Genomic DNA, 144,179 nt, shown 5'->3' on the forward strand with positions numbered 1-144,179 from the left:
CTACTGCATCAGGTACCTTAATAATATTGCAATATTGGTACCTCATATCTACAAACCAAATATATGTATAATCAAATATACCTAATGTCACCATTTCTACTGTTATTTCTTAGATATTCAAATTATTACAAAGATGTAAAATAATTCCCCCCCCCCCCCTGTTTGGTTTTAAACAGGTATGAAATTGATAAATGTCTAATTTGTGCAGTACAGTAACAGATTCAGGGGAGATACAGACGAAAAATCTATCATGTGAAAATCATGATACAGAAGGAAATTCCCATATGCACGATCAGAACAGAAGAATTTTACAGAATAAATATTTCTTACAAAATACGAAAAAAAAACCCACCCCCAATTCCCCTTACTCCTTATAAAGACCCTCATATATCATTGTGACGGATAGTTTTGCAGTTTGTTCTATTTAACTGTATTTATTTTTGAAAAAGAATGTTTGAACACTTGGTGTTTTTAATAAATGAAATGGGCAATATATATGTCATGCCTTCTCACACGACGTCGTACGTTCAATTTCTCTTCCTGTGCAATATGATATTCACCTCATTATGCTGCTTGCTGAGCAATTTTTATGACTACTTGATTAGTAATTAAATCGCTTTAAATTCTGTATCAAATTTATATTAAAAGTTACATACATGTAGTAGTATGTACCTTGAATATTGATTACAATTATTTACTTGCTTTCATATTATAAAAATATCCGGTTTGTTGGTTTTTTGTTGTGGTTTTTTTTGGTTTTTTTTGTTTATAGATCTGAGAAAAAAAAAGTTATAAACAATTAACTAAAAAATGTCACATAGTGTCTTCTAATGTGTCGTCTGAATTCATAATGTATGTTATTGATCCGTCTTAATGTTTATTTGGCATGCCATACTCGATAGAAGTGCGGACGTGAAAGAAAGCACCCTTCACAATAAACGTCAACGCATATTACATTCCAAGGAGATAAAATTTCGAAGATTTCGCCATTATTAATGAAACATCATCATTAAAACGTGCATCTTAGACAGAAGTTGTATGAAAATAAATGTTGGCACCGATATAAATCTGTTGGATGTAAAAATTATCTTCAAACTAGGTGTTTATTTAATTTTAGAATAGACCATTCCACGCATATTACATGCTTAACAAATCTATGCAGTTTTCAACTTTGTCTAGTTTTCCAGACTGAAATAATTTGGAATAAATTATGGTATAATCAGAGACATATATAATTAAGGAATACCATTATTATGTCTTAATGTGTAATGTTTTAACAGAGACATAATCTTTAAAAAAAATTAAAAAAAAATGAAACTCATTAAAAAGTTATATATATTTATAACAAGATACGGGTAAATAACTTAAATATTTTGAGATCTTTGTCTTTTATTTCAAACAATTGTCCACAAATTATTTATGACTTTATATCCTGTGACTTTCTGCCCAATTACAGATGCCTACAAAGCGTGAGGTGTCCATTTACCAATGCGTACAAAATGCTACTTATCATTTCATCCATCATTGATTTTTTTTTTATGTTTTACATTGTTAATAAAGAGATAAAACCTGCGTTTTTGCGAAGTTTGGTACACTTTTTAGTTTTCAAACATCTATTTTACCCCTTACATCACTGAGAAAAAAATTCTCAACTGAGAAAAAAAAATACTCAGCTGAGAATATTCTCAACGTTGAGAATATTTTTTTATGGCGGATAAAAAAGTTCTCATTCTTAGCTGAGTAAAATAATTCATTCTGAGAATATTTTTTTACTCAGCAAAAAAAAGTTTTATGGCGCCGGGGCCGGGACTCCCAGAGTAGTCTCGACAGTCTTAGACCTGTCCTCATGCAGCTGTAAACTGTAAGCATGGTAGAAATCCGAATATTTGTTTGTTGTTACCGTCATTTGACTTTGACCATTATTGATTTGTGTCGTCATAACCAAATGTCACATGATCATGTCCATTTTCTTTGTTGATGATTTTTCAATTACGTTCTTCATATAGGTGTGAAAAACGGACAGTTACCCAGGTAAATGATTAATAGACCGTTTGATTATTATCACCTTTAATTGATTTGACATGCACCCTGATTGAAATATACAGTAAGACACGCCCTTAGGCATTTGTTTACATCTAACACGTGTTTTTTTGCTTTGACAGATAGACATGTTGAAACAAGATTGATGAGGACTTTAAATAGACGTGTGTAAACTGGTGTATAACACATCAGGACGGAATGGAGGGAAGAGAAGTGAAAACTCTAGTCTTCTTTGACTTAGAAGCTACTGGTTTTACAAAACCACGAATAACTGAGTTGAGCATGATGTCCGTTCAAAGAGAAGATCTACTAAAAACAGTCGGTACACCAAGAGTTGTCAACAAAGTCACTTTATGTGTTAATCCACAGAAGTGTATGGAACCAGAGGCATGCAAAATTACAGGTGAGCAACATAATTGATAGATATATTTATTTTTCATTTTGTAAATAATTGCATGTGTGTATTGTTTTAAATGATAAAACCATCCCATTGCCTGTTCATTTGCTGTTTACACATGTTACACATGAATATTTTGTTATCTGTCAAAATTAAAGATTGTATCATGGAGATCAAACATAACAAACAACAAAGAGAAAATATGTGAAATGTAAATGATAAAAGTAAAAAATAAATTAATTTAATTGGTGAAATATTTTGCCCAGATTAAGAGGTAAACTCATGTTGTTCATTAATATATCACATGTATTGCATTGTAACTTCAACAACTTAAACAAGTACATATTTACCATATACAAAATAAAGATTATAAATAATCAGAGGCAGATTTGAGCCTCTGTATAAAGAGCTTCATACATGTATTTGATAACTGCATACATTGTATATACATGTATACCATATTATTGATTTTTGAAAAAAGTATCATACTATCAGTGTATATATTCACTCAAAAATTTGGTTTTTCAAATCCTGGACCCCACCTGATTATAAATTTACCAATTATTGTTTGTAAAAAGAATAAGATTTCACTAGGCTTCATATGCTAGATGTATATTATAAGAATGCGCTTCTGCAAATGAAAACAACAATAATTGTGTATTTCACTAATGTTTATATAATCATTGTATTATGATGATTTTGTATCTTGCCCGACAAGGGCCCATATATGCATGATTGGTATAATAAATAATGTCTATAAGAAATGAAGAAGATGTGGTATGATTGCCAAAAAGACAACTCTCCACAAGAGACATAATCAGCAGGCAAATGACACAGAAATTAACAAATATATGTCACCCTATAGCCTTCAACAATGACCAAAACCCATACTGCGTTAACTTCATTTTTTTATTAAAAAAAATTACATTGTCAGAGAAACACAGTGTTTGAATAAAAAAAACATGATTAAATTTTTGTCTTCTTTTATTTATACTTCATTTTCTTTTTGCAGGTCTATATAATGACAGTTTAGAAGACCAGACTCCATTCGATTCTAGTGTTACTGACACAATACACAACTTTTTAAATAGACTACCATCGCCTGTGTGCTTATTAGCACACAATGGTAACAAATATGACTATCCACTTCTCTTGAAAGAATTGCAACGTTGTGGTAAAATTTTATCACCAGAACTTCTTTGTGCTGATTCCCTCATTGCATTTAAAGATTTGGACGGATATGTTCATCCAGGTGAGAAACCAAAGTCATTTGATGGCTCTTCATCCCAGCCGTCATCAAGGGTGACAACTCCACTAGACCCACTCTTGCAGACGACAGATTTGTCTCAGTCTTTAAATTTAAACAGAAAGACACCTCTAGGTCAGCCTATTCCTGAGACAGCTTGTTCAAATATGAAGGACAAGGTAAGACAGTTAAAACGAAAGAGTGATGCTAGTTTCGACCGTGGACCAAGTGTTGCTAAGGCTGTTAGAAAACGTTTGTTCCAGTCAGACCCAATCGAAATAGCAAGTTTAAATAAAGAGCTCAAGTCAGAGAGTGGTAATAGAAACTTTGCTGGAAGCAAACCATCAACACTTGAAAAACTAGTCAGTGCAAAACGGTTTAAACCAGAAGTTGAAACTGTCAAAAAACGATTAAATTTTGACTCAGATGAGGATGATGATAGTACAGATTCTAGTCTTAATTGTAGCACCGATTATGAAATGTTGGAACGCAACAGTGCAATACCGGTAAATGGCCATGCAATTGATGAAAAATCAAATTTCACATGTGATGTTAATGAAAACGTGAAGCAAGGACCAACTTCATATTTTTCCAACCTGGATTCTCAGGGCAGTTTAAAAGATGAAGATCTAGTTGATGCCATAGAAGTAGAAAATAAAGTGCCAACATTTGGAATGGATGGACTTGAAAGTGAAAGCCCAACCCACTGTCCAAATTTTGTTGATGTTCCAACAACTAAGGATGCCATCTGTGTAACTCCTAAAAAAGCAGAGATTATACAGGTAGATATTCAGACAACAAATGAGACAACACCAGTTAAAAATACTCTACCACTCAAGTCAGAATTGAAGTACACACCAGTAACTCAATTAGCTAGATTTACCGAAAAAGTTCAACTTAACACACCAAAATCTTCAAGGATGAATGAACAGTTAAAACAATTAAGTGCTGGATCATCTGTAAATGTAGGGAATCACTTATCGTCATCATTTAGTGCTTTTGTAACGGCTAGTTACAGCAACACAACAACAGTGAATTCAAGCGCGTTTGGATTCCCAAAGTGGGTGTCTTATAGTTTGACAAACATTTATAAACGTACCTTTGGTTGTGAACCAGCGATATCTCACACGGCAGAAGATGATTGTAAAGCGTTATTACAGTGTGTGAAACGTAAATCTCCAGACTTTATACAATGGGTTGATAGGAACTCTATATTGTTATCCAATTTGCAACCGATGAGTTGATGAAATATTTTGTTAGATTTTTAGGAAAATTTTTGTATTGTTTTAAATGGTTGAGCCATAAAAGTTGTTGATATTTATTGTTTTTTAGCTTCAAATTTTACATTGTTTGTATTTTTATATGCATTTTCTATGATAATGTATATTTTTTTTTTTATAAACAAAATGTACATGTTGAATGTCTCATCATGGGTTTTTTCTAGACATATGGAAGGAAGACAGCTGGTACTTACATAGATTTGTCCTGCGATTGAGCATTTTAGTGATTTTGAAGAAAAAAAATAGAGATATTCATTTAATATAATGTACCAATATTATCTTTATGTCCTAAATGTACATGTATCCTTCTTCTTTATCATTAGAATCCATGATATCTGTCTCAGAATGATAAAGTTATGGTGCATTACGGGTTACTGGGGTCCAACTCCCGTCTATAAAAATTTGGCAAAGGAAGGGGATACATGTTACAAAATGTATATGAAACAACAAATTCGCAATGGACATAAGAATATATACATTTGCAAGACAAAAAAAAATAAACATACACTGTACATGTACTTCATTTATTTTGGGAAAGATGAAAATTATTTTTACTTTTTTTCAAAATAGACGAAAAACTAGATGAGCCATACTAAATTTTTCTTATATATATATACAGTTAAATTCACACAAATTATTATTAAATGTTTGTTTTTCAATGTACGTAAACATCATGTACATGTGTAACAGGAATTTAGATTTAAAATTCAGTTCAAATTCACTGAAGACCTTTGATTACTTTTTAAAATGATCACTGAATCTGAATGTTAACATACAAATGTACCATGTACATGTATGTTATTTATAAGAAGGAATAAGTATTATCTATGTTGCATGGCTACTTTCAATTTGAAACAGAGGTTTTTAGTGTTTCAGCACATTTTTTTTACATTGAGTGACAAGCTTGACCAAATTTTATTTGTTTTTGTCTAAGATCTCTTGTTTGGTTTTCTATTGTATATTTTTTTCACAACACATCATTTTAAAAAAACACATACAATTATTACATTGTCAAGACATATTTGAAGAGCACCTTTTCATGCATTTAGAGAGTGGAGAGTTTTCCCAATACAATGTGCAGTAGTATTTTATATACCAGTTAATAGTAGTATGCATCACATGCATTTATTCCTAAATTTATTCAATTTATATCAAAACAGTTTTTTTAATGACCTAAAATGGTTTAGCTGTGTTTAAAAAAAATTATATTGAGAGGAAATTAATAACAGTTACATGTACATACACAAGAGAAACATCGGACTTGCACTATTCATGAGATTGAACCCCTACATTGTATAGAGTTAATTTTTATGAATCACTTGGGCAATAAAATATTTTCAGATTACAAAATCCTAGATTTCAAATTTAAACAATTTAGCTTTTTGTTCTTTTTTTTGTGACAAACTATTGGGCAAGATTGAACTATGTTTTCTTATTTTGTTTAAAAATTGTTAAGATCAGCATATTTTGTTAGTTAAAGTTGAAAGAGGAGATAACTACATAATTTGTTAAAGTTGAAAAGGGAGATAACTACATAACTTGTTAAAGTTGAAAGGGGAGATAAACATTACTACATGAAGTCTCATTACAGCAAGATCAGTTGTTGATTTTTACTTTTATAAATATATAGTTTATATTGATATTTGTTACATCTGTAAATATTCATACTTATTTATTATTTATATATATTGGTTAGTTTATATATATTGTTAGAGATGCTTGTTTGTTATTATAGAACTGCATGAATTTAGATGTAATTTACATCTTTTAATGATATTTTTAAACTGAATTTTTTACTCTTTTTATACTAATGTTTACACTCAAATTTCTCTTAACTTTTAATTAGATAAAAATAATTTAATTTGGGGGAATTTTAATTTAAGTTATTATTTTTTTTCTTGATCATGTTGATTGATATTCTTTTTCCTTGAAATTATAGTAAAGTTAAAACATTTATTTAGTTTGCAAAAGAAAATGATAAGTTACAGACCAAGTTTTAAGATTTTTAAAAAATTCCAATGTGTTCTGTAATCTAATATATATACTATACTGATTTGTAAAAATCAGGACAGTGTTCATATTAAAAGAGTGTGATTTTGCATTTTCAGTGGCATTTAATTTTCTGCAGTTTATATGAGGTTGAGAATGTTCTTTCATTTAAAGGTATAAGTTGCATATGTAGCATGCATGACAGAAAATTTTAAAGTTTTAAAGTTAAGTTTTATTTTGAAACTAAAATAAACATTTCAAATTTTTTTATAAATACAATTTTGGATGCTGAGAAATAAATTAAGATCAATTGGAGCGACACCACAGTTAGGCAGAACTTAGAGAGAGAAAAAACTTTTTTTTATAATAATCGATATTATAACTGTGTGAAGTTGTTTGACATTTGAACTTGAACATTTTTCTGTGTAGTACATTTATTTGTACTATTTTGAACAATTCAAGTGCTAATTGGCCTTGAGTGACATTATCACAATAAAAGATTGTAGTAAACTAGTATGAAATACTCTCATCAATATGATTGTGAGAACAATAGTCCAAGAATTGTAAAACTGTGATAACTTACCAAATAAAAGTATTTTCTAATTATTTGTCTTTGTTTGTTGATGTGTTTTATGCAGACAGGTCATTCATGACAGTTCTCATGTCATAAGAACTTATTGATATCAAATTTGAATGAAGGAAAAGTGGGGTATATGCCAATTAGACAGCAACCCAATGACACAACAAAATCAAAGGACACCAGGAGATTTAAATGTATGGTCTTCATCAATAAACAGCTACCATACAATATGTTAAGCTCTATATATATATATTGTTTACAGACTAGAATAGATGTGCAATCAATGAACTGAGGGATAATCTATTGTATAAGATTAAGATTTTAGTTCCCTACTGAAGAAATAGCAGGGGACTTTAGACTACATCTATCTGTCTGTTATTCACACTTTTTTCTCCAGGCTTGGTGATATTGATTTGTTATTTGTTATATTGTTTAATAATGACAATTTAAAGACAAAGTTCAAATTTTGTTCTGGTTGTGCAGAGTTATGGTCACTGGACTTCAAAATTCACTCAAGCAATCGGATTTCCACACTTTTTTCGTCTTGTTGAAGATTGGTTACAAAGTTTAATCATGATAAGTTACAGACCAAATTTGAATTTTGTTTCAGTCTGATTTTGTGCAGAGTTAAGGTCCTTGAACTAAGAAAATTCACTTACTATAAATAATCAGTTTTCTACAATTTTTATACAACCCATATATTGGTATAACACAGCCGATGTCGTCTATGACAGCGTCATCTGAAGACACATTTGGTTTCCAGGCAATAACTTTAGTGTAAGTGAATGAATCTCTTTGAAAGTTTACCAGAATGATCAATACCACAAAAGGAAGATTGGAATTGATTTTTGGGGTCCTGCTTGGTACCAGGACTGGGTTGCATTAACGTCTATTAAAGTTAATAGTCTATTAACTTAATAGACGTTTACTGGGTTGCACACGCATCTATTAAATCTGATTCTGATTCAAACAAAAAATTCTTTGAAACCGATATTATCAAGATGCTTGATTTCTTGATTGACAACATATTTGTTACGTTTGGAGGACGTGTTTTTCAACAGACTGTCGGCATCCCAATGGGAACAAACTGTGCCCCTCTACTTGCTGACTTGTTTCTTTATTATTATGAGGCTGACTTCATGCAGGAACGTCTTAGGAAGAAAGATAAGAAGTTAGCAATATCCTTTAACTCTACTTTCCGCTATATAGATGACGTTCTTTCACTAAACAATTCAAAATTTGGTTACTATGTGGAACGCATCTATCCCATCGAATTGGAGATAAAGGATACTACAGATACAGTTAAGTCAGCTTCATATCTTGACTTACATCCAGAAATTGACAATGAGGGTCGGTTAAAGACAAAACTTTACGACAAAAGAGATGATTTCAGCTTTCCAATTGTGAACTTTCCATTTCTAAGTAGCAACATTCCAGCAGCACCTGCATACGGGGTATATATCCCTCAATTGATACGATATTCCCGTGCTTGCATTTCCTATCATGATTTTCCTTGATAGAGGGTTACTGCTCACAAGGAAGCTATTAAATCAAGAGTTCCAAATGGTGAAGTTGAAATCATCCCTTCGTAAATTTTACGGACGCCATCACGAGTTGGTTGACCGTTATGGAATAACCGTTTCACAAATGATATCGGATATGTTCCTTACATCGTAACTACAATCCCCTTCCCTTTCATGAATTTGACCCACCGAATTAGACTATTTACCGGATTTGTAATCACATAAGCAACACGACGGGTGCCGCATGTGGAGCAGGATCTGCTTACCCTTCCGGAGCACCTGAGATCACCCCTAGTTTTTGGTGGGGTTCGTGTTGTTTATTCTTTAGTTTTCTATGTTATGTCATGTGTACTATTGTTTTTCTGTTTGTCTTTTTCATTTTTAGCCATGGCGTTGTCAGTTTGTTTTAGATTTATGAGTTAGACTGCCCCTTTTGTATCTTTCGTCCCTCTTTTAAAGGTATTAGTCTATTAACTTAATAGACGTTTGTGCAACCCAGTCCAGCAGTTTATGAAAAATTGGCCAAAAACAAGTATTTTTGAAGTTTACAGACAATAACTTGTATGAAAGTGGATGAATCTCTCTATAATTGTAGTACAAGGTTCCATATCACAAAGGAAAGGCTTGGACTGAGTTTGAGTGTAATTGCCATTCGTCAATTGTTGTTTTATGTGTTAATGTTATTTATTTCATTAAAGTATTTGGGAAAATCCCCATTTAAAAAGGCCTCATATCGTGCAGGCGGAGAAATATACAACACAATGAAATGTACATTACCTGTTGAAACCCACAATTGACGGTGAACGAATTCGTTTAAGTATTGACTAAACCATCAACAATAATCATAAAGCATAATGACCTATAGGTTGCAAACAAAAATATTAACAAGTTTTTCCAAGAATTGCAAAAGAAGCAAGTTTGAGTCGTTCCACTCATCGTTGTATACATTAGATAAAAGAACAGGTTGCAGAGGTCGTATGAATAATTAAATATAATGTCGGCAATTTCTATTTAAATAGTCACGAGAAAAAGTGATATCGGGTAGTGGCTGTCTATGACATAGAAATATACAGTCAACGCTGGTCAAACAGAACAAGTGCAGTATAAAATGAAATATGATAATGATTACACTGTGTTGGCACGTTTACTGTCATATAATGGAGCAAAACGGGGATTGCAAGTTTGGGATTCGAATCATAGCACGATTCTTCTTTAGAGACTTTGAATTGTTTACATCTTTGAAAGAAGAGATTCGTCTGCATCTAAGAGTTAGGTACCCATTTTTGACTCAAATTTGTTAATTCCAATAATTTGACTGAATCCAGGCTAACAGAAAACGACTGACTTTTGGCTAATTGTTTGTCTAACGTCCAATATAGATATGACATGCATATAATAAAAAAAAATCACATTAAAAAGGTCTTTAAAAACAATTTTTAAATACAAGTTATCAACATGTATATACGGAATCATTTATTTCTTACTAAAATGAAGATATTTTGAGATAATGGCAAAAGTTTGCCTTTCATGCCATGTGTTAATGTTATTTATTTGATACAAATATTGTGAAAAATCCCCATTTAAAAATGCCTCTTATGATGCAGGCGGAGAAATATACAACACAATGAAATGTACATTACCTGTTAAAACCCACAATCGACGGTGAATGAATTCGTTTGAGTACTGCCTAAACATTAACAATAATCTCAAAACATAATGATAAATAGGTTGCAAACAAAAAAATTAACAAGTGAAATATGTTTTTACAAGAATTGTAAAAGAAGCAAGTTTGAGTCGTTCCACTCATCGTTGTATACATTGGAAAAAGAACAGTTTGCAGAGGTCGTATGAATATTTAAATATAATTTCGGCCATTTTTTATTTAAATATTCATGAGGAAAAGTGATATCGGGTCAGTGACTGTATTTGACATAGAAATATACAGTCAACGCTTTTTGACTGCTCAAACAGAACAAGTGCATTATAAAATGAAAAATGATTACATTGTGTTGGTACGTTCAATGCAAAATAAGGGAGCTAAACGGGGATTGCAAGTTTGGGATTCGAATCATAGCACGATTCTTCTTTAGAGAATTTGAATTGTAACATCTTTGAAAGAAGAGATTCGTCAGCATCTAAGAGTTAGGTACCCATTTTTGACTCAGATTTGTCAATTCCAATAATCTGACTGAATCCAGGCTAACAGAAAATGACTGATTGTTTGATAATTGTTTGTCAAACGTCCAATGAAGATATGGCATGCATATAATAATAATTTAATTTAGGATGTAACGCATCTTCTGATTGGCTGACCTTATTTTGTTATGAGCCCATAGACATAATTTAGTCATGTGATCGTGACGTCATCAACGTTTTTTGATGGTTTTCTACGGTTTAAAATAGAATTTAGGATTAAATTATGAGAAATGACTTTAATATTTTTTCTGTCTATTCGAAATAACATAAAAAATGTGGTGCACACTGTTAAATAACCCGCTACGCGCGTTATTCAGTGTGCACCAAATTGTTTATGTAATTTCTTCATAGACAGAAAAAATATTACCTAAAGTCATTCCTTAAATAATAAAAAAAAAAATACGTTAAAAAGGTCTTTAAAAACAAATTGTAAATACTAGAAATCAACATGTATATACGGAATAATTTATTTCTTCATAAAATGAAGATATTTTGATATAGTGGCAAATGTTTGCTTTTCATGCCATGATGAAAAAAAAAAGGTTCATGTTCAGAGGGTATGTCACTCTCCCCACACAAGATATCGTATTTAGCCATGGCTTTTTACGTTTATTTTCAATTTATGAGTTTGACTTTTCTGGTATATTTCGCCCCTTTTATGATAGTACACAAGAAACAACATAGAAAACTAAAGACTGAGCAACACGAACCCTACTAAAAACTGGGGGTGATATCCGGCTCTCTGGAAAGGTAAGCAGATCCTGCTCCACATGTGGCACCTGTCGTGGTGCTCATGTTATTACAAACCATGCAGAATTAAAACTGTATCTGTTGTATCCTTTATCTCTAGTTCGATCGAGCATGAATTTGACCCTAACTTTAATAAAAATTAATACCCCTTCCATTCAACAGAATGTATTGATATTTTAGCCGTTTTTAGAGTATAGCAAACAACTGTTAATGTGTTTTTATATTTTATATTAAGCTACAACCTAGATTTCATAATTCACTGGTTGACCATTATTAAATTTTTTAGCATGTCAAGAATCTCAAATTGAATAGAACTATATAATTAAGCATGAAAAATGTGCTAAAAATGCGACGTTTTATGTATGCAGATACCTGATTGTTTTTGCCCATTTCCCAAATTGTCCAGTTCAAATTCTGCTCGTGTATCCCATGCCTTGGCGTAGTCCTCAATGGAAACAATAATTATTTTGAAGTAAATGGTTTCAATTGATGTGTTGGGGTTCTCTAAACTTAAGTTCATGTTAAATTATGTTGAGATCCCCAGTACTAATAACATGGCCAGAGAGTAATCTTCCTTCACAAAAAATGAAATATTATGTATAAATATTTCCACTGGAACAAATACTAATTTAAAAATGTATGTTTCTTATCTATAGAATAAAGGGTTTAGAATTTTGTTCATAACAGGGACATATACTTTGTCATTGTTTACAACAAACTTCCAGGGTAACTTCTGTTAGACTGAACACATTAGTGTGCTTTACCAACAACATTTTCAATTGGTTCTAGTGTAATATAGAGTTGTCTCTCCTTAATCTAAGCAATTATATCTTACTCTTTATCGCGTATTGCACATTTTCTAAATTATCCAATGTTTCTCGCAAAAAGTAGATGTATGATAAATGTTTTATTATTTACTAGCTATGTTTTAAATTTTGTTGAAAGGATTTGAAGGTAGTTGAGTGGTCTATATTTGGTGAAAAGCAGCTTTAGCCCTGACCTAAATATGAAAATAAGTGTATGCACATGTATTGGAACTATATAAAATTGAGAATGGAATATGTCTTAACTAGCTAGCGAGAATGGGATATCGCTTGATGGACCTTTATATCAACTCAGTTTCAATATTCAATTTCAATATAATTGCAACCGAATCTTCGACGAGTTTATTATTTATTCAAATTACATGATGGGAGTTGATAATATGCCATATCCAATTTATCTTATTCTATATAGTCAATGTGTTAAATTGAAAATTCCGAAAAATGTCGACCTTGTCTTTTGCACATTTCAGTTCGACGTCATATGTCAAACTTTAACATCAGACATTGTAAGACTATTTCTACACATCAAACTGTGGTAATATTTGACAAAAAGAAGATTGTCAGGTGATATGTGAGGGGTTTGTATATTTTTGAAGAAATCCCATATTTAGTAGTCAGCACTTCTGTGCTGACATGAATTATCATTGGTTTAGTCATAATTATGAATTAACTGTTTACACAACTTTTAATCTCTCTAATACTAAGGGTTTTCTACCTCAGGAAATAATGCGAATGTATTTATACATTAGCTGTATTTTGCAAATTTTTATAGGAATTTTTGGTCATCAATAATCCTCAACTTCTTACTCTAGTTGGCCTTTTAAACACTTTAAATCGGGCGTCACCGACGAGTCTTAAGTAGACGAAACGAGTGTCTTGCATAAATATAAAATTTCATGATGCTGGATAGGACAATTAAATAAACGCAGAATTTTGTATCACTATTTCGTATCACACTCGGTGCAGTTTAATACGAGAAATATCTATTGATACAAGAAATAGATAACAGGCCACAACTGTAAGAGAAAAAAGTTTTATAAAATGAATGATATTTCATGATATTCCAAATTTTTATTAAAGATTAGATTACAGTTTTAATTTCTTAGTTGTAATGAAAATAACTTTTTATAAATATAATTTTGCTTTTCCTTTTTAACCTTTGAAAGTGGAATGCATTTATTATATTATTAAGTTATTAATTGTAACCCTTGGCTAGCGAAGATGGGGGATATCATGCGCCTATCAATTAGAGTCTTAACCGTCATTAATTTTTATTTGTTTTGACGTTTAAAACATCTCTCAAAGATTATTTCTTGACAAATATCCTATATCATTCAAGGCTGAGGAGGATTTCAGGATTCGGCAACGCCTCGTGTTTTGTTTATATTTACTCCCTTTAATAAGGAAAATGCAACAATCTCTTTAAATTTCACTTAAGTATGCTAATTATCCCAATATTGATTTAACACTTGCTTAAGGCAAACCTTATTGAAAGGTGATTTCAAAATCTAATGATCAGCAAGATTCGGTATTTTTTTTAATGTTCAACTGCATAAATTAAAGGCAACAACTAGTAGTATACTGCTGTTCGGAAGTCCTTAATCGATTGAGAGAAAACAATTCTGGGTTACAAACGAACTATAAGATAAAAATTGCAATTTTTCTGACTTGGTACAGGACATTTTAAGAAAAATGGTGGGTTGAACCTGGTTTTGTGGCTAAATCCACGAAATAATAACAATAATAAAACGATTTAAAAAAAAAATGAGAGGGGCAATGGAGATACAAATACCACGACACTTGCTATAGGGATGTATTTAGATAGAAAGGTAATCATTGAGAAAAAGTAGGTCAATTTGACAATATTTCTTGTGTCCAATAACTTGCGTAAAAGTTATGTTTGTATCTTAATGAATTTCACAGAAGCATACACGATAAACAGGTGCAGTTATGTTTCCCTTTTTTATTTTACATTATTAATTATATTCTAGATCAAAAGTCAAAGTCATTTTGTACATGAAATTTGTTTAATGTAGATGTTTGTAAAAGTATCTGCCATGTGGGGATATGTATAATGCCTTGGGGTAGAGTAACTTGCATGATTCATATAATTTTGTAAATCAGTTATTGAATCTGCTTTTTGTGATGGACAAGGTTTTTTTTTATGAGAACATGAGAAAATGTGATTGTTCTGAAAATAAAATAGATCTAGGTCTTTGCGCATGTATATATACATACTACTGTTGACTTTATCTAACATAGACAAAGTAGTTAACGTCTTCAAAACTAAATAAAAATAAAAACAAATGCATTACATCGTTCGTATATTGACCCAATACCTTATTATTGTGTTTTTTTAACTAGTAAAGTACTCTGAAAATAGTATCAGCACTAGCAATACCAAACCATTGACTTTCTACAACAACTCGTCATCATTACTATCAATTGCGCTTATTCAACAACTGACGACTCTTATTTTTTTGTATGCTTATACTTTGTGGTTCGAAATTATACGTAGACTCGTGCAAATATCTTTTCCATTTTGATCTTGTTGAAAATACTACTTTGGTCCTGAATTGTGATCAAATTAAATGGAGGGTTAATAGTTTTCGTCGTCCGTTTATAATGTTTTCATAAAAATAGGGGAGGATTTACCAAATCAAAAACCGTAATTCGATAAAAAGGCAACATTGGGAAAAAGACTAACAGTCATTAAAAATACTTCAAACACAATACATGATATCATTTTAAGAAACTTTTTGTTTGAATGTTAATAGTTTTGTATGAAATATGTATGTCCCGTCCTATCATGAGATACTTGTTTCCAAAAGCGACACTTAACAAACTGAATTATTCGAAATAAAGATGAATAGACAACTTTCGAGTTCATCCGTCACCGGAAAAAACTCGTCAATTATACGCGCCTTTATCGCAGTCATCTGTGCGTTTAGGGGCGTCGTCACTTCCTTACAAGGTTGAGCGAGTGGTTGGAAAATTATAATTCTATATTGTACGAATTATTCGGCAAATTGAATTCTAAAAGTAGACAATCAACACTGCTGTCATTAGGGAATTGTCAGTAAGTACCTACAGAGCAACCATTATTTCTAGTTTATCCTGCACAAAAACGATCACTAAGACGCTTGATGAACGTAAATAGTGCAGGGATACAGGCGAGCCCCTCTATCTGGTAAATGACGTCATAAAGGCGTGCATAATTGACGAGTTTTTGCCGGTGACGGATGAACTCGAAAGTGGTCTATTCGATTACACAAATAAAGTTATTACTTGACTAACAATGCAATTTGAATACACTATTGATATTATATTTTCAAATGCTATAAAAAAAAAACAACACAATATTTGGCTAGACAAACTAGCTTCATCCTATTTGAATCCATCATTGCCCATTTTGATCAGTTAGTGTAATTGTGCAGATAGACATTTGTATGACGTACATTATATTTCGTTTTGTACGTCATACAAATGTTTATCTGCACAATTACACTCACTGACCAAAATGGGCAATGATGGATTCAAATAGGATCCATGGTTTAAAGATATATCAATATCGTACATTAAAATAAGTGCGTCATATGTCATTATTTGTATTCTAGTCCTGTCATGTAATGTTGTCATTTAAGTGTTATATTTAGCATTGCTATAAATGCAGGAGGTTTGGCTTTCCACAAAATCAGGTTCAACCCACCATTTGTTTTCTTAAAATGTCCTGTACCAAGTCAGGAAAATGGCCATTGCTTTGTTATAGTTCGTTTCTGTGTGTGTTTCATTTTAGTGTTGTGTTTCTGTTGTATCATAGTTCTCTTATACTTGATGTGTTTCCCTCAGTTTTGGTTTGTAACCCGGATTTTTTTTTTGCTTAATCGATTTATGAATTTCGAACAGCAGTATACTATTGAAGCCTTTATTCTATACCTTAATTTTGACTAAAATCCTGAACCTTTGCTTATATTTTGCCGATTTGAAAAAATTGAGTCTGGTGGTAATATATTATTATAATGATTTTTTTTTAGAAAACTGTGTTTTATACAATAGTTCACAGAACATTTGTCAAAAACGTTAGACTAACTTCACAAATTAATTTTATTATTAATGTACATAAAGCTACAATGATTGTCGTCGAATCGATATTTCATTTAAATTGATGTTGACCAAGAAACAGTAATGGATCCATATTCATCGTACCGAATGGATCTTGAGTAGTGCCCCAATTGTTACTATTACCCCACTGGTTATTGTTATTACTCAGAACTCCATGTTTGAGATCCCGCTGAATCTGGAACGGTTTCATTTGTTGTCTGCTCCACCTATTTCCATCTGTTTGTTGGTTGTTATTTGGCCATCTTGTTTTACTGATCTGTTCATTATTCACCACTGGCTGTTTGTTGTTATTTTTAACATTGTTGTTAAGGGTATTCCATACGTTAGTTGACTTATGTTTAAACTGGTTATTTGGTATTTGTTGATTCTTATTATTATTACTATTATTACTAATTAGTGGCTGTTGACTCTGGTTATTTGGTAGTTCTTGATTGTTATTGTTATTGTTCATTTGTGGCTTTTTACCCTGGATAGTTGGTAGTTTTTGATTATTATTATTATTGTCAATTTGTGGCTTTTTAGCCTGGATAGGTGGAAGTGTTTTATTATCATTATTAATTTGCCGCCTGCTTTTAAACTTGGTTTGATCGTTCGTTTTTCTTTGTTCATTTGTTGCAATCTCAGCTTTTTCAGCGGTTGAATGAGAAGTGGTTTTCACAATCCCGCCAACAGTATTTACTTTATCCGGTTTTGAATTTGAAGGATTCAAAACTCCTGATACAACTTGTCCATTTTGTACATTTGAGTTTCGCTGGACAAACTTTCCTGCTGCTTGATTTTCCGGGCTGTTCTTGTTTATAGTCTCAACGATATATCCAGTTCCAGATGAATATCCCATTCCACCAGACAAACCACCACTTAGTATTGGATTAAGTGAAGATCCATCCATGACAAAACCTATATCTGCAGCAACTTTGTCTGCATCCTGACTTGATGAAATAAATCTTTGTTGTATGTTCTGATTTACTGCTGTATTTTGATTACTGTTGGCACGAGACAAAACTTTGTCAGTTGTTGATTTTACTTGATCAATAACAGTTTTCTGGCCGTCTTGGGTATTTGATATTTTTTCTATTGTAGGTTTGTTCACAAGTACCTCGCTTGTGGGTATATCCTTATGTTTCATTAAACTACTTGTTACATCTTTGACTGCATCCTTGGTTACGGAGCTTGAGCTTGAACTAGCAGTATGTGACCATTTGATTTCTGGTTTTACTACTTCTTTAGGTTTAATAGTTTCATAGATCGGTCTATGTACTCCTAAACCAAGAGAATGTTTGATTTTAGAAACTGCTATATCATTATATTGTGTGATAGGTTTATCATCAGGCAATTTGACAGGAGCAATCTGTGGTTTTGTTTCCTCTTTATCCATTGTAATAATCTCTTCCAATTGCTCATTGTTAGTGCTGGTCTTTTTATCAATGATATTAAGATTACCACTTGTATAAATGTTTTTGTTAGGATTTCCAACAGGCGTACACGTACATTGGCACTGTAATGTTCCATCATGTGATGTATGTAAAAGTCCACTGACCACTGTCAAAAAGGTGAAGATAAGAATGGGGACCATCATATTTTGTATCTAAAAAATGTAAATGAAAAAAAAATTCAGTAATATTTGAAACATAAAAAGACATAAAAGCACTTACCACGTTTAATAGCTATTTCTAGCCCGGACATTATATCATATAGACCATTTTAAAAGGACTGCAACAGATTAATGATATGATCAGCTTAATATCCCAAGGGTATGACACGCAGGGTGAACGTAAGGTAGAAAGTGTGTCCACATACTTAAATGATCCAAATGCAGATCACATTAAGACAAGCATCTATATAAAAGAGGGACGAAAGATACCAAAGGGACAGTCAAACTCGTAAAACTAAAACAAACTGACAACGCCATGGCTAAAAATGAAAAAGACAAACAGAAAAACAATAGTACACATGACACAACATAGAAAACTAAAGAATAAACAACACGAACCCAACCAAAAACTAGGGGTGATCTCAGGTGCTCCGGAAGGGTAAGCAGATCCTGCTCCACATGCGGCACCCGTCGTGTTGCTTATGTGATTACAAATCCGGTAAATAGTCTAATTCGGTAGGTCAAATTCATGAAAGGGAAGGGGATTGTAGTTACGACGTAAGGAACATATCCGATATCATTTGTGAAACGGTTATTCCATAACGGTCAACCAACTCGTGATGGCGTCCGTAAAATTTACGAAGGGATGATTTCAACTTCACCATTTGGAACTCTTGGTTTAATAGCTTCCTTGTGAGCAGTAACCCTCTATCAAGAAAATCGTGATAGGAAATGCAAGCACGGGAATATCGTATCAATTGGGAGATATATACCCCGTATGCAGGTGCTGCTGGAATGTTGCTACTTAGAAATGGAAAGTTCACAATTGGATATGTGCAGGTCTTTATCTTTATGTGTCAAATAAAGGAAACAGTAGTATACCGCTGCTCAAAGGTCATAAATCGATTGAGGGAAAACAAATCCGGTTTACAAGCTAAATTTCGAGAGATCACATCGACTAAAAGAGTAAAACAAATTATCAGCAGAAACACTAAAGTGCAACAAAAACAAACGCCACCATATATAGAAACTAAATATTTGATAATTACGATCATATTTCTGAACTGAGTACAGGAAATTGTACGACAAAATGGCGAATTGAACTGGTTTTATTGCTAGCCAAACCTCCCGCTTAAAAAAAGCAATGTAATAAAATATCGCTTAAATGACAACACTGTGTGACAGAAATACAGCACAAACAAACGCAAGAATACTAAACACAGAGAAATGCACAAACAAATAATATAATAGTCGTGACCACATCAAAACATGTTGTTTTAAATCTAAACATTTATCCGATTTTACGGAAAGAATAAAAGACCGTACTGACATCTGGTTGTCGTTTATTTGATTTTTTACTTCGCGTATCTTCTTTATTTATGAAAACTGATACCAAAAAACATGAAAAGATAACATTCACGGATATTCTTGATTTGGTACAAGGAACGATTAACGCGTTTAAGGTATGATTAGAAATATACTAGACTTCCTCATATTAATTTGGGAATATGATTGATAACGCAGTTGTTTGTAATTTCTCGAAATGATTAACTATAATTTTCGTTCACAATTTTCGGGTAACATTGCATTTCCTTGCAATATTACTTTACCAGACATGCCAATAAGGAGTGATTGAAGAAAGTTCGCACAAAAGATAGCCGATATTGTCAGAACAAATAAGAACAATACACAAAAACATAAGCCAATACAGAACAAATTAATCACATGTTTTTCTGATCGAAATTAAATTTTTATACTAAATGTCATTAAAAATAAAAGCTGTATTAATTTTGTCCTTTTAGTCGTATAACTCGTTTTAATGTAGCTATATTACATCCTACAACAAGAATTTATATAATTTTGGCGGTACAGTGCTCACGTTTTTCATACATTTTTTTTCTTTCCATCATAATCATATTCGATCTCAGTATTTTTAATATTCTATTTGGGTTTTGTATACTGTTGTTTGTCATTATGTCTCTTTTTTGTTATGCAATGGTGTATTCATTTTTTTTTCGACTAGTGAATTTGAAAGTCCAAAAATATCGCCTCTCTATTTCGGTTTCTGCTACGAATAAAGTTGTATTTTTAATATCGAACAATTATAGCAGTAATTTCATTAAAAAGAAAATTGGTAAAATGCAATGTTGAATCAGAAGCATAAACAAATGAAAAATAACAGCTTACCATTCTATATAGTCCTTTACCTTCGAGACATCCACTCCTTACAGTTTACATACAAACACGCGCGAGTCAAAAGAGGGTCTAAATCAAGCAGGACAATGCCAGTATTTTTTACTAAATATTTCGTCAGTATTTTTTCAAATAAATTACAACCTAATAAAAAAAATTAAATTGTAAATGTATACATAAATTGTTTTCAGTATTACGTAATTAAAAGAGATAGCTTCGGCACAAGTAATAAATAAGAAATACATCCGAAAGACCCCTTTTCTTAATTATGGATTAATAAATCTGCATATGACACTGTAACTAATTATTTAATTTAAATAATAACTTGGTCGTGTCAGAACATGACATGCGGAGATGTGGTTTTAGTTTTAATCATATTCTTTCAAAATATGTTATACTGGTGTTTTTGTTGTTTCTATCTATGCAAGTGTAACGTTGTCTTTAATTACATGTAACTACATGACATATTTTGGCTAAAGACATGTTTTGTTTATTAAACTTTAAGTTGAATTTTATTTGTTACTATGAGCATTTACATGTTATGATCTTAGAGTGTAAAGAATTAAAATTGAAATATTAATGGAGCACCAGAGATCACCCATGATATTAGTTGTCTCAGTTTGAAGTCAGTTTCGTTACATCTTTTTTTTTTAACATTTTGTTATGTCGATTTTCGATTTAAGTTTTTCTTCGACTTTTTATTTTTAAATGTACCATTGGTATCTTCTGCCTCTTCTTGTTAAATAAGGAATTGCAACGAATACTCACGTTATTGTTGGGATACAATTTATTGGAATTGATTAATTAAATAACTATTTACATATTCATGTATAGTGTTACCAATGCTTTGACCTCCGACTAATTACATAGACATGCAGTTTCCATTACACATCTCATTAAGCATTTTCTCACTTGATGTAAAGGTTGCTTGTTAAATTTTAACAAATACTAACTGTCAAGCAGCTGAATATGAAAGTAGATCAAAATAAACTACGTTCCTTAAACGCTCTTATATATGGTTTGTGTTCTCTTCGAAGACGTTAATTATTGTTATTTTCCCAAATAAACAATGTTCTGGTAGTTGTATAATAAAAATGAATGAGTAAACGAATGAATAAAATATTAAAAAGTTTACAAGTAATGCCATCATTTTTTCTTTACATAACCGACGAGAATTTACTATAGTACTTTGTATAAACCTATTTGTTTCATATGCTATGTATGATACATATAAATAAGGAATAACACAATGTAAGGCAGGCCGTGTTCTTACGCTCGCCCGAGATTGAGTCGCGGAATTTGGACTGCCACTTAAAATGAGAGTATTGTTTACAGACATTTAGCTCTGAAACATGCCAAATATGAACCCCTCAAACAGGTCTTGCAAAGTTTCTTTAAGTGAAAAAAAGTGGCACTCTCTTTACACGAGGCATCGGTTTCAACATTCCCATTTTGATCGGACGTGGCTGTGGACTTATACACTCCACACAGCAGAACCGAAGGGGTAAATTGCCGGTCTGAAGACACCAAAGTGAACAGATTTCTATTCTAAAGTCTCCCTTTGATAAACGAAGGTTTTCAGGAAATTATGTCATGCTGAAGACTATCATGAAAATGTATGTTTGAATAGATTTTTAGAACATTCATTTATAACAGACGTCTCCGAATGCTAGCCACTCTATGTTTTTTTCACAATTCATATGTTAATGCATGTATCTCAATAGATAATGACAGAAGGATTGAACTATAGAAGGACTGTGTTTTTGTCCGCATTTTAAAGTTCAAATCTTATCAAATCAATTCAAAGTTTTATTTATTGGTGATACACTTTAAACCAAGTATCACAAGCTCTAGCGAGCTTTTAAAATCGACAAGTATCTTAACAACTATGCTGATTTTTAAATACTAGTAATTAAATTAAAAAAAAAAAACCGTACTGTTTCTGATAAGAACAAACAATTGACCTATTTACTTGAATCTCGAAAGGATTTACATTTGTTCCAGTCTCAACTCACCAGTTTATCTACTCACACTGATTTAACACTACCGATTGTGATTTTTCGTTCCGGAGCTTCTAGGTTGCTCACAACATTGGAATTGTTTTGTGAACTATTGCTGGTCTTTCCTTGGTTTTTCTTTTGACCATGGCACTGTGAGTCTTTTATCGACATATGAAAATCAGTATAGTCTTACTCATTTGCATATGCACGATAAAAACAGTATCTAAAGAGGGTATATGCCATTTTGTTTTTTGATTTTTGACAATTTTTTTTTGTTCTAATGATTGAGATTATAACACTATTTTGACTGCCATACCCCAATTTATGAAATTTGTATCTAGTATGTCTGTTTGTTTTTGCTTACAAACTATTGTTGATGTGACTGTCAGACAAGTAGGAGGTAGCAATAAAATACGGGGTTTTTTTTCACACAAGGAAATGTCTGTACCAAGTCGGGAATACAATAGTTGTTTTCCATTCGTTTCAACTTTGATGTGTTTGAGGTTAAGATTTAATCTAATAAATGACACTTTTGAGTTCGGTATTTTTGCTATTTTAACATACTTCTTGTTATTCATTGTGAAGACAGTTATGATTCATATTTTATGTGGATTTAAAGTACATACATTGTAAATGCCAAGTTTGTAAAATATGTTCCTCAATATTTAAAACGTTCCAAAGATGTCTAAATAATGTATGCAAAAACAATACGACGTTGATGCCATACGTTATAATGTTTCTTATAAGCTGGTACTCTAGATACTGTATATCAAAATTGGTTGAAGATAAAAAAATAAATAAAAAAAAGTAGGTTGCTCATCAAGACTGGGGTATGAATTTTCACAATTCTGAATACCATGTAAACTCAGATGGACCATCAGTGCGTTTTCTTATGTCATATTGTAACGTTTATTCATAATGTAGATCATTTGGTGTTGGTGGCAATGAGATTTACCCCCTCAACATATATTCATTTGTCTGTCCAGGTCGGGTGTCTATTCAGTGGCTGTCTTGTTTGTTGTCTTGGATTTTTGTTACTGATATTCGTAGAATTTGGTGTTGATGATAGATTTATGGTGGTTTTTGTTTAATTCCTTCACTTATTGTAAAGAACATTTTGTTAAGCCATATATTTATTGCTGAAGTCAAAGAAATAATTAAATAAGTCTGCAATATATGATTTCATTTCCATAACAATGACAATCATTTAATTTATTCATTATATTTCAATAATTGCCATGCCATTGCAAGGTCGGTTTGTTTTCGAGTTGTGTATCTTTCGTATTTTTTTTATAACGATAAAAGAGCGTAAATATACAACATCGTTTTCATGTGTAACTGATTGCTATATACAAACGAGATTCAAAAGTACTTTATATATGAGTTTTGAAAAGGAAATGAAGTATGTTACCTGCTAATTTATTGATTGTTAACTATAAACTACACATAAAGGAATAAAAAGATGCCCGTAGTGACAACAAAATATTCATACATTATTCATATGACAAAAAACTCAATAAACCAACCATATACAACGATAGTAAAACACATGATTTATTAATCAGATGAACTTGGTATTTAGTACCTAAAATATTAGTTACCGAAAGTATGTGCCTATAGTTCATTCTTATATTATACAAAAGTACTAATCTGATAAATTAATTCATAGCTTATGCATTCTTTTTGTGACACACAATTATTTCATGTAATGAAAGATTGGACAGCTCTCAACCAGGTTATCCGCTCTTATATATAATTGGAAGTCCGTTTAAATGTTAACGTTATCACTATCACTAGATAGATACTCTGTTTGATGGACTGTTAGTTTCCGAGGGTATCACCAGTCAATTATCTAGCACTTCTGTACTAACATGAAAATTCGAATATTGTTTTCTTGAAATTTACCTATGATGTCTGCTTGTTTTATTCACATATAAAAAATGTTGTCAATATAAAGAAATTTATGCGACGGCAATACATGTCAGAGAAATCCTTTTGATTTTGTCATTTGATAATAGACTTTTTGTTTTGAATTTTCCTTTGAATTTTGTATTTTTATTTTCAACTTTACTGCAATAAAATTTTGAATTCATTTAGAATTAAGGGATGCCTTTGACGTTTGAGGTTTGAATGTTCTCTTGGTGTCATCAAATTTAGTACAATGGTATGAAAAAAACAACAACACTAAAACGTCTAATAAAATTGCAGGACTAAAACAGTAAACTTACATTGGCAAACAAAATACTCTTTACTCGAAAAAGGAGGAAAATGATTCGAATTATACATTTCCGAGTATGCACAATATTGTTTCGTTGTTGTTTTTATTATTTGTTCGTATGTTTTGTTCAAATTTAAATCGAGATTTAAAATGTTTTTTTTTATGGTTAATTCGTTTTTTCGTCCGCAACTTTTAGCTAGTCGAATGATTGAGATTGCAGGTGAAAAGTCGAGTAGTCATCGTACTAGTTATCAAAAGTACCAGGATTATAATTTTATACGCCAGACGCGCGTTTCGTCTACATAAGACTCATCAGTGACGCTCAACTCAAAATAGTTAAAAAGCCAAACAAATACAAAGTTGAAGAGCATTGAGGACCCAAAATTCCAAAAAGTTGTGCCAAACACGGCTAAGATAATCTACTCCTGGGGTAAGAAAATCCTTAGTTTTTCGAAAAATTCAAAGTTTTGTAAACAGAAAATTTATAAAATGACCATATAATTGATATTCATGTCAACACCGAAGTGCTGACTACTGGGCTGGTGATACCCTCGGAGACAAATTACTCCGTCTTATAATGTCCTCCGCCAAGGCAGGAAAATGGCAGGTGTTATCAAACAGTTCGTTTCTATTTATTCTGTTCACAAATCGTTGTCAATATAATGGATTTTTTGGCGATTGTCATACATGTGTTCCTGTTGTTCTTTTGTTTTCCTTTTATAGTTTATGTGTTTCCGTCGGGTTAAGTTTTTTAACCAGATTTTGAAAATCGGCATACATCTGTTGTCTTTATGTATACTGTAACTAGTATTCAAAACACAAAGCCATGAACCTAGTTTATCTATGCTTTTGTTAACTCTAAGAGATACATTTGGTTTCATATTGTTTGTATTTGCCTATTTAAAGTGTGATTTAATTTGTTGTTTCGTATAATACGTTTTTTCTTTATTATAGCCGGTAGAGCGAATGAAAATCTTTTTCATGATTCATATAAGATGCGTTATTACTGTAGTTTTATTTCCAATTATGTTTTGCCGAGAAAATACCATGTGGACAAAAATTTAACCTACCATTAAATCGAATTAATCAACATCTGCCTATTCGTTTGCGTTCGTGGGGATTGCATTATTGCTACTTTTCACTTCAGCTAGTTTAATCTACTGCTACACCTGTGTTCATAACACAATCACTCAGTGTTGTCATTATAGCGATATCGTTTGACAGTGTCATAATGCGGGAGGTTTAGCTAACCATTTAACCAGGTTCAACCATCCATTTTTTTCTTAAAATGTCCTGTGCCCAGTCAGGAATGTGGCAGTTGTTATCATTTAGTTTATTTCTATTTATGATGGCGTTTGTTTTTGTTGCACTACAGGGTTCCTGTTGTTCCTTTCTCTTCCTCTGATAGGTGACGTCTATCACTCGGTTGGAGTTTGTTACCCAGATTTGCTTACTCTCAATCGATTTATGACTTTTGAACAGCGGTATACTACTTTTGTCTTAATTTCAAAGTACCGAAGTAAAAAATGAAAAAAACCATAAGCACGTTTCATCTTATTGAGCTCACCAATAGCGTTTGAATGAAAACATATTTAACTAATTAATAAAAAGTTGAAATCCCTTCCATGCTGGGGAGAAACCGTTTTTATATTTTTATAATGAATAATTTAACATTTTATAAACGATTAATGTACAGGAGTACATCAATGCAAAATAAATACGACCTAACCCGGAAAAAACATATAACTCGTGAAACAGTTTGAGTGCCGTGTGGAGACAGTAGAGTGCCTCCCCGTGCTTAAGGTTTATGCTCTTATATTATACTAGATTATGGAGTATGTGAACATGTTTAACCCCGCCGCAATTTTGCGCCTGTCCCAAGTCAGGAGCCTCTGGCCTTTGTTAGTCTTGTATGATTTTAAATTTTAGTTTCTTGTGTATAATTTGGAGTTTAGTATGATGTCCATTATCACTGTACTATTATGCATATTTTAGGGTCCAGCTGAAGGACACCTACGGGTGCGGGAATTCTCGCTACATTGAAGACCCATTGGTTGCCTTCGGCTGTTGTTTGCTCTATGGTCGGGTGGTTGTCGCTTTGACATATTCACCATTTCCTTTCTCAATTTTATGATAATGGATGACACTGTACACAATTCCATCTGCTGTGTTCTTCATTCTTGTGTGGTAAAAGTAATGTGTAAGTTTTCAAGTGCAAACTGCATAGAATACCGATATTTCAGATTCGCATTAAGGAAACTAAGATCAGGTTACTAAAAACTGTTTTAATCATATGATTACTTGTCACTACAATTAATTTAATTAACTCAACATGTTATAACGACTGTCATTGTTTACCTCGATTGTTCTTTTTTAAGGACAGTTTTTATTTAATATGTTTACGAAAAAAACATATTTGTATTTGATATCTTGTAAGCAATGTAACTATTCTATTTGTTTTAAAACGAAGATGGAAAAATAAAGAAATTTGTTATTTTAAAAATATCTTGTTAGAAAACGACATCTCATAAGTCGTCTATTTCCGGTTTTCCTGAATGAATAACAACCGTGACAGTTGAAATAAAATTGTTTGTTACTGTAACCGTTAAAAGGGCATTAGGTACCAATTTATTTCAACCGAATTGATTAAAACTCCCAAATTTGTATTATGATAAAGTATATACCTAAAGTCATATGATGCTTGAGTTTAAATAAAAATATAAAATGTTTTATATACTTTAATGCCTAAGTTTATCATTAAAAAACATCGACTTTCCTTTAAAGATAATCCTATATTCTATTGAAATCTTCAGAAATGTACTGCTTCTGAATATTGTCTTCTGGTATTCTAATTCCCCAACAGCTTTTCCGTATGCAGTGACCTTAACAATGAAAACTTTCGTTAGAGCTTCGGCAATCGCACAGAGCAAGTGCGAGGATTAAAATCTGTAACGAAAAAACAAAGATGAAAAAACCTCGTAAGAAGATAGTTTTAACCGATTCTGAAAAAAAATGACGAACCAAATCGGTTGACAGTTATGACAAAATTTGATAAACAACTGAGGATTCATGGATAGCACACAAATCAATATATTGTTTTATTGTCTCACTTTTTTTCCACGTGTTTCCTGATTCTGTGTTGATTTTTTATCAGCATTTTGTCGATTTTCTTGTAGTTCTGTTTGATAAAAACATATAAATTAAATGCGTTTCATATACACATGTAAAGCAAGTTTTAACCTTTTCATCTGACATTATTCTTTTTATTGTTAAACATATTCTGCACATTAATGGTCAAATTAAATTTTGCATAAGTGTGGACATAAATTGAGTCGAACTACTGGCTTGTTAGACAACAATATTATTTCAGCGATATTTTGGGACTCATTTTTACCAAACTGGATGCGAATCGCAAATTGTAATTTCAAAACTCAAAATATTTTGTTTTTGTTTTGTCGTAATTGGACCAATGCTATTTTATATGTACAATTATTTTCAGTTACCTCGCATAACTTTCATAAACTTTGGAGTATAATTAAAGAACCCATATATGCATTAGAGGCACTAACAAAACGTACATTATGTATGTGTAACAGAAACTTTATAAGTGACACATACAATAATAAAAAGATGTCCATTGCGACAATTAAAGATACATAAATCATTCATTTAACACAAAATCGTAATGAAAAGATCAAATACAAGTCAAGATCACTAAAATATGGGTTGTTGAGTGACCAAAGATTATAAATGGTTATGTGAAAGAGAATTTAAAAACTTTCCAAGATGTTTTGTTTTCAATGTCTTTTAGAAAAATCTGTAAGAGAGAGGCACAAAATAATCATTATTGCAGCAATTTTTTAGTTTGAAATTATTGTAACTGAAAAAGTGGAAAACCATTTAATTCTCCTCCCGCTGTACATTAACATTATTTTGAGAATTTTCATTTTACAAGGAACGTATTGACACTAATACAGTTTCTGTAAAAGAAACCCGATAATGTAATAACTCATCTTTTGAAATATGAAAATATGTCAGCTAAGTCCAGTCATAAATATTAATGATTCAACATGATTGCAACCAATAACAACAACAAATTCCTCATTTTCAATTCATGTCATCAGAAATGAGCAATATATTTTTCAAATATAGTATAAACTAAAACTAAAAATATATTAAACAAACTATACCATAGAAAGATTTGAATTAATCGATTAACATATACTACCGAAGTAAGTAAAATAAATAATTTAAGATAATAAAAAAAACATAAAACAGAATGTCCACCCCATATCGACATTCGTGTGTTTATTCAAACAATCTTTTAAAAAATCTAATTGACGAGGTCAATTGAAATTCACATTGAAATAATTTCTGAACTTGTTTGAGTAAAATGAAAAAGAGATCAATTTAAAAGATGATATACGAGTTGGCTGACGTTAGAGCACTTATCAACGCAAAACGATTGTACATATGGCCAGTTATTTTGAACACATATTTATATTACAAACTTGCTAATCTGAATATATAAGTGACATGTAAAAGGTGTGTACAATGACAAGAGAAGATATATAAATTATTTCTTGACAGAAATTATAATCAAAACATCAAATACACAGAGAATAGATATGAGATGTATCCATCAACTGAACCTTGACCTTGAATAACCTTTGAAAAAAATCACATAAACGTTATCTTTCTATTTAGCAGAATATAAAAACGTTAGATATCAATCGCATTGAGTGACGTCTGTTTTATGTTAAATGTTTAGTATTTTGGATTGTTTCTGTGTCACATTACTATCATAGGTTAATAAAGGGTGAAAGGCTAATAAAAGTGTACAACTCCTCCACAAAACGTTGAGCTACATATCAGTACTGCTTTCATTCTTTTTTGTACTATAAAGGTATTTCAAGAAAAGTGTTCATTTTGTAAAACAGAATCATTTTTTAGAATAAACAATTTCCTAACAAAAACATAAACAGGAGGAATTTCTAAAATTATACAATTTATTACTGTATCATTTAGCCATGGCGTTACAAGTTTATTTTAGATTTATAGCGACTTATTTTTGTAGATTTCTTTCTCCCTTGTTGGTAGGAATAAGCAGTGAACAAGTCCAGTTGGCATTGCAATAAACAAATAATCTAGCGTATTTTTTTTGGATTTATAGCCCATCTTACCGTATCCTGTTTTTGAAATTTACTTTCCATCACTTGTCATGATGAATGCAGTTCTAACTTTCATTGACTTCACACTTTTTAAACCTCCTTATCAATACCAAACTTAACATTTTCTGTGTAGTAAAATTTGGTGCTCAGGTGCATGACATAATTTACTTTTTTTTCTCCATCGAATGGAGACAATACTTTTAGTCAATAAATCGGTTCGGGAATAGTTTGGGGGACTCCTTCTTACAAAGTAGTATTATCATCTTAAGATTAAATACATTTGCTTTTATCATATCAGGTTATATCAAAATAAAATAAAAAAATGAAATAAAATATTCTACTGGTAAGACATCAATAAAACCATGTGACGGGTATGGTTTAAAAACAGGCAGTAGGCAACAGTAGTATACTGCTGTTCGAAACTCATAAATCGATTGAGAAAAAAACATATCCGGGTTACAAACTAAAAATGAGGGAAATGCATCAAATATAAGGTAGATTACGCAAATCCGTGAAGCGTTCCATATTTTTTAATCAGTTGTTAGTCGTTACCTGAGACAGCTGGATGAATGTTCAAGAACATTGCTTATGTCTTTCAATCCTGAAAAAAAAACCCAGATATAATGATGTTCTCAAATAATGAGATACAAGACCTTAATTTTTCTATGACCCATAAAAAAATACCAATTGTGCGATCTCATAAGCATCTAGAGGTAACATTCAGAGGTGACACAACATTCAGAGAGAAAGGATACATCAGATTCAGCTAAGTCGGCCTCATATCTTGAATTACATCTAGAAATTGACAATGAGGATCGATTGAAAACAAAACTTTACGACAAAAGAGGTGATTTCAGCCTTCCAACTATGAACTTTCCATTTCTAAGTAGCAACATTCCAACAGCACCTGCATACGATGTATATATCTCCCAGTTGAAACGATATTCCCATGCTTGCATTTCCGATCATGATTTTTTAATAGAGGGTTGTTACTCACAAGGAAGCTACTAAATCAAGAGTTCCAAATGGTGAAGTTGAAATCATCTCTTCGTAAATTTTACGGACGCCATCACGAGTTGGTTGACCGTTATGGAATAACCGTTTCACAAATGATATCGGATATGTTCCTCAAGTCGTAACTACAATCCCCTTCCCTTTCATAAATTTGACCCACCGAATTAGACTATATACCGGTTTTAATATCTCATAAGCAACACGACGGGTGCCACATGTGGAGCAGGATCTGCTTACCCGTGCGGAACACCTGAGATCACCCCTAATTTTTTGGTGAGGTTCGTGTTGTTTATTCTGTAGTTTTCTATGGTTTGTCGTGCGTACTATTGTTTGTCTGTTTGTCCTTTTTTCATTTTTAGCAATGGCGTTGTCAGTTTATTTTCGATTTTCGATTTTTTTATATATGAGTTTGACTGTCCCTCTGGTATCTTTCGTCCTTCTTTTATAAACGCTATCTTCCTACATTTTATCTTAAAATTCTATGATGTTGTTTTCATTTTATAACAAAATTTGGTTTTCAAGGCATAACCAATACAACATCTGACAATTGTGCAGTGCCTGTAGCGTGTAAAAAAGTCCGGTGACACATTCTTTTCAATACATTTTTAAATAAGCATGATAAAAACTTCATTTTGACAAATTATTGAAAAATGCTATGGATTTCAATTACGACGCCTCAGCCACCTTAAAAGAGGTTGATTGTGAAACTTTAGAGGAACGAATAATGAAGAAAACTGCAATCGTTTATAAAATACAGAATAATAATGCCCCTGAATATTTGTGTTGCATTATGCCCCATAAAATTCCAAGTACAACACAATATCCCTGGCCAAATGGATAAGATATTATGTTACCATTTTACAGGCTGGAAATTACTTCCCAATCAGTTAATCCATCATCAACTAAACTTTGGAATAATCTGAAAATGTCAGTTTGAAATGTAGACTCGTTATTAAAATTCAAAAACCACGAAATTCGAAATGAGAATCAATTTTATTTATAAGGTAAAGGTATAGATGTTCGAAATCCTTCTTGAATTGTGACTTGTTTAGAGCTAACATTATATATGATCCAACATGTAAATGTGGTATCGATATTGAGGACATGCACCATTTTAATTGGTCCTTTTTTTTTTTATCTTAATGAAAGGCTCATTTTGTTTAATAGTCTCAGCTGGCTTCACAACAGCTGATAGTTGGACTTTAAACTATTGTTTTGTGGAGAATTTATTTCTTCCTCGTGCTCAAAATGTGCAAATTGTTAAACAAGTTTTCAATTTTATGAAGAGATCAAAACGATTCCCCGTAGTATAGTAACACCTTAGGTACAAGACAAATCATCATCATTATCATCATCATCCTAATTTATATCGTTCTTTCTTCATTTCCTCTCCTTTTTTCAGTATAGTTAATAAAGTAATATTTTTAATGTGCATATTGCATAATGCATGCTCACGTTCAATTTGTATTGCAATATATATATATTGTATTGTGGAGAAGACTTTATAAGTAAGTTTTACTTGTGTCTGGTCATTTTTGAGTTGAGCAAATAACATATGTTTCATCTAAATAGATTAACACACTCGGCAATACATTTCACATGGTTTTAGAACTTAAAATTTACATACAAAATGTATCATTTGAAACTTACCCGCGGCTGTTACCTTGTTACTATACTCTGCCAATTTCTACACAAGCCAATCTTTTATACCAAAACTTGTAGCTAGTTTCAAGAAATTCAGAAAAAACCATCAGATAAGCTCAAACAGTTACAAATATAAAGTCAAATGAAAATTTGACAGCATAACAGCTTCAGGGCTTAGACAAAACATAAAAAATCTTATATTAACTGCAATAATGAAACCGTTCGTTTGATTAATATCAGTTTCTCCACAAATAGTATATTTTGATGTATTTTGGACATGGAGTAACAAAGGACATGTAATAAATTTGTCATCAATAACATAAACAAAATGGATGGTCATTTATATCATGTGCTCGTTGGAAAAAGGTAAGCAAGATTCAGTAGCGCATTTATCAATTAATTTCAACAAAGATCTGATTACAAAAAAAAGATAGATTATTAATCGAGAAAGGCAATTACCTAATTGAATTCATAACTTTTATGCTTGCTTTTAGTTGATGCAAATTAAAAAATTTACAAAGGTAGTTTCAATGGATTGTCAGAAAGCTGTAAAAAATAATTTAAAAAGTAAGGTACGATGAAGTTTTCAAGGTTAAACATTTTCTTTATTAGACATTTATTTTCATGAAATTAAGAAAGGAAATGTGGAATGTGTATGTTCACGATGTTGTTATAATCAAAATTACAATGTTATTAATAACTATATTTTAATTGCATACATCTATAACAACAATAAAAATGACAATGCTTATGCTAATGAAAATCAAATAATATTGATATTGGTAATACTTCTAGTATTTTTATAAATAAATAGCAGTTGTCAACAATATGCTATTTAATTTGTATTTTCAAATTTTGTTATTGAATTGAAATTTTTTTTTTAACACTTGTAGATATTCCTATGGACACCAAATTGCGACTGGTTAATATCATTCTTGTTTCCGTATTGTTAAAAATCATAGTTAATGGAAAAAATCTTGAAATATTGTTGTCATCAGTTATAAGGGGGGGGGGGGGGGCAATTTTATATTTATTTCTTTAAATTTGACAAATGTTTATCCCCGGGTCAAACTAGTTGGACTATGGATTGGGTGTTATCTACACCAATCGTATTTGACTATTCTTACTATATATATAAGAAATAATATGATCTAATTTGTTGTAATTGAACCAGTGATTGAGAGTACTCTTATAATGGTGTTTGTTGTCAAATGCTTTTATTTTGGTTGTTTTGTGGTGCTTCAAACCATCTATATTAGTTAAGCCAATTGCAACTTATTCTTATCACAGTTTGTTATTTTGTTGTGCTGTTACAGCACTGTCCCCGGTTTAAGGGGGAAAGTTGGATCTCATACACATTTTTACGATCATCGCATGCGTTATATATATAAAAAAGAAGATGTGGAATGATTGCCAATAAGACTATTCTCCACACGAGACCAAATAACCCAGAAATTAACAACTGTTGGTCACCGTACGGCCTTCAACAATGAACAAAGACCATATCGCATTGTCAGCTATAAAAGGCATCGAAATAACAAATGTGAAACAATTCAAACTAAGAAAACTAACGGCCTAGTTCATGTACAAAAATTGAACAAAAAACAAATATGTAAAACATCAACACATGACAACCACCGAATGATATGCCTGTCCAAATTCAGTGTCTTGGTTTGTCACTCATGCTTGTATTTGAAAATTGTGTTGTTTTTAATCAGACTGTTACTTTCCTCGTTTACATTTTTTTGATTTTTGTGGTAGTTGCATTTTACAATAATATATACAGGATGATTTTGTAACATTTTTGAAGGCAATACATTGACCTATAAATATTTCATCGTAATTTGAATATTCCTCCCCTTACTTTCATATGATAATTTACATGGAAGTCAAAAAAGATATTAATGTAATATGTATTATCACGAGTTGAACTAATCCTTATGAATAAATAAATGTTTCTTTGCTAATGCTTATTGAGACATCCTCACACAACACAGCATTTTCATTAGAATAAAATGCTTATCAAAATGTTATTAATAAGAATAAAACACAAATTAAATGTCAATTAGTGAGTGATATTATTTTAGCGCCGTCTGGTGTCATTACAGCAACACAAGCATTTGGTCTTTAACAATTCCTTGTAAGCTAAAAATTAATAAACTTACCGGGAATTTTCCGTTTGTATTTTTTACCAAAAAGATATTTAAGAAAAAAAACCTGCACTATATTGAAAACATAGATGATATAAGAGGATAACGTAAAGCCATAAGTCGAATAAATACAGACACCACACAACATGAAATAATATTAAACTGATGATTGAGCAACACGTACCACCCCTCCTTCTTTCCTTCATAAAAACAAATGTGAAAGGACATTAATTAGATGAGTAAGCGATTTCTGTGCCGATTGAGATAGTTAAAGAACATATATGAATGATAAGACATAGGCATAACATCAAATAAAAATATAATAAAACCAATCAAATATACCCATGTTCATACTTCAAAAAGTTAACAAGAATATACTGGTGTATGAGTTTACTTAAATTCGTGTTACACACACTGATATCATTGTCTTTATGGTAATCGTTTTGTATAATTCTGTTAAAGTTCGTTAAAAAATTAAAACAAATGATAAAATTAATAACAGTAGGATGGTTAATATATCAAACACCAGTCTATCAGAACAACATATTCATGCGCATGCATATGCACAGTCTGACACCTCGTATGAGTTATTTCACATATTACTATCATTATGTTATTGTTTTTTTTGTGTAAATAGCATTTCGTTGATAGTTTCTTTTCTAATTTATTCACAATTTTTAAAGACTCTTGGCAAAACTTTTAGGAATTTTCGGTTCTCAATTCTTTTCAACTTCGAACTTTTTTTCAACTTTAACATTTATTTTATTCGAGCGCCACTGATGAATCTCATGTAGACGAAACGCGCGTCTGGCAATTTCACTCCTGGTATCTATGATGAGTTTATTGGTCATTTAGAGTTAAACGATTGCATACCACCCTCTAGATGAAGTTTGTTTATTTTTGTCGCTGGGTCGCTGTCTTATTGGCGTTTAACTCTCCTTAAGGAAGCACAATACAAAGATTTTTTACTTCCAATCACTAACCTTTAAAATGCTGTAACTTTCTTATGAATGCATAGACAATAATAAAAGAGGTATATATAGATAGATAAAAGATAAATCTTTTAAATGAATGCAATATTTTTATCATGCAATCATCATGTTATCAATTATTATGCAATTAGTGGCAAAATCTGGGTAAGTTCACTTGTATGTATTTAGCCCTATCATCTCTTTAACTATGCAGAAAATTTTAACGAAATCTTAATCAACACATCATAGGCTCCAAAAGTGTGTCTCAGATTGTCTCTATAGGATTCCATTAAATCTGTAATTAGTGTAAACATCCTAACCACATAAAAAAAGATAATGTTTAATTAGGTGTAAAATTTGTTCTATACATTCTGTCTGAAATCTGAGACACCCTTTTGTATATAATGGCCATAGGAACAATATATAATAAAATCAACCCTCTAGGGATACCTATGCAGAAGTAATTTTCATTTGAAAGTGGAAATTTGGTGAAAAATATTTTAGACACAGTTAACATTATAATTGTGTACATAATTGTTGCATGATACTTACATTGCATTAATTTGAAAGAGTCATCTGTTAGCTATCCAAAACTACCACTTTTATAAATTTTCAAGCATTATTAAGAAATTTACAGCATTTTAAAACTTGGGAGTTGGAGTTATAAAATCTTTGTATTGTGGTACCTTAAATTCATAAACATTTATAAAACATATTTGTTTTTATCTTTACTAGTATGGTATTCTAATAATACTGATACTAGTTTATTGTTTAATTGACAAAGATATGTATACCTTATTGTATTCTGAAATTGCCCTTTCCGTGTAAATGTGTTTTTCGCTGGCATCTTATTTGGGTTATTTTAGGAATATGCTCTTTTACTTCTGCTGCCTTCAAACTTCCATTTTATTGTTTTAAGAGCCTCTGACGCGACATGGATTTCGAAATGCGCTTATACTTCATTTTTTCCAATTTCAGTACCATTTTTGTATATATTTTTTGTTATAACCCGCATTTTGTTTTTCAGGTGTAAAGATGCTTCTTATTTTAATTCTTCTTTTAAGTTATCCCATTTCTACAAGAGCTGTCATCATAAATGGCATGCAATGTCAGTGTACGTGTACTGATCCTAAAATTCCAAACCAAAAAGTCGATACCAATGGAAATCTTAAGGTGAAACCTAACAGTCAAAAGTCAACCAACGTCAAAACTGCTGACATCACAAATAGTTCACAAAATCTGACTAAAGATAAACAACAGATGTCAACAGAAAATAAGAAAGATAAAACAATTTTGGTCAGTAAGGATCAAATATCTCGTATAAAGGGAGACAAAACAAGTGGTGTTGTGAATTATAATAAAAACATTAACGACAAAAGTAACAATTCAGTACATAAAAATAAAAAAGGACAAAAGAATAGTAATTATGTACAAATTGGTCCTACGTATGGTGCGGGGAAAAAGTATCCTATGGCAAGTCATGGGTATATTGTACCGTTAAATGACAAAACAATAGTGCCAGCGAATCCAAACAAACAAGAAATTGGCAATAAAATTGCAAAAAACGAAAAAGATATATTTCAAATGTTTAAAAGCGAATTGGATATAATTGGAAAGAAACAGAAATCAAATACAGATAACAACGTAAGGACTGGAGATTCGACTGCACCTACAAACACTAATAACAACAACAATGGTAACTTTCCCGGAAACAATCGACCATTTAACATTAACCGGAATAACGGGAATAATAATAATAACAACAATCAGTGGCAGACACAGAACAGAAATTATGGCAATAATAACAACCCTAACAATGGTAATAATAACAATAATAACCAACTGAGGAAAGGAAACAACAATAATAATCAACAATGGAATCAAAACAACAACAACAACAATAATAACCAGCAATGGAATCAAAACAACAACAATAATAACAATAACCAACAACAATGGAATCCTAACAACAACAACAACAATAACAATAATAATAATAACCAACAATGGAACCAAAACAATAATAATAACCAACAATGGAACCAAGACGAAAACAACAATAATAAAAATAACCAACAATTGAATCAAAACAATAAGGTTAATCAGCCACAGAATCAAAACATCAATAAGGACCATCAAAGGAATCAAAACAATAAACAAAACCAGCCACTGAAACCTCAATATAATAAAAATGACGTTGATAAGCTATGGAAAACAATGGGATCCTTAATAGTCAGTAAACTACAAAGTATTTCTCAACCATCACCACAGCGAACACAAAAAAATGGTCGATCATTCCCAAATGAATCATCTCGAAATCAGAGGAGAAGAAGAAGAAAGAAAAAGGTTGGAACGACAATGAGTCCACACGATATGGCAGAAGAAATGTTTGGGACATCTGAAGTAGATCCTGCAATATTAGAAATGCTGGCTAAGTCTAACAAGAATAAATTTCAATTATAACGTTGAGTTAAATGTTTTTGTTGTTGTTATTTTCTTATTTACAAAAATGTAAAATCAACATTCATTATACCAATCTGATTAATCTAGAACAGCTAAAAGTTTTCAAATTATCTACATATAATGTCCTTAAAAACTTAAACTGCATTAGAAAGATTTTTATCTTATATTATTTATGGTGTTTGTTTTTGTTGCACTTGGATGTTCATATTGTTTCTTTGCTTTCCTCTTAGAGTTAATGAGTTTCCCTCGATTTTGGTTTTCGTTTGTAACCCGGATTTGTTTTTTCTCAATCGATTTATTACTGTTAACACGGGTATACTACTGTTGTTTTTATTGATACCCCTGTTTTCTGAAATACATTAATTGTTTTATCTGGTTAAGTGAAATTGGTGGCGTTTATATTTGTTCTCAAAGATCGTTTACTCAGTATTTTATTTGATCATTGAAACTTTTTTCATACGATTGTCACTGACGAGTCTTTTGTAGTCTAAACATCCGTGTAGTACACAATTTGAATTCTGGTATATATGAAGATTTTATTTGGTGTTTTTTTCTGAGAGGATCTGATGAGTGGTTCAAAGTAATTTTATGTAATGTGTGTAATGCAGCAATTTTTGAATTACATGTAGTGATTTTAAAGAATACTCGAGTACACGAGTATCGCTCGGTAGTACCGAGTATTGATTACCAAAATGATACTCAACTTATCGGTTTCCTATTAGGATATTGTTACTTTCCCAAGATTGAAAAAAGGAAATATTTATCAAAATCAATAAAAAAGTAAAATACGATTCGAATGTTTGCGTAAAGCTGTCATTAAAAATTCCTGCGAACAGAGGTACGTGTAGGATATATGGACAGGAGCATATTTCCAACGATTACACTTTTCAGCTAAATTAATCTTAGTCACTCCCTAACTTATGTACTGTTAGAGCATGTAAATTCATCAGTAGGACTGTTAGTTACCCAATAAATTTGAGAAATCGCTACGCCCAAGAAAAGTTGACAAGACAATATTCTTAAATAAGTACAAATAGTTCCCAAATACTGTTGTTTGAATCTTTCTTTAGGTATTTATTTATTACTTGATTAGATAATTACATAATTAGTGCGTGCATTTATAAAGCTATTGATTATGGTATAAATTCTTTTGACTATTATTTAGTCGTAGGTAACAATGTTAAGGGTTTTACGATCAGAGACAGTCAACGACTCACAATAAATAACATGGGTATAGTTTTGTTTTTCCATTTTGTAAATGTTTTTTCGAGCGAGTATTCGAGTATCGCTCGGTAAATCCAAAGAGTAATCGGTTAGTAAATCCTCACCGAGTTCACACCCCTAATTACATGCAATTTTAATTTAAGGCAAACGATACAGTTTTGATCCCATTTCGATGAAAATTTGCATATATGATTAAATCAAATATGTAATAAAAAATATACCTTTCAGGTGCTACTCTTTTATGTAAAATAAGGTCAAAATTTCAGATGTTTGTTCTAAATTTGAATGTGTTGACGTATTTCGCCTTTCGAAATAATTACATAACGTTTTTGTTTTAAAAGATAAACACCAGACGTTTTTGTTAAATTATTTGTAATGTGTATTCTATATAAGTATCCTATAAATTGTGTTTGGGTTTTTTTTGGGGAAAAAAAACGTAATTTTTTGCTGTATATTTATCAAATAAAAAAAATGCGTATTTACTTTTTCATAAAAATTGGTACAAATAAAGGCAACAGTAGTATATCGCTTTTCAAAACTCATGAATCCACGGACAAAAAACAAAATCGGGATAACAAACTAAAACCGAGGGAAACGCATTAAATATAAGAGGAGAACAACGACACAACATTAAAACATAACACACACAGAAACGGACCAAGCAGACAAAATCCCACGAGAATAACAAATATAACATCAAAACCAAATACATAAATTTAGGATAGACAATTACCGTGACATGTCTTATCGCAATGTGAATTTACACTAAAAAATAAGAGAAAACGAACGACGCAACGTTAAAATGTAGCACACACAGAAACGAACAATAATATAACAATGGTCATATTCCTGACTTGGTACAGGACATTTTTATAGGAAACAATGGTGGTTTGAAGCTGGTTTTGTGGCATGCCAAACCTCCCTCTTTTATGGCCATGTGAAATATAACATCAAAATGACAACACAACACCAAAAGACTACAATATAAATAAATTGGAGAACACAATTGACAAAGAAACACACGAACAACAGCCAACAAAAGGCAACAAGTTTAAAATTTTAATACGCCAGAAGTGCATTTTTTCCACACAAGATCTACAAGTGACGCGACGCCTTACATTGCCATACATTGCATTACATTGCATTATATTGCATTTCCTTTTTCACATACTATATATCTTTCACAGATTGTTAAAGATTAAGCTAAAGCAGAATTTTAAAAAGAAGGTTATTTTTGTAAAAGCGATTTTGTTGTCAAAACATCAATGAACACCTTGTCTTGATTAAATAATAGAAATTGACCAGTGTCATAACACAGTCATTAGTTTGTTTTACAGTCAATCTTTTCACCATTTTAACACTTGGTCATAAATTAAGCACTTTGTTTACTATTTAATTAGCATGATTAGGAAAGAATTTCCCAGAGAATAATTCATATAAAATTTATAAAACAAATGCATATGTTATCATTAGTTAAAATGAATACTAAATTTCATATTAGTGAAAAACGGACATGTATACCTTGAAACCCTTGTGAAGTTAAAATGTAATAGTTGTATTGAATAGACTTTTACTTGATACTTAAATTTTATATGAATACGGAAGAGTTATTGCATATATGTTAGAATCTTTTGTGACTTAATGTTATTTTTCAAATTGATTTTTTTTGCTTAATAAGAACATTTGCAAATGTAATGTGTAATTCATGTATTACTTTGCAAAAGTAATTGTAATTTTTAAAATGCGTTACTTTGATAAATGCATGTTATTGTAATTGTTATTTAACTCATTGTTTTGTCAAAATAATTGTAATAAAATGCGTATTCTTTCATTTCAATGTTATTCGCCCCATGCCTGATTGGCACTTACAGCTCGGTTTTTACAAAGTTAACACCTGGAAAATAAAAAAAAAAATCGTTTATTTTAGTTCTCAAATTATTATTATGTGATTTTCTAAACGAAGTATACTTAAAATGTAAAAAAGGTGAAATATTGGAGTGTACTTTTATTTGTAATTTTATGGTTTTTATTGTAATATAGAAATGTGATAATGTAAAAAAAAACGGATTTCTAAGTGTGTTTCTCTGTGCTGCTTAGATATATAGTATAACGATAACAATAACAGAGGAAATTTGAATACAACGATTTATCAATTTGAAAAAGGCAGACCATACATTAGCCTCTGATATAAGATAAATTTTCGAAATTGTTTATATAGCTAATATCAATATCTCCAAAAATAGTACATTCGATGGTTTTTCGGACATATACATAAGTACATATACAACGGACATGCAATCAATTTGTCATCAATAACCAAGAATTAATTGTTATGGGCATTCATATCATGACTTGTTGTGACAAGGTAAGGAAGTTTCTGTAGATCGTTTTTCATCTATTGAATTAAACTTCTTTGAGATAAATATGAATCAAATTCCAATATAAATTATTTTAAAAAAAAGGAGAAAAGGAAAAAAACAAAAAATTGGTTTATCTTCCAAATAAGATTTAACATTATAGATAGACAAACACTTATGCATATCTTAATTTCTGATCTTTCTTTTCATTCGTCGATCGTACAGATACAATTATTTGTAATTTTGTTATATATATAAAATTAATTTACTAGAAATTTTTAATAGATATGTTATAAAATGGTAATACATTATTTTAAAATTAAGTTATAATGACAGTAACATTGTTAATCAATTTTGTTCGACATTATCTTTCACGTGTTGATGATATGAATTTTACACTTCAAAAATTGCAGTTAAAAGACATTTGTCAAAACAATGTCTGTTATTAGTTTTTAGTTTAGTTAATGCACTGTAGTTTTATTGTGTGCAAAATCCATATTGAACTCAGATAATTCGGAATGGTAGGCAGTTCCTTGTCCTATTGTGCAACACCCGTACATTATTATATCATATTGGAGAATATTTGTATTTTTAGATTTAAGATATCGCTATAAAATAAAAATCAGTTTAAAATGTACTCATTCAATCGAAAGTCACCAATGATATACTGTTTATCCTTACATGTGTTATACATTTTGTACTTATTTCATTATAGTTGTTTTGGTAGTGAAACAGTGGTTTATTGTCTTATAGTTTTCTTCGCCTGGTACCATTGTTTGTCCTATTGGCTTTCATCTCCTTAACACTTAAAATGTTTCAGATTTTACATTTTTCACTTTACAGTGCCACTGATGAAAAGTACATATGTTGCTTTGAATATATTCTGTTATCTTTTAATTTTGATTCATTTGTTTTGTTATAATGCGGTGTTTTCTTGGTTTCAGATCTCAACATGTTTCTAAGTATTTTTCTTCTCTTAAGTTTTTCAATTTCAACACGAGGGATAATAATAAATGGAATGCAATGTCAGTGCACGTGTACTGATCCGGATTATCCAAACCAAAAAATAAGCATCAACGGAAATCTAAACGAGAAAACTAATAATCTAGATTCAATTAAAATCTCGGTGAAAACCACTGATGCATCAACAAGAACACCATTGATAACAAGAGAAGCACAACAGTTGTCAACAAAAACACAAAATAGGAAAGAACAACTAAATGCTGTTATTACAGAACCAAAATCTAATACGAAATCTAAAACTATTGACGTTGTGACGGCAACCGATAAAAAAAATTCCACAAACGAAATTAAAGCTCCAAAGCTTAACAATGTATGGGATGTATTTGGAAAGAAACCGAAAAAGAAAGAGAAAGCAAATACAGTTGTTGATAAGAACGTATGGAGTATGTTTTCAGCGCCACCAAAAAATAACAACAATAATGGAAACGTTCCCGGTAATAATCAGCAGTTTAACAATAGGCAAAGTACCAATTACTTCGACCAGAACAATAATATGGGAATGCAACGAAATAATATGAACGGAAACAACAATCAGTGGCAGACACAGAACAGAAATAACGGCAATAACTATAACCATAACAATGGTAATATGAACAATAACAACCAGTGGAGAAATGGAAACACCAATAATAATCAGCAATGGAATCCAAACAACAATAATAATAATAATCAACAACAACAATGGAATCCAAACAACAGCAATAATAACCAACAACAATGGAATCCAAACAACAACAATAATCAACCATGGAACCAAAACAACAATAATAACAATCAACCATGGAAAAGAAAGAACAATAATCAGCAATGGAGCGGAAATAATAATATTGATAATCGACCGTGGAATGGAAACAACAATAATAATAATCAACCATGGAACCGAAACAATCACAATCGTCGTTCCAGAAACGATGCAATAACCACAATGAATCCACTAGACACTGCAGAAGCACTCTTTGGTACATCTGAAGTGGATCCTAAGATACTAGAGATACTGGCTAACCCAAAGAAATACAATCTATAAAGTGATTGTTCAACATACGTTGTAGTATATTGTTTTCCACAAACATTTAACAGTGACTGTTTATTTATAATAATTTGACTAATTTATTTGAAATAGATTTATTGATAATTGATTCATGAAAATAATGTCTGGTTTTTTTTTTCACACTATGCTGCCAAAATGATATATTTTTATACGACTGTCATACAAACGAGAGGTTAAGCTAGCTATGAAACCAGGTTTAATCCAACATTTTATACATACGAAAATGCATGTACCTGGTCACGAAAATGACAGTTGTTATCAATTTGTAATGTGTATCAGCTTTTGATTTTGTCATTTTGTTATGGACTTTCCGTTTTAATTTTCCTCGAAGTTCGTATTTGCTGTTAATATACTTTCTTATTATATTTTAGACACTAATGTCAATCAAATTTATAGCAGTGAGTTCTTGGGTGTAATTAAAATACTATTTATGAATAGATAAATGTTATTAAAAAAAGGCGACATACAAGGTTATGAAGGAAATGAATTATTTTTGTGCCATTAAGATAAGACATGGGACGGTACTTGTTTATCCCAAATTCATGTTTTTTGTTCAGATGTTATATGTGTTATTCTCGTGGGATTTTGTTTGATGCTTGGTCCGTTTCTGTGTGTGTTGCGTTTCGGTGTTGTGTCGTTGTTCTCCTCTTATATTTAATGCGTTTCCCTCAGTTTTAGTTGATTACCTATATTTTTTTTTTCTGTCCATGGATTTATGAGATTGAACAGCGGTATACTACTGTTGACTTTATTTGTTATAACAGATCACACTGATAAGGGGTGGGTGAAATTTTTCAAGAAAGACTCATAGTTGTTATGACCTTAAATGGGACCACCTTACCCAAGGCTATATTACATATCAATAGAAATCTGTATGGTGTATTGTTGTTTGTTCGGTCGTTTAAATTTGTTTGGTGCAATTTCCGTTTAAATCAAGATCAAAGATCACGAACAAAATTATAGATTTCTTAATTCTTAAATATTGCTCCGATAAAAAAATCAATTTCTTTTATGGTAAAAAAATTATCAAAATGTCATAGGAACCTTTAGGAACAGAATATCATAATACAAAATAAAAAGTAAATTAAGGGCTTAAATGCGCAATATTTACACTTATCGCAATTATCTTGAAAAAAAACCAAAAAAAAACACAAAACAATGGCACATCGGTTAATTAACTAATAATCAACGGACCATCGTACAATAAGGCCCTATGAAACTCAAACTACTTCAAGCAAGTGTACCGTGTTTGGAAAATTAAACACAAAAATACTGATATCGTGGATGAATATAACTGTACTTTAATTATATTTGCAGAACTGGATCAGAACTCAAATTCTCGTAATTCGTATTTAAATTAAGTATGAAAAACAAATAATCGAATTTCTACGGAGCCCCGCTAGGGACATACAAAGAAAAAAATATATATTGTGCGCACAAAATAATATATTGTGCGCACAACTTAAATATATTGTGCGCACAAAATAATATATTGAGCGCACAAAATAATATATTGTGCGCACACCATAAATATGTTGTGCGCACAACTTTAATATAGTGTACGCACAACCTAAATATATTGTGCGCACAATATAATGTACTGTGCGCACTAAAATAATATGGTGTACTCCCAAAATTCGGAAAACAGTTTTCACTTGACCATGACCTCATTTTACGTGTAAAGTGTTCGTGGTTTAGACAAAATCTTAGATACCAAAATTCAATAGTTCTTCTATATTTGGTTCACCGTTGTATTGAGCGATATTAATGGTTAAATGTTCACTTCACAGGTGTCATCTGACTTTGACATACTCCATTTTTAGGGTTAAGTGGTCCGGCAAAGTAAAATGTTTGTGTTTTGGTGTATTTCTCGGATACTATAAGCATTAGTTAGATATATATTTGGGGTATGGAATATTAGTATGGTGAAATTGTCTATCTTGCAATTATATTAATCTGACCTTGATTTTATATTCATGGTTCATTGGTCCATGTTATTTGATTCTTGTTTGGTATTTTTTTCAGATACTATAAGGGAGCTTCCATTTGATTTTTATGTTAAATATCTCAGAATTGGTCTGTTTTTCAGATATGATGATAAAGGTATAGTTAAACTTTATTTATTGTTCAAAATAATTGTAAGGCGCACAAATCATATAAGGTGTATTTCTCAGATACATTTGGTTCTTCAATACAGCAAGAAAAAATCCCGCACCCAAATGCGTGCTTCAGCTGGCCTATAATAAACAAAAATATGGACTAGTTCAGTGATAATGGACGTCATTCTAAACTTAACAGTCGTTTCTCGTTTCTCGTTTTTTATATAGATTAGACCGTTGGTTTTCCCGTTTGAAAGGTTTTACACTAGTAATTTTGGGGACCCTTTATAGCTTTCTGTTCGTTGTGAGCCTAAGCTATGTGTTGAAGACCGTACCTTGACCTATAATGGTTTACTTTTATAAATTGTGACTTATAGATAGAGAGTTGTCTCATTTGTACTCATACCACCTCTTCCTTTATCTATCCAAAGTATAGACTAAAATTAAAAATCCTACAAGACCTACAAAGACCAGAGGCTCTTGACCTTGGACAGGCACAACAATGCGGCGGAGTTAAACATGTTTTGTGAGATCTCAACCCTCCATTTATACCTCTAGCCAATGCAGATTAAAAAACACACACACAGCAATACTGACAGTAAAGAAGCCCGTGTCCGTTGTCAGAATAGGTAACAAATGAAACTTAACAAAATGACAATGATACCTTAAAAGACAAGGACTACTAGCAGTTACTGATATGCCAGCTCCACACCTCAATTAAACTGATTGAAAGATTATGTTTTAATCATATGAATAACAAGCACAATCCTCCCCGTTAGGGGTTTAGTATCATACCATCATAAAAATATATGAGAAGAATCTAACCCGTATTTTTATGAGCTATGGTGTATATGTATATTCTGTAGTTGTCTATTTCGATCGATCGGGATCAATCGGGCCACAAGGTTTTGAATAAATGATACCCCAAAACGGACCATTGTCCGTACGGTGACCTATAATTGTTAATGTTTGTGTCATTTGTGTCATTTTGGTCTTTTGTGGATAGTTGTCTCATTGGCAATTATACCACATCTTCTTTTTTACATATTTGAAAAACATGAATCATAATTGTTTCGATTGTTTTCAAAATATTTCACTGAGGAATTTCATTGACTATTCCTAAATTGTTTCGTAACATTTCAATTTCATAATGAGTACGAACAACATACTGTAAAATGTTATAATGAAATCGATCAAAAATAGATACTATAAGTGACCTCTTGTCCTCTTCTATTAATCAGAATGAAACTGTAACTTGACCTGAAACATTTGTATACAACGCTTAAAAGTTTAAATCATAATAAGCATACTGTTCTATGTCGGGAGCCTGTTATTCAGTGATTGTCGTTTATTGGTGTGGTTCATATCTGTTTATCGTTTTGTTATAGTCATTTTGGGCCGTATAGTTTGCTGTTTGGTGTAAGCCAACGCTCCGTGATAAGGACCGTAATATAACCAATGATTGTTAACTTAAAGTCTTTTAATAAATTATGACTTGGGTGGAGAGCTGTCTCATTGGCACTCATATTGATTCTTCTGCTTTATATGTACCCAGTTTTATCTTTATTTGATCACAACTTCATGGTGAATTTCTTAGACTGAACACACCGTCATATTTCAATAACGAACAGTACATCTTGGGTGAGAACCGTACGTAATCATGATCAAACATAGTCAACTTTAATAAAAAAAAAAAAAAAAACCAACAAAAAAACGTGTACGTGTATTCAGTTTTCAGTGGATTTGACTTACTCTACGCTTTTACAATGATACCTTTTAAGAAACCACATACTTCATTAAAGTTGGTGACACTAAAACTTCATCATAAACTATAACCAAAACATTTACATTAAACAGAGACGGACGGATGAACGGACGTAAAGACTTTTAAATATAACGAGCATCTCTATCGCCAAACAGGGTAACAAAATCAAAGTCGTGAATTGAGTTACATGTCAGTCTTGAGACTCAGAGTCAATCAACATAAACAAAATCTTGAGATTATTAGACATAAAGTATAATGCATCAGTGCAAAAAGTACTTTTATTATATTTGTTACAAGAAAACAGGTAAAACCATAGTATCAAAGTCTACATAAGTTCGATAATTTCCTCGCTCTTTTGCCAAGTCTGTTTCAAACACAGTGTGGGAACGGAACTGTACGGTGTTTTAATATTTTGGTCATTCGGGAGACTGTCAAGCGGTGCTCCGACATTCGAAAAATAACAAGTCGATGAATGTAAGTTTTGATTAACGCAAACATTATAATATTAAGTTTCTGCTTAAAGAATTGGTAACGAAAATATTCTACACAATATAAAAGACCAATCAAATGCTGTAAGCGACATATACAGCCAGACGTTTTCTAACAAACGGTTGAGCTCCGAGTAAATCGCTCAAAATTCGTCATCAACATCGAATAAAAGTTAAAAGATAATTCAAAAGGATATTCATAACTACACCAATTTTTACAATTAATCCTTTGGTGATATACAGTCTAACCATTCTGAAAGTTCTATAACGATTGTTTCAGTAGAAAATTAAATAAATCAATTTTCTTGATGTTGGTTGATATTATTGACTGTACAATCACTCGCTCGCCGGTTGTATTCTCGCTCGGAGCCTTTCTGTACAATCACTCGGGCAAAATAATAAAATAGATTGCATATTTAGTTCATTGTTTTCTATTTCTTCACTCAATATTGATGTATTAAATATATAAATAAGAGTGACCATAATTTTTCTCCTCGTTTTCCAATTAAGTTTCAATCGAGTACACCATTCTAACGCACACGTAGTTTTTCTATACCAGAGACACATAAATCGAAAATCAGTATACAAGACAAAAACCAAAACGTAAAGCACCCATCATAATAAATATCGATTAAGAATAATAAGCTCGTCACACAAAATTCAGTCAATAAAGTAATTTTTTCAAGTATTCCAATATTTTCCATATAAAAAAATGATGAATTTACTTTCAAGCTTTGGGAATTGATTTCAACTTTGGTCGCAATATAAAAAAAAGCGAGGATTTCCTCTGTTTTCTGTGACAGCTTATATACTAATATTATTAATATTACGGCTAGTCCGAGATTAGGTCCCAGCTTGTCTGTCAAAACAGCCGTTGGACGTCAGAGTAATCTCGGACTATATTACGGCCGGATTATGCACGAACTAATTGTCACTGGACAATAATTAAGTATAGAATTAATCTTACGACAAAAAAGTTAAGTTGAATTGTTAAGGAATATACATGTAAGATGCATGTAATACTTAAGATTTTTAGTGAAAAGAGTTCGTACAGATTCAAAGATTTAAAGTCGAGCGCTGAAGATCAAAAGTCCACATCTTAAAATTTCAGCTCAAGCGATCGGGATGTAACAAACCCAGTGGTCGACTTTATATCTACACAGCGCACGACTTTGTATCTCAATTGCTTTTAAATCTTTAGCAGTGGATGGATTTGAAATCTGCAGCGCTGGACTTAAAATTAATGGCTCTGGATTTTTTTTAATCTCCAGCGCTTGATTTCAATAACCACTCTCAGTAGGAAGCAATCCGCAAATTATTGGGATAAAGATTAAACACCATGTTTAAAGTTGATAAGGGAGTTGTTTTTGTTTGTTTTCATATCGACGGGTTGTCTGTTTACTTTTTATTGATAAATTTTGGAACAAGTCTACATATCATATTATATGAACAAGAGGCTGTCACAAAGACAGCAAACCGGATTTATTAACAATTATTTGTGTCCTGGCAATATCACAAGAACCATTACTGGTGAATGGTGAAAGTGAAAATCGTCAATATCAAATTTGACCTCCATTTTGTCATCAGTATCAACATATTAAAATTTGAAAAGCTTAGATTGAATGGTTCATGAGTAAATGCAATAAAGTGAATGGAAACGCCATTTTATGATCTTTCATGAACCATAAATACTGAACGGTAAAAGTCAAAATCAGAGACACATAAATCGAAGTTTATTTTATGTTTTCTCCATTAATAAACAAACAAATTCCAAAATGTACATTCTTTTATCTTGTGTTTGTATTTGTCAGCTAGTTGGTTAATAATAATATAGATCTTACGTGTGTGACCGTGCTCAATTCTGTGAATGTAAATGATAAGGACGTCTCGATTACTACTTACTTTGGAGTCAATTCAATAATTTATAGGAACACTACAACTGATGATATTAATATAGATATATAAAGAAGTTTATCAGGTCAATGTATATATTTATAAATATCCTATTGGCTATCAAATATAATCTGAGTTTTTATTTAAAGATATTTGATTTGTAAATTTCCGTTTTCTATACACATTTGTACTAAAAGCGAGGTTTCTCATGAATACTGTAGCCAAAATCATTACTCTGCTCCCAGGCGACATTACAGAACTGCTCCAAGTGATAATACAGTCGAAAGTTGTTTACCAACGAGCGACCGTACAGTGAAAAATATTTAGTGACTTCTGTTTTCAAAGATTTAGAACTATTTTCTAGTGTAAACATGGTGAAGTTGTATATGATGGAAAAATATATAATAATTCTTATTATACAACTTAAAATTTTGTTAAAAAAACCTTGTAAAGTAAGATTTTCAGCTGAATGAAGACAATCATTTGCATAATTTGGGTCGGAGCTCTTACTTTTATTCCATTTTTTCCCCTGTTTTCTTGCCTCTAGAATATTTTCTGACCCCTGGAATGTTTGAATATAATTGACAGATGCAATACTTTTCTCATATGCATTAAAAGTGAGCCCAGATATAGTAATTATATAAAACACTTACCTTCTCCGTAGCTGAAAATGCTCTCGAATGTCGGAACCCCGCTTGACAGTCTCCCGAATGACCAAAACATTAAAACACCGTACAGTTCCGTTCCCACACTGTGCGTTCCAAACTCTGATATAAAGTGGAGGCTTCCAACGCATTTGTGTGTAAACCAAGTGTCAGACGAAATAAACGTAACTTCTTCAGTATTCCTGTCAGGAGTTGATACAAATGCAGTGATGAATATTTCCATGTATTCTAGCCCCATTTCAAAAGAAACCTTATGCATTTCTCCATTCTGTCACTTTAAAAAGGAGATATTGAAGACCCGTACTATGTGTAAGGTCAAAGGATTTCGTGCGCACGATATATTTAATTTGTGCGCACAATATATTTAAGTTGTGCACACAATATATTTAAGTTGTGCGCACAATATATTTAAATTGTGCGCACAATATATTATTTTGTGCGCTCAATATATTATTTTGTGCGCACAATATATTTAAGTTGTGCGCACAATATATTATTTTGTGCGCACAATATATATTTTTTTCTTTGCATGTCCCTAGCGGGGCTCCGTAAATTTCGCCGATTTCGGAACACAGCACAGGAACATTTAATTTAAACGAAATATAAGTCCGCGTTATTAACTCGGCAAATGTTTTCAATTTGTGGAGACCCAATTTTAAAAAAAGTTGTTCATCTACGTTTTGTTGTTACATCTATGGTTGTGTTGCTACACTATTGTCATTTGATTGCTTATCAGCCATATGACGGAGTTTTTGTATCTCGACTTTTCTTGAATTGGCTCCATAGTTATGACCAATAGTTCCAGACATAAAAATGGTTGAATGTTCATCAGTTCTATATTTCTTCATACTCGAATTTACCGTACACCTCTAAGAAAAGTATTCTGACGTATTATTAATTCCGATAGTACAGCCATCATGAATTAACTAAGGACTTCTTCCCATTACTTGTCAGCAATAATTATAATCCTCATTCCACTATAATTAGTTATCAAAGGTACGAGGTTTCTATACTGATACAGATTTATTTCCCCGAGGGTATCACCTGCCCAGAAGACAGCACTTTCTTGTGGTGACATGAATTATCATTGATACGGTAATATCTATAAATTACCTGTTTACAAAATTTTAAATTTTTTGAAATACTAAGGCTTGTTATCTCAGGCATAGATTACCTTAGCTGTATTTGGCAAAACTTTAAGGAATTTTGGTTCTCAATGCTCTTCAACTTCGTACTTTGTTTGGCCTTTTTAACTTTTTGGATTCGAGCGTCAATGATGAGTCTTTTGTAGACGAAACGCGCGTCTGGCATATATACAAAATTTAGTTCTGGTATCTATGATGAGTTTATTCAGAAAGCCAAAACACGTTCAATGTTGAAGAGCATTATTCGCGTCCAAATGACTCCAAACAATTGATTGGATGTTTGCTCAGTATATATAATAAATGATACGACTTAAAAGTGAGTTGTATTTACTAGCAGCTTAAGGTTCATGTGGACCCTATGGCTAAAATGGCCGTATTTTCACCTCAAATTTTTCTCTGAGTACCGGCAAACCTGTGCACATGGAAAAGTTTTAAGGCATAGCATGCCCTAGATAAATAGAATTCAAATGCATTGTATGATTTAGAAAATTCATATCTTAACTGGATTTTGCCGTACACTTTTTTTCGTCTCTGCAGAATATGATGAAATTTACCAAACAGTTGAGTTTACCTTGATATGGTCCACTCAGGTACACAGTTTAAATAACCAATTATTGTCAGGTATTTATTGTCCATCTAATGTCCATGTCAATTAAAAATGCTCACTTTAATTTTTACCTGTGGGGAAGTTCTCAAACCAGTTTCCCAACTTAGTTTATTTTGGCACCTTCTGTAGGAATGAAAAAAAGTGCACGGCAAAATCCTGGTAAGTTTTTATTTTTCTAAAACATAAAACATACTTAAAATTCATTTATCTAGGGCATGCTATGCCTGAATCTTTTTACAGATGCGCTGATTTGTCTGTACTCAGAGTAAATTTTGAGGTGATAACACGGCCATTTTAGCCATAGGGTCCACATGAACCTTAAAAAAAGTTTACCGGGCGTTTATTCCTATTTCATCACTTTACCAAGGCTAGGGAGATGAATAATGGCCCATAAACATGTTTAATCCCGTCATGTTTATAGGGGCTTGTCCTAAGTCACGAATTGAGGTTGGTGACAAATATTTCAGATATCAACTTAGTAGTATAAAGGTAGTATTACATAGCTATGTGCAAGATATTAATGAAAAAAATAAGTATAGTTTAAGTCTTTAGGTCCTGCTTCACTTCATCATAGTTTTTATTATGGCTATAATGCTTTCTAAATTAACTTGGTTGAAATACTCAATACTAAAAAAAACAATTTTCAAATCATATTGAGACCTATGTTCCCGCTTTTAAATCACGGCCACAGCAATTATATCGAGATGCATACACCAGCTTGTTTTCTCTCAAAAACAAAACAAAACAGTGTTGTCATTGTTCATATCGAGCATTTATTATATATTGGCGATATAAAACAAAACAACAAATGGGATTTGTTTCATTGTTGAAGGCCGTACGGTGACATTTTTTTTTAATTTCCTTGATAGTGAGTTGTCTTATTGCAATCATACCACATATCATTTTGATAAATCTTGATATGATATCACGATGTTTAATCCGTGATAACAAATCATAATATATCGATTTCAATCCGTGATCACGATAATTATTAAATCGTCTCAAAAAGGTCTTTCGAAGGACAAAACTAAGTAACTATAGTAAGCTACATTAGTCCACGATAATATAAAAATGTTTTAAAAACGCAAACAGACAACAACAAAGTTTGCAAATTGATACATTTTTTTTTAAACTAAAGTGCATAAAGAAGTGCTCCTGTAAATGCATTGAGCATGTACAGACTCAACCCAGATAGTGCCTTTCCCTCATCTCCTTGATGAGTGCGTAACCAAACCATGTCACCTTGCTGAAGTAAAATTGGAAACACAATAGTGCTGGAAGCGAAATCAGTACGACCATCGGCGAACACACTTGTGATGAGGTGGCCATTTTTAACCAGATCTAAATGAATAGTATTTTGGCGGTCTGTATAAACGACGACTGACATGAGATAAACACCTTTGACTGGTGTAGTAAAATGTCCATGGCGAACATCATAACCGTTTCCATCATTCAATAACACTTTATCATATTCGATAATTTGGTGAGATCCAAGCGTAGTTATTTCCTTAGTCAACTGCACAGCAAAAGCTACTTTTGGTATAGTCACTGTAGGTACTGGAGCTGAAAATAAATAAACATACTAGTAAAAATTAAGAAGTGACACTCAGCGATCCACCATTTACACAGCTTCTAAAAGTACCATTGAAATATAATAGTTTGTGAATATAGGTCAACGCACAATGTTACTAATCATTCCTGATGTGCGATTGAACAAGTTTCTGCCATTCCGTTATATGGTTACAGGTGCTCAGTCGAACTCGATTTCGTACACTAGTAACTCAACATTATAAATTATGGATGGAAAACTAATTATTAGACCGACTGGACAAGTGTAAGAGTGTTAATATTTAATGAAAACACTGGTTGCCTTGACGTTTTAAACAAAACTTGTTTAAAAATCGCAGTTATTCATCTAAACTTGACATATTTTCAAACAATAGCCATAAAACCCTTGAATTTTCTCCTTGTCGGACATTAACTGAAAGGATTTATCGAAAGAGTAACCATTTTAATGAATTTAATTCATTCTTCATCGTCACATTTTCCTTCAGCTGTAAATGAACCTCGCCAATACGAATTTTAATGCATAATGTGTAAGTTTTATGGTCATCGTTAAACACCTTTAATTTACAGTCAGATGCAGAACAATCATATTGTTTTTCGTTCACTATATTCTCGGAATTCATATAATATATTATTATTTCGTTTCATTTAGAAATGAAATCTTACTTGTATTTCCTATCAACAGTCTTTTGTAATGGTGATTTTCCAAAGAAATGTCATCTACCATTTTGATTTTATATTCTTTTGTGTCATGTATCCTATGTGTATCATTCTCGTTGTTATTGTCTATTGTTTGGGGTTTTGTTTCGGAGTAAGCGTTTTGAATTGCATTTTGTTTCTCTATTGTTTTTAATCTGGATCTTATTACACTGTTTTCTTCATTAAGATTTTGATTTTCTTCTTGCAGCTTTAAATTTTCTACTTGTAGGCTTTCAACTTTTTGTTCTAATCTATCTGAAAAAAACATTCATAGATTATGACTGATGATTATGATTGAAACAAGTAAATCTAAAACATATTTCCCCGACTTTGATACCGGATATCTCCGATCATCAGCTTTGACTCTTAAAAAGCACTAATCCTAAATCACTCCCAATTTTATTGAAGTTATTATGGCTGAAACTGTTATTTTAGGTATTGAAAGACGTTTATTTATAAACCTTTGTTGACGAGTATTTCTTCCATAGCATTGGTTGTTCTTAGGTACGGTTTTTGAATATCTTCTCGATGGGAAAATTTTAATTGAGATACATAAACGTCAAGTTTACAAATCTTTTATTCATACCACATAAGACATAGTGAGATTTTTGGTAACTATACATGCACCTGTTTATTGTTCAAGACCGCATGGTTTTTTTTGTGTTTGTCTGTGCTTTTTGCTTGATGTTTCATTGACGTATATGAAATATCTCTTCAATAAGATATCTATATAAAGTATTAGAATGACATACTTGCTAAATAAAACAAAAGTTATGAAAAAAAGGTTGGTATGTAAGATAAATCGATTAGATGAATACAACAATAAAGATTGTATATATGATTTCTGATGAGATAACGGACCATCAAATGTCATAGTGTAGAAGAAATACTTATACTACTACTAGGCGGCATCCATTAAGACAAATGCCCATCTTCAAGAGGTTTTAATCTCAAGTGAAAAGTACTTAAAAAGTAGACAAAACATTGACCTGTTTCTAGTGAAAGATAAGAGAGGCAAAATACACTAGAGGGATATTAAAACTCATGAGTCGCAAAAAACTGACATCACCGTCGCAAAAAAAAAGAAAACAAAAAGCCCAAAGACAATAGTACACAAAACACAACATAGAAGACTGAGAAACACCAACCCCACCATGGAGATGAAAGATAAGTATGCACCAGATAGTGTTAAAATCAGTCATAGATAAGTATGCACCAGATAGTGTTAAAATCAGTCATGAAAGGACAGTATTGTCGTATATGCATTTCAACTTACCTAATCTTTTTAAAACAGACTCATTAAAATGGTCGGCATTTACAACTAAATCTTGGAGAAACAGTCCTGCAATTGTCAACGCCAAAAAGGCAAACATTTTCGTTCGTGTGATTAATAGTTTCACGAACAAGATAATCAGGAATTTTCCATTTAGATAACCCAATTTAGGACCAAGTCGATCAATATTCATATCTAACATTAGTTTTAATATGGTTGTTGTCAAATCTTAATCCAGATTGGAGTCACTGCTATCTATACACTTGATTGCATCTTCAACTTCTTGTCCTTGAACCATTATACAGGCTTATAGAAAAATAATAATACATTATAACTTTCAGGCGTTCAAAGATTTTTCTAGATTAATCTGCACCAGGAACGCTTAATTCACATCTAAGTACTAGTATAATATACTCTATAAATGTCAAAAGTAAAATATCAAAAATACCGAACTCCAAGGGAAATTCAAGACGAAAAGTCCTTTATAAAATATCAAAAGCTCAAACACACCGAACAAATAGAAAATAATTGTCATATTTCTGATTTGGTACAGGAATTTCCTTATGTAAAGCATGTTGATTTATCCTGGTTTAATAGCTAGCTAAACATCGCACTTGTGCCTACCACCAACCTTGGATTTAAGTGACGTCCCAAGTATAAATAAAAGGAATGTCCCCATTGAAGAAAAGAATGTACAGAAGGTAGACACTCGAATATGTTTAAAAAATGCATATGTACCAGCTAACATGCATACTACAAAACATGCTCAACTTGCTGGTCTGTTTTCACAGTTCATTCGAAATAAAAGAAAAAGTACAATGGTATACTTGTTTGCCAATGAATGATATCTAGTCGATACCATTACTTTCACCTGTATGTGTCTGTTTAAGTCTTTTCAACTGGTCCACTACGGTTTTTTTTTAGTGTCTTTTGTAATTTCGATTTTGATGCTTTAAATAAAAAAAGAAAGACAACATTTTGAAATTTAAAATATTTACCTCTATACATGCTAATAAAAATGTTCAATCGTCGTATACGGACTTAAATAGTAAAAATAAATTAAACAATTTATCACTACTGATTATGTAAAAGTGTTAGAAGTCTAAGGAAGAACCATGTTCCCGTATGCATGAAATAATGACTGACAAATGACAAACACAATCCCTGCGACAGAGGAGGTCTGTGTGTTTGTTTGTGTGGAGGGATAGGTGATTGCACATTTATTTATTATTGTTATCAATGGAAACTAAATGTGTCAATTCGTCTGGTATACCTGTCATTACATCGGATGTCAGTATAAATGTATAATCTTTTTTATAACAGTGTTGGCGGCACTATTTCTTTGCGTGTTCAGGTTATCAATTGACTGGGTCAGATTATGTGAATGTTCGTCTGCAACGTCCATTTATCACATCGTACTTGTTATAGACATTGAATGTATGGGATCGCCAAATGTTCTCAACGTCTAAATAAAATAATACGTATAACTAGCCAAAGGACAAAACCGGGTGTGTTGATTGTAATGTTAAAACTTAATCATTTTTTTTTATTTTCTAAGCATATGCATGAACTTGACTCCCAATGGAAGGCCTCTGACAGACTGAGAGAGCGTAAAATCGTTGTTATCGATGGCCGATGACAAACAATTCAAATATAAATGATTCAGTATTATTATCAACATAAGTATTTGGAGATTGTCCACACTGTTACGGGAATACATCTATGTACGGTTTATACAATAGTTCATTTAAAAACAGCCTTCCTCTTTTCAACACAAAAAGTATTAAAATGAAGTATGGAGCAATAGGCAAGTGTAAGTCTTGGTGATCTTACTTTTAACAAAGGATAAGATACATTTTGGGCTTATCTGGCGGAGCCGCGGTGCAAATTCACCATAAGTAAATTTCACTTGAGGTCATTCTTTTTAGCTCACCTGGTCCGAAGGGCCAAGTGGGCTTTCTCATCACTTGGCGTCCGTCGTCGTCCATCGTCGTCTGTCGTCGTCCGTCGTCATCGTCCGTCGTCTGTCGTCCGTCGTCGTTAACTTTTACAAAAATCTTCTTCTCTGAAACTACTGGGCCAAATGAAATCAAACTCGGCCAAAATCATCATTGGGGTATCTTGTTTAAAAATTATGTCCGGTGACCCGGCCAACCAACCAAGATGGCCGCCATGGCTAAAAATAGAACATATGGTAAAATGCAGTTTTTGGCTTATAACTCAAAAACCAAAGCGGTAAGAGCAAATCTGACACGTGGTAAAATTGTTTATCAGGTCAAGATCTATCTTCCCTGAAATTTTCAGATGAATTGGACAACTGATTATTAGGTAGCTGCCCCTGAAATGGTAATTTTAAGGAAATTTTGCTGTTTTTGGTTATTATCTTGAATATTATTATAAATGGAGATAAACTGTAAACTGCAAAAATGTTCAGCAATGTAAGATTTACAAATAAGGCAATAGAACCAAAATGGTCAGTTATCCCCTTTAGGAGTTATTGCCCTTTATAGTCAATTTTTAACCATTTTTCGTAAATCTTAGTTATCTTTTACAAAAATCTTCACCTCTGAAACTACTGGGCCAAATAAAATCAAACTTGGTCACAATCATCATTGGGGTATCTAGTCTAAAAATTGTGTCCGGTGATCCGGCCAACCAACCAAGATGGCCGCCATGGCTAAAAATAGAACATAGGGTAGATGCAGTTTTTGGCTTATAACTCAAAAACCAAAGCATTTAGAGCAATCTGACATGAGGTAAAATTGTTTATCAGGTCAAGATCTATCTGCCATGAACTTTTCAGATGAATCGGACAACTGGTTGTTGGGTTGCTGCCCCTGAATTGGTAATTTAAAGGAAATTTTGCTGTTTTTTGTTTTTAACTTGAATATTATTATAGATAGAGGTAAACTGTAAACCGCAAAAATGTTCAGCAAAGTAAGATTTACAAAAAAGTTAACATGACTAAAATGGTCAGTTGACCCCCTAAGGAGTTATTGCCCTTTAAAGTATTTTTTTTTTAATTTTCATAAAATTTGTAAATTTTTACTAACATTTTCCACTGAAACGACTGGGAAAAGTAAAAAACACAAAAATACTGAACTCCGAGGAAAATTCAAAAAGGAAAATCAAAAATCAAAAGGCAAAATCAAAAGTCCAAACACATCAAACGAATGGATAACAACTGTCATATTCCTGACTTGGTACAGGCATTTTCTAATGTAGAAAATGGTGGATTGAACCTGGTTTTATAGCTAGCTAAACCTCTCATTTGTATGACAGTCGTATCAAATTCCATTACATTGTCAAAGGTGTATGAACTAAACAAACATACTCAAAGAGTAAGAATGTCAAAAATAGGGGTACAGCAGTCAATGTTGTGTTATCATCTTAATATCACTATAAAAAACAACAAATGTAACGAAGAATCACAAAAAGGCATACATCAAATTTAACATACTCATTTTGCTTTTCTTGTACCACTTATTTTATGTATATAAAGTCTACCCGTAAAGGAATGAAGGTTTTCATTGCTGGTGTAAAAATGCGCGTTTGAAATTCGTACGGGTAGACATAAAAATAATTTTGTCGTTCAAAGTATAAAGGCATACATACATGCATCACATGGGCCAATCATTATAGATAGGGATAATTGTACACATCAAGAGTGTTGAGTAAAGTAAGATCTACAAAAACATCACCATCACCAAAACACAATTTTTTCATGAATCCATCTGTGTCCTTTGTTAAATATTCACATAGACCAAGGTGAGCGAGACAGGCTCTTTAGAGCCTCTAGTTTTTTTTAGAATAAGAAGAAAGGCTTTTTAGAAAATGTTAATATTATCCAACCTTTATAACCAAAATTGACTCATACGTCTTAAGTGTGTTATCATCAGCGATAATTTGTCAGATTAATAACTAAAATGGACTTATGGTAAGAACATTTTGGCTAAATCAACAGAGAGCAAAGCATTACTCAATATTTTTGTATAGTGAATATATTACCACAGTGTACGGGGCGCCGAATGGGACTCTTGTGGTTTTGTACAAAATTCAATTCTGTCATAACAAAGTCATGTTTGTCTTACAAAACTATGTGATACAGACTTTTTCCCTTGTTTTATGAGAACTTCAATTTTGTGATGACAAAATTCATTTTTGTAGAAAAAAATCATTTTTGTAGAAAAAAATCATTTTTGTAAAAAAAAAACATTTTTGTAAAAAAAAAACATTTTTGTAAAAAAAAATCATTTTTGTAGACAAAATTCATTTTTGTAGACAAAATTCATTTTTGACATTTGTTACCTGGTATTGAAATTAAAACACAAAAGTCAATTGTGTGAGACAAGATTCAATTTTTCGAGACAAAAATGACTTTTGTGAGACAAAATTGACAAAAGTCGATTTTGTATGCAAATTAGTTCACAGAATCCAAACTAAACTAATTTGCATACAAAATTGACTTTTCTCGCCCAATTCTCAAATTAGGTAACAAAGTCAAGTCTGTGTAACAAAAATGAATTTCGTCATGACAAAAGTGAGTTTGTCCACTGAAAGATAATTTTGTTTGACAAAATTTGAATTTGTAGTATGCTACAAATTTTGTTGAACAAAAGTCACTTTTGTCCGTACAAAATTGAATTTCGAGTACAAAACCACAAGAGTCCAATTCGGCGCCCCGTACAATGGCACAGAATAAAACTTTCTTTTTCAACTTGTGAGCAACGGTCCCCTGTATACTGTTATTAATAAAATTGAGAATGGAAAAGCCTGTATACGTAAAAAAGCAAAGACTTCACAATCTCGCCATTTAAATGAAGTTTTTTTAATTTCATGTTTGTCTTTATCATTAAGGTATATGTGTGTATCCAAAAAAACCTTGTGATATAAAAGTACTTGCATTACATTTAATTCAGAAAATCCAAGATAGCTTGAAAACTTGGTCAAATTGGCTCCAAATCGTACTTTTTCACCTTGAGAGGAACAAAAAAATAAACGATTCAAGTGTTATTTGGAACTCTTAAGTTGATCACATAAATAAACTCGCCAAAAAAAAAATTGTTTCCTCATTGTTTTGATAATAACAATGAAAATAGAAGATAGCGTATCAAATTTTTTTTTATACATAGAGTAAAGTGGCCTTAAGCACGATTTACTAAATTAAGGAAATAAGAAATATGGAAGTTCCTTTTCTTTAATATGTAGGTAAACGAAGAGCTGTACCCATATAGATATACTAGTATAACCAAATGTCCTTGTCATGATGAACTTAAACTTATTTAAAAGTGTTTCCGGATTAAATAAGTTGACCATAATTGCTTTCTATATTTTTTTTTAGTGACATGTAACTTTTAAATATTTCGTTTAATAGTCTTAATTGACTGGAAAGTACAAATAATAAAATTTCTGTTTTAATTTTTGCATTGTTTTAGTAATATTATAACTATCCGGAAACTGTATATATGTGACTATGTAACCAGGAAAGGGTTAGTCATGCCAGAACGACTTGGGACGTAAATACACAATGGATGGATTTAATAATGTGTGTAAGATATTTTTCATAATCTACATTGGTAAGTAATAATTTAAAAATGTATTTGTTGTTTAGAGATTTTGAAAAAGAGGTGTGACTGTGGAATTCAAACATGTATCGTATTTTTTAGTTTTCCCACCATTGCTATAACCACCATTGATTCTTGATAAGACATAAGGACAGGTTTGCGTTCAATATCGTAGCGGCTACGTAGATTTATGACTATTGGACGTGTAGCTAGCCTAGCTGCTACATAGCTATTGATAGCAGCTAGGCTAGGTACTTGTGCAATAGTCATTAAAATTCGTAGCACTACGTAGCCGTAACGATATTGAACGCAACCCTTGTCAATCATATCCTCTAGCTCCTCCTTGTGTCTTTTTTTTTTAAAGCCGCCGTCGTTTTTCATTGAATTTTACGGGAGTAAAAAAAAAACTAATGAGTTGAAGAGAGGAAATAATCCGTCTAGGAAACAGCGACCAAAAGAATATGGGGGAATATGATTTTTTTTTAAATCATGACAGCATTAACTTGACAAATAATGTAAAAAATTATAGTTACTGTAGCCCACTAAAACCTGAATATCAAATAAAAGAAAGAAGCTTCATTTTTTTTTCGAAAATGTCTAAATAATTCTTCTTCTTTAAAATAATCAACTCATTTTGAGTCTCAAGTCATATAAAACCTGTTCGAATCAACATGCCTTTATGTATGCTTATTCCACAAACAAAGTCGGATTTTTACGGATTTTTTTCCCGAATTCTCAACCCTTGTTACATCGAGAACAAATTTACTTCCTTAACTTAAATTAGTACAAGTTGTATAAATCGGATGTTAAAACTGACGACTCAAGACTGCATAATCATTCTTCATGAGAAAACGCATATAATGATGTATATCTATGAACATAGCTTACTTGTTTGTTATTACAATTTAGACTTTAAACTTAAATTGATTGATTGTTGGTTGCTTAATTTAACTTAAATTGTGTATTAAACATAAAATAATAGGTATCAAATTTCACATTGTGGCTCGCGGCTGATAATCACGTAGAAAATCATACTAAAGTTCTAGCAACACGGGATTAACTAATATATTACATATATTTTTTTAATTCATATTTCACAGGTCAGGTAATAAACATTTCAAACGAAATATTACTCGAAAACAGTGTGGTGTTATCATCGGTATGTCAAAAATACACCAGCTTAAGAAATTATGATCAAAACGGAGAACATGTAACTTGGAATGCTGTATCTGATGTTTTAATGTGGATAAAGACTAAAAATCGATCTCTGCAAGGGATTCAATATCATGGTAAGATAGAGTTTTTGTAAAAAAAAAATATAAAAAAACTTACAGACAATTCACATGTATAGACAGTTGCCGTGTGTTTAATATTACACGTTTGTTTCTAATGAAAGAGATATGCAGATTTGTTCACCAGAGAAAATTAATATTTTGCGAGGGCATCGTCAGAGGAAAATATGACTTTTCGACAGTGAATAATTCTTCCCGGGCCCAACCCAAGGGAGATGACTGTGTTAATCGACTACCTTTATTTTTTTTTACTTCCTGAACATAATATATGAAATAACATATTTTTTCATATCCGCTAGTTTTTGTAACCAAACACGACATTTACAATAATATCGTTAATCAGTACCGATCAACATTTAATCATTTATTCTTTTGGTTTTGTTTTTTTATATTTAATAATTTAAAAAAAAAATACTACTGTACTATACTATCTCTAAAAAAAACCCGTTCAAAATGCTGTAAACATTACCCGCGAGTTACGTCGCAAATTTGAAGTCCCAACGTTCAAATAGTAATATAATACTCAGAGAGTAACATGAAGATTTGTCAACCTTGCTGTCAATTTGAACATGCAATAGAATAATATAAGCTATATTGTTCAGCTTGGAGACATTTTTTGAATTCTGTTCTCAAATTTATGTTTCTACTGGATGGATTTTGCCTATTATATTCTTTGAAAAGCAACATATAGGTGAAGAATCTGAAAATCAAAAGTGGCTGATAATTTTCTACGTTCTTAATAATTGGTCGATGTAAAGGATATGTACTTTGAATCTAGTCCTACTTCTGGAAGCAACACTCTGGTTATCAAAAGAAGGAAGGAAGACTACACTTCACCCAGTTAACTTAAACATCTTTAAAAATACATAAGATTTCATTAATTCATTTAATTGTCCTGATAGGGAAGTCAATTAATTCAACTTTTAATTTCCTCATCCACCACTGTATTAAAAATGACAAGTCGTTGAACATATTCATTATAATTTTCATATCATTTATACCATCACACGTATTCATAATTTTTTCCAATTACAAATTGTGAATTAATAAGTGAAGATTGATAAATAAAAATGCACATCAATTTTTGCATATTTTCGTCATAAAAAAAATAGGTAACCCAATTGAAAATGTAATATTTATGCAAATTGTGGATAAGTTTGGATTTTGTGAAATCACATTATTTGCATAATTATCTCTCTTTATTCTCGAACAAAATATCAGGGTGGTTCCCGACATACTTGGACCACCGCGAACATTATTTTTATATATATTAGTATGGCAATAATACTTAGTTTAACAATTTTGACGAAAGACCAAACATCTCAAATTTTCTCGGAAATTTAATAATTGAAACAACCGTTGTAGCCACGCTTAATATAACATTAACAGTAATAATGGTTTTGCATTAGACGCGCATTCCGACAATAAATGTCTATTAATATTGTTATAGGCCAAAATTTTTGAAAGTCCAAAACCTAATTCAAACGTTGAAGAGCGGATAAACCCAAAACATCTATGGATTACGGCGTTCATTTTTAATTTTCAGATGTTTCACCTTAATGTTGCTTTTTCAAAAGCCATAAAATCAATAAAAAAAATTAACTACTTAGCGTCTTTATTTTAAATTATAGATAGGAAACTATATACTATAAAGAGGATTAAAATATCAAGGAGCAATTTAACTCATATATTGAAGAAAGCCGGACAACACCAGTATCCGAGAGAGACTAACAATACAAAACTGTCAACCAAACACTACATAGAAAATAAAAGATTGAACAACACAAAAACCGTCAGAATCAGTTACAATTAATGCCTTTCCATACAATAAATTTTATATGAATTCGCTTATTTTGTATCTAAGTATTTGGAGCAGGATCTCCTTCCCATTCCGTAGCACCTGCAATCATCCCTAGTTGTTGTTGGGGTCCGTGTTGTTTTTGTAACCCTATTTGTGACATTTAGTTCAAACATCATTGTCAATATAATGGAAATTGATTCGACTGTTGTACAAGTGAGATGTTTAGCGCTATACAACCAGGTTCAATCCACCATTTTCTACATTGTAAAAAAAATGGCGGGTTGAACCTGTTTTTATGGCTAGCCAAATCTACGCGACTGCATAAACCTTTTGGAAGATGTAAACTTTAGGCGATTTGACAGTGTTATCTTTTTGATTACACGAAGAACGACGGTGTATGGAAACCTCAATGATAACTGCAAAAAAGCTAAGATACATTTTTTTTACAGGTTGTCATGCGTTTAATAAAACAGCAGAACGAGAAGTAAATAACACATTCTTTGATGTTGAAATCGGAACTACATCATTTAGAATACAAATATGTGTTAACAATTGTAATAAGGTTGACCAAACAGTCGGTTATTTCGGACTAAAGGTATTTTACAATTAAGAAGTAAACATTTTCGATAAGAACTTATGAAAAGAATTTCAAATTAAGAATATGCATGTTTTCTTCTCCTACACCGGTAACTATGAAATTTAAAATAAAAATTAATTGTTGTTTAAGGTAGCGATACACAGTTAGGAAACAAACTTCAAATCGACACTCATATTATTTAACCGTAACTAGGCATTTTATTTTAGTGAGCAATTTGTTAAAATATTTTACAGGTTGATCAGTTTGTGGGAGAAGAATTCAAACTGAAATTTGGTCAACTGTTTTAGCCATTGCCATTGTGATAATACAATGGTTATTCGATAAACACAGTAAATAAACGTTTATTGAGATAATTGATTTGTTTTGTTAGTTTGTTTCTTTAACACGGCTGGTAATCTACACACGCAGAACATTTGGTTCTGCAATGAAAACCTTGAGAGGATTTTCCGGTTGTGCTTGAGTGGAGCAATTGTCACCGCTTCAAAGGGTATAGACATTTCTAAATCGCAATTTTCTTATTCGACTGATCAAAATATTGAAAATCGGAGAATGCTATGCTGTGGTGAATACTTGAACGAAGAGATACATGTATCATTTACTGTTGTACGTGGAGTTGAACTCCTACAAAATCAGTTGCCGCACGAGATTTTGCCTAAAAAAGTGACATTTAAATTTTGAAATGGTTCTTATTACAGACCATTGAGTTTAAATTTACTTTTTATTCGGTCAATGGGTATGAATGTCGATTTTGGGCGGCGTGTACGCTGTCCGGTGTTGATCGATATCCTAATAAATCTAAAAGCCTCATATTTTTATTATGCCATGCGTGAGGGGATCGGTTCTGGTTGAGGACATCGTGAATGCGTGAGGGGACGTGAAAACATAATATTATTTCCAAACTTTGAGTCTTTGAAAGTTGCCTTTTGGTCAGATTCTTCATGAAAAAACACATTTGTGTGCATAAACCAAATTAATGAAATAGAATTTTGAAATACATTGTGAGAAGATATGTTTTACGAACAATAAAAGGAAAAAATCTGTCAACGATTTGTTTCTAGCTACAAATAAAAGTTGAAAAATTTCATATCAGCCCATCAGCTCAGTATATATATTTTTTACGAAAAGAGTTAACTCCCCCAATATAGCGTATATAGAATAAGAACATCTTTGTTATTTCGAATAATTCATAATTTTGCAACCAGTGAAGTTTTATAAAAGGACTATATAATAGATATACATGATTAAATCGAAGTGGTGACTAACTACACAATAAAAACGGATGCATAAAACAACCTAAACCATCACATAAAAATTCACAGCCGAGTTAGCTATACCATCAACGCACATGTGACGTCACATGAATTTCTTAAACAACATTCCAAAAATAGGATAGACAAAACTAAGGATTAGATTTGCAATACTGATATAACAATGAAAATTACAACATTAATTAATATCAAATTGTGGTAGTAATAAACTTTACCGATTATTTGCCCAAATTCACGAATTTGGAGACTTATTTGAAATTTATTGGTTAGAATTTTATTAACAAAAAGAAAACTTGGTGATTTATTGTTATTTCAAAATTCTATCTCATAATTTTTATTTATGCACACAAAGGAGTAGGTCCAGTGAGACCCCTTTTTGGCCCCAAAATATAGCAGTTTTACAAAATTGTTAAAATGTAAACTTATAGTTATTTATCTGATAGAAGAATGCTTCTGCTACATAAATATGAGCTGTTTTTGACAATACAATGCACATATATCGGGTAGTAGCAACATTAAGTCATGCTAAATTACTGAAATCACCACAATTCTAGCATTTTAGTTAAAAAAAATTACGGTTTCCGTGTAAAACGAAAGTGGCCGCATTCGTGTTTATCCTTAATATTGAAATGTAAGTTGTATTTGATGATAATACATAACATATATAGAGGTTGTGGATGAACACGGATGCGGCCACTTTCATATTTCACAAAAAACATCTGAAAAGTGACATTTTTCGGCATATTTGGTAGTTTTTCATATTTGAGCTTGAATCGGATCGTTCCTTTTGACTAAATTAGTTAAAATCATTCACATAAACTAATTGAATCAAATGAAAAAGACACTTAAGGTGGTATGGGAGTCTAAAATAAAAATGATAGAATTTGTTCATACTTTGCCAAAACGTAGTATCTATTGATATATGTTGAAAAATATAATAAAATGATAGGTCACCGCGCATTTTCTCAAGCTACACGACGTGTCAAAATGGCACATTTTGTATGGAATATACAGGGGAAAACATCATTTTGTGATTAGAAACTAAACAAAATGATAGAATTGTGAAATACTTCAGGAAAAGATAGCTTTCACACAATGCTTTGAGAATATCAAAAGAAAAGATGGGGTCACCGTACGTTTTTCCCGGCTAAAATACAAAATAGAAAAAATCCATACAGAATCCTTCAGAAAATGCACTGTTTTAGAGTTACCTCCCCTTAAAATACCAATTTTACTTTTTTTTTAAACAACCAAAAATAATCAATATTTGCAAAAATATTAATATTTATAAGTTATATTCTTATAAATTGGTTTATTCAAATGAAAATTTACATTAAATATCTGCATTCCTGCATCAAATTTTACTTACTTGATAGAAAATCTGGACCTTTGGTTCTCTGTTTTTTACAATCCAAGATGGAGGAAGACACCCATACCACCTAAAGTGTTAAAAAAGTGGTCAAAATCTTTAAAAGATGAACCTGAAATTTAAGGCCAAAATCGGTCTTTACCGGACCTACTCCCTTGTTTTTTCATAAACAATCTAACCATAGTAAGGCAACTTTCAATGACTGATAGCTTATATATAAAGACATAATTCCAAGTCCCCTCATGCATTCACGATGTCCTCAATCAGAACCGATCCCCTCACGCATGACAAAATGAAAATATGAGGTTTTTAGATTTATTAAGATGTCTATTAACACCGGACATCGTCCACGCCGCCCACAACGACATTCATACCCATTGACCGAATAAAAAGTAAATTTGAACTTGTAGGTCTGTTAATTGAACCATTTCAAAATCTAAATGTCACTTTTTTCAGCAAATTCTCGTGCGGCAACTGATTTTGTAGGAGTTCAACTCCACGTACAACAGTAAATGATACATGTATCTCTTCGTTCAAGTATTCACCACAGCATAGCGTTCTCCGATTTTCAATATTTTGATCAGTCGAATAAGAAAATTGCGATTTAGAAATGTCTATACCCTTTGAAGCGGTGACCATTGCTCCACTCAAGCACAACCGGAAAATCCTCTCACGGTTTTCATTGCAGAACCAAATGTTCTGTGTGTGTAGATTACCAGCCGTGTTAATAGCTCCAAAAACAAACAAACTATATAAATTGTTTAAATTTAAGAATGATTCCATATTTTTGTTTTACCTTGTAAATAACAGATTGACACCTTTTCAACAAAACCGGAGCGTGCATATAGTTTGAACTAAGTACAATGTACATGCAAAAGAATTATATTGAGATCACAATCAATTAGATCAACGTTCAGGTTTTAATAAAACATATGTTTACCTCGCTTTTTTTAAATTTAACAAATCTTTTTCACCTATAGGATAGTACCTGTCATTGTTTTCGAAAGAAGTTAAGAATATCAAATGCCTTAAATCATTCTGGTAGGAGAATCAATGAAAACTGTTGTTATGGTAGCAACACTTTAATGCTTTACAGCAGAGCAAATAGTATGTACTGACATTTTATAATTTTGTTTTAACCAGTACATCCAGTTGTGACTAAATATGTACAGTAGATATTCTATTCAACTCAATGCTGATCCGTTATTGGATTGTATTGGTCAATTTCATAGAAAAATACTGCCTTAAAATAAACAAGGGAAAACTGGTTCCAAGTACATTACAGCATGAAATATTTCTAATATGAATTTCTTTCATAATGTTGTTTAAGCACACAAAGTTTCAATCGAATCTGATGACCCCCCTTGTGGACTGTTTTGCATGGTTTTATTGGAGACTGGGTGTTAAACACTTTTAGAACCATAAGCTCAGCTCACATGTTCAATTAGCACTGTGTTTTCATGTTAATCGTGCAAACAATTATGCCTTTAAAACACCAACTTCTATTCATTTGAAAAATGTAAATATAATAATCCACCTATTATGTAAAAAAAAATGTCCGTTATTAAATTATTAATTATTTAAATTTACCTGTGTACGTTATTTTATTAAACGGCATTTTGTCTTAGGTTGGAGTTGTCTTTTTTAAAATTTACATTGTATTAATATTGCATCATAGATCAAAAGTATTCGTCTATTGTATGTTTACTTGTTTTTTCCTACATGTCTTTTTAATCGAGTTAAGTCATTTCAATTTTCATTTCATAGCGTGTCTTTTAATGTTGTAATGTTACACTACTATTTCATGTATGGGTGAAGGTTGGTGTCTGTTAAAACATTCAACCCGCTGCATTTGTATGCACCTGTCCTCAATCAGAAGCCTGTTTTAGTTGTTGTCGTTAATTGATGTTGAAACAGATTAGATAGTTTTCCAGTTTGAATTGATTTTGACACTAGTAATCTTGTGGCCTTTATTGCTTGCTGTTCTGTGTGGGTCAAAGCTCTGTGCTGAAGGCCGTACGTTGACCTTTTAAAATTGCTTACTTTTTTCCACATTTTGACTTGGATGGAGAGTTGTCTCATTGGCACTAATACCACATCTTCTTACTTCTATATACGACAAAATGTCTTGCAGATATAATAATGTATATTAACAATTACAGTAAAATAATTTACAATCTCAATTCAAGCAAAGCATTCACTGCTGTAAGTGTTCGGAATAAAATATTTTATATTTTGTTGAAATTGTATTTAAATTTTTCAGCTGAAGCTGTTAACACAACTTATCGGATGAAACAATGTGCAGCAATACAATTGACAACAGATGGCAATCTTACTTTCTTGAACATTAATTGTAGTACAGAACTGCCATATGTGTGTATCAGATGTGACGGTAAGGAAGTCGACTTAGATAAGATGTAAACGTTTTGAGTTACAACTTGATGTATAAATGATATTTTACTACTAAAAAACATTTAAAACATGTTTTTATTGTAAGTATTTCACAGTATTAGTAAACAAATATTTCTCAAATATTTTCATTATTTAAAACCCTTATGCTACCTGGCTAGATACCAGCTGGGAGGTTAGCAGTCGAGAGAGAGCTCAGATCTTCAACAATAGAAATGCCATTTAACTGTGAACTTTTTATTTTCATTAAGTAATTGTACATCAAATTATACTATACAGCTGTTGTTCCCTAATAAAAGAATCCGTTTTTAAGGATTGCTGATATCAACAAATCTGTTAAAATAAAATATTTCTAAAGGTGAATTCGAAATCTTCTTAAACGGTTTCATGATTGTTATATAAAAAACGTAAAAACAAAAATATCGAATTCCAAGGTAAAGGGGAAAGTCCAAAACAGCGACAAAACCAAATGCCAACATCAACCAACAGCAAACCACTTTCATGAAAAGTACATGACTGAATACCGAGAAAAAGTTTGATAAACCGGCCGAAGCACTGGGTTAATAATAACCATAAATACATTTCACTTGTCGTTATCGCAATTTTGAACTATTTCATGAAAAATTGTCAAATTTTTTACTGTCACGGGCACCACAACGATTTCAGCTCATGTGATATAATCGGCTAACTTTAGTATTTTTTATTAGTTTTTACTCATCTTGAGAGTTTATCCGTTTAAAAAAGATTGTGTTGTATCCGGTGTAATGTTTTTGGCTGACAGTTGTGTTTGTTCTTTTATTTTTGCAATTGTTTTGTATGTTCCTAAGTTTTGCTATGCTTCCTTGATACATTCAATGATCACATTTAAAGTATAAAAGTATAACAAAAACACAAAACCTCATAGAAAATCAAATAGGGGAAGTCCATATAAACAGACAAATAAAACACTATCACTCAACCAAACAAGTGAAAAGCATTCCTTCCTGACTTGGTACAGCCACTGTGAGAGAAAATAGTGCGATTAAACATGGTTTCTAGCTGAACGTTCCATTTTTATGACAGTTGTTTAAATCCGTGAATTGATCATTGGGGACCAGCCTAAACAGACATAAAGAGTTAATGTGACAATTGATAAAAAATGTTTAAAAAATACATCACAAACATTCACAAATAAAACATAAAGATATGAATAGAATGATGACACCTCTACCTGAATAAAAACGAAATATAAACGAACTACCATATACTACAGTAATTAAATTTCACTTCACGATATATAATTGAAAGACGAGAGTTCGGTTGGACGTTTAAGGAAGATTTAATTAAGACTCACACATTGCAAATTTGTTTTGCCTAATAGGTTGTTACGGGCCAAAATGGTTGTTGTCATAGATAAATCCTTCACACGTACCGTGTGTTACTAAACTTAGATCGTCATTTCGAATAACTTTGTAAGCTCTCGTCCATTTTTATTTATTGGGGACCTTTCTTTATTGTTAGAAAATAGAAGTATACACGTTATGGACACACACGATAAATGGGTTGAATCTTCAACGGATTGCATAAAAGGCATAGAAAATACAACAAACCAACTAAGTAATAAAACGTACTGGGTGGTGATTCCAAGAAAAGAACAGGATTTGAAGAAAAACGGAGATGCAGGTGAAATTGTGTATTTCAATTGGTAAACAATTGAAATTTTAGCATATAAATTTTAAAAAGTGAATTATAAAAGACCTGGATAATGCACAAGTGAGATATCTTTTAATGTACATAAATTACAAGGAAAACATTCCCTATTAGTATATTTAAATGTAGTACAGTCAAAAACACATGCAGATGCAAAATATCAAAAGATTTTAACAAAAAAATATGTATTTCTAAGTAGAAATATATGACACAACTGAAGGTATAGAACAAATAATTCAGGACCAGTCGGAAAAAAATACACGAAAGTGGTATTATATTTAAAACAAAATAGGTCCTTCGCATATCTGTATTTTTTTCAATTGGTAGATTTTGTATCAAATGAAAGCGTGGGGACTTGGGATCACTGTAGAACCCTTGTTGATAAGTCAGTAAGAATAAAAAAATATATATAAAATTATGAAAAGAGGGCATATGTGCCCGTTGATCATACAAGAAGTACCGTTTTCTGTACTATGAAACTTCCGGGAACAAGTTCTCTCTAGTATGCAATTAAAGGTATTATGTTGAATTTTTCAGCCCAATTAAGGATAAGGTATACATATTTTAGTTTTGATATGAAACGAGCTGTCACTTGATTTGAACTTAGGAAAAGTAGCCATAATGCTTGAAATTGCCGAAAACGAGGGAGCTATAAACTAGTGATTTTCTACAAGAAATAAAACTTGTTGGCAACATTCGTTCTGCTGTCTTTTTATTGACATTTTACTTTGACATTATTGGCCAATTGAACTGCATGACTTGGCACATATGTGGACTCTATGCAACTGTTTATCTTTCCTACTATATATTTATAAGAATATCATTGGTTGAAAGCAATCACATGTATGCCTGTTTTATTTTCAATACGCGGACAGAAGTTGAGTTTTTTTTCACAAAACCAAAACGGTGTTATTCTGGAAGTCACACACACTGTAACATAATAAAGAAAGTAATAATATAGGGTTATTGCATGAATATTGGGGAATATTGTCCCGAGTAGAATTTTATATTGCACGAGCTTGCGACTGCAATATATGTTCTACGATGGACAATGCATGTGAACTTCTTTAGAACCACGAATATAAATATCCACGAATATGCAAGTTTTCTTCTATCCACGAAAATTGGTACCCACGAAAATAAATGAATCCACAGTAGTTCGTTTTCATATATGTTGGCGTTTGTTTTAGTTGCACTTCAGTGTTTCTGTTGTGCCGTTGTTTTCCGCTTATAGTTAATGTGTTTCCCTCGTGTTTAGTTTATAATCTGGAATTGATTCTCTCAATTGATTTATTACTTTTGAACAGCGGTATACTACTGTTGCTTATAAAAATAGTGTAGAAATAGTAAGAATTGATATTTGGTGATTTTCCCGATTTTTTATACAGAATCCACATGCATAGTGACCACGTTTTCTAAAAATATAACCAGTCCTCTGATAAAAGACTGTCGAAACATGATGTGTAATAATACAGAATGGAAGAACAAGTCACCATCATTGAGGAGCAATTATTTTTGTTCAACAAGAGAATGTAAGAACATTACAGTAATTAAGCTTAAACTAGTATTGCTTATTATATAAGATCAAGTAAAGCACATAATGAAATATTATAAAGAAAAACATATAGACTTAGATGCTCCATCGAGCATAACAAATGCATAAAATGTTTGTCTGATAAGTCCAATATTTCAAAGTTTTATTAGGATAGTAGCATGATAATAACACCTTTTCACATACTAGCCTTCGATATCGGGCTGATTTAAGATTGATGTCCGCCATTTTGAATTTTACCGGAAGTGACACAATTTTTCTAATGCCTCCCTATCTGAAATAAAAGAGTTATAGTTGAGAAAGGTCTATGCCAAATTTTATGCTTGTAGCAGGATGTGCACAAATCGTCTGAAATATGCTTGTAGCCGCTGCACTATTAATAAATGCACGTATCCGAATATATCTAATGATTTTTTGAGCAATAACATTGAGCTAGTTGAAGTTTCACTTAAAATGTATCGTAAATTGAGACGGAGATAGATGCATAGATATATGTTATTCAAAACGAAAAAATGTTGTTGATGAAAAAGTACGAACGTGGTTAAGGACTATACATATTTAAACGTGCAAATGCTTACTTATAGTGGCAAAATAATGTAGCTGGAATAAAAATCTAGTGCCAATTTCTACTGTATATTGGATATGAAAAAACGAATTCATGACCAGTAGTATGTGACCAACTTATACACAATTATCGGGTTCAATGGTAAACAGATGTGGTAAAAAAATCCATAATCAAATAGGTTTTAGTTCGTTGTACACAGCATTCAATTTATGTTGAAGCTGGCAAAATTTGTGATCCGTTTACATATGAAAACAAACAAACATTCCGCATTTACATTCTCTATTTTTAAAGCTATCAAATTATACACAATTTCACATTGCGAATTCCAGTAAGTTTAAATTTGTGAGTTCTTGTCTTTAAATTATTATTACAATGTGACATCCAGACTTTAGAGCGTCCGTTCTGACGGTAAATTTAGAAAAGCTCATTCGAAAGCAAAAAATGTAAAAGATTTATTTTCCTTTACTAGCACTTGGTCGATACAACTGCCTTTATCATTTACTCAGTGTCGGTGCTTCGGTTACATGATGTATACCTTATGAATTTTAGTAATATCTTTAGTGAGTTTAGAAATAATTTTTAAAGAGAGGTTTCAACTTACTCGAAAAAGAGTTTACCTTGGATCAATTTGCCTATATTTTGTATGTCCTTTTTGATTTGAAGTCATACATTCTTGGTTTTTAAATGTTTTGGTTATACCGTTTTTATAGCGCGTTTAAGGGGAATCTGTTTTTGTAAAGTCGCTTTCGACTTATAAAGCATGGTAAGGCTTTACGTTGGAATCGTCAGAAAAAATGACTTTATGTTTCTGCTTGCTTAAAGTTTAATACTCCTATTATGTGTTTATTGCAGGTATAATGTATTCAAGCATTAGTGTAGCTGGAGTCATCGGCATAACTGTTTTAGTAGTGCTAGTGTGTAATACATATAGGTAATACATACCATAAAGTAATAGAAATGAAAGAATTACATTTTGTTTGTGTTAATGTGAATATTTTTTAAAATTGTCAACTTAGTTGGGAAATGATATTATAGAACACTTGGTTATCCTGATTTAATCGTCAGATATGTGAAACGGTTTTTGATTGATGTAGCTACTCTTAAAAGTGTTATGATCGACATCTTGCTTCTTTTCAAATTCAGTAAACTTAATTTATATTTTATACTCAATACAATACCATTATCATATGTTTAATATACCTGATTCTTTCTCCAGAAATAGAAAGAAAGTTCGAATAAAAGAGCCAGCAAATAGAACAGTAGAGGAAATCCAACTGGATGATATGCCCACGGCTTCAAGCTATTTATATGAAGAACATTTTGATGTTGATATCAACCAAATAAACCAAACGGAATCAAACGAAGTCAATAATGCGGAAAATGAAATTAGTGGCAGCAAATCTAGATTAAAAGAAGATGCCATAAGACAAAATAAAAAATCAGAAGAACAAGCTGTAGCCGAAAATGAATACAACAGCTTAAACCATACTTTAAGGAAGCCAGATAATGCGGCTTCAAATGCTGTGTACGACAAAGTAAAGCCAGCAATAATAACACTCATTAGGGGTGAACAATTTGTTGGAACAGAATATGATTCTGTTGATGTACTAAAGAGAAACACTAGTACACACCTGGCAAAGCTTTAGACATCACAAAGTATTTGTTATTGGTTTAATTGGCATACATTTTTAATGCCAGGTGTAAAGAAATAGAAACTGTGATGAAAAAATGATTTGACACGTTTGTTTTACTATATTAAAAATGCTATTTTAGTTTTACATTTAACATCATTATTTGTTTTTCATGATATATTTTTTTAGTAAAATTACAAAACTATCAATAAAAACGTTTATTATTTTGTATTTGAAGTAAATGGTAAATTTTTGGGTCATATGGAGAGCTGTCTTATTTGAAATCATTTCACATCTTTTTTTCTTCATAAACTTCTAAAATTAACAAAATTACTTCATGTTTATAAAGATTATAAACCCACAGATGCAATTCTATAGAAGATATTTTCAATGTTCAACATTTATTTCCAAATTTTTGGATTTTTAATATATTAAAGACTTTGATATATGTTTAATAAACAACTTTTTCAGTATATAAAAAACACCCAAAAAAAATAATTATATAAACGGTTTTATTTATGTAACGAAAACAATTAACGTAAAAAAAAAATATGATATAGAGCAACAAACAAGAACCAGAACTACTCAATTATAGACCCCCGACTTAGTACGAACATTCATGCATGGCAGGGTTGATATATATGTTAACGCCTAAGTTTGTACTTGGATTTAAAGTGATGTTCCCGGGACAGTGGTGTAACAGCAAAACCTCAGAACAATGTATGAAAATAACAGTTGAAAAAAGTTGAATCCTCAAATAGATACAAAGTAAAAAACTTACCAAAAGATTAAGGACACAAAATACCGACTTGATAGAACTTAGAGTTAATAAATTCTAGTGCAAAGCCAATAACTATTTAGAAAAAAAAACATGTATCTAAAACTTAAAGCTCAAGCAGTTCAAATATTATGGAAGACTTGAAATGTTGAACAATTTTTTTTTTTTAAATAATATTTTTTTACTACAATTTCGAACATTGACCCGTTAACGATAATCTATAATTGTTTTTTTTTTTTGTATATCAAATGAGAGTTTTACTCAATATATCAGAAGCCGTCAAAAACACTCAATTCCCCTTTTAAAACTTTATTAATTAACTAATGTTCAACTTACTCAGTAAAAGTTGACATGTGATGGATTTGCCTATAATCGTTTTGTTTATATAGCTCTTAGATATTAGATTTCAAACATTATTAAATACGGTAATTTCAAAAATAGCGCTTCAAACTCATGAAATTTATAAAGTGTTGTTTTCATTTTTTTCAAATCAATAGAATAAAAGTTGTTTGGTTTTTGTTGGTTTTTTTTATATCAAGGAACTTTTATTTTAACCTGCAGTGATTATCATTATCAACTCTGCAGCACCTTAACATGCATAGTTTTAAGCTGCGGAGGAAAAAACTATTTAAGTACATTTTACTTTGAATCTGTGATAATGATTTACATATCTATAATTCGCCCTCTTTCTTATTAACTATATATTTTTTTCGTTATACCAATGAACTATTTTTTGAATAAGTTAGCAAAAATAATGATGAAAATACTTAAGTACATTCAAGGAACTCTTTCCTGTTTCATACACCAACGCAATGTATGCAGTCGGTGGTTGAACTTATGTCTTAAGATTATGTTTCTTAGAAACTTAACAATCAAACTTGATATGATAAAAAAGTAGTTTTGTTTCTTGTGTTAATGTTTTAAACAATAAGAATGAACAAACCAAAAACAGTTGCAATGAAATAAAACTCAAATTATTTTTCGGTTTCTTACACCTACATCTTCTGACATCGGACTCGGACTTCTCTTGAACTGAGTTTTAATGTGCGTATTATTATGCGTTTACATTTTAACACTGGCTAGAGATATAAGGGAGGGTTGGGATCTCATAAACATGTTTAACCCCACTGCAATTTTGCTCATGTCTCAATTAAGGATCAGAGGCGGATCTAGGGGGGCCAGGGGTCCCGGCCCCCATTTTTGGGAACAAATTTGGTTGCTTATATAGGGAATCACTGAGGCGTGACTGGAGCCTCTTAGGTCAGTCAGTGGGCTCAAATTTCTGGATCCGCCACTGAGGATCTTCTGGCCTCTGTTAGTCTTGTACGATTTTAATTTTAGTTTCTTGTGTATAACTCGGAGTTTAGTATGACGTCCATTATCACTGTACTAGTATACATATTTTTAAGGCGCCAGCTGACGGACGCCTACGGATGAGGGAGTTTCTCGCTACATTGAAGACCCATTGATGGCTTTCTGCTGTTGTCAGCTCTATGGTCGGGTTGTTGCCGCTTTGACACATTCCCCATTTGCTTTCTCCATTTTACCCACACATTGTATGCAGTTGGGGTTATTTTTTTGTCTTAAGATGATGTGTTTTAGAAACTTAACTATCAAATTTGATATGCGAAGAAGAAAATTGTAGTTTTTTTCTTCTTTTTTAAGCATTATTTACACAGTCTATTGAAGGTAGAGCTGTTGTCTTTCTCCATTTTTTAATTTAAAATAAGATGTTAAACAAACACACAGAGATACAGTTAAATCTGCCTCATATCTTGACCTTTATCTAGAAATTGACCATGAGGGTCGGTTGAAACCAAAGGTATCAGAGATGAATTCAGCTTCCCAATTGTGATTAATGTAGCAAAATTCCAACAGCGCCTGCATACGGAATTAGAATTAACGAGTTTGTACAATCATGAACAACACGAAATGTTCCACATGTGGAATAGAATCTGCCAGAGCACCTAAGAGCATCCCAGGTTTTAGGAGGGTTCGAGTTGCTAAGTCTTTATTGTTTATGTTGTGTTTTGTGTACCATTGTTGGTCTGTTTGTCTTTCTTTTTTGCCTTAGCGTTGTCAGTTTATTTCTGATTTATGAGTTTGAATGTCCCTCTGGGATCTTTCGTGTCCCTCTTTATAGTTTCAATGCATTTTTTTTTTATATTTGAGTTTTGTGATTGTAGAGCAATAAAGATTATTTTTTAGGGGAACAACTGAAACTGAAGGACTTGACAGGGTCGATGCCACTGCTGGTGGGCATTTTTTTCCACGAGGGTATCACCAGCCAGTAGTCATCACTTTTGTGCTGACATGAATTATCATTGATATGGTTATATTTATAAATTAACTGTTTACAAAATTAAGAATTTTGAAATACTATGGCTTTTCTACCTCAGGCAAAGATTACCTTAGCTGTATTTTGGCAAAACGTTTAGGAATTTTTGTCCTTTATGCTCTTCAACTTCGTACTTTATTTGGCCTTTTTAACTTTTTGGATTCGAGCGTCACTGATGAGTCTTTTGTAGACGAAATGCGCGTTTGGCGTATATACAAAATTTAGTCCTGGTATCTATGATGAGATGATTTACAACCACTTGGTCGATGCCACAGCTTGTGGAAATTTATTTCACCGAGGGTATCACCAGCCCAGTAGTCAGCACTTTTGTGCTGACATGCATTATCATTGATATGGTTATATTTATAAATTAACTGTTTACAAAATTTTGAGTTTTTGAAATACGAAGACTTTTCTACCTCAGGCATATATAACCTTAGCTGTATTTGGCCTTTTTTTTTTACTTTTTAGATTCGAGCGTCACTGACGAGTCTGGCGTATATACAAAATTTAGTCCTGGTATCTATGATGAGTTTATTTATAGTAATTAAGGTTATTTCAAATGAGTCTGTATATTGGTAAACTTATTGTACTCACCAAAAAACTAAATAACGCAACTTTTTGTAAGTTTTAAAGTTAGATGCCGACACTTACCCATCATTTAATTCCGAAAAATTACTTTCGTTATCTGAAAATCCCATCAATTGCAATTATATATATGTCTAGATTTTAAATATCATTCGCACTTTATAAAAAAATTATTTTGCTTGTAAAGTTGTACACAACACTAGTAAACAGACTTAGACCGTTGGTTTTCCCGTTTGAATGGTTTTACACTAGTAATTTTGGGGCCCTTTATAGCTTTTTGTTCGGTGTGAGCCAAGGCTCCGTGTTGAAGGCCGTACTTTAACCTATAATGTTTTACTTTTTAAATTGTTATTTGGATGGAGAGTTGTCTCATTGGCACTCACTACACATCTTCCTATATCTATTAAACTATTTTTTAAATTATCAAGCTACTTTAAATACTTTTAGTATAAACTTAAGGATGCTTTGTAAGTATTAATGAAAGTTTATGAAACTGATATAATAAAAGACAATATAATACAAAGTTTATAAAGATTGTCTGAGTGTCAATTAGACAACAACTTAGAATATACAAAAGACATCCACTTGTCAATAATAAGGTAATGAAATGTTGAGTTTACATAAGCGAGACATTAATGTTTTTCTGTTTAAGCTGAATGTCGCGATATACGATCTATTTTGGTTGTCGTGGCCTTTAACTTTGTACTTAATTTGTGCCGTATCATGAGTTTACATGATCATTCCACTTTTTTCACTCGTGAACATATGTACTTCCTACGTTTCAGTGTTTTAACGGATATGGAACTATTGATAATTATTTTCAAAAGTTGCTTCAACGTTCAAACATTCTGGTTTACTTCATTACTTCCTTATTACAATTGTTGCTCCAGTTATGGACATTTGGCCTTTCCTTTTTAAAACATATGTCCTTGTTTAAACGTGGACTTTAGAGACCCGTTGTCACTTAACATTGTTTTTCGTTAACCTTGCAGAGTATGAGTTTTGTAACTGTACTAGGACACAATTATAATTGTAAACAACAGGCATCCAAATAATAGCGTTATACAGTAGACATATTTTTGTTAAAACAATTATCTGCTCTCGTCCAGAAGGTACGGCAACATGATAGTGCAAGTGAACACACGCTATTCAGTACAAACAATCTTTATGTACATCTGTTATATAAGATGTGTATATGCTGAACATTTGTAAAGATTTGAAATGCATATACACTGTAAATTGTTGAGTTGTATATATACATTAACTGACTGTTAATAATTATCTTACATACACATATTTAGAGATGCATGTATAAAGTACATATTTAAAGATATCAGTGTATGTGTATCTTAGTTTACTGTAAACCAACTTATTTTTGCGGATGCATTATTTCACGTTTTATCCTTTCTAGTTCACTTCGTGGCTATTTAATTTCGCGATTTCTACTTTGCTTGAAGTAATTTAATAAGGAAAGATCTTAGTTTGGCATATTCGCGACGATTTATGTTCTCGTTATTTTTCTACTCGCGATAGTCGCGCAAATAAATCTCCCGCGAAAATAAGTTGGTTTACAGTATATATATTTTCACAGATGTACAGTAAATATGAATCTAAACGGATGAACATTTTATAAACTATAAAAGCTTTACAGATGTACTGTAACAGTTTATATGCATCTTAACCGGTTTACAGTTATTATATATATGCATCTTACTAAACACAGTAAAGGAGTAGGTTCGGTAAGACCCCTTTTAGGCCCCAAAATATAGCAGTTTTTCAAAATTGTTAAAACTTAAAATTTAAGTTATTTATTGGACAGTAGAATGCTTCTGCTACATAAATATGGGCTGTTTTTGACAATACAATGCGCATAAATCGGGTACTAACACCATTAAGTCATGCTAAATTACTGAAATCTTCTCAATTCTAGCATTTCAGTTAAACTTTAGACGGTTTTCGTGTAAAACGAAAGTGGCCGCATTCGTGTTCATCCATAATATTGAAAAATGTAAGTTGTATTTTATGATATTAAATAACATATTTAAAGGTTGTGGATGAACACGGATGCGGCCACTTTCATTTTTGACAAAAATCAACTGAAAAGTGACAAATTTTCTGCGTATTTGGTAGATTTTTCATATTTGAGCTTCAATCGGATCGTTTTTAATGACTAAATCAGTTAAAATCTTTCACTTAAACTAATTAATTCAGATGAAAAAGACACTTAAGTGTTAAAAAAATGGTCAAAATATTTCGTCAGATGCACTTAAAATTTCAGGCCAAAATCGGTCCTTACCTACTCCTTTAATAAAAAAAAATAGATAAGCAAAGCACGACTTTATAACAAAATTGATTTTTTTTTTGTAATTTGATTTGTTTTAGAGGTATTAATATAGATAATGAACTCGGACTAGATCTGTGTCAAGGTGAGGGGGATAATACAATAGACAATAGACAATATTTTATTAGCACAAACGCAATTATAGCAATTGAGAAAAGCTCAATTTAGTACATTGTATAGAAATACGTAGAATATAAATTACGAAATAAAAAAATACAACTAATTGAACTTCTTAATAGGATACTGATATCAAATATTATCAATGTTTCTGTAAAACATGATTTCAAACTTTTAACTATTCAGAAATGTAATTTGAACATATCTTTAGACATGATCATATATATTTTTTGGTTTCTTACTTACATACTTGTTGGTTGTTGGGTTTTTTTGTGATCTAGATTGCTAGTATAACACAATGTTGATCGTGTACCGCTATTTTGACATTTTTTCCCGATATGTCTGTTCATTTTGTTCACACATCGTTCTCAAAAGAATGGAATTTTATGCGACTGTTATGCAAGTGAGAGATTTAGCTTGCAAACCAGATTTAATCCACCATTTTCTACATAACAAAATGCCTGTGCCAAGTCAGGAATAGGACAGCAATGAGTCGTGTATATCTTTGATTATACCTATGAAAAAACAATAACAGTCAGTTGAGAAATATTTTTTTCGGCAAACAATTGACATCAAATCTTGCAACTTTCATATTTCTTATCAAGCAACATTAGAAGCACATGCAAATTAAGTACTAGTATATATCGTCTAGTTCATACGATTTCCCATGGCTTATTATATAAAGGATTCCTTGATAGACTGTTACTGCTAACTAGGAAACTGCAGAACGAAGTGTACTGAATAATATCGACTTTTATTCATTTCTGTCAATTTAATGTTTGTAGTCCGGCGGCTACAAGCATATTTCAGACGAATTGTGCACATCCTGTTACAAGCATGAAATTCGGCATAGACCTTCCTCAACTATTACTCTTTTATTTTAGATAGGGAGGCATTTGAACAAAATGTCTCACTTCCGGTAAAATCCAAAATGGCGGACGTCATACTTAAATCAGCCCAAAATCGTAGGCTAGCGTGTAAAAATGTGTTATTATCATGCTACTATCATTATATTTGGTACAGACCTTTGTTTTTTTCTACTTTTGGATAAATTAATTAGATTAGATGTCTTCAGAAACCCCACTTCCGGTTTAAATCCAATATGGCTGACATTGTACTTAAATAAGCTTATTTTTTTAGGGAGGGTAACTGAAATGTGTTTTAACGTATTGCTACTATCATTACATTGTGTATGAACCTTTCTTTGGTGTTTCTGATGGATACAATGCATAAGACATAATGTCTAGAAAACCCTTTCTTCCGGTAATATCCAAAATGGCGGACATAGAAATATCAATTTTTTATTGAAATTTTCATATTTTTCAAAATGTAAAGAAAATGATTGTAATTGGTGCTGGTCATTAAACTTTTGGCTTAAAATTATCATCAAAACCACTTATTCTAGCATGTTGTAAATATTTAGATATAAAGTTGACACTTCCGGTTAAAAATATGACGTAAATTTCTAAGATGAGTCCTCAATCTATTTCTTCGATGTAGAGTTTTGGATAGATTGATTAAAACAAAATAAAATCACTAGAGTACTAAAAATTATTTTAAATTATTACTATTTGGCCACGAATACATGTTTATTCACAGTCACCAAGACATGCACACATCGCAGTGCACTGGATACCCGATTTTCCACATTTAAAATGACCGCGGTATCCTTTCTTAAATCCACAATGTATAAGCTTTTGACAAAATGATGAGGCCCCAAAAAGAGTTTTTCAAAAGTTATCCTCTTTGTCCCCGCCTGGAGTGGGTAGCATAAGAGCCAATCCCAAGCTCGTCTCCCTAAACTCCTACTTAAGTATATTGCATGTTTTACATGCTGGAAAAGATCTAGACCAAGTTGAGGGAATAGCCTCAAATAGCCGTTCCTGTTGCGCAAATAGTTATTTTCTTGCTTCGTTGACCATGTTATACCCATCTGTTAAGTTTGTGCGATCTAAAAGTAAAACACCGGTGATTTAGTCTGATTAATCATCATTCTTTTTGTTAAAGTCACATCTTCAAATGCAATCAATGTCTCCCACATAGTCTTTTCTCCCTTTCAAGCAAAGAGAGAACCATATCACAACAGGTAAAGACATGGATAACAATAAGTGTTTAAGATCACTCAGATCACTCATTGCCTAGTGCATTTGAAAGGCCATTGATAGATATTAATCCAAAGTCTTTTGCCCTCCCAAACACAATCTATAGTTCGTCTATCCCTATGTCACGGAATAGCGAAACAGTAGTGACAGCATCATCATTGACGACTGTTCGAATTATGACTCGTTTAAGTGCGTGTTTCACTGCATCAGACACATGCACCATGATTTTAGTGTCTGCCCCTAAATGTGAACTTGGTGCTGAACTTGAAATACATTACGTGGTGGATAAGATAGAATATCCTGACCATTTGTTGCTATAACTACCATACGCATCCAAGACTTCATCCACTCGTATTTCAGTTTCAAGGTATTTTATTTAGGTAAGGACAAAATACCCAATCAGCATACTCAGCAAGCCGCAATTCACAATCGGAGAGCTGATTTCCAACATTTACAAAGATTGTGGTATTATTTCTCACATCCATAAATTCTGCAAAAACACATATTTTCTTGCCTTGTTAACCTAATCTGTTTCTTTTTTTTTTTCGATCTTCCAACAAAACCACGTATCGTTTTCAATGACATGAAACATCAAATCCATATGGTCACGTTGGCTGGTCAATCATCATTCTAAATGCTTTAGTCACATCTTCAAACTCCATTAATGTCACCAACGCAGTTCCTTTTCCAGCAAACGTGCTACCTTTTAATGCCTAGTGCATTTGAAAGGTCATTGATTGGTATATAACTTATACTTTTCCCCTTCCAAATGCAAAGTTTGTCTGCCCCTATGTCACGGAATAGCGAAACAGCAATGACATCAGTATCGACTGTTTGAGTCATGACTCAGTAAAGTCTATGTTTCACTGTATCAGACACATCTATCTTGATTCTAGTGTCAGTCTCTTCGTGTAAACATGGTGCTAATCTTGAAACATCATCAAGTGGTGGATAACACTGAACATCCTGAGCATTCGTTGCTTCAACTACCTTGCACTCAAAATTGTATTGAGCAAGCTCCTGTGAATGAAAACTTAAAAGTTCTTTCTTTCTGTCATCATCTCTCAGAAAACTTTCCGAATTTTGAGGATGTTTTTAATCCTGGGTGTATTCCCTTTCCCCTAAATGTTGCCATTGCTTCTTTAAGCAGCTTTCAAAATACCAGTATTGTCTATGTTCACATCCAACACTACATCCACTGTTGCTACAGTTTCAAGGTGTTTCCTAACGAGTATGATGATTGGGTATTATGTCCTTACCTTAATAGAATACCTTGAGACTGAAACAAGAGTGGATGAAGTCTTTGATGAGTATGTTAGTTGTAGCAACAAATGCTCAGGATATTCTATCTTAATCACCACGTGATGTATTTTAAGTGTAGCACCATGTTCACATAAAGAGACTGACACTTAAATTAAGGTGCATGTGTCTGATGCAGTGAAACAAGCACTTAAAGGAGGCATGATTAACAGTCACTGATGATGCTGTCAATACTATTTCGCTATTCCGTGACATAGGGGCAGACGAACTATGGATTGTATTATGGGAGGCAAAAATCTTTGGATTAATATCTATCAATGGCCTTTCAAATGCACTAGGCAATAAGTGATCAAACACTTTTATTTCTGACCCATACCTTATGACGGGTTGTGATACTGTTCTCTCTTTGCTTGAAAAGGGAAAAAAAGACTGGGTGGGAGACATTGATGGTATTTGAAGATGTGACTTTAACATAAAAAATGATGATTGATCAGCCTAAATCACCAGGGTTGTACTGTAAGATCGCACAAACTTATCAGATCTAACATGATTAACGAAGCAAGAAAATCAATTTTTGCACAAAAGGGAAAACTTATTTTAAGTGAGACTATTCCCACGACATGTTCTAGTCTTTTTAAGCATGTAATACGTGTAATATACTAATGCAGGTGTTTAGCTAGACGAGCTTTGGATTGACTCTTATGCTACCTAGTCTTGTCACTAATGGATTGCGAAGGGACAAAGAGGGTCCCTTTTAAAAAAAACTCTTTCTGAGACCTCATCATTTTTTCAGAAGCTTGTACATTATAGATGTAAGAGAGGATGCCGCGGTTATTTTTAATGTGTAAAATCGGGTCTCCCGTGCATTGCCTTGTGTGCATGTGGTGGTGACTGTGAATAATCATGTATTCTTTGCCAAATAGTAGTAATTTCAAATATTTTTTAGTACTTTAGTGATTTTATTTTGTTTAAATCAATCTATCCAAAACTCTACATCGAAGAAATAGATTGAGGACTCATCTTTGAAATTTACGTCATATTTTTAACCGGAAGTGTCAACTTTATATCTAAATATTTACAACATGCTAGAATAAGTGGTTTTGGGGATAACGTAAAGCCAAAAGTTTAATGACCAGCACAAAATAAAATCATTTTCTTTACATTTTGAAAAAAGTTGAAAATTTGAATGAAAAATTGATATTTCTCTGTCCGCCATTTTGGATACTTCCGGAAGTAAGGGTTTTTAAGACATATGTCTTATAGATTGTCTCCATTAGAAGCACCAAAGAAAGGTTCATACACAATGTAATTATAGTAGCAATACGTTAAAACACATTTCAATTACCCTCCCTAAAAAATAAGCTTATTGAAGTACAATGTCCGCCATATTGGATTTAAACCGGAAGTGGGGTTTATGGAGACATCTAATCTATTTAATTTATCCAAAAGTAGTAAAAGACAAAGGTTTGTACTAAATATTATGATAGTAGCATGATAATAGGACATTTTTACACGCTAGCCTTCGATATTGGGCTGATTTAAGTATGACGTCCGCCATTTTGGATTTTACCGGAAGTGACACATTTTGTTCAAGTGCCTCCCTATCTGAAATAAAAGAGTAATAGTTGAGGAAGGTCTATGCCAAATTTCATGCTTGTAACAGGATGTGCACAATTTTTCACAAAGCCGCCGGACTATTGATATCATGAATAACTAACCAATCAATCATATTTAACGCTTATTTCGTGTTTCACTCTTTTTAAGATTACTATTGTTATTCATTCGCTTACTGTGTTTGAGCTTTTGATTTTGCCGTTTGATTAGGGACTTTCCGTTTTGAAATTTCCATCACAAAATCAAGCTGTAAAAATCAGTTGGAAAAGGTATGAAATCAAATTAACACGAAACACAAAATACTAAGTTAAACATATATAAAAAAGACACAAAGTATACAGATATGAGAGTACTCGGAGTTACCGAATTTCAAACAAGTTTAAAGCCGATTACAACTAAAAAATACACAAGGTGGTCTTTTGTTAGACTTATATATCTTTCAGTACAAAACTAACACATATTGTGTGAAGACTTCACAAACATTAAATGAATTAACGATAATTTGTTCAAAGTTCATATTCTGTTATAATTATTTTCTCTTACGTCATTAATCTTGTTTCAAAGAGCATTGTTACATTTGCAAATTATATACATGCAATAATAAAAAAAAAGAAATATTAGTCGTCAAAATCGCACTTCACCAAATAGTGTTAATTACAACCACATCACGTTGGTATTCATTTTTTTTTATATCTTTTATCTAAAATTTTTTTTTACAAAAATACAAAACAATCCAGAATTATTACAGCTTATCACGGTGAGGGAGAGAATTGTCAGTGACTGTACAATATTTATCCAAGGCCGGTGCAAATATGGACTGGGTGCATACTTTCACATTCAAATAATTAACGGGCGATACCTTTTTTTAGGTAACATATACATATATGGCGAGACACATGTTTAAGAAAATATCTAGGTGAATGTATAAAAAGTATGTTAAATTCAGACTAACGAAGATTATGAATCACTAAAGTGGAGTGGAAAGGAACGTGTGGTAAATTTTAGGGCAGTGCAATTTTGTTTTTATTATTGAATAGTCGTATTTCAAATGCTTACTTTTGGGGGTAACACATGCTGTGAAATTGGGGCTCAACCGCAATGATGTGGTTATATAATTGCAAACGATTTATCACTAAAACTAATGTTAAGGCTATTAATAAATGAAGTGGAAATACTGCAAATTATCACACCAGTATATAGATTAAATGGCTTCCAAATTTCATGGAAATTCCAAGAATTGTGAAAAATTAAAGAAATAGTTAATGTTGACTATCTGCATTTATTTCCATAAAAAAAGTATTTACAATTTCACCAATCCATTAACAAAATAAATTGACAACAAACTTTGTAACCGTTAAGAACAATGTATAATGAAGATGGTTCTATAGTTTTATGAAAATCCAAGCTGATTTGGAAAAAACTTAAAACATTTTTTTTTTAATTCAATCACAAATGAAAGTCTATTTCTTTCAAAAACTTAATGTAAATAAACTTTAGAATTTAAAAAGGAGCTGATATTAGTGGTAACTACTGAAATGTAATGAAACTGACCTATAATTTGAAAAAAGAAACTGTAAGGATGTGTTATCTAATAGTCTGTTACTATGTAGGTTGCTTGTCGATTGTTTTCAATTGCACTTCAGTGTTTCTGTTTTTCTGTTGTTTTCCTCTTATAGTGTATGTGTTTCCCTCGGTTTTAGTTTGTAACGCGTAACGCGGATTTATTTTCTCTCAATCGAGGTATGACTTTTGAACAGCGAAATTCTACTGTTACTTTTATCTAAAGGTGAATGTCTTATCATTCCCTTGTAACAGAAGATCATTTTCAAATATGCTAGGATTCACATGTATATACAATTCAAGAGGGACAAAAGATACCAAAGGGACAGGCAAACTCATCAATCTAAAACAAACTATCAACGCAATGGCTAAAAATGAAAAAGACAAACAGACAAACAATAGCACGCATGACACAACAAAGAAAAATAAAGAATAAACAACACGAAAGATGTTTTATCTTAATTTTATGTGAAAAAAACGTATGCAGAGTCTATGTGTAACTTCCCTTCATCTATTCATTATACAGAAGGAAAACGAATATACAATGTGGTGCTAAATGTTGGTTTATTCATCAAATATAATAAAGAAGATGTGGTATGATTGCCAATGAGACAACTATAAACAGGAGACCAACATGACACAAAAGTTAACAACTATAGGCCTTCAACAATAAGAAAACCCATACCGCATAGTCGGCTATAAAAGGTCCCGAAATGGCAATGTAAAACAATTCAAACGAAAAAACTAACGGCATTATTTGTATAAAAATTGAACGAAAATTAAATATGTAACACATAAACAAACGACAACCACTGAATTACAGGGTCCTGACTTTGAACAGACACATACATACATAATGTGGCGGGGTAAACATGTTAGCGGGATACCAACCCTCCACTAGCCTGGGACAGTGGTATAATAGAACAACATAAGAACGAACTGTACAAATCAGTTGAAAAAAGGCTTAACTCATTAGATGCACAAAAATACAATTGGACGTGGCCAGGTACTTGTACACCACAACAACAAAAAGACACAAGGAACAGATCTGAAAGTTTTCATGTCTTTTTTGTGCAGTTTCTCTACACAAATATCGACAAGTAAATGGTTATTATTAGTCTCTTGAAGTTCAATGTTGTTTGATAGTTATTAGGGGCTGCAAATACGAGTGTTATTGATTTGAATAGGGAGTTTTGCCTTGATAAACGATGAACACATTGAGTAAAATAAGGTTATCAAGCAAGAACAATGAGTTTACATTAATTAATTATCAAAGGAAAAGTACAAGGTTTATAATTTGATACGACAGACACGCGTTTCATCTTCATAAGACTAATCAGTGACGCACAGATCAAAACAATTATAAAGCCAAACAAGTACAAAATTGAAAAGCATTTAGAACTCAAAATTCCAAAAAGTTGTGCCAAATACGGCTAAGATGATCTATGCTTGGGATAAGAAAATCCTTAGTATTTCGAAAAGTTCATACTTTCGTAGACAGAAAACTTATAAAAATGACCATATAATTGATATTCATGTTAACACCGAAGTGCAAACTTCTGGGCTGGTGGTATCCTCGGGGACGAAACGTTCACCAGCATAGTCGTTGATTTAATTACTTTTACGTATTGACCAGGAAAACAGAATTAAAAAAAGACTCCATATAAATGGAATTAAAAAAAATATTTCAAGTCTGATTTACTTTTTTGTTCTTGCAATAATTCTAAAATTTTACTCAAAGTAAAATTTAGCTTTTACATCCCATATTCATAGTCTGATATGCATTCAAATGAAAGAAATAACCCAGAGCAAATGTAAGCACTGTGTTTCGTGTTATTGTAAATTTTCTTTTTATTTCAAGACCAATAATGGCTAAAAAGTATATAACATAACAATAACACATATTTTGTACTTTTTGAAGAAATGTTTTCACAAACAATCGGCATTCTAATTGGAACCAACTCTTTTTTCCGACTTGAACTTGTGTTCACACGAGGCTGACTTCTTACAGGAACATCGTAGGAAGAAATAAAAGAATTAAGCACTGTCCTAACTTTCCGTTATATAGGTGAGGTTCTCTCACTAAATATTTCAAAATTTGTTGACTATTTTGAATGCATCTATCCAATCGAACTTGAAGTTTTTTTTATAGATACAGTTAAGTCTGCCTCATATCTTGACTTACATATAGAAATTGACTTTACGACAAAAGAGACAATTTAAGTTTCCAATTGTGAACTTTCCATTTCTATGTAGCAACATTTCAGCAGCGCCTGCATACAGAGTATATATCCCCAGTAGATACGATATTCCAGGGCTTGAATTTCCTATCATGATTTCCTTATCTACGTTGATTGATAGCATATATGTTCATAATGTCGTAACAACAATCCCTCGCTCTTCACAATTGTGATCTACTGTATTCTACTTATTACCAGGTTTGGCTGCTGAATTATTTCCACATTAAGCTATTACACGGTGGGTATGGTTGTCCTGCGAGAGAACGTACTGTGCTGGTGATTTGGTCCTGACGGGTGCTGGTGGGTCCTGATTCTGTGCTGGTGGGTTTGTTTACATTGTATCAGAACGGCAATAAAACGACTGTTTTGTTGCTTAATTTTTCTCTGATGTGTCATAAGTACCATGCAAAGTATATTACAACAATATTATATAACAAAAGTCGTGCAAGTTCGTTAAACGGAATTGTCCTGACGCTGTGCTGGTGATAAGAAAAACGGCCCTGGTTCTGTGCTCCTATGTCCTTGTTCTGTGCTTTTATATTTTGGTTAAAAGTGGCATATATTCAAGATCATTGATGCTGTACTGTTATTGACTTATTAGCTGTTGTCTGTTTTCTTGAAATTGACATTGTTGTGATCTGTTTACTGTTACCGTATAGCGTCTTATTTTCGCGGGGTGTAAATTTTCGCTTATTTTCGCGGAAAGAACAAAATCGCCAAAATAAAATCCGCCAATTTAAAACGGCACATTCAAAGGCATTCATAAGGTTTTGAACCCGCCAAAATAAAAACCGGCAAAAAATTTCGTATACCTTGTTCAATGAAAATCGCGAAATTTTACATCCGCGAAAATAACCCGCTATACGGTATTATGAGAGAAAAAATACCCCCCCTTTTTTTTTTTTTTTTTTAAACTAACTGTAATCTTATTTATTGGCCTGTTAATGGAACCCTTCTTGCCCCCTTTTAAGATAAGAAAATATGTTTACGATTTTCGGGATTACGATCATTTTGCAAGATCACCAAAATACTTGTAATTTATACAATACTTATATAAAGTAGATGATGTGGTATGTTTGTTGTCAATGGACAAATTTCCATAAGAAACCAAAGGAAGTATGTGTTAACAACCATACGTCATCGTACGACCTTCAACAATAACCCATAAAATAAAAATGTAAAAGATTTTGCATAAAAATGGAGAGCAAAAATATAGAACAAAGGACTTTCTGAGCGTTTGAATCATGTCTTTAGCAGCTTAAAACACATTTGTTTGTGAACAAATAGTTTCCCGTAAGATTTGAAAGTTGTATTGTAAAAGAAAAATGTATCTTATAGCTATTAAGAATCACTTGCTGTAAGATTTTTCCAACACATTTTTTTTTGTCTAAACGGTTATCGGGTATATTTTTTTTTCGAAAGTTCGATAGAACACTAAAAAAAAATCACTATTTTATGAAAGGACAGGCTAGAATATGTCAGAGAATGAAGACGAGATAACCTAGAGAACACTAATAAAATTAAGATTTCTTAGCTTTTTTCATTTCAAAATAAATATTTTTGATAAAGAATTACGGGGGAGAAAGTGAACAATGTGTCCTTCTTTTCTATATATAAATATTTTTCATGAATACAAATAAAATGTGCCTTGATTATAATTGAAAATGAGTAAATGGAAAAAATACCCAACTAAAATACACTTTTATTTTAATATTGGTAATATCACTAAGCTTGTAAGTTGTGTGTGTCAAACACACCATCTCTGTAGTAATGATATTTCACTTCATTCATTTTTTTTCTGCATTTTTTCATTTTGTGAAAACATTTTTGTTTCCATCTATCCGTTTTCAGGACTTTAACAATCAACAATAACACGCCTGGAAAGTAAAATGCGTAGTCGGCTGTCTGTAATCGACCATTTTTAGACACCCCAGGCTCCTAAAAAAACAAGCCGGGGTGGAGGTTCAAAGATGCAAATTAAGTACTTATATCAATATTTTATCTTTTCGTGTACGGTTTATTACCCCTCCTGTGGCCTGTCAATTTCGAAATGTGCAAACTGCAATAGTATCAAAACAGCACAGACAATGAATAATAGAGATATAATTTTGTACATATATCAAGAGGAAACTTCTTGCGAAGCATTATTATTTATAGTTCATTATTGTATTTAGTAGAAAAGGAGAATTTAGTGAAAATAAAATAACTATTTTTGTAGAAAATTCACAGATCTTTGTACAGAGATTTTTGATATGTTTAGCATGGGATCAACACAATGGTTCATTACCGAGTAAAAAAAAATCAAAATGTCTTTCTACCTTGCACATTTCAGAAAATTCAGATCAGATAACGAAACTGGTTCCAGCAACATTTATAAGCAATTTAAGATTGTGACCCTCACAGTTTCCATTCACCACAAATATTCTCGTTACAACGAATCATTTTAAATACGAAAATACGTGTTGCATGCAGCCTCTTCTTTATCTATTAATATAAGTTTACGGATAAAGTTATGAAAGGCAGCAGGGTCATCAGGGTGAGGAGTCCATGTCATCTGAAATAAATGCTAAGCATAGATCTAGATAGCGACATATAATCATGACATTAAAAAAGTCTCTTCTTTTCGACTTTTTTCGAACAAATTGACACATAAAATGAATTATATAGTATTGTGGAATTTTTAACTTATTTTAGATACTATATATTGTTATCTGATATTGGACGAAAGATGTTGCCCTTTTATGTTATTATGTAATACAAGTTCAGATCATTTGAAAACACAAATTAAACAGCCAAATGGATGCACAAGAGCTAAAATAGGAGTCATAGATCCTGTTGGCAACAATTATCTGGCTAATTTTATTGATTTTGTAATATTTGTTTCAAATATGACCAACTTCTTATCCAAAATCACCAGCACCGTATCAGGACCCACCAGCACAATGACAGGACCCACCAGCACAGTATCAGGACATGAATAAATTGAGAAAATGCTAAATTTTAATAAATTGCAATGTTTTTTTTCACAAAATTGTTTTGTCGTGTGGATTGCGGTATAAAAAGCGGACTCTATGAGCATTTTTGTTTTATTTTTTCAGTTCGAGATTTTCTGAAAATGAGCATTTTTGTGTTACGCTTACTGAAACAGTTTAGAGGGTCAATTTTTTAATGGTTTGTATATGAACTCAGAAGAAACGAAATTGAAAAATCTCAACTGTTTTCTTCCATTTTTTATGAGTGAAAACGTCAAAAATCATCATTTTCGTCTTTGTTTACATTTTTTCATTGATCACCAGCACCCGTCAGGACAGAATCACCAGCACAGTACGTTCTCTCGCAGGACAACCATACCCACCGTGTATTATGTCAGTTTGAATTGCTGTTTGAATTTTGAAACATAATGGGGATGGTTGAGCGCGCACTATAAGTTATATGGTTCGCTACTGACCCCATACGGATCCATAGAGGGTTAGTAAAATCCATAGGGGGTGAGGCCGGAGACCGAGTCCCTTATGAATTTTATTCACCCTCTATGGATCCGTAGGGGGTCAGTAGTTAACCGTATAACGAATTTATCGGACGCTGGACTTTTTCTGCGGCGTTTTGTTGAAAAATAAACAATGAAACACAACAACATTAATAGATGACGTCGCCATTAACGCGTCATGAACCCCATATGAAACTTACTGACCACATACGGTCTCATAGAGGGTTACCACGTGACGTCGTTTAACCAATCACAACGTGATAATTCATCTGCGGTTTGATAAAATCATGTGAGATCCATTCATATTCTTTATTTTGGCCTATTTTAAAGTCAAGAGCTTGTAGTATTTGTCATCAGTTGCTTTCTGTCATATTTGTTTTCCGTTATTTGTTTTGAAACAAATAAGGCCGTTTTATTTCTCGTTTGAATCATTACACATTTTGTTACGTCGGTATCTATTTTAGCTGACTATTATGACGGCATATTTTTTGCTCATTGTTGAAGGTGATACGGTGACCAACAGCTACTTAAAGGTACATCCACAAGATTGAACTGGTGATGGATAATGTTCTTGGAAAGCATACCCCATCTCATTTTATTTATGTAAACTGAGAAGGAAAAATGTAACGCTATTCTATTACTTTTTTATTGGTCATTTTGTATTTGAATATAGAAATGATTTACGTCAATAGTATTTAACACTCATATACAATTCTAGCAAACAATGAAAATAAATACAATCAATGACAAGAGAATGGATAAAAGTAGCGATGGGCTTAATTTTAATTTATTAATTTCTGACTATTATCTACCACTGAACTATGTCCAACTCGCCGCAAAATAATTTCCCGTTGTATATCTTTTAACCAAAAAGGAGCTGGATTTCTTCGGCTTAAAAGGGCATTTCTTAATGATCTATTGTTACCAAAGAGAAAACATGGATGAAAAATACGTACTATCATTAAAGTTATTAAAATAATTCTTTGTGTTGTGTCTGAAAAATTCATTATAATTGCAGGTATCTGAAATATGTATTCAAAAGGAATGCACATGACTGGAAATATAATATATTTGGATTTTGAAATTAAGTCTGACAGTTTTTGTTTATTAACAACAGACCTATTACAACCAGTCCGTATATCCCTGTTCGTAGTTACGTTTCGGATTGACTGTTTTAAAGCAAAGTGTAAAATTTTGAAGCTGCTTCCAATACACACTACCATGCAGATTGCTGAAATTAAAGCTGATATTATTGGCAGTGTATCGCTGTAATTAGCATTGTCCGGAGATAAATGTAGAAATCCAGGAGATAAAACACTGACAGCTGGATTGATCACGAACAGTCTCAAAAATATTAGAAATGAAAATACACCAGCAATAAATACATATGCTATAGTCCTTTTAACAGAACAGAACACACGATTATGAATATAAACGTAGTTGATAAAGAGCAGTTTTTCGAGTGACAAAAGTGTTAGGAAAATCAAATTACTCTGGAAGAAAAAACAAGTCAAAAACAATTCTAAGACAACATAATGTTGTTTCAATATTGCTTCTTCGCTTGTCAAAATAGAAGTAATGAATACAGTCCTATTCAGAATTATAAATCCATCACTTATTATGTAGGCAGCGATTAAAATATTTCTTGGTGTCTGCAATGTTTCCTGGGTTTTCAGAACATACAAAAGTCTTACAGTGGTCACAATTAAGAAGAAAAGAGGTATATAGCAGAAAGCTAGTACCATGATCTTATGCTCAAAAACACTTTCAAATGATGTCAAATACACCGTTAAGTCTCCACTTGTTACTTGATACATGTATTTATGTTCGGTAGTATTGTCTGGTAAAGACCATGAACTATTTTCTGTTATCCTAAAATTGTCTAAATTATCCATAATTGTTCAGTATAGTTGTATGTTCTTCTATAAACAGTTGTATGGTCCTGTATAAACACTTTGCTTTAGATAAATGTTCAGTTCGTTTGCTTGCATACCGTTTGTAGATATAAGAAGATGTGGTAGGTGTGTCAATGGGACAACTCTCCATCCAAGTCACACTTTGTAATAGTAAACCATTACGGTCAAAGTACAGTCTTCTGGTTCATCTATTGAATATAAGTTAAGATATGTTTTATTGTACGTCTATATACCTCTATTTCTTGACCATTAAGATTAAACTATAACAGTAAAAAGTTGACATCTTTACAAACATTAACTGTCGTCACTAACAGTTTACGTTACTAGTGTGATATTTGAACCAAATTTAGGAATCGGTTTTCTGCTGTAATAGCACGTATATGCAAACATTTATAAATGTCAGAGATTTTCAAATGAAGTTGCAGTTCTAAATAGTTACTTTTGGCATTATAATCACAAAGGTGTGTAGATTGTTTATTTGTGAAAATATACCCATTAAATACTCTAACAACAAATCGAAAACAGAAATATAATGTATTCCACACCAATATAGATGGGTTTACTTTACTATAGTTGATAAAACTAAACTTTCATTTCATTAAGAAATTGTGATTCAATCTTGGAATAATTTAGACTAGAGTGGCAACCAATTTTATTTGTAGATTTATTGAAATATGACAACCTGGGAAAGGTAGATAAAGCTAAATGCACCGTTATTTTACACATATTTCACTCCATAGTGACATATGCAAAGAAGCTAAACCATTACTAACATTTACACTATCAGGTATATATGTGTGCTCTGGTGTTATAAGAATATCTTATTCTGAACTTGCAAACAAATTCTAAATTCTATGCTTTATAGGTGAATTGAAAAAGTAGCAGTTGCAATAGTATGAAATAAACTCATAATAGATATCAGGACTAAATTTTGTATATAAGCCAGACGCGCGTTTCGTTTACAAAAGACTCATCAGTGACGCTCGAATCCAAAAAAAGTTAAAAAGGCCAAATAAAGTACGAAGTTGAAGAGCATTTGGGACCAAAATTCCTAAAAGTTTGGCCAAATACAACTAAGGTAATCTATACCTGAGGTAGAAAAGCCTTAGTATTTCAAAAAAATCAATACTTTGTAAAAAGTAAATTTATAAATATAACCATATCAATGAACAATTCATGTCAGCACAAAAAGTTGATCACGCAGTAATCTTTGTCATAAACACATTAGATGTATAAAAAAAAATCGAATAAGATTATTTGGAATTTCCATTCATTTTGGCTCCCGGCCCGGCAGGGGCATTACGTATTACCCTACTGGTTTTAAATCCAATTTATCGATTTTCAGATTGACATCTCTGACTTCCAAATTATCTCTTCTTGTTTTTAACTTGACATTTTTCAGATCGAACATGACATTTATCGCTTTCAAAATTGACATTTTTTCCTTCCAAATTGACTTTTCTCACCTCCTACTTGTATTAATTTTTTAATTGTATACCACATTATACATTTTGTACATGTATGAAATCATGTTTATCTGAACCGAAAATTATACAGATGTTTAAAAAAAAAAACTTTATTATTATTGCAATATTTAAAAAATGACGTTAAAAAAATAAATTATATATAAAAAAAAAACACCACTTTCCATGGCCTTAGATGAGACAACTTACTTTTAAATGTGTTGAGTATTAATGCAAAGAACTGTATGTACATAATTCTGTAAATCGCATGATAAAAAACCGAGTATTTTCATATTTGTTGAGTTCAGAGGATTGATATTTCAACAAACAGTCGTAATTCCAGTGGATACTAATTGAGCACCTCTAGTGGCCGATTTTTCTTTGTACTTGTATGAAGCAGAATTCATTTAGAACCTTCTTAAAGACAAAAAGAAGAAGCACCTTGTGAAATTCTTGAATACTACTTCAGATATATTGATAATGTCCTATCACAGAATAACCCATATTTTAGCCTGTACTTGCGTTAAATATAACCCAGTGAACTTGAAATTAAAGGATACTACTGTATCATACTTTGATTTCTTCCTCAATATTAACACAGAAGGACGACTTCAAACTAAAATCTATGACAAACGGGACGATTTCAACTACCCAATTATCAATTTCCACTTTCTCACCAGTAACATACCCTCTGCCCCTTGAATGGTCTTTACACATCTCAGTTGAAACGTTATGCTCGTGTATGTTCACACTATACAGACTTCATATACAGGAGTTTGCTCCTTACGCAGAAATTTCTCCAACAAAATTACGAGGAGGAAAGATTAAAAATAACACTCCGTAAATTTTGTTGACCTTAGTATCACAAATTGGTTGATCCATACGATGTGTCTGTGTCCAAACTAACTGAGGACTTATTTTCCACGTCTTAGATTATGGTAAACCATTTCCACCGTCTGGTCTTTTGAATACCGAACGTGACCTATTCCCGATCATGACTGTTTTACTAAGTATATGAATTCGCATTGCTATGATACGTGTCTCGGTATTTGTTTATTCAGCGTTCATGTATTACGTTACGAAGTTTTATTCTGATCGGATATTGTTTTTTGTCTAATCGTTTGTAGTTGTGTTTCAATTTTTTATTTTCTATTCGTATAAAAAAAATAAAGATAATAGATCATTCAGTTCATTTGTATGATTTTGGTTTAAAGCAACTATGTGCACAGGATTTATTTGTGTTACACAGTTTGATCTGACAGAAATGCCGACATAGTTAGTTGCCGACTATAATAAAATACATCAAATAACTTAATTATTAACTTAATCTTGATTTATATCAATTTTTTTTTAATTTAACTCTGACGTTACTTTTTGTGGCGTTGATCCATTCGTGTTACAGACACATAGTTCGTAATTCTATCAAGCTGTGTTTGCGTACTGTCCTAAATTAATGTTAGTTATTCGTTGATATTCTGTGGTTGACATGTCGAAATGTACTATTATATTATTCAGTTATGTATTTATCTGTCTTTGGTGCCCTTGCATTTATGTGTATTGTAGTCCCGTTATGTTGTCATTTTAGCGGTATGATTTACATTTTCATAAAGCGCGGCGGTTTGGCTAGCCACAAAACCAGGTTAAACCCAAAACAATTTCTTAAAATGTCCTGTACCAAGTCAGGAATATGGCAGTTGTTATATAATAGTTCGTTTCTATGTATGTTGCATTGTTGTTTGTTTTTTGTTGCATTTCAATGTTCTGTTGTATCGTTGTTTACCTGTTATACTGTAGTTGATGTGTTTCCTTTAGTTTTAGTTTGTAACCAGGATTTGTTTTCTCTCTATCGATTTATGACTTTTGAACAGAAGTATATATATATAGTACTACTGTTGCCTTATCTATCATTCTAGAGTTAAAATTTAAAATAAGTAAATTTCAGACAAATGAACATTATATAAAAAAAGAAAATGACACAACACGTGTTTATCAATTAATATCTGCTTCTTTGGTTTCAATCTTTGATAAATTGCGAGCTTACAATGAATAAAATATGTTTATAAAGATAAGATCATTGCAAAGAACTTAATTTTCTTAAAATAAAAAAATAAAAAAGTAAACAGAAAAAGCTAACGACGGACGTAATTGGCAATTATAGCAACTATGTTGAATTTACAACTATAATATTAGGATTATAATAATTAATTTCTTCCCTGGGTGATGGCTAAAAGTTTGGTTGAAAAAACAAAAGGACTGCAGCAAAAAAACGTTTAACCTTATGACTTGCTTAAATCGTAGCCACAGTCTCATCTCAGAGGGATAGTTGTCTAATTGTCAGCCATACTACATGGTCGTCTTATTTCATAATTATACCGTTGCGATATTCAATCACTGCGTCTGGTATTTTTTTCTGACAGACATCAATTTAATAAATCATATATATAGTGTTTTGAATCAATGCGAAATTGTTTTTAATGTTTATTTTTTGTTTTTGTTTAAAAGTCGATTCTGGCAACAAGGGAGTGTCTTCCTATGTTTTTCATGACGTGACTTTACATATCTCTTATAAATTAAAACAACCAGTAGTAAAATGTATGCCGGTATGATTTCTGAAAGCAGGATAAGTACATTGAACTTGAATATCAGTAATTACGAATTCCTAAACTGAAGAAAAAACAATAAGAAAACAAAGCCTCAGATACCTATCCAAGTTCCTATCCACCATTTGGTCCGAGAGCACAGTTATTTCGTAGTGCATTTCTTTTAGACAATAAATGAAAATAAAAATGATTAGTATTCCATTTCAAGTACAAAAAGATAGATATTAAAATAATAATTTAATTAGAAAATATAAAATATACACAAATTAAACGACCACAAAACAGATATAAAGCAATCTATTTTCTATTCTTCTTCTACTTTTGGTTTCCGGAAACATGACGTCAGAGTTCTCATGAAATCACTGAAGGTTGATTTCTTTGCCTTTTTACGTCCATCTGAAAAGAAACACAATGCATCATATAATACACATGTGTTAAGCCAATGCAGGAATGAATTTCTAATCACTAAAGTTTAAAAATGGCCCCTTGTAATAAGTGCTGCTGCTCAAGAGTATATTTTTAATGAAGAGGAGGGTTGCGTGCTCACATACATGTTTAACACCGCATTGTTCCTGTAACAAACCATGAGCCTATTAGCCAGTTGTTGTCGTTTGTTGCTGTCTGCTTTGACTGTCAGACCGTCCGTTTTTTTCTTTTAAATTATCTCACATGTTGTCATACTGTGCCATTTTATAGTTAAAAGTTGGGTATGGGATAATCGGGATTTAGCTCAATATTGAAGGTCAAATGGTGACTTGTAATTGTTCACATAATTATACGTTGATCTTAATATATAGTTATCTCATTGGCAATCATACCACTTCTCCGCCTTTTTATATAAAATAACGAACAGTCGAATATATAAAACATTTCACCCCTATTATTGACATTTGTTCATATTTTTGTTATACCTTTTGTTTTCAATTGTTTAGATTGGTTATTTTCCTTCTGCCTTCTTTTCTTATCAGCTATTATTAATTTGTTTGTTCTTTTATCCTTCTTCTTTTCCCCCTTTTCCATAACTTTTCGCTCATTTTTATCGGGAATATTTAATTCAATGTCGTTCTGTCGGAAATTATCTATCCATGTAGAATCTTCCTTTTGGTGGATGTGAGATAGAGAAGAAGGCCCTGCAAAAAATTGGCGTTGTTTATATTATTTTTTAAATTGAACGATCAAATTTAAGAAAAAGAAACAAGGAGCTCCAGGGAACTCCGTTCCAACAACAGCAAAATCGTTATAAATTCTGAAATCAATTTGATGCTCCGTAAGCGAATTTCCTTTCCAAAAAGCATTTGTCATTAGTGCTCTAAGTTAAATTTTGTACGTTAGATATTATTAATAATTCAATAACTATCAACCCAAACATCACTACAAAGACTGCTATAACAAAGTAAGAGATACAGGACCGTAGAACAAATAATTTTCCGCCTTGATTTATGGAATCAGACAAAAAAAATCTAGTTTTAAATAATACCTCAATTTGTGTAAAGTTTATCTGAATGATTTCTTGAAGATGTGGCTATCTAAAACTTACCAATTTCTGTCTGTGAGCTATCCTCCTTTATAGCTGCTGTCTCTGCTTGTTTTTTCTGTTCATCATCATGTTTCTTGAAATTGTCTTGATGGTTTCCGGCTCCATCTTGCCCATTGCCTGATTCTTGTTGAGCATCGGGTTCAGTTTGAACGTTATCGACTTCGTCCTCTGTTTCTTCATCTAAAATATATGAAAAAAGTACTTGAAAATAACTGATAATTATTTGCATTTTGTTTGTCCTTTGCCAAGAAAAAATATGCCGAACTCGGAGTGCATTTTTTTTAATTTTACGTTTTAAAACTAATTAACTTGAGTTTTCTAAACAAAAAGAAATGCCAAAAAAATACAGAATGACAACAAATGCATTTTAACCAAGAATTTCGTAACTTAAACAGATGGTGAGGTATGTTTTGACCGAGTTTCTGATTCAATATCTTAATTTCAACTGCATTTTCGTGTTTTTTGCCTAGAGATCATTTTTTTCCTGTGTAATGCATTCTCGCATTCACTTTCATCAATATAAAAGTAATTATTTCAACAAACCTAAATCTTCAAATATGAAGCCTTCATCATCGGCATATTTATATGCGCCTCTCATTTCTTCAAGTTGTGTCCAAAATTTCAACTCAGACTCTGTCTGTGCCTCTTTTTTAAATTGAGTGAACAACCTCCTAGAAGTATATTCTGTAAGAAGACAGAAAAGAACTATTCATTTCTCACCCATTACTCAAAACCAGACAAAAGGATAATAATTGCATTTTGATACATTTTTGCAAGTACAGGATTAAATATCTTTATTCAAGATACACAATTTCAGGTTATAAAAAGGCACACCTTTACATACAGCTACACAAGCTATACAACATTTGTGTCTGATCCTTTTGTCATTTTAAACAATAAAATATGTTTAAACTAAACTAAACAAATTCAGATTAATTTGGCTGCGTAGTTTGTTACCAAAGTCACCAAATAAAAAAAAAGTCAAACAAATCAAACATTGGATTTTTAAACGGAATGCTTTTGTCCCATCTGGTCGATTCTAAGTGACTATAATTCAATTTTACAAACCTAATCTCCTATATGGATCTTCATATTGTTCTTGGATTGTCTCCGCCTTAGCCCAAAATTCCATTCCATCATTAGAAATGGAATCCTCCTTAAGCTGGACAATTAGCTTTTTCTTCTCTGATTCTAAACCCTCGTGGGTAAAATTGTTATAGTTGAAGTCAACCATCTGAAATGACAGGGAAAACAGGCTAAGATTCTTCTTTAAAAAAATCAATCATGTCTTGCCTTTTTGTCTTACGATTTATTATTAAAATAAGTCATGGTTTTAAATTTTTAATATGATTACATATCTAACATTAGTTGATAATTTATTCTTCCGTGCTACACATTACATGTATTAATAATTTAAACAGTTTGTCTACATTTTTTTTTTTTACCAGAGATATATTTATATATCTAAATTCACATATTTCCATTTGAGTCTTTCGAAATAAATATAAATGTAAAATTAGATTTTGGATTTTTTCTTACTGCGACTAACGCATGTCAAGGTTGTCCATTATGTTAAGTGTTTGCCTCTCCTGAAACCATATTTCAAAAGTTTGACAATACCTGCTTAAAATAAAGTTTAGTTTAGTTCAGTTACATACCTTTATTTCAATTATCTGTAAAATTCAGTAGAAATCTGTAAATCTGTAAAATCTTGCTCACAAAATACAACGATACGTTTGTCAATCTGTAACGATCTTTTACAACGACGTCGAAGACGTTGCCAGTAGTGTTACTGTGACGTTCTTTGGTATTGTTCTTAGCGTATTTCCGGAAAGTAAAAACAAAAAATGCACAACGCAACATATAAAATAAATCACAGACCGTATTTCAAATTTCAAATTAACCATTGAAAGTTAATCATCGGAAATAAAAAGTTTCTATTGTTCATACGAATCGCGGACAACCAGTATAAACATACGTACAGATCTACAATAAGATAATAAACATTCAGTGGCGTAGCCAGGCCATTTTAACGTGTACGCCCTAACCTTGGCGAAGGGTCTTGATTAGGACCCCAAGTGGGTCCACGTCAAAGCAACAACTGCAAGTGGATTTGAGGGGGCGAATCCCTTAAAAGCTAACGAGGTATCCAGAAGGAGATACCATTTCAGTCATTAAAAAACTCATCAATATTAATATACTTTAGAATGATCAACCTAGGGGAATTTTTTTTTTTTCGGTTTGTGCGTCCGTTCGTTCATCCGTCCGTCTATCGCACTTCATGTTAAAGCTTTTGGTCAAGGTAGTTTTTGCTAGAGTTAAAAGTCCAATCAACTTGAAACTTAGTTCAAATGTTCCCTATGATATGATCTTTCTAATTTTAATGCTAAATTAGAATGTTAACCCCATTTTAACGGTTTAGACCACTGAACATAGAATATGATAGTGCAAATGGGACATCCGTGTACTATGGACACATTCTTGTTTATGTTAAATTTATTCGTTTTGTTAATTTTGAATCTAATGGTCATTTTGGTTATAGAAAAGTCCAAGCCAGTAACTTTAAAATATGTTTAAAAAATGCCGTAGGGTAAAGGACCTACTCGTTAAAAACACCTTTTTATGTGCAAATTTCGTTAATAAACATAAAATAATTTATTTTTTAGAGATTTTCAGGTGCAATATTAAAATTCGTATTGAGTTCTGTGGAACCCTGGTTCTCGTCTGGGATTTCTTCCCTTAAAACGTGAATCCATTTATCAGTTTATTATGTACAGGATTTGGACAAAAATCTACATTTTTATTCTATATTTGTTCTTGATCTGCAATTTTCACTTCTGTCCAAATTTCATGAAATCTTTGAAGGTTTATAAATTTATCATCTAAAAAAATCCCAGACTAGTCTGTTGATTGCATAAAGCTAAGTCCGTTTGTAAGTATGATACTGAAAAATGATCGAAAACTATTTACTTTCAAAATTTTGCTTCAGACTTAAAATCATAACAATTTCTGCTAAAATTTCATTAAATTCAATAAAGGTTTGACAAAGTAACTGACGTGTAACACACTTTTACCCCAGTCTGAAACTACTTGTGGACTGCTAAAAGAAATTGTTTTATTGAATTTCGTAAAATATTGGAAATTAAACATATAATTCTGTTTTATGTAAAAATTATGTATTTTCACTGGATGAGAGAAATGGTATTTTTTACAAATTTTCTATATATTGAGATTTTCTTTTCTCTGCTGGTGTATTTCATGTATTTGTCATTAGGGAATTTATTTTTGACTTCTACTCAATTTGCTAGCAAATCTCACGGCAGATGGGAAAACCCAAAGAGCATTCGATGGAATTAAACAAATATATCATGCAATGGTTATTTGCCTAAAAATACCGGTTAAAATTTTAAAAAATCCCTCGCTTAACGGATCTGGAAATTTGTTTACCTCTGAATCGGTATGCTTAGCAAATACCATTTGTTAGCATGATAGATTTGCATAAATTCCAGCAATATACTTTCGATACTCTTCTGATCATAAACAGTTTTTGTTAAACTACCGTAAAATTTCACGAAAACTTGTCCATTCGTTTGATGTGATTTATCATTTGATTTTGTCATTCGATTAGGGACTTTCCGGTTTGAATTTTCCTCAGAGTTCAGTATATTTGTGATATTACTTTTCACATACTGAACTAAATATTGACACCGTCGACGAAATTTAGGATCGTAATGTCACAGGCTCGACAAAAATGCAAACCATATATCGAATTCCAGCAGGTAATGAATTGCTTTAAACATAAAGAAAGATAGTAGAATTAACAGTAGATTCAGACTTTGAAAGAACAAATATATAATTTGATACCATATGGTTGAAAAGTAAATTTCGTCTATTGAATAGTATATTTCGTCACTTTTTTTCGGAATTACAAGCCATTGAAGAAAGAACTACAAAGCCGATGTTATTTTAAACATTTTTTTTTCTTTCTTAAGATTAATTTTTTTTTGGATCAAAATCAAGTGTACGCCCGGACGTTTTGACGTAAACGTAGCTACGCGCATGACATTCAACGGTACTTTTAGACGCGGTGTGGCAATAGCCAGTAATCGATGAGTGCTACCCTTTATCAAGGACTTATATAGAAATTGCTTATATTTAATCTTATACCTTATTGATAACAATGAAAATTCTTCTGTACATGTAAAAACATTGAGACTTCAGACAAAATAAATTTCATCAAAATCAATCAAGAACTTTTTAAGTTTTTAGCTGAACAGTTGAACTACGTTTTATTGTGTTTTTCACCCAAAATGTAGGATAATGCCCCAAAAATAATTACCCACCTTTCTTAAATAATTCAAATGAAGGACATGAACATTATCAACCAAATTAACTCTATCAATGTAGGAATCATTTAAGTTTAAGAAAATCTTTATTTCATTAAAATCCATCAACAACTTTTAAAGTTTTAAAGTGTACAGTGTGGTTTCTCCAATGATTCTCTACATATGTTTTTATCGCAACAAGGATTGTTAGGAAGTTACCTATCCCTCTATATACGTCCCTGCCTTTATTTCTAAAAATAAATGGCAATAAATTATGTTTTATGTTTCACATTAAAATCTGATTTTTTTTTGTTACATGCATAACCATGTGGCTATTGCTTAGTTTTTCATGATTGTAAATGAGTGTTTGTGTTTTCGCAGAGAGCCTGTGGACAGTAAGATCACCACGACGGCTTTAAATGTTTTATTATATAACGCTATGTTTAAGTTAACATCAGTGGGCCGGTATATCGCTGGTGCTTGACATTAAGTTCCTGTCTGTATCATTTACACAGGAGCTTTGCCTTGGTATTAACATATTTATAAGGATAAAATGTTTGTTAATTTTCTGTTTGTTAATTCATTACTGCGGATATAACTTTTCTTTCTCCAGCAAAGTTGACGAATTTTTGCTGATTAATTAAATTCCTTTAGGATTTTATGTTTTCATACGTTCAAAAATATTCAAGTTATTTTTCAAACTTTGAATCCAACTTGAGGATTTTGACAGAAACACGTATTGAACACAGGCACTTGTCTCAGCCCCCCCCCCCCCCCCCCCCCCCCGCAATATATATATATATGAACAAAAAGAATTCTGAGACAAGTGCCTGTGGTATTGAAGAACGAAAATCGATATCATATGTTCAATTTTGTAGAAATTTTAAGAAGTTGCACACTCTAACGATCATACTGACTCTTCGGGTCTTTACTCTGTTTTACACTTAACATCCAATTACATTTGACAGTATAATTGTAATACAAGTTGAAGCTCCGCCATCTGTTGTCTGTAGATGTCATTCTTAATAGCAATGCTTGAGCAAACATTTTATCAAACAAAGCAAGCAAGCAAACCAAACATTTTAAACTTCCAGCATTAGGAAAATGGCTCTAATCGGGAAATATATTTTATTTACCCAGAATCAATTTAAAAGTGACAATGATTTTACCCCGATCTCAATTAAAATTTAAAGCATTATAAAATATTTTCATTGGGACCAACTAGCCTTAATTTATTCTTTCCTTATATACATGTTATACGATACGTCGATACGGATACGCCATCAAATACTTGATTAATGCAAATGCTCTATTAGTAATGACTTAAGCAAATGGTAACTTTACACGCGAGGTTTTGTACTCCAACTGCAAGCCTCAATCTACTTCATGTACTTGCTATAATCCTTTTTTGTCTTGTCATTACGTAATAAGTCTTCCCCCTTCTTAAAAGGTTATTGGCTACATCAATCCTACAATATTGTAACATTAACAGTCATTTACCTCGTTAAACATCATCAATGTTCAGCGGCAAATATTACAACATCATCACAGATAATTATAGATTATCGTTGGGTTGATTTTCTCGCTTGAGCCGGTCACGGCGAAAGCGAGAAATTCAATCGAGTTGAGATGACCAATGACAATCTGTTTATCGCTATTTTACCTATGAAGACGTTGTCAATTTCATGTCAATTTCATTAGTAACTGCCACGTGGCTCCTTAGTTTCTAGCGATAATTTTCCATCTCAAGCGAGTAGCATGATATGAAAATTATCACAAAAAAAGATCAAAGGAAAAATCCACAAAATAGCGATAACAAGTATTACATCAACAAACCAACATTATTGAAACAATACATGTCATTGGAACATGTATCCGCGAATTTAATTTAGTTATTCGTTCATTCACCACTAAAAACACTAGCAACAAAATTGTTCGAAAGTATTGAAAAAACATTATTGCGAAAAAAAAAGACAAAGCAACCGTCAATCATCCGTGGTTCTGAAAAAATAACAGACACTAAACTAATTTCTTCTATCTTTGATTCAAATAAAAAATCCATCATGTTGAAACTTTTTAGAAAATATAAGCTGGAAGTGGGATAATGTTATTGTTTATTTTTTCTCTTTCCTGGCCGTATAGTAGAGCTAGGCCGTAGAGTAGAGCTAAATACTTAAGAATGCACTAGTTCGGCAAGTGATTTTGTGGCTCAGCGGTAAGATGCGCGACTGACAGCTGAAAGATCCCATGTTCTCGCCTCACTGCTGGAGGTAAAACTAAATAAATAAATAAGTACTATATTCAATGTAACTTAACTTAACTTTAGTTTAATTTTAATTTCGAGAACGTAACCACAAGTTACTCGTTGCCTGAACAAAAATATATTTATATTTCTGTGCATAAACGCACTATTGTTTTTTTTAACTTTGCCGTAAAACGTGCAGATTGAATTTCTTTGGATATTTTTGTTGATGGGGTGCGGTCATTTTTTGACGTAAACCTTATTTTCCATCTTAAGTTACTGTCCAACTTGTACATGCAATTCTCTTAGATAATTTGCTCGTTGGACAGTTGTCTCATTGACGTTTACCGAATACACTTTATTTTACTGTCAAACTTGATAATGATTTCTCTCTCTTTTTTTTACCTATCACTTCAACGTATGTTTGCATGCAGTTCAGCATCAGTCACGAGTAAATGATAAGATATACCTTAGAGTGCATTCTTTGTTTCATTTTGCGAACTTTGTTCGTAATGTGTGCACGTAAACTGTGCACGTGTGTGCGTGAACAATTAAAAAATATGTCTTCACTGGGACCTCTAGAGCTGAAACCTGAAGACTTCAGTTTAGCAGGGGCGTAACTCTAAAGATGTTTTATTCGTTTTTTTGGCAAATAACATCATTGTAGAAAATTGTGCTTTCCAATAAAGCAAAATATTTAAATAATGACTCAGATATGCATTCGAATAGTGACATTGCAAAACAAAGCAGGTATTTTGCAATTATTGAACAAAGAAAACACCATTTTCGTATAACAAATAATATCCTATATACCAACGGGTCGTGGTAAAGTTAAGAAACGAACAAGATTTACAACCTATGTAAAGTATTACAAATAGTAATGACTTAAGCAAATGGTAACTTTACACGCGAGTTTTTGTACTCCAACCGCAAGCCCCAAACTTCTTCCTGTACTTGCTATAATCCCTTCTTCATCTTGTAATTACGTAAATAGTCTTCCCCCTTCTTTAAAGGTTATTGGCTACATCAATCCTACCATATTGTATCATTAACAGTCATTTACATCGTTAAACATCATCAATGTTCAGCGGAAAATATTACAACATCATCACAGATAATTATAGATTATCGTCGGGTATCTCAACGAGATTGATTTTCTCGCTTGAGCCGGTCACGGCGAAAGCGAGAAATTCAATCGAGTTGAGATGACCAATGACAATCTGTTTATCGCTATTTTACCTATGAAGACGTTGTCAATTTCATGTCAATTTCATTAGTAACTGCCACGTGGCTCCTTAGTTTCTAGCGATAATTTTCCATCTCAAGCGAGTAGCATGATATGAAAATTATCACAAAAAAAGATCAAAGGAAAAATCCACAAAATAGCGATAACAAGTATTACATCAACAAACCAACATTATTGAAACAATACATGTCATTGGAACATGTATCCGCGAATTTAATTTAGTTATTCGTTCATTCACCACTAAAAACACTAGCAACAAAATTGTTCGAAAGTATTGAAAAAACATTATTGCGAAAAAAGAAAGACAAAGCAACCGTCAATCATCCGTGGTTCTGAAAAAATAACAGACACTAAACTAATTTCTTCTATCTTTGATTCAAATAAAAAATCCATCATGTTGAAACTTTTTAGAAAATATAAGCTGGAAGTGGGATAATGTTATTGGTTTTTTTTCTCTTTCCTGGCCGTATAGTAGAGCTAGGCCGTAGAGTAGAGCTAAATACTTAAGAATGCACTAGTTCGGCAAGTGATTTTGTGGCTCAGCAGTAAGATGCGCGACTGACAGCTGAAAGATCCCATGTTCTCGCCTCACTGCCGGAGGTAAAACTAAATAAATAAATAAGTACTATATTCAATGTAACTTAACTTAACTTTAGTTTAATTTTAATTTCGAGAACGTAACCACAAGTTACTCGTTGCCTGAACAAAAATATATTTATATATATTTATATTTCTGTGCATAAACGCACTATTGTTTTTTTTAACTTTGCCGTAAAACGTGCAGATTGAATTTCTTTGGATATTTTTGTTGATGGGTTGCGGTCTTTTTTTGACGTAAACCTTATTTTCCATCTTAAGTTACTGTCCAACTTGTACATACAATTCTCTTAGATAATTTGCTCGTTGGACAGTTGTCTCATTGACGTTTACCGAATACACTTTATTTTACTGTCAAACTTGATAATGATTTCTCTCTCTTTTTTTTACCTATGACTTCAACGTATGTTTGCATGCAGTTCAGCATCAGTCACGAGTAAATGATAAGATATACCTTAGAGTGCATTCTTTGTTTCATTTTGCGAACTTTGTTCGTAATGTGTGCACGTAAACTGTGCACGTGTGTGCGTGAACAATTAAAAAATATGTCTTCACTGGGACCTCTAGAGCTGAAACCTGAAGACTTCAGTTTAGCAGGGGCGTAACTCTAAAGATGTTTTATTCGTTTTTTTGGCAAATAACATCATTGTAGAAAATTGTGTTTTCCAATAAAGCAAAATGTTTAAATAATGACTCAGATATGCATTCGAATAGTGACATTGCAAAACAAAGCAGGTATTTTGCAATTATTGAACAAAGAAAACACCATTTTCGTATAACAAATAATATCCTATATACCAACGGGTCGTGGTAAAATTAAGCAACGAACAAGATTTACAACCTTTGTAAAGTATTACAAATAGTAATGACTTAAGCAAATGGTAACTTTACACGCGAGTTTTGGTACTCCAACCGCAAGCCCCAATCTTCCTCCTGTACTTGCTATAATCCCTTCTTCATTTTGTCATTACGTAAATAGTCTTCCCCCTTCTTTAAAGGTTATTGGCTACATCAATCCTACCATATTGTATCATTAACAGTCATTTACATCGTTAAACATCATCAATGTTCAGCGGCAAATATTACAACATCATCACAGATAATTATAGATTATCGTTGGGTATCTCAACGAGATTGATTTTCTCGCTTGAGCCGGTCACGGCGAAAGCGAGAAATTCAATCGAGTTGAGATGACCAATGACAATCTGTTTATCGCTATTTTTACCTATGAAGACGTTGTCAATTTCATGTCAATTTCATTAGTAACTGCCACGTGGCTCCTTAGTTTCTAGCGATAATTTTCCATCTCAAGCGAGTAGCATGATATGAAAATTATCACAAAAATAGATCAAAGGAAAAATCCACAAAATAGCGATAACAAGTATTACATCAACAAACCAACATTATTGAAACAATACATGTCATTGGAACATGCATCCGCGAATTTAATTTAGTTATTCGTTCATTCACCACTAAAAACACTAGCAACAAAATTGTTCGAAAGTATTGAAAAAACATTATTGCGAAAAAAGAAAGACAAAGCAACCGTCAATCATCCGTGGTTCTGAAAAAATAACAGACACTAAACTAATTTCTTCTATCTTTGATTCAAATAAAAAATCCATCATGTTGAAACTTTTTAGAAAATATAAGCTGGAAGTGGGATAATGTTATTGTTTTTTTTTCTCTTTCCTGGCCGTATAGTAGAGATAGGCCGTAGAGTAGAGCTAAATACTTAAGAATGCACTAGTTCGGCAAGTGATTTTGTGGCTCAGCGGTAAGATGCGCGACTGACAGCTGAAAGATCCCATGTTCTCGCCTCACTGCCGGAGGTAAAACTAAATAAATAAATAAGTACTATATTCAATGTAACTTAACTTAACTTTAGTTTAATTTTAATTTCGAGAACGTAACCACAAGTTACTCGTTGCCTGAACAAAAATATATTTATATATATTTATATTTCTGTGCATAAACGCACTATTGTTTTTTTTAACTTTGCCGTAAAACGTGCAGATTGAATTTCTTTGGATATTTTTGTTGATGGGTTGCGGTCTTTTTTTGACGTAAACCTTATTTTCCATCTTAAGTTACTGTCCAACTTGTACATACAATTCTCTTAGATAATTTGCTCGTTGGACAGTTGTCTCATTGACGTTTACCGAATACACTTTATTTTACTGTCAAACTTGATAATGATTTCTCTCTCTTTTTTTTACCTATGACTTCAACGTATGTTTGCATGCAGTTCAGCATCAGTCACGAGTAAATGATAAGATATACCTTAGAGTGCATTCTTTGTTTCATTTTGCGAACTTTGTTCGTAATGTGTGCACGTAAACTGTGCACGTGTGTGCGTGAACAATTAAAAAATATGTCTTCACTGGGACCTCTAGAGCTGAAACCTGAAGACTTCAGTTTGACAGGGGCGTAACTCTAAAGATGTTTTATTCGTTTTTTTGGCAAATAACATCATTGTAGAAAATTGTGTTTTCCAATAAAGCAAAATGTTTAAATAATGACTCAGATATGCATTCGAATAGTGACATTGCAAAACAAAGCAGGTATTTTGCAATTATTGAACAAAGAAAACACCATTTTCGTATAACAAATAATATCCTATATACCAACGGGTCGTGGTAAAATTAAGCAACGAACAAGATTTACAACCTTTGTAAAGTATTACAAATAGTAATGACTTAAGCAAAATGGTAACTTTACACGCGAGTTTTTGTACTCCAACCGCAAGCCCCAATCTTCCTCCTGTACTTGCTATAATCCCTTCTTCATTTTGTCATTACGTAAATAGTCTTCCCCCTTCTTTAAAGGTTATTGGCTACATCAATCCTACCATATTGTATCATTAACAGTCATTTACATCGTTAAACATCATCAATGTTCAGCGGCAAATATTACAACATCATCACAGATAATTATAGATTATCGTTGGGTATCTCAACGAGATTGATTTTCTCGCTTGAGCCGGTCACGGCGAAAGCGAGAAATTCAATCGAGTTGAGATGACCAATGACAATCTGTTTATCGCTATTTTTACCTATGAAGACGTTGTCAATTTCATGTCAATTTCATTAGTAACTGCCACGTGGCTCCTTAGTTTCTAGCGATAATTTTCCATCTCAAGCGAGTAGCATGATATGAAAATTATCACAAAAATAGATCAAAGGAAAAATCCACAAAATAGCGATAACAAGTATTACATCAACAAACCAACATTATTGAAACAATACATGTCATTGGAACATGCATCCGCGAATTTAATTTAGTTATTCGTTCATTCACCACTAAAAACACTAGCAACAAAATTGTTCGAAAGTATTGAAAAAACATTATTGCGAAAAAAGAAAGACAAAGCAACCGTCAATCATCCGTGGTTCTGAAAAAATAACAGACACTAAACTAATTTCTTCTATCTTTGATTCAAATAAAAAATCCATCATGTTGAAACTTTTTAGAAAATATAAGCTGGAAGTGGGATAATGTTATTGTTTTTTTTTTCTCTTTCCTGGCCGTATAGTAGAGATAGGCCGTAGAGTAGAGCTAAATACTTAAGAATGCACTAGTTCGGCAAGTGATTTTGTGGCTCAGCGGTAAGATGCGCGACTGACAGCTGAAAGATCCCATGTTCTCGCCTCACTGCCGGAGGTAAAACTAAATAAATAAATAAGTACTATATTCAATGTAACTTAACTTAACTTTAGTTTAATTTTAATTTCGAGAACGTAACCACAAGTTACTCGTTGCCTGAACAAAAATATATTTATATATATTTATATTTCTGTGCATAAACGCACTATTGTTTTTTTTAACTTTGCCGTAAAACGTGCAGATTGAATTTCTTTGGATATTTTTGTTGATGGGTTGCGGTCTTTTTTTGACGTAAACCTTATTTTCCATCTTAAGTTACTGTCCAACTTGTACATACAATTCTCTTAGATAATTTGCTCGTTGGACAGTTGTCTCATTGACGTTTACCGAATACACTTTATTTTACTGTCAAACTTGATAATGATTTCTCTCTCTTTTTTTTACCTATGACTTCAACGTATGTTTGCATGCAGTTCAGCATCAGTCACGAGTAAATGATAAGATATACCTTAGAGTGCATTCTTTGTTTCATTTTGCGAACTTTGTTCGTAATGTGTGCACGTAAACTGTGCACGTGTGTGCGTGAACAATTAAAAAATATGTCTTCACTGGGACCTCTAGAGCTGAAACCTGAAGACTTCAGTTTGACAGGGGCGTAACTCTAAAGATGTTTTATTCGTTTTTTTTGGCAAATAACATCATTGTAGAAAATTGTGTTTTCCAATAAAGCAAAATGTTTAAATAATGACTCAGATATGCATTCGAATAGTGACATTGCAAAACAAAGCAGGTATTTTGCAATTATTGAACAAAGAAAACACCATTTTCGTATAACAAATAATATCCTATATACCAACGGGTCGTGGTAAAGTTCAGCAACGAACAAGATTTACAACCTTTGTACAGTGTTACAAATAGTAATGACTTAAGCAAATGGTAACTTTACACGCGAGTTTTTGTACTCCAACCGCAAGCCCCAATCTTTCTCCTGTACTTGCTATAATCCCTTCTTCATTTTGTCATTACGTAAATAGTCTTCCCCCTTCTTTAAAGGTTATTGGCTACATCAATCCTACCATATTGTATCATTAACAGTCATTTACATCGTTAAACATCATCAATGTTCAGCGGCAAATATTACAACATCATCACAGATAATTATAGATTATCGTTGGGTATCTCAACGAGATTGATTTTCTCGCTTGAGCCGGTCACGGCGAAAGCGAGAAATTCAATCGAGTTGAGATGACCAATGACAATCTGTTTATCGCTATTTTTACCTATGAAGACGTTGTCAATTTCATGTCAATTTCATTAGTAACTGCCACGTGGCTCCTTAGTTTCTAGCGATAATTTTCCATCTCAAGCGAGTAGCATGATATGAAAATTATCACAAAAATAGATCAAAGGAAAAATCCACAAAATAGCGATAACAAGTATTACATCAACAAACCAACATTATTGAAACAATACATGTCATTGGAACATGTATCCGCGAATTTAATTTAGTTATTCGTTCATTCACCACTAAAAACACTAGCAACAAAATTGTTCGAAAGTATTGAAAAAACATTATTGCGAAAAAAGAAAGACAAAGCAACCGTCAATCATCCGTGGTTCTGAAAAAATAACAGACACTAAACTAATTTCTTCTATCTTTGATTCAAATAAAAAATCCATCATGTTGAAACTTTTTAGAAAATATAAGCTGGAAGTGGGATAATGTTATTGTTTTTTTTTCTCTTTCCTGGCCGTATAGTAGAGATAGGCCGTAGAGTAGAGCTAAATACTTAAGAATGCACTAGTTCGGCAAGTGATTTTGTGGCTCAGCGGTAAGATGCGCGACTGACAGCTGAAAGATCCCATGTTCTCGCCTCACTGCCGGAGGTAAAACTAAATAAATAAATAAGTACTATATTCAATGTAACTTAACTTAACTTTAGTTTAATTTTAATTTCGAGAACGTAACCACAAGTTACTCGTTGCCTGAACAAAAATATATTTATATATATTTATATTTCTGTGCACAAACGCACTATTGTTTTTTTTAACTTTGCCGTAAAACGTGCAGATTGAATTTCTTTGGATATTTTTGTTGATGGGTTGCGGTCTTTTTTTGACGTAAACCTTATTTTCCATCTTAAGTTACTGTCCAACTTGTACATACAATTCTCTTAGATAATTTGCTCGTTGGACAGTTGTCTCATTGACGTTTACCGAATACACTTTATTTTACTGTCAAACTTGATAATGATTTCTCTCTCTTTTTTTTACCTATGACTTCAACGTATGTTTGCATGCAGTTCAGCATCAGTCACGAGTAAATGATAAGATATACCTTAGAGTGCATTCTTTGTTTCATTTTGCGAACTTTGTTCGTAATGTGTGCACGTAAACTGTGCACGTGTGTGCGTGAACAATTAAAAAATATGTCTTCACTGGGACCTCTAGAGCTGAAACCTGAAGACTTCAGTTTGACAGGGGCGTAACTCTAAAGATGTTTTATTCGTTTTTTTGGCAAATAACATCATTGTAGAAAATTGTGTTTTCCAATAAAGCAAAATGTTTAAATAATGACTCAGATATGCATTCGAATAGTGACATTGCAAAACAAAGCAGGTATTTTGCAATTATTGAACAAAGAAAACACCATTTTCGTATAACAAATAATATCCTATATACCAACGGGTCGTGGTAAAGTTCAGCAACGAACAAGATTTACAAGTCTTCCCCCTTCTTTAAAGGTTATTGGCTACATCAATCCTACCATATTGTATCATTAACAGTCATTTACATCGTTAAACATCATCAATGTTCAGCGGCAAATATTACAACATCATCACAGATAATTAAAGATTATCGTTGGGTATCTCAACGAGATTGATTTTCTCGCTTGAGCCGGTCACGGCGAAAGCGAGAAATTTCAATCGAGTTGAGATGACCAATGACAATCTGTTTATCGCTATTTTTACCTATGAAGACGTTGTCAATTTCATGTCAATTTCATTAGTAACTGCCACGTGGCTCCTTAGTTTCTAGCGATAATTTTCCATCTCAAGCGAGTAGCATGATATGAAAATTATCACAAAAATAGATCAAAGGAAAAATCCACAAAATAGCGATAACAAGTATTACATCAACAAACCAACATTATTGAAACAATACATGTCATTGGAACATGTATCCGCGAATTTAATTTAGTTATTCGTTCATTCACCACTAAAAACACTAGCAACAAAATTGTTCGAAAGTATTGAAAAAACATTATTGCGAAAAAAGAAAGACAAAGCAACCGTCAATCATCCGTGGTTCTGAAAAAATAACAGACACTAAACTAATTTCTTCTATCTTTGATTCAAATAAAAAATCCATCATGTTGAAACTTTTTAGAAAATATAAGCTGGAAGTGGGATAATATTATTGTTTTTTTTTCTCTTTCCTGGCCGTATAGTAGAGCTAGGCCGTAGAGTAGAGCTAAATACTTAAGAATGCACTATTTCGGCAAGTGATTTTGTGGCTCAGCGGTAAGATGCGCGACTGACAGCTGAAAGATCCCATGTTCTCGCCTCACTGCCGGAGGTAAAACTAAATAAATAAATAAGTACTACATTCAATGTAACTTAACTTAACTTTAGTTTAATTTTAATTTCGAGAACGTAACCACAAGTTACTCGTTGCCTGAACAAAAATATATTTATATATATTTATATTTCTGTGCATAAACGCACTATTGTTTTTTTTAACTTTGCCGTAAAACGTGCAGATTGAATTTCTTTGGATATTTTTGTTGATGGGTTGCGGTCTTTTTTTGACGTAAACCTTATTTTCCATCTTAAGTTACTGTCCAACTTGTACATACAATTCTCTTAGATAATTTGCTCGTTGGACAGTTGTCTCATTGACGTTTACCGAATACACTTTATTTTACTGTCAAACTTGATAATGATTTCTCTCTCTTTTTTTTACCTATCACTTCAACGTATGTTTGCATGCAGTTCAGCATCAGTCACGAGTAAATGATAAGATATACCTTAGAGTGCATTCTTTGTTTCATTTTGCGAACTTTGTTCGTAATGTGTGCACGTAAACTGTGCACGTGTGTGCGTGAACAATTAAAAAATATGTCTTCACTGGGACCTCTAGAGCTGAAACCTGAAGACTTCAGTTTGACAGGGGCGTAACTCTAAAGATGTTTTATTCGTTTTTTTGGCAAATAACATCATTGTAGAAAATTGTGTTTTCCAATAAAGCAAAATGTTTAAATAATGACTCAGATATGCATTCGAATAGTGACATTGCAAAACAAAGCAGGTATTTTGCAATTATTGAACAAAGAAAACACCATTTTCGTATAACAAATAATATCCTATATACCAACGGGTCGTGGTAAAGTTCAGCAACGAACAAGATTTACAAGTCTTCCCCCTTCTTTAAAGGTTATTGGCTACATCAATCCTACCATATTGTATCATTAACAGTCATTTACATCGTTAAACATCATCAATGTTCAGCGGCAAATATTACAACATCATCACAGATAATTAAAGATTATCGTTGGGTATCTCAACGAGATTGATTTTCTCGCTTGAGCCGGTCACGGCGAAAGCGAGAAATTTCAATCGAGTTGAGATGACCAATGACAATCTGTTTATCGCTATTTTTACCTATGAAGACGTTGTCAATTTCATGTCAATTTCATTAGTAACTGCCACGTGGCTCCTTAGTTTCTAGCGATAATTTTCCATCTCAAGCGAGTAGCATGATATGAAAATTATCACAAAAATAGATCAAAGGAAAAATCCACAAAATAGCGATAACAAGTATTACATCAACAAACCAACATTATTGAAACAATACATGTCATTGGAACATGTATCCGCGAATTTAATTTAGTTATTCGTTCATTCACCACTAAAAACACTAGCAACAAAATTGTTCGAAAGTATTGAAAAAACATTATTGCGAAAAAAGAAAGACAAAGCAACCGTCAATCATCCGTGGTTCTGAAAAAATAACAGACACTAAACTAATTTCTTCTATCTTTGATTCAAATAAAAAATCCATCATGTTGAAACTTTTTAGAAAATATAAGCTGGAAGTGGGATAATGTTATTGGTTTTTTTTCTCTTTCCTGGCCGTATAGTAGAGCTAGGCCGTAGAGTAGAGCTAAATACTTAAGAATGCACTAGTTCGGCAAGTGATTTTGTGGCTCAGCGGTAAGATGCGCGACTGACAGCTGAAAGATCCCATGTTCTCGCCTCACTGCCGGAGGTAAAACTAAATAAATAAATAAGTACTATATTCAATGTAACTTAACTTAACTTTAGTTTAATTTTAATTTCGAGAACGTAACCACAAGTTACTCGTTGCCTGAACAAAAATATATTTATATATATTTATATTTCTGTGCATAAACGCACTATTGTTTTTTTTAACTTTGCCGTAAAACGTGCAGATTGAATTTCTTTGGATATTTTTGTTGATGGGTTGCGGTCTTTTTTTGACGTAAACCTTATTTTCCATCTTAAGTTACTGTCCAACTTGTACATACAATTCTCTTAGATAATTTGCTCGTTGGACAGTTGTCTCATTGACGTTTACCGAATACACTTTATTTTACTGTCAAACTTGATAATGATTTCTCTCTCTTTTTTTTACCTATCACTTCAACGTATGTTTGCATGCAGTTCAGCATCAGTCACGAGTAAATGATAAGATATACCTTAGAGTGCATTCTTTGTTTCATTTTGCGAACTTTGTTCGTAATGTGTGCACGTAAACTGTGCACGTGTGTGCGTGAACAATTAAAAAATATGTCTTCACTGGGACCTCTAGAGCTGAAACCTGAAGACTTCAGTTTGACAGGGGCGTAACTCTAAAGATGTTTTATTCGTTTTTTTGGCAAATAACATCATTGTAGAAAATTGTGTTTTCCAATAAAGCAAAATGTTTAAATAATGACTCAGATATGCATTCGAATAGTGACATTGCAAAACAAAGCAGGTATTTTGCAATTATTGAACAAAGAAAACACCATTTTCGTATAACAAATAATATCCTATATACCAACGGGTCGTGGTAAAGTTCAGCAACGAACAAGATTTACCACCTTTGTAAAGTGTTACAAATAGTAATGACTTAAGCAAATGGTAACTTTACACGCGAGTTTTTGTACTCCAACCGCAAGCCCCAATCTTCCTCTTGTACTTGCTATAATCCCTTCTTCATTTTGTCATTACGTAAATAGTCTTCCCCCTTCTTTAAAGGTTATTGGCTACATCAATCCTACCATATTGTATCATTAACAGTCATTTACATCGTTAAACATCATCAATGTTCAGCGGCAAATATTACAACATCATCACAGATAATTAAAGATTATCGTTGGGTATCTCAACGAGATTGATTTTCTCGCTTGAGCCGGTCACGGCGAAAGCGAGAAATTTCAATCGAGTTGAGATGACCAATGACAATCTGTTTATCGCTATTTTACCTATGAAGACGTTGTCAATTTCATGTCAATTTCATTAGTAACTGCCACGTGGCTCCTTAGTTTCTAGCGATAATTTTCCATCTCAAGCGAGTAGCATGATATGAAAATTATCACAAAAAAAGATCAAAGAAAAAATCCACAAAATAGCGATAACAAGTATTACATCAACAAACCAACATTATTGAAACAATACATGTCATTGGAACATGTATCCGCGAATTTAATTTAGTTATTCGTTCATTCACCACTAAAAACACTAGCAACAAAATTGTTCGAAAGTATTGAAAAAACATTATTGCGAAAAAAGAAAGACAAAGCAACCGTCAATCATCCGTGGTTCTGAAAAAATAACAGACACTAAACTAATTTCTTCTATCTTTGATTCAAATAAAAAATCCATCATGTTGAAACTTTTTAGAAAATATAAGCTGGAAGTGGGATAATGTTATTGGTTTTTTTTCTCTTTCCTGGCCGTATAGTAGAGCTAGGCCGTAGAGTAGAGCTAAATACTTAAGAATGCACTAGTTCGGCAAGTGATTTTGTGGCTCAGCGGTAAGATGCGCGACTGACAGCTGAAAGATCCCATGTTCTCGCCTCACTGCCGGAGGTAAAACTAAATAAATAAATAAGTACTATATTCAATGTAACTTAACTTAACTTTAGTTTAATTTTAATTTCGAGAACGTAACCACAAGTTACTCGTTGCCTGAACAAAAATATATTTATATATATTTATATTTCTGTGCATAAACGCACTATTGTTTTTTTTAACTTTGCCGTAACACGTGCAGATTGAATTTCTTTGGATATTTTTGTTGATGGGTTGCGGTCTTTTTTTGACGTATACCTTATTTTCCATCTTAAGTTACTGTCCAACTTGTACATACAATTCTCTTAGATAATTTGCTCGTTGGACAGTTGTCTCATTGACGTTTACCGAATACACTTTATTTTACTGTCAAACTTGATAATGATTTCTCTCTCTTTTTTTTACCTATGACTTCAACGTATGTTTGCATGCAGTTCAGCATCAGTCACGAGTAAATGATAAGATATACCTTAGAGTGCATTCTTTGTTTCATTTTGCGAACTTTGTTCGTAATGTGTGCACGTAAACTGTGCACGTGTGTGCGTGAACAATTAAAAAATATGTCTTCACTGGGACCTCTAGAGCTGAAACCTGAAGACTTCAGTTTGACAGGGGCGTAACTCTAAAGATGTTTTATTCGTTTTTTTGGCAAATAACATCATTGTAGAAAATTGTGTTTTCCAATAAAGCAAAATGTTTAAATAATGACTCAGATATGCATTCGAATAGTGACATTGCAAAACAAAGCAGGTATTTTGAACAAAGAAAACACCATTTTCGTATAACAAATAATATCCTATATACCAACGGGTCGTGGTAAAGTTCAGCAACGAACAAGATTTACAACCTTTGTAAAGTGTTACAAATAGTAATGACTTAAGCAAATGGTAACTTTACACGCGAGTTTTTGTACTCCAACCGCAAGCCCCAATCTTCCTCCTGTACTTGCTATAATCCCTTCTTCATTTTGTCATTACGTAAATAGTCTTCCCCCTTCTTTAAAGGTTATTGGCTACATCAATCCTACCATATTGTATCATTAACAGTCATTTACATCGTTAAACATCATCAATGTTCAGCGGCAAATATTACAACATCATCACAGATAATTAAAGATTATCGTTGGGTATCTCAACGAGATTGATTTTCTCGCTTGAGCCGGTCACGGCGAAAGCGAGAAATTTCAATCGAGTTGAGATGACCAATGACAATCTGTTTATCGCTATTTTTACCTATGAAGACGTTGTCAATTTCATGTCAATTTCATTAGTAACTGCCACGTGGCTCCTTAGTTTCTAGCGATAATTTTCCATCTCAAGCGAGTAGCATGATATGAAAATTATCACAAAAATAGATCAAAGGAAAAATCCACAAAATAGCGATAACAAGTATTACATCAACAAACCAACATTATTGAAACAATACATGTCATTGGAACATGTATCCGCGAATTTAATTTAGTTATTCGTTCATTCACCACTAAAAACACTAGCAACAAAATTGTTCGAAAGTATTGAAAAAACATTATTGCGAAAAAAGAAAGACAAAGCAACCGTCAATCATCCGTGGTTCTGAAAAAATAACAGACACTAAACTAATTTCTTCTATCTTTGATTCAAATAAAAAATCCATCATGTTGAAACTTTTTAGAAAATATAAGCTGGAAGTGGGATAATGTTATTGGTTTTTTTTCTCTTTCCTGGCCGTATAGTAGAGCTAGGCCGTAGAGTAGAGCTAAATACTTAAGAATGCACTAGTTCGGCAAGTGATTTTGTGGCTCAGCGGTAAGATGCGCGACTGACAGCTGAAAGATCCCATGTTCTCGCCTCACTGCCGGAGGTAAAACTAAATAAATAAATAAGTACTATATTCAATGTAACTTAACTTAACTTTAGTTTAATTTTAATTTCGAGAACGTAACCACAAGTTACTCGTTGCCTGAACAAAAATATATTTATATATATTTATATTTCTGTGCATAAACGCACTATTGTTTTTTTTAACTTTGCCGTAAAACGTGCAGATTGAATTTCTTTGGATATTTTTGTTGATGGGTTGCGGTCTTTTTTTGACGTAAACCTTATTTTCCATCTTAAGTTACTGTCCAACTTGTACATACAATTCTCTTAGATAATTTGCTCGTTGGACAGTTGTCTCATTGACGTTTACCGAATACACTTTATTTTACTGTCAAACTTGATAATGATTTCTCTCTCTTTTTTTTACCTATCACTTCAACGTATGTTTGCATGCAGTTCAGCATCAGTCACGAGTAAATGATAAGATATACCTTAGAGTGCATTCTTTGTTTCATTTTGCGAACTTTGTTCGTAATGTGTGCACGTAAACTGTGCACGTGTGTGCGTGAACAATTAAAAAATATGTCTTCACTGGGACCTCTAGAGCTGAAACCTGAAGACTTCAGTTTGACAGGGGCGTAACTCTAAAGATGTTTTATTCGTTTTTTTGGCAAATAACATCATTGTAGAAAATTGTGTTTTCCAATAAAGCAAAATGTTTAAATAATGACTCAGATATGCATTCGAATAGTGACATTGCAAAACAAAGCAGGTATTTTGCAATTATTGAACAAAGAAAACACCATTTTCGTATAACAAATAATATCCTATATACCAACGGGTCGTGGTAAAGTTCAGCAACGAACAAGATTTACAACCTTTGTAAAGTGTTACAAATAGTAATGACTTAAGCAAATGGTAACTTTACACGCGAGTTTTTGTACTCGAACCGCAAGCCCCAATCTTCCTCTTGTACTTGCTATAATCCCTTCTTCATTTTGTCATTACGTAAATAGTCTTCCCCCTTCTTTAAAGGTTATTGGCTACATCAATCCTACCATATTGTATCATTAACAGTCATTTACATCGTTAAACATCATCAATGTTCAGCGGCAAATATTACAACATCATCACAGATAATTATAGATTATCGTTGGGTATCTCAACGAGATTGATTTTCTCGCTTGAGCCGGTCACGGCGAAAGCGAGAAATTCAATCGAGTTGAGATGACCAATGACAATCTGTTTATCGCTATTTTACCTATGAAGACGTTGTCAATTTCATGTCAATTTCATTAGTAACTGCCACGTGGCTCCTTAGTTTCTAGCGATAATTTTCCATCTCAAGCGAGTAGCATGATATGAAAATTATCACAAAAATAGATCAAAGGAAAAATCCACAAAATAGCGATAACAAGTATTACATCAACAAACCAACATTATTGAAACAATACATGTCATTGGAACATGTATCCGCGAATTTAATTTAGTTATTCGTTCATTCACCACTAAAAACACTAGCAACAAAATTGTTCGAAAGTATTGAAAAAACATTATTGCGAAAAAAGAAAGACAAAGCAACCGTCAATCATCCGTGGTTCTGAAAAAATAACAGACACTAAACTAATTTCTTCTATCTTTGATTCAAATAAAAAATCCATCATGTTGAAACTTTTTAGAAAATATAAGCTGGAAGTGGGATAATGTTATTGGTTTTTTTTCTCTTTCCTGGCCGTATAGTAGAGCTAGGCCGTAGAGTAGAGCTAAATACTTAAGAATGCACTAGTTCGGCAAGTTATTTTGTGGCTCAGCGGTAAGATGCGCGACTGACAGCTGAAAGATCCCATGTTCTCGCCTCACTGCCGGAGGTAAAACTAAATAAATAAATAAGTACTATATTCAATGTAACTTAACTTAACTTTAGTTTAATTTTAACTTCGAGAACGTAACCACAAGTTACTCGTTGCCTGAACAAAAATATATTTATATATATTTATATTTCTGTGCATAAACGCACTATTGTTTTTTTTTAACTTTGCCGTAAAACGTGCAGATTGAATTTCTTTGGATATTTTTGTTGATGGGTTGCGGTCTTTTTTTGACGTAAACCTTATTTTCCATCTTAAGTTACTGTCCAACTTGTACATACAATTCTCTTAGATAATTTGCTCGTTGGACAGTTGTCTCATTGACGTTTACCGAATACACTTTATTTTACTGTCAAACTTGATAATGATTTCTCTCTCTTTTTTTTACCTATGACTTCAACGTATGTTTGCATGCAGTTCAGCATCAGTCACGAGTAAATGATAAGATATACATTAGAGTGCATTCTTTGTTTCATTTTGCGAACTTTGTTCGTAATGTGTGCACGTAAACTGTGCACGTGTGTGCGTGAACAATTAAAAAATATGTCTTCACTGGGACCTCTAGAGCTGAAACCTGAAGACTTCAGTTTGACAGGGGCGTAACTCTAAAGATGTTTTATTCGTTTTTTTGGCAAATAACATCATTGTAGAAAATTGTGTTTTCCAATAAAGCAAAATGTTTAAATAATGACTCAGATATGCATTCGAATAGTGACATTGCAAAACAAAGCAGGTATTTTGCAATTATTGAACAAAGAAAACACCATTTTCGTATAACAAATAATATCCTATATACCAACGGGTCGTGGTAAAGTTCAGCAACGAACAAGATTTACAACCTTTGTAAAGTGTTACAAATAGTAATGACTTAAGCAAATGGTAACTTTACACGCGAGTTTTTGTACTCCAACCGCAAGCCCCAATCTTCCTCCTGTACTTGCTATAATCCCTTCTTCATTTTGTCATTACGTAAATAGTCTTCCCCCTTCTTTAAAGGTTATTGGCTACATCAATCCTACCATATTGTATCATTAACAGTCATTTACATCGTTAAACATCATCAATGTTCAGCGGCAAATATTACAACATCATCACAGATAATTATAGATTATCGTTGGGTATCTCAACGAGATTGATTTTCTCGCTTGAGCCGGTCACGGCGAAAGCGAGAAATTCAATCGAGTTGAGATGACCAATGACAATCTGTTTATCGCTATTTTACCTATGAAGACGTTGTCAATTTCATGTCAATTTCATTAGTAACTGCCACGTGGCTCCTTAGTTTCTAGCGATAATTTTCCATCTCAAGCGAGTAGCATGATATGAAAATTATCACAAAAATAGATCAAAGGAAAAATCCACAAAATAGCGATAACAAGTATTACATCAACAAACCAACATTATTGAAACAATACATGTCATTGGAACATGTATCCGCGAATTTAATTTAGTTATTCGTTCATTCACCACTAAAAACACTAGCAACAAAATTGTTCGAAAGTATTGAAAAAACATTATTGCGAAAAAAGAAAGACAAAGCAACCGTCAATCATCCGTGGTTCTGAAAAAATAACAGACACTAAACTAATTTCTTCTATCTTTGATTCAAATAAAAAATCCATCATGTTGAAACTTTTTAGAAAATATAAGCTGGAAGTGGGATAATGTTATTGGTTTTTTTTCTCTTTCCTGGCCGTATAGTAGAGCTAGGCCGTAGAGTAGAGCTAAATACTTAAGAATGCACTAGTTCGGCAAGTTATTTTGTGGCTCAGCGGTAAGATGCGCGACTGACAGCTGAAAGATCCCATGTTCTCGCCTCACTGCCGGAGGTAAAACTAAATAAATAAATAAGTACTATATTCAATGTAACTTAACTTAACTTTAGTTTAATTTTAACTTCGAGAACGTAACCACAAGTTACTCGTTGCCTGAACAAAAATATATTTATATATATTTATATTTCTGTGCATAAACGCACTATTGTTTTTTTTTAACTTTGCCGTAAAACGTGCAGATTGAATTTCTTTGGATATTTTTGTTGATGGGTTGCGGTCTTTTTTTGACGTAAACCTTATTTTCCATCTTAAGTTACTGTCCAACTTGTACATACAATTCTCTTAGATAATTTGCTCGTTGGACAGTTGTCTCATTGACGTTTACCGAATACACTTTATTTTACTGTCAAACTTGATAATGATTTCTCTCTCTTTTTTTTACCTATGACTTCAACGTATGTTTGCATGCAGTTCAGCATCAGTCACGAGTAAATGATAAGATATACATTAGAGTGCATTCTTTGTTTCATTTTGCGAACTTTGTTCGTAATGTGTGCACGTAAACTGTGCACGTGTGTGCGTGAACAATTAAAAAATATGTCTTCACTGGGACCTCTAGAGCTGAAACCTGAAGACTTCAGTTTGACAGGGGCGTAACTCTAAAGATGTTTTATTCGTTTTTTTGGCAAATAACATCATTGTAGAAAATTGTGTTTTCCAATAAAGCAAAATGTTTAAATAATGACTCAGATATGCATTCGAATAGTGACATTGCAAAACAAAGCAGGTATTTTGCAATTATTGAACAAAGAAAACACCATTTTCGTATAACAAATAATATCCTATATACCAACGGGTCGTGGTAAAGTTCAGCAACGAACAAGATTTACAACCTTTGTAAAGTGTTACAAATAGTAATGACTTAAGCAAATGGTAACTTTACACGCGAGTTTTTGTACTCCAACCGCAAGCCCCAATCTTCCTCCTGTACTTGCTATAATCCCTTCTTCATTTTGTCATTACGTAAATAGTCTTCCCCCTTCTTTAAAGGTTATTGGCTACATCAATCCTACCATATTGTATCATTAACAGTCATTTACATCGTTAAACATCATCAATGTTCAGCGGCAAATATTACAACATCATCACAGATAATTATAGATTATCGTTGGGTATCTCAACGAGATTGATTTTCTCGCTTGAGCCGGTCACGGCGAAAGCGAGAAATTCAATCGAGTTGAGATGACCAATGACAATCTGTTTATCGCTATTTTACCTATGAAGACGTTGTCAATTTCATGTCAATTTCATTAGTAACTGCCACGTGGCTCCTTAGTTTCTAGCGATAATTTTCCATCTCAAGCGAGTAGCATGATATGAAAATTATCACAAAAAAAGATCAAAGGAAAAATCCACAAAATAGCGATAACAAGTATTACATCAACAAACCAACATTATTGAAACAATACATGTCATTGGAACATGTATCCGCGAATTTAATTTAGTTATTCGTTCATTCACCACTAAAAACACTAGCAACAAAATTGTTCGAAAGTATTGAAAAAACATTATTGCGAAAAAAGAAAGACAAAGCAACCGTCAATCATCCGTGGTTCTGAAAAAATAACAGACACTAAACTGATTTCTTCTATCTTTGATTCAAATAAAAAATCCATCATGTTGAAACTTTTTAGAAAATATAAGCTGGAAGTGGGATAATGTTATTGTTTTTTTTTTCTCTTTCCTGGCCGTATAGTAGAGCTAGGCCGTAGAGTAGAGCTAAATACTTAAGAATGCACTAGTTCGGCAAGTGATTTTGTGGCTCAGCGGTAAGATGCGCGACTGACAGCTGAAAGATCCCATGTTCTCGCCTCACTGCCGGAGGTAAAACTAAATAAATAAATAAGTACTATATTCAATGTAACTTAACTTAACTTTAGTTTAATTTTAATTTCGAGAACGTAACCACAAGTTACTCGTTGCCTGAACAAAAATATATTTATATATATTTATATTTCTGTGCATAAACGCACTATTGTTTTTTTTAACTTTGCCGTAAAACGTGCAGATTGAATTTCTTTGGATATTTTTGTTGATGGGTTGCGGTCTTTTTTTGACGTAAACCTTATTTTCCATCTTAAGTTACTGTCCAACTTGTACATACAATTCTCTTAGATAATTTGCTCGTTGGACAGTTGTCTCATTGACGTTTACCGAATACACTTTATTTTACTGTCAAACTTGATAATGATTTCTCTCTCTTTTTTTTACCTATGACTTCAACGTATGTTTTCATGCAGTTCAGCATCAGTCACGAGTAAATGATAAGATATACCTTAGAGTGCATTCTTTGTTTCATTTTGCGAACTTTGTTCGTAATGTGTGCACGTAAACTGTGCACGTGTGTGCGTGAACAATTAAAAAATATGTCTTCACTGGGACCTCTAGAGCTGAAACCTGAAGACTTCAGTTTAGCAGGGGCGTAACTCTAAAGATGTTTTATTCGTTTTTTTGGCAAATAACATCATTGTAGAAAATTGTGTTTTCCAATAAAGCAAAATGTTTAAATAATGACTCAGATATGCATTCGAATAGTGACATTGCAAAACAAAGCAGGTATTTTGCAATTATTGAACAAAGAAAACACCATTTTCGTATAACAAATAATATCCTATATACCAACGGGTCGTGGTAAAGTTCAGCAACGAACAAGATTTACAACCTTTGTAAAGTGTTACAAATAGTAATGACTTAAGCAAATGGTAACTTTACACGCGAGTTTTTGTACTCCAACCGCAAGCCCCAATCTTCCTCCTGTACTTGCTATAATCCCTTCTTCATTTTGTCATTACGTAAATAGTCTTCCCCCTTCTTTAAAGGTTATTGGCTACATCAATCCTACCATATTGTATCATTAACAGTCATTTACATCGTTAAACATCATCAATGTTCAGCGGCAAATATTACAACATCATCACAGATAATTATAGATTATCGTTGGGTATCTCAACGAGATTGATTTTCTCGCTTGAGCCGGTCACGGCGAAAGCGAGAAATTCAATCGAGTTGAGATGACCAATGACAATCTGTTTATCGCTATTTTACCTATGAAGACGTTGTCAATTTCATGTCAATTTCATTAGTAACTGCCACGTGGCTCCTTAGTTTCTAGCGATAATTTTCCATCTCAAGCGAGTAGCATGATATGAAAATTATCACAAAAATAGATCAAAGGAAAAATCCACAAAATAGCGATAACAAGTATTACATCAACAAACCAACATTATTGAAACAATACATGTCATTGGAACATGTATCCGCGAATTTAATTTAGTTATTCGTTCATTCACCACTAAAAACACTAGCAACAAAATTGTTCGAAAGTATTGAAAAAACATTATTGCGAAAAAAGAAAGACAAAGCAACCGTCAATCATCCGTGGTTCTGAAAAAATAACAGACACTAAACTGATTTCTTCTATCTTTGATTCAAATAAAAAATCCATCATGTTGAAACTTTTTAGAAAATATAAGCTGGAAGTGGGATAATGTTATTGTTTTTTTTTTCTCTTTCCTGGCCGTATAGTAGAGCTAGGCCGTAGAGTAGAGCTAAATACTTAAGAATGCACTAGTTCGGCAAGTGATTTTGTGGCTCAGCGGTAAGATGCGCGACTGACAGCTGAAAGATCCCATGTTCTCGCCTCACTGCCGGAGGTAAAACTAAATAAATAAATAAGTACTATATTCAATGTAACTTAACTTAACTTTAGTTTAATTTTAATTTCGAGAACGTAACCACAAGTTACTCGTTGCCTGAACAAAAATATATTTATATATATATTTATATTTCTGTGCATAAACGCACTATTGTTTTTTTTAACTTTGCCGTAAAACGTGCAGATTGAATTTCTTTGGATATTTTTGTTGATGGGTTGCGGTCTTTTTTTGACGTAAACCTTATTTTCCATCTTAAGTTACTGTCCAACTTGTACATACAATTCTCTTAGATAATTTGCTCGTTGGACAGTTGTCTCATTGACGTTTACCGAATACACTTTATTTTACTGTCAAACTTGATAATGATTTCTCTCTCTTTTTTTTACCTATGACTTCAACGTATGTTTGCATGCAGTTCAGCATCAGTCACGAGTAAATGATAAGATATACCTTAGAGTGCATTCTTTGTTTCATTTTGCGAACTTTGTTCGTAATGTGTGCACGTAAACTGTGCACGTGTGTGCGTGAACAATTAAAAAATATGTCTTCACTGGGACACCTGAAGACTTCAGTTTAGCAGGGGCGTAACTCCAAAGATGTTTTATTCGTTTTTTTGGCAAATAACATCATTGTAGAAAATTGTGTTTTCCAATAAAGCAAAATGTTTAAATAATGACTCAGATATGCATTCGAATAGTGACATTGCAAAACAAAGCAGGTATTTTGCAATTATTGAACAAAGAAAACACCATTTTCGTATAACAAATAATATCCTATATACCAACGGGTCGTGGTAAAGTTAAGCAACGAAATAAGATTTACAACTTTTGTAAAGTATTACAAATAGTAATGACTTAAGCAAATGGTAACTTTACACGCGAGTTTTTGTACTCCAACCGCAAGCCCCAATCTTCCCCCTGTACTTGCTATAATCCCTTCTTCATTTTGTCATTACGTAAGTAGTCTTCCCCCTTCTTTAAAGGTTATTGGCTACATCAATCCTACCATATTGTATCATTAACAGTCATTTACATCGTTAAACATCATCAATGTTCAGCGGCAAATATCACAACATCATCACAGATAATTATAGATTATCGTTGGGTATCTCAACGAGATTGATTTTCTCGCTTGAGCCGGTCACGGCGAAAGCGAGAAATTCAATCGAGTTGAGATGACCAATGACAATCTGTTTATCGCTATTTTACCTATGAAGACGTTGTCAATTTCATGTCAATTTCATTAGTAACTGCCACGTGGCTCCTTAGTTTCTAGCGATAATTTTCCATCTCAAGCGAGTAGCATGATATGAAAATTATCACAAAAAAAGATCAAAGAAAAAATCCACAAAATAGCGATAACAAGTATTACATCAACAAACCAACATTATTGAAACAATACATGTCATTGGAACATGTATCCGCGAATTTAATTTAGTTATTCGTTCATTCACCACTAAAAACACTAGCAACAAAATTGTTCGAAAGTATTGAAAAAACATTATTGCGAAAAAAGAAAGACAAAGCAACCGTCAATCATCCGTGGTTCTGAAAAAATAACAGACACTAAACTAATTTCTTCTATCTTTGATTCAAATAAAAAATCCATCATGTTGAAACTTTTTAGAAAATATAAGCTGGAAGTGGGATAATATTATTGTTTTTTTTTTCTCTTTCCTGGCCGTATAGTAGAGCTAGGCCGTAGAGTAGAGCTAAATACTTAAGAATGCACTATTTCGGCAAGTGATTTTGTGGCTCAGCGGTAAGATGCGCGACTGACAGCTGAAAGATCCCATGTTCTCGCCTCACTGCCGGAGGTAAAACTAAATAAATAAATAAGTACTATATTCAATGTAACTTAACTTAACTTTAGTTTAATTTTAATTTCGAGAACGTAACCACAAGTTACTCGTTGCCTGAACAAAAATATATTTATATATATATTTATATTTCTGTGCATAAACGCACTATTGTTTTTTTTAACTTTGCCGTAAAACGTGCAGATTGAATTTCTTTGGATATTTTTGTTGATGGGTTGCGGTCTTTTTTTGACGTAAACCTTATTTTCCATCTTAAGTTACTGTCCAACTTGTACATACAATTCTCTTAGATAATTTGCTCGTTGGACAGTTGTCTCATTGACGTTTACCGAATACACTTTATTTTACTGTCAAACTTGATAATGATTTCTCTCTCTTTTTTTTACCTATGACTTCAACGTATGTTTGCATGCAGTTCAGCATCAGTCACGAGTAAATGATAAGATATACCTTAGAGTGCATTCTTTGTTTCATTTTGCGAACTTTGTTCGTAATGTGTGCACGTAAACTGTGCACGTGTGTGCGTGAACAATTAAAAAATATGTCTTCACTGGGACACCTGAAGACTTCAGTTTAGCAGGGGCGTAACTCCAAAGATGTTTTATTCGTTTTTTTGGCAAATAACATCATTGTAGAAAATTGTGTTTTCCAATAAAGCAAAATGTTTAAATAATGACTCAGATATGCATTCGAATAGTGACATTGCAAAACAAAGCAGGTATTTTGCAATTATTGAACAAAGAAAACACCATTTTCGTATAACAAATAATATCCTATATACCAACGGGTCGTGGTAAAGTTAAGCAACGAAATAAGATTTACAACTTTTGTAAAGTATTACAAATAGTAATGACTTAAGCAAATGGTAACTTTACACGCGAGTTTTTGTACTCCAACCGCAAGCCCCAATCTTCCCCCTGTACTTGCTATAATCCCTTCTTCATTTTGTCATTACGTAAGTAGTCTTCCCCCTTCTTTAAAGGTTATTGGCTACATCAATCCTACCATATTGTATCATTAACAGTCATTTACATCGTTAAACATCATCAATGGTCAGCGGCAAATATCACAACATCATCACAGATAATTATAGATTATCGTTGGGTATCTCAACGAGATTGATTTTCTCGCTTGAGCCGGTCACGGCGAAAGCGAGAAATTCAATCGAGTTGAGATGACCAATGACAATCTGTTTATCGCTATTTTACCTATGAAGACGTTGTCAATTTCATGTCAATTTCATTAGTAACTGCCACGTGGCTCCTTAGTTTCTAGCGATAATTTTCCATCTCAAGCGAGTAGCATGATATGAAAATTATCACAAAAAAAGATCAAAGAAAAAATCCACAAAATAGCGATAACAAGTATTACATCAACAAACCAACATTATTGAAACAATACATGTCATTGGAACATGTATCCGCGAATTTAATTTAGTTATTCGTTCATTCACCACTAAAAACACTAGCAACAAAATTGTTCGAAAGTATTGAAAAAACATTATTGCGAAAAAAGAAAGACAAAGCAACCGTCAATCATCCGTGGTTCTGAAAAAATAACAGACACTAAACTAATTTCTTCTATCTTTGATTCAAATAAAAAATCCATCATGTTGAAACTTTTTAGAAAATATAAGCTGGAAGTGGGATAATATTATTGTTTTTTTTTTCTCTTTCCTGGCCGTATAGTAGAGCTAGGCCGTAGAGTAGAGCTAAATACTTAAGAATGCACTATTTCGGCAAGTGATTTTGTGGCTCAGCGGTAAGATGCGCGACTGACAGCTGAAAGATCCCATGTTCTCGCCTCACTGCCGGAGGTAAAACTAAATAAATAAATAAGTACTATATTCAATGTAACTTAACTTAACTTTAGTTTAATTTTAATTTCGAGAACGTAACCACAAGTTACTCGTTGCCTGAACAAAAATATATTTATATATATATTTATATTTCTGTGCATAAACGCACTATTGTTTTTTTTAACTTTGCCGTAAAACGTGCAGATTGAATTTCTTTGGATATTTTTGTTGATGGGTTGCGGTCTTTTTTTTACGTAAACCTTATTTTCCATCTTAAGTTACTGTCCAACTTGTACATACAATTCTCTTAGATAATTTGCTCGTTGGACAGTTGTCTCATTGACGTTTACCGAATACACTTTATTTTACTGTCAAACTTGATAATGATTTCTCTCTCTTTTTTTTACCTATGACTTCAACGTATGTTTGCATGCAGTTCAGCATCAGTCACGAGTAAATGATAAGATATACCTTAGAGTGCATTCTTTGTTTCATTTTGCGAACTTTGTTCGTAATGTGTGCACGTAAACTGTGCACGTGTGTGCGTGAACAATTAAAAAATATGTCTTCACTGGGACACCTGAAGACTTCAGTTTAGCAGGGGCGTAACTCCAAAGATGTTTTATTCGTTTTTTTGGCAAATAACATCATTGTAGAAAATTGTGTTTTCCAATAAAGCAAAATGTTTAAATAATGACTCAGATATGCATTCGAATAGTGACATTGCAAAACAAAGCAGGTATTTTGCAATTATTGAACAAAGAAAACACCATTTTCGTATAACAAATAATATCCTATATACCAACGGGTCGTGGTAAAGTTAAGCAACGAAATAAGATTTACAACTTTTGTAAAGTATTACAAATAGTAATGACTTAAGCAAATGGTAACTTTACACGCGAGTTTTTGTACTCCAACCGCAAGCCCCAATCTTCCCCCTGTACTTGCTATAATCCCTTCTTCATTTTGTCATTACGTAAGTAGTCTTCCCCCTTCTTTAAAGGTTATTGGCTACATCAATCCTACCATATTGTATCATTAACAGTCATTTACATCGTTAAACATCATCAATGTTCAGCGGCAAATATCACAACATCATCACAGATAATTATAGATTATCGTTGGGTATCTCAACGAGATTGATTTTCTCGCTTGAGCCGGTCACGGCGAAAGCGAGAAATTCAATCGAGTTGAGATGACCAATGACAATCTGTTTATCGCTATTTTACCTATGAAGACGTTGTCAATTTCATGTCAATTTCATTAGTAACTGCCACGTGGCTCCTTAGTTTCTAGCGATAATTTTCCATCTCAAGCGAGTAGCATGATATGAAAATTATCACAAAAAAAGATCAAAGGAAAAATCCACAAAATAGCGATAACAAGTATTACATCAACAAACCAACATTATTGAAACAATACATGTCATTGGAACATGTATCCGCGAATTTAATTTAGTTATTCGTTCATTCACCACTAAAAACACTAGCAACAAAATTGTTCGAAAGTATTGAAAAAACATTATTGCGAAAAAAGAAAGACAAAGCAACCGTCAATCATCCGTGGTTCTGAAAAAATAACAGACACTAAACTAATTTCTTCTATCTTTGATTCAAATAAAAAATCCATCATGTTGAAACTTTTTAGAAAATATAAGCTGGAAGTGGGATAATATTATTGTTTTTTTTTTCTCTTTCCTGGCCGTATAGTAGAGCTAGGCCGTAGAGTAGAGCTAAATACTTAAGAATGCACTATTTCGGCAAGTGATTTTGTGGCTCAGCGGTAAGATGCGCGACTGACAGCTGAAAGATCCCATGTTCTCGCCTCACTGCCGGAGGTAAAACTAAATAAATAAATAAGTACTATATTCAATGTAACTTAACTTAACTTTAGTTTAATTTTAATTTCGAGAACGTAACCACAAGTTACTCGTTGCCTGAACAAAAATATATTTATATATATTTATATTTCTGTGCATAAACGCACTATTGTTTTTTTTAACTTTGCCGTAAAACGTGCAGATTGAATTTCTTTGGATATTTTTGTTGATGGGTTGCGGTCTTTTTTTGACGTAAACCTTATTTTCCATCTTAAGTTACTGTCCAACTTGTACATACAATGCTCTTAGATAATTTGCTCGTTGGACAGTTGTCTCATTGACGTTTACCGAATACACTTTATTTTACTGTCAAACTTGATAATGATTTCTCTCTCTTTTTTTTACCTATGACTTCAACGTATGTTTGCATGCAGTTCAGCATCAGTCACGAGTAAATGATAAGATATACCTTAGAGTGCATTCTTTGTTTCATTTTGCGAACTTTGTTCGTAATGTGTGCACGTAAACTGTGCACGTGTGTGCGTGAACAATTAAAAAATATGTCTTCACTGGGACCTCTAGAGCTGAAACCTGAAGACTTCAGTTTAGCAGGGGCGTAACTCTAAAGATGTTTTATTCGTTTTTTTGGCAAATAACATCATTGTAGAAAATTGTGTTTTCCAATAAAGCAAAATGTTTAAATAATGACTCAGATATGCATTCGAATAGTGACATTGCAAAACAAAGCAGGTATTTTGCAATTATTGAACAAAGAAAACACCATTTTCGTATAACAAATAATATCCTATATACCAACGGGTCGTGGTAAAGTTAAGCAACGAAACAAGATTTACAACCTTTGTAAAGTATTACAAATAGTAATGACTTAAGCAAATGGTAACTTTACACGCGAGTTTTTGTACTCCAACCGCAAGCCCCAATCTTCCCCCTGTACTTGCTGTAATCCCTTCTTCATTTTGTCATTACGTAAATAGTCTTCCCCCTTCTTTAAAGGTTATTGGCTACATCAATCCTACCATATTGTATCATTAACAGTCATTTACATCGTTAAACATCATCAATGTTCAGCGGCAAATATCACAACATCATCACAGATAATTATAGATTATCGTTGGGTATCTCAACGAGATTGATTTTCTCGCTTGAGCCGGTCACGGCGAAAGCGAGAAATTCAATCGAGTTGAGATGACCAATGACAATCTGTTTATCGCTATTTTACCTATGAAGACGTTGTCAATTTCATGTCAATTTCATTAGTAACTGCCACGTGGCTCCTTAGTTTCTAGCGATAATTTTCCATCTCAAGCGAGTAGCATGATATGAAAATTATCACAAAAAAAGATCAAAGAAAAAATCCACAAAATAGCGATAACAAGTATTACATCAACAAACCAACATTATTGAAACAATACATGTCATTGGAACATGTATCCGCGAATTTAATTTAGTTATTCGTTCATTCACCACTAAAAACACTAGCAACAAAATTGTTCGAAAGTATTGAAAAAACATTATTGCGAAAAAAGAAAGACAAAGCAACCGTCAATCATCCGTGGTTCTGAAAAAATAACAGACACTAAACTAATTTCTTCTATCTTTGATTCAAATAAAAAATCCATCATGTTGAAACTTTTTAGAAAATATAAGCTGGAAGTGGGATAATATTATTGGTTTTTTTTTCTCTTTCCTGGCCGTATAGTAGAGCTAGGCCGTAGAGTAGAGCTAAATACTTAAGAATGCACTATTTCGGCAAGTGATTTTGTGGCTCAGCGGTAAGATGCGCGACTGACAGCTGAAAGATCCCATGATCTCGCCTCACTGCCGGAGGTAAAACTAAATAAATAAATAAGTACTATATTCAATGTAACTTAACTTAACTTTAGTTTAATTTTAATTTCGAGAACGTAACCACAAGTTACTCGTTGCCTGAACAAAAATATATTTATATATATTTATATTTCTGTGCATAAACGCACTATTGGTTTTTTTAACTTTGCCGTAAAACGTGCAGATTGAATTTCTTTGGATATTTTTGTTGATGGGTTGCGGTCTTTTTTTGACGTAAACCTTATTTTCCATCTTAAGTTACTGTCCAACTTGTACATACAATTCTCTTAGATAATTTGCTCGTTGGACAGTTGTCTCATTGACGTTTACCGAATACACTTTATTTTACTGTCAAACTTGATAATGATTTCTCTCTCTTTTTTTACCTATGACTTCAACGTATGTTTGCATGCAGTTCAGCATCAGTCACGAGTAAATGATAAGATATACCTTAGAGTGCATTCTTTGTTTCATTTTGCGAACTTTGTTCGTAATGTGTGCACGTAAACTGTGCACGTGTGTGCGTGAACAATTAAAAAATATGTCTTCACTGGGACCTCTAGAGCTGAAACCTGAAGACTTCAGTTTAGCAGGGGCGTAACTCTAAAGATGTTTTATTCGTTTTTTTGGCAAATAACATCATTGTAGAAAATTGTGTTTTCCAATAAAGCAAAATGTTTAAATAATGACTCAGATATGCATTCGAATAGTGACATTGCAAAACAAAGCAGGTATTTTGCAATTATTGAACAAAGAAAACACCATTTTCGTATAACAAATAATATCCTATATACCAACGGGTCGTGGTAAAGTTAAGCAACGAAACAAGATTTACAACCTTTGTAAAGTATTACAAATAGTAATGACTTAAGCAAATGGTAACTTTACACGCGAGTTTTTGTACTCCAACCGCAAGCCCCAATCTTCCCCCTGTACTTGCTGTAATCCCTTCTTCATTTTGTCATTACGTAAATAGTCTTCCCCCTTCTTTAAAGGTTATTGGCTACATCAATCCTACCATATTGTATCATTAACAGTCATTTACATCGTTAAACATCATCAATGTTCAGCGGCAAATATCACAACATCATCACAGATAATTATAGATTATCGTTGGGTATCTCAACGAGATTGATTTTCTCGCTTGAGCCGGTCACGGCGAAAGCGAGAAATTCAATCGAGTTGAGATGACCAATGACAATCTGTTTATCGCTATTTTACCTATGAAGACGTTGTCAATTTCATGTCAATTTCATTAGTAACTGCCACGTGGCTCCTTAGTTTCTAGCGATAATTTTCCATCTCAAGCGAGTAGCATGATATGAAAATTATCACAAAAAAAGATCAAAGAAAAAATCCACAAAATAGCGATAACAAGTATTACATCAACAAACCAACATTATTGAAACAATACATGTCATTGGAACATGTATCCGCGAATTTAATTTAGTTATTCGTTCATTCACCACTAAAAACACTAGCAACAAAATTGTTCGAAAGTATTGAAAAAACATTATTGCGAAAAAAGAAAGACAAAGCAACCGTCAATCATCCGTGGTTCTGAAAAAATAACAGACACTAAACTAATTTCTTCTATCTTTGATTCAAATAAAAAATCCATCATGTTGAAACTTTTTAGAAAATATAAGCTGGAAGTGGGATAATATTATTGTTTTTTTTTTCTCTTTCCTGGCCGTATAGTAGAGCTAGGCCGTAGAGTAGAGCTAAATACTTAAGAATGCACTATTTCGGCAAGTGATTTTGTGGCTCAGCGGTAAGATGCGCGACTGACAGCTGAAAGATCCCATGATCTCGCCTCACTGCCGGAGGTAAAACTAAATAAATAAATAAGTACTATATTCAATGTAACTTAACTTAACTTTAGTTTAATTTTAATTTCGAGAACGTAACCACAAGTTACTCGTTGCCTGAACAAAAATATATTTATATATATTTATATTTCTGTGCATAAACGCACTATTGTTTTTTTTAACTTTGCCGTAAAACGTGCAGATTGAATTTCTTTGGATATTTTTGTTGATGGGTTGCGGTCTTTTTTTGACGTAAACCTTATTTTCCATCTTAAGTTACTGTCCAACTTGTACATACAATTCTCTTAGATAATTTGCTCGTTGGACAGTTGTCTCATTGACGTTTACCGAATACACTTTATTTTACTGTCAAACTTGATAATGATTTCTCTCTCTTTTTTTACCTATGACTTCAACGTATGTTTGCATGCAGTTCAGCATCAGTCACGAGTAAATGATAAGATATACCTTAGAGTGCATTCTTTGTTTCATTTTGCGAACTTTGTTCGTAATGTGTGCACGTAAACTGTGCACGTGTGTGCGTGAACAATTAAAAAATATGTCTTCACTGGGACCTCTAGAGCTGAAACCTGAAGACTTCAGTTTAGCAGGGGCGTAACTCTAAAGATGTTTTATTCGTTTTTTTGGCAAATAACATCATTGTAGAAAATTGTGTTTTCCAATAAAGCAAAATGTTTAAATAATGACTCAGATATGCATTCGAATAGTGACATTGCAAAACAAAGCAGGTATTTTGCAATTATTGAACAAAGAAAACACCATTTTCGTATAACAAATAATATCCTATATACCAACGGGTCGTGGTAAAGTTAAGCAACGAAACAAGATTTACAACCTTTGTAAAGTATTACAAATAGTAATGACTTAAGCAAATGGTAACTTTACACGCGAGTTTTTGTACTCCAACCGCAAGCCCCAATCTTCCCCCTGTACTTGCTGTAATCCCTTCTTCATTTTGTCATTACGTAAATAGTCTTCCCCCTTCTTTAAAGGTTATTGGCTACATCAATCCTACCATATTGTATCATTAACAGTCATTTACATCGTTAAACATCATCAATGTTCAGCGGCAAATATCACAACATCATCACAGATAATTATAGATTATCGTTGGGTATCTCAACGAGATTGATTTTCTCGCTTGAGCCGGTCACGGCGAAAGCGAGAAATTCAATCGAGTTGAGATGACCAATGACAATCTGTTTATCGCTATTTTACCTATGAAGACGTTGTCAATTTCATGTCAATTTCATTAGTAACTGCCACGTGGCTCCTTAGTTTCTAGCGATAATTTTCCATCTCAAGCGAGTAGCATGATATGAAAATTATCACAAAAAAAGATCAAAGGAAAAATCCACAAAATAGCGATAACAAGTATTACATCAACAAACCAACATTATTGAAACAATACATGTCATTGGAACATGTATCCGCGAATTTAATTTAGTTATTCGTTCATTCACCACTAAAAACACTAGCAACAAAATTGTTCGAAAGTATTGAAAAAACATTATTGCGAAAAAAGAAAGACAAAGCAACCGTCAATCATCCGTGGTTCTGAAAAAATAACAGACACTAAACTAATTTCTTCTATCTTTGATTCAAATAAAAAATCCATCATGTTGAAACTTTTTAGAAAATATAAGCTGGAAGTGGGATAATATTATTGGTTTTTTTTTCTCTTTCCTGGCCGTATAGTAGAGCTAGGCCGTAGAGTAGAGCTAAATACTTAAGAATGCACTATTTCGGCAAGTGATTTTGTGGCTCAGCGGTAAGATGCGCGACTGACAGCTGAAAGATCCCATGATCTCGCCTCACTGCCGGAGGTAAAACTAAATAAATAAATAAGTACTATATTCAATGTAACTTAACTTAACTTTAGTTTAATTTTAATTTCGAGAACGTAACCACAAGTTACTCGTTGCCTGAACAAAAATATATTTATATATATTTATATTTCTGTGCATAAACGCACTATTGTTTTTTTTAACTTTGCCGTAAAACGTGCAGATTGAATTTCTTTGGATATTTTTGTTGATGGGTTGCGGTCTTTTTTTGACGTAAACCTTATTTTCCATCTTAAGTTACTGTCCAACTTGTACATACAATTCTCTTAGATAATTTGCTCGTTGGACAGTTGTCTCATTGACGTTTACCGAATACACTTTATTTTACTGTCAAACTTGATAATGATTTCTCTCTCTTTTTTTTACCTATGACTTCAACGTATGTTTGCATGCAGTTCAGCATCAGTCACGAGTAAATGATAAGATATACCTTAGAGTGCATTCTTTGTTTCATTTTGCGAACTTTGTTCGTAATGTGTGCACGTAAACTGTGCACGTGTGTGCGTGAACAATTAAAAAATATGTCTTCACTGGGACCTCTAGAGCTGAAACCTGAAGACTTCAGTTTAGCAGGGGCGTAACTCTAAAGATATTTTATTCGTTTTTTTGGCAAATAACATCATTGTAGAAAATTGTGTTTTCCAATAAAGCAAAATGTTTAAATAATGACTCAGATATGCATTCGAATAGTGACATTGCAAAACAAAGCAGGTATTTTGCAATTATTGAACAAAGAAAACACCATTTTCGTATAACAAATAATATCCTATATACCAACGGGTCGTGGTAAAGTTAAGCAACGAAACAAGATTTACAACCTTTGTAAAGTATTACAAATAGTAATGACTTAAGCAAATGGTAACTTTACACGCGAGTTTTTGTACTCCAACCGCAAGCCCCAATCTTCCCCCTGTACTTGCTGTAATCCCTTCTTCATTTTGTCAATACGTAAATAGTCTTCCCCCTTCTTTAAAGGTTATTGGCTACATCAATCCTACCATATTGTATCATTAACAGTCATTTACATCGTTAAACATCATCAATGTTCAGCGGCAAATATCACAACATCATCACAGATAATTATAGATTATCGTTGGGTATCTCAACGAGATTGATTTTCTCGCTTGAGCCGGTCACGGCGAAAGCGAGAAATTCAATCGAGTTGAGATGACCAATGACAATCTGTTTATCGCTATTTTACCTATGAAGACGTTGTCAATTTCATGTCAATTTCATTAGTAACTGCCACGTGGCTCCTTAGTTTCTAGCGATAATTTTCCATCTCAAGCGAGTAGCATGATATGAAAATTATCACAAAAAAAGATCAAAGAAAAAATCCACAAAATAGCGATAACAAGTATTACATCAACAAACCAACATTATTGAAACAATACATGTCATTGGAACATGTATCCGCGAATTTAATTTAGTTATTCGTTCATTCACCACTAAAAACACTAGCAACAAAATTGTTCGAAAGTATTGAAAAAACATTATTGCGAAAAAAAATGGACAAAGCAACCGTCAATCATCCGTGGTTCTGAAAAAATAACAGACACTAAACTAATTTCTTCTATCTTTGATTCAAATAAAAAATCCATCATGTTGAAACTTTTTAGAAAATATAAGCTGGAAGTGGGATAATATTATTGGGTTTTTTTTCTCTTTCCTGGCCGTATAGTAGAGCTAGGCCGTAGAGTAGAGCTAAATACTTAAGAATGCACTATTTCGGCAAGTGATTTTGTGGCTCAGCGGTAAGATGCGCGACTGACAGCTGAAAGATCCCATGATCTCGCCTCACTGCCGGAGGTAAAACTAAATAAATAAATAAGTACTATATTCAATGTAACTTAACTTAACTTTAGTTTAATTTTAATTTCGAGAACGTAACCACAAGTTACTCGTTGCCTGAACAAAAATATATTTATATATATTTATATTTCTGTGCATAAACGCACTATTGTTTTTTTTAACTTTGCCGTAAAACGTGCAGATTGAATTTCTTTGGATATTTTTGTTGATGGGTTGCGGTCTTTTTTTGACGTAAACCTTATTTTCCATCTTAAGTTACTGTCCAACTTGTACATACAATTCTCTTAGATAATTTGCTCGTTGGACAGTTGTCTCATTGACGTTTACCGAATACACTTTATTTTACTGTCAAACTTGATAATGATGTCTCTCTCTTTTTTTTACCTATGACTTCAACGTATGTTTGCATGCAGTTCAGCATCAGTCACGAGTAAATGATAAGATATACCTTAGAGTGCATTCTTTGTTTCATTTTGCGAACTTTGTTCGTAATGTGTGCACGTAAACTGTGCACGTGTGTGCGTGAACAATTAAAAAATATGTCTTCACTGGGACCTCTAGAGCTGAAACCTGAAGACTTCAGTTTAGCAGGGGCGTAACTCTAAAGATGTTTTATTCGTTTTTTTGGCAAATAACATCATTGTAGAAAATTGTGTTTTCCAATAAAGCAAAATGTTTAAATAATGACTCAGATATGCATTCGAATAGTGACATTGCAAAACAAAGCAGGTATTTTGCAATTATTGAACAAAGAAAACACCATTTTCGTATAACAAATAATATCCTATATACCAACGGGTCGTGGTAAAGTTAAGCAACGAAACAAGATTTACAACCTTTGTAAAGTATTACAAATGGTAATGACTTAAGCAAATGGTAACTTTACACGCGAGTTTTTGTACTCCAACCGCAAGCCCCAATCTTCCCCCTGTACTTGCTGTAATCCCTTCTTCATTTTGTCATTACGTAAATAGTCTTCCCCCTTCTTTAAAGGTTATTGGCTACATCAATCCTACCATATTGTATCATTAACAGTCATTTACATCGTTAAACATCATCAATGTTCAGCGGCAAATATCACAACATCATCACAGATAATTATAGATTATCGTTGGGTATCTCAACGAGATTGATTTTCTCGCTTGAGCCGGTCACGGCGAAAGCGAGAAATTCAATCGAGTTGAGATGACCAATGACAATCTGTTTATCGCTATTTTACCTATGAAGACGTTGTCAATTTCATGTCAATTTCATT

General features: G+C 32.4%; 7 protein-coding genes across 7 annotated transcripts; 4 read left to right on the plus strand and 3 right to left on the minus strand.

The window, feature by feature from the left end:
• The first annotated feature begins 1,921 nt into the window (after positions 1-1,921).
• On the plus strand, positions 1,922-7,558 carry LOC134707658 (uncharacterized). Its single transcript, XM_063567628.1, has 3 exons — positions 1,922-2,031; positions 2,163-2,443; positions 3,450-7,558. The coding sequence occupies exons 2-3, from the start codon at positions 2,239-2,241 to the stop codon at positions 4,925-4,927; spliced, it is 1,683 nt and encodes a 560-aa protein (XP_063423698.1). The 5' UTR covers positions 1,922-2,031; positions 2,163-2,238; the 3' UTR covers positions 4,928-7,558.
• Positions 7,559-16,911: 9,353 nt separating this feature from the next.
• LOC134707659 (rho GTPase-activating protein gacZ-like) lies at positions 16,912-20,941 on the minus strand. Its single transcript, XM_063567629.1, has 2 exons — positions 20,726-20,941; positions 16,912-18,532 (listed from the first exon to the last, which is right to left on the minus strand). The coding sequence occupies exons 1-2, from the start codon at positions 20,726-20,728 to the stop codon at positions 16,979-16,981; spliced, it is 1,557 nt and encodes a 518-aa protein (XP_063423699.1). The 5' UTR covers positions 20,729-20,941; the 3' UTR covers positions 16,912-16,978.
• A 12,083-nt stretch (positions 20,942-33,024) lies between these two features.
• Positions 33,025-38,374, plus strand: LOC134707660 (uncharacterized protein DDB_G0287625-like). The gene is made up of 2 exons (XM_063567630.1): positions 33,025-33,144; positions 36,927-38,374. Exons 1-2 carry the CDS (start codon positions 33,111-33,113, stop codon positions 38,360-38,362), a joined length of 1,470 nt encoding a protein of 489 aa, XP_063423700.1. The 5' UTR covers positions 33,025-33,110; the 3' UTR covers positions 38,363-38,374.
• Positions 38,375-41,829: 3,455 nt separating this feature from the next.
• Positions 41,830-44,005, plus strand: LOC134705279 (putative uncharacterized protein DDB_G0286901). Its single transcript, XM_063564030.1, has 2 exons — positions 41,830-41,951; positions 42,888-44,005. The coding sequence occupies exon 2, from the start codon at positions 42,896-42,898 to the stop codon at positions 43,988-43,990; it is 1,095 nt and encodes a 364-aa protein (XP_063420100.1). The 5' UTR covers positions 41,830-41,951; positions 42,888-42,895; the 3' UTR covers positions 43,991-44,005.
• A 9,803-nt stretch (positions 44,006-53,808) lies between these two features.
• Positions 53,809-56,314, minus strand: LOC134705907 (uncharacterized). The gene is made up of 3 exons (XM_063564622.1): positions 56,218-56,314; positions 54,909-55,196; positions 53,809-54,239 (listed from the first exon to the last, which is right to left on the minus strand). The coding sequence occupies exons 1-3, from the start codon at positions 56,312-56,314 to the stop codon at positions 53,809-53,811; spliced, it is 816 nt and encodes a 271-aa protein (XP_063420692.1).
• A 5,255-nt stretch (positions 56,315-61,569) lies between these two features.
• Positions 61,570-76,285, plus strand: LOC134707661 (uncharacterized). Its single transcript, XM_063567631.1, has 9 exons — positions 61,570-61,790; positions 62,879-63,067; positions 65,321-65,466; positions 69,087-69,213; positions 70,370-70,498; positions 72,016-72,177; positions 73,593-73,736; positions 75,174-75,252; positions 75,538-76,285. The coding sequence occupies exons 1-9, from the start codon at positions 61,742-61,744 to the stop codon at positions 75,965-75,967; spliced, it is 1,455 nt and encodes a 484-aa protein (XP_063423701.1). The 5' UTR covers positions 61,570-61,741; the 3' UTR covers positions 75,968-76,285.
• A 24,375-nt stretch (positions 76,286-100,660) lies between these two features.
• LOC134705908 (splicing regulatory glutamine/lysine-rich protein 1-like) lies at positions 100,661-103,669 on the minus strand. Its single transcript, XM_063564623.1, has 6 exons — positions 103,552-103,669; positions 102,962-103,127; positions 102,437-102,577; positions 101,894-102,073; positions 101,268-101,486; positions 100,661-100,752 (listed from the first exon to the last, which is right to left on the minus strand). The coding sequence occupies exons 2-6, from the start codon at positions 103,125-103,127 to the stop codon at positions 100,661-100,663; spliced, it is 798 nt and encodes a 265-aa protein (XP_063420693.1). The 5' UTR covers positions 103,552-103,669.
• Between the last annotated feature and the right edge of the window lie 40,510 nt (positions 103,670-144,179).

Source organism: Mytilus trossulus, chromosome 2 (genome assembly GCF_036588685.1).
Source record: "Mytilus trossulus isolate FHL-02 chromosome 2, PNRI_Mtr1.1.1.hap1, whole genome shotgun sequence".
Classification (NCBI taxonomy): domain Eukaryota; kingdom Metazoa; phylum Mollusca; class Bivalvia; order Mytilida; family Mytilidae; genus Mytilus; species Mytilus trossulus.

Excerpts from the sequence above, each read along its gene's own strand:
- LOC134707658 (XM_063567628.1), top strand. The coding sequence starts at position 2,239 with ATGGAGGGAAGAGAAGTGAAAACTCTAGTCTTCTTTGACTTAGAAGCT. Across the intron at positions 2,444-3,449 it reads AGAGGCATGCAAAATTACAG|GTCTATATAATGACAGTTTA; the intron begins GTGAGCAACATA and ends TTCTTTTTGCAG.
- LOC134707660 (XM_063567630.1), top strand. The coding sequence starts at position 33,111 with ATGGTCATTTATATCATGTGCTCGTTGGAAAAAG. Across the intron at positions 33,145-36,926 it reads CATGTGCTCGTTGGAAAAAG|GTGTAAAGATGCTTCTTATT; the intron begins GTAAGCAAGATT and ends TTTGTTTTTCAG.
- LOC134705279 (XM_063564030.1), top strand. The coding sequence starts at position 42,896 with ATGTTTCTAAGTATTTTTCTTCTCTTAAGTTTTTCAATTTCAACACGA.
- LOC134705907 (XM_063564622.1), bottom strand. The coding sequence starts at position 56,314 with ATGTTTGCCTTTTTGGCGTTGACAATTGCAGGACTGTTTCTCCAAGAT. Across the intron at positions 55,197-56,217 it reads GTCTGTTTTAAAAAGATTAG|ATAGATTAGAACAAAAAGTT; the intron begins GTAAGTTGAAAT and ends TGTTTTTTTCAG. Across the intron at positions 54,240-54,908 it reads ACTGTTGATAGGAAATACAA|CTCCAGTACCTACAGTGACT; the intron begins GTAAGATTTCAT and ends ATTTATTTTCAG.
- LOC134707661 (XM_063567631.1), top strand. The coding sequence starts at position 61,742 with ATGGATGGATTTAATAATGTGTGTAAGATATTTTTCATAATCTACATT. Across the intron at positions 69,214-70,369 it reads GCTTTACAGCAGAGCAAATA|CTGAAGCTGTTAACACAACT; the intron begins GTATGTACTGAC and ends TAAATTTTTCAG. Across the intron at positions 72,178-73,592 it reads GAAGAAAAACGGAGATGCAG|AATCCACATGCATAGTGACC; the intron begins GTGAAATTGTGT and ends TTTTTTATACAG.
- LOC134705908 (XM_063564623.1), bottom strand. The coding sequence starts at position 103,127 with ATGGTTGACTTCAACTATAACAATTTTACCCACGAGGGTTTAGAATCA. Across the intron at positions 102,578-102,961 it reads AGATCCATATAGGAGATTAG|AATATACTTCTAGGAGGTTG; the intron begins GTTTGTAAAATT and ends GTCTTCTTACAG. Across the intron at positions 101,487-101,893 it reads TAGCTCACAGACAGAAATTG|GGCCTTCTTCTCTATCTCAC; the intron begins GTAAGTTTTAGA and ends AATTTTTTGCAG.